Genomic DNA, 120643 nt, shown 5'->3' with positions numbered 1-120643 from the left:
TGAAAGATTAATTGAGAGATTATTTTATATGTTTTAGAGCAGGGGTTGGGAACCTTTTTTCATTCACGGGCCGTAAAAAATTATCAATTTGAAATTTATTCTGCTATATTTTGTCAAGCAATTAATTAACTCACCCCTAATGTGATGGCTGGAACTGCTTCTCTTTGGTGAGACATGTGATGTTAGGTTGTATTGATGATGTTACTACTCGCAACTGCTTTTCCAGGTTTGCATTGGTCTGTAGTCAACTTTTTGTGATGAAGTTTGAAAAGAACTCGCAGCAGAAACTTCTGAACACCGGAGACGCTGGGGGCATATATACATCACAGGAGATGATGGAGGCTTATGTACATCACAGTAGCATCTCTGGACATAAACATCACTGGAGACCATGGCTGTCATCAAGACATTACTGCCCTTACTGGCATATCGGGCCTGATGAGCAGAGGGGCCCGGACCGGGCACTTTCATAGGTAATCTATTGCCGTGCGGGAATCTTCAGCAATAGTTAACAGCCGCCAGCCAATCACAGGCCAGCAGCTAACATCAGGGCGCATGTCACCGGCGTATGACGTTACCATCATACGCCGGCAACCGTGACTCGAATGATGGGAGAGCCGGGCGCCATGGGACAGCAGAAAGGTAAGAAGAAACTTTTTCTTTTTTTGTAAAGCCGCACTATGGGGGCAGGACGGAGAGACATGGGGTCAGAATGGAGAGACATGGAGGCACATGGGGGCAAGATGGAGAGACATGTGTGGCGCCCCTGCTGCGCATTGGTGCCACAGAACCCAGAAGGGTACATAAATGGATTTCTCCACAAGAGGCCCTCACTACATGCAAACACCTCCACCTTCCACCTCATACCAGCAGAGGGAGCCCTGTTCGGGATATATAAAGGGAAGGTGGAGCCAGGCAGCTCAGATTAGTGTTGCAGTGTACTCAGGATGTAGCTGCACGCAGGCTGCTGTGTGAGGCAAGCTAGGCCTCCAGCAGCCCTGAAGCCTAGTGAGGGCCCCGAGCGGCCGAAGGCAAGGAGAGTGGAACTAAGGGGGCAGAGGAGCATAGTAAGCTCACCCCGATTTATATACCGGACACCGGGTCCGCGCCTACAGGGATCTTTATGACCCGTAGGAACAACCGGAATCCCTGGAGAACTACAAGTCCCAGGTTAACCAACCGCTGACCACAGCAACAGGGTTAGGTACCACTAAGGCTCCAGCGACCAGGAATAGTGGGAACCAGGAGAAAACCCTACCGCCAGGTCAGTAGGTACAAGAAGGAAGCAATAAGCAAGCCAGGCCTAGCTCCAGGCAGGCCCGAAGCTTTGAGAGTAAAAGACACAGATCAGGAGGCCTTACACCCGCTCACTGGGGAGAGTCCTGAAATGCACCCTTCACCCTACAGTGCCCTGGATCGTACCTGCATCACCACCTGTAAAGGTATTGAAGTTTGCCCTTGTGTGTGTGCCTGTACTTCCTCTGGGACCGTCCTGCCGTCTCTCTCCTGATTCCACCATCTTTCTACACCTCTACACTGCCCTGAGGCCTGCTCCACCTGTGGGGAGCTGATCCATCATAGCTGCCCCTAACATCAGCCTCAGTGGACTGTCTCAGCGCTGGTAACCTCTTACCGGAATCCACAGGTGGCGTCACGAATTATTCTAAAATCCCCTATAAATATAATCATTCCCCATTTTGTTGACCGCCCTGGGCCACGGAACGGGCCAGCCACCGTGATTTCCCCCAAGCATCTGAAGGCCCAGCTGCCGAGTACCCCACGGCCCTGGGGGCGCGTGAACTTCTGGCGTCACAAGCAGGATTCCGTGCCCGCTGCAACGACGGAGTGTTGTGCCCGTTGCCACCGGGTACTGTGCGCCTTTAATAAGAACTGTGTATTTAACTGTGGCGAAGATCGCCGCCATTGTTGTACTGACGAGCGGGAAGAAGGGCGTAACCGCGGGAAACTGAGAGGCGTGCCTGCTGAAGTGCGCGAAGCCCAGGACACGCCGCACGCCGCGACGACGAACCAGGAAGCGCAAGGTCTTGGAAGGAGTCCAGTGTGCGCCCTGACGTCAGACGCAAGCGACGCAAGGTCCTGAAAGAAGACCGTCGCCTGCGGAGCTGCGGCCTACCGGAAGAAAAGTAAAGAAGGTAGGCCACGGTTCACTAGGGGGGCGCAGCGATGTCCGAAGCCCAGCAGAACACCGCGGCCCTCGACAATGCCCCCGCAGGAGTCTCTTTGTCCGGTGCTGCTCAGGCAGGAGCAGTCGCCGCACCAGCAGGAGCTGTGGCACAGATGGTGCCCATGGCTCTACAGCATGCCCTAAATGTTCAGAGGGTGAGGGAACTGTTGGAACAAGACACCCTGACTGAACGGGAGGATGACCAGGATGGGTCACCCACCTCCCATAACCAGGCGCAGCCCAGGAGGGGGAGCCCTTGAGCTACTAGTTCCCCGGTAGCTCTCATGTAACCTGAACTTGGAGTCCGTGAACTATGAGCGGTCCCACCATTGTACATAGTTTGCACCTCCTGAGGTGCCCCCTGGCAGTTTTCACAAGACCACCACCACTAAAACCTGTTTGGCGTGGCCAAACTAGTGGTCCTACACCAGTCCTGCAGCCCGCCCAGGACCTTTGTTGGGGGTTTGGAGCAGGTCCCCCACAAGTCAGTTTACCCGGATGAGAGGGACACACCCGAGGAGGGATCTCATCAAAACTGGTCATTGCAGAACGTAACGTTGTGTTGCTGCTAATGTGCGTGTGCAGCCCACAAACTGTTTCCTTGCACATAATTGCACTCCCTAGAGTGCCTCTAAAGCTACCTATGCAGTGAAATGGACACCCTGTTAGGGGACTCGCTGACATTTGCTCAAAAACTTTAACTGTTGTATATATGTGTATTATTGATTATGTTTTTGCAACGTTCAAGAAAAGTGCCTCCCATAAAGGGAAGAAATGTAATTGTTAACCTGTTATGAAAATTGCTTCAGTCCAGGAGTACTGAGTTTTACTAGGGTGGAATGTGGCGCCCCTGCTGCGCATTGGTGCCACAGAACCCAGAAGGGTACATAAATGGATTTCTCCACAAGAGGCCCTCACTACATGCAAACACCTCCACCTTCCACCTCATACCAGCAGAGGGAGCCCTGTTCGGGATATATAAAGGGAAGGTGGAGCCAGGCAGCTCAGATTAGTGTTGCAGTGTACTCAGGATGTAGCTGCACGCAGGCTGCTGTGTGAGGCAAGCTAGGCCTCCAGCAGCCCTGAAGCCTAGTGAGGGCCCCGAGCGGCCGAAGGCAAGGAGAGTGGAACTAAGGGGGCAGAGGAGCATAGTAAGCTCACCCCGATTTATATACCGGACACCGGGTCCGCGCCTACAGGGATCTTTATGACCCGTAGGAACAACCGGAATCCCTGGAGAACTACAAGTCCCAGGTTAACCAACCGCTGACCACAGCAACAGGGTTAGGTACCACTAAGGCTCCAGCGACCAGGAATAGTGGGAACCAGGAGAAAACCCTACCGCCAGGTCAGTAGGTACAAGAAGGAAGCAATAAGCAAGCCAGGCCTAGCTCCAGGCAGGCCCGAAGCTTTGAGAGTAAAAGACACAGATCAGGAGGCCTTACACCCGCTCACTGGGGAGAGTCCTGAAATGCACCCTTCACCCTACAGTGCCCTGGGGGCACGTCACATGGGGGCAGGATGGAGGCAGGATGGAGAGACATGGGGTCAGAATGGAGAGACATGGGGACAGAATGGACTCACGGGGCAGGGTGGAGACATTGGGGGCAAGATGGAGACATTGGGGGCAAGATGGAGACATTGGGGCAGGATGGAGACACAGGGGCAAGACAGACATGGGGGCAGGATGTGGGACATTATTACTGTAGGGGTTAATTATGGATATTATTACTGCTGTGATGATTTTTGAGGATACTGTTTTCAGTGGGGGGGTGGTCCTGTCACTGGGCAGAGCAACAATATGTCACTTTTTTTTCTTCATCTGGTGTAGTATAGAGGTTGGGGAAAAATTGGGGAATGTGCTCTGAAAGTGGTGCTCTACATAACTGTGTTATTTTATGCAGAGAGGAATCCTGGCAGGAAGAAGTGATGGCTGTCGGCGCTGGATTAAGAGGAAAAGCGAAGATGAAGGACTTCAACTAGAGACGTCACCGGGGAGTCAATGTGTTACCTGTACACGGACACTATACATTGTATAGTATGTACAGAGCTCCTGTGTATAATGGCACTTATGATAATATTAGTATTGTGTTTGTTTTTTTTATTAATGATTAGTATTGTAGTATTCGATCATTATGTGGTCTGGTCATGTTCTGGTGGTATTTGTCCCTTGTATGTGGCATTATTCGGTCACTATGTGGTGGTAATATGTGATCTGATCATGGTGTGGCAGTATTTGTCCCTTTCATGTGGTATTATTCAGTTACTATGTGGTGGTAATATGTGATCTGGTCATGGTATGTTGGTATTTGTTCCTTGTATTTGGTATTATTCGGTCACTATAGGGTGGTAATATGTGGTCTGGGCATGGTGTGATGGTATTTATTCCTTGTATGTGGTATTATTGTTAATTTTAAAAAATGTATCTGACACATTCCCTTAAAGAATATTAAATAAAAATATACCTAAAAAGAGTATTGGGTATTGTAAGAAATGTTTAATAGGTTAGAGTAGAGTAGGGCCCGGCCAAAAGACTCCTTGTCGTGGTGGCGGCTTAAAAAAAATATTTTGGCCAAAACCAAAGCTACTGGCTATGTACAGTATGTTATGTGATGTTCGATGGGAACTGTTAATGTGTGATTGGTGAGGATGTGGTGCAGAAGTGGAGTTTTTCCAAGAGTGGGCGGTGGGACGGTCTACATGACAGTAGATGCTAGGGCATAAGTACATCACAGGAGACGCTGGGGGCCCAAACATTACAGGAGTCGCTGGGGGCATATACATATCACAGGAGAAGTTAACGGCATATACAAATCACAGGAGAGCCTGGGAGAATATATGCATCACAGGAGGGGAGGAAGGCATATATGCATCACAGAAGGGGGTGGGGGGCATGTACGCATCACAGGAGGGTCTGGTTGCATATACGTATTACAGGAGGGCCTGGGGGTAGATACACATCACTGGAGGGGCTGGGGGCATATACACATCACAAGAGGGGATGGGGCATATACACATCACAGAATGTGCTGGGGGGCGTATACACATCACAGGTGGGACTAGGGGCATATACACATCAGAGGAGGGGTTGGGGGGATATGGACATCACATGACAGGCTGGGTCTGACGCTACTGTCATCATTGGTGGGACTGGAGCGCAGATCATACTGACTCCAAGGTACGTCAGCATCTTCAGTGCATGCACCGCAGCGTCTTGCTCGCAGTCTCAGGAGTAATTCAAGAGCCCATGGCAGGCTAAACGAGGCTGCCGGACCTAACACTGTAATCCCTTGGGAATCTGCCCCCGGTTCCCCACCCCTGTTTTAGAGTCATTAATTCCAAGCAGATCCGTGGGGAACTCAGTCCTGAGTCCTCTTAGAAAAGTGCAGCTAATGAGACAGGAGCAAACACAGAACAGAGTGGATGCAGTAAAAAGTCATGGTCCTGTCTCCTGAGTTGTGCACTTCTAAGAGGTCTTTTGAGTAATCAGTGGGGGTCTCAGGTCCCAGAATTGCACCAATCTTCTCAGAATGAATGGACCTAAAATATCTAAGATATCTCCCGACAGTTAAGTTACTCTTTAAATGTTTTATAGGGCTACTGCCAACAAGTGATAAGTACTGTGGTTCCTGTATGGTCTGCAGTCTGATGATGGCTGGTAACAGCAAGAATTCCCATCATCTACTTACAATTGTCAAGGACATAATCAGTGTTTCATCTGATACAAGGTTATATGCCGGGGACTGACCTGACTTTTCAATTGATCATTGTACTAAATTTGGTGATGTCCTGTACTGATTATCAATCTGATGATGTATTTACTAATGGTGGTTCTGGTGATATAGTCATATACTGACAGTTGTTCTGGTGATGTAGTCAGGTACAGTGGTTCTAATGATGCACTCATCTACCGGCAGTGGTTCTGGTGTTGTAGTTATGTACTGATGATGGTTTTGGTTAAGTAGTTGTGTACTGACGGTGGTTTTGGTGACGTATTCGTTTACTGATAGTGATTCTGGTGATCTATTACTGTAGATGTTGCAATCTTTAATTTATTAGACAAGATTCTTAATTAATATAGGGTCAGTGTGCTGAAATGAAAATACATTCGTATACATTAGGCTGTATTTATCAGTCGAATAAGTGTTTGACTAAAGCGCCCATACACTACAGATATGACTATCTTGTCTAGCTCTCCCATGTACAGGACCACACACTATGCCGAGCACTCCTATGTTTTCTATGAGACAGCCATTACCAGGCATCTCTGGTGGTGGCTTATCATTTCAAGAACAAAAGGATCTTTAGTAGTGATGAGCGAGCATGCTCGTTACTCAAGATTTACGAACATGCTCGGGTGTTTTGGAAGTATCTTCAGTGTGCTCGGGTGTTATGTTTTAGTCACTCCATGCTCAGGATTTGTTACTGTTTGACAGCTTTAAAACATGTGAAGAATGCTTGTTTCTTAGGCATTCCAGACATGTATTAAAGCTGTCAAACAGTCGCAAATCATGAGCACGGAGTGACCAAAGCATAACACCAGAGAACTCTGAAGATTCTCGGCGAGCACCCGAGCATGCTTGCCGAAAGGGTTAACAGAACATGTTCGCACATCACTAATCTTTAGTCCTAAACAGACATGCTGGATCCATATGTTCCCCGATATTATCAGTGATAGTCACCCATACACATTAGACTGTCGGCCCAACCTGTCAATATTTGCGGATTCTGACAACTTTAACCCCTTTCTGGCCCAGGGCATACTAATACGTATCTGTGCCCTGGGCCTTATGGGCCAGATACGTATTAGTACGCCCTGGCGATTTCGCCCGCACACAAGCGGTGCGGGCGAGATCGCCGCTGGGTGTCAGCTGATTGTTACAGCTGAAACCCGATGCTATGTGCCAGGAGCGGTCCCACACCACTCCCTGCACATTAACCCTCGAAATGCTGCGATCGAAATCGATCGCAACATTCCGGTGGCAAGAGGAGGTAAGTGCTATACTTATCTTCTCTGCCGGCGTCCCGCGGCGTCTGAGTCCGGTCCTGGATGTTGCCATGGTGACCCGATGTCATCATGACAACATCCGGGTCACCAGGAGGCAGGAAGTTGCTTTGGTCATGCGCAGTGCACGACCAAAGTAACTTCTCTATGTGCAGCTCTGACAGGCTGCATAGCACAGGGATGGTTCTGCATTCCTGTGCTATACAGCCGATCAGGTTGCAAAAAGTGAAAGTCCCATAGTAGCTCAAAGTGTAAAAGTAACAAAAGTGCCACAAAGTGAAATTTTTTTTTAAAAAAAAAATTGTAAAAATATTAAAGAAAATGAAAAAAATAAATAAAAATAAATTGTACCCATAAATAAATAATCTTGTGGAAAAAAAAAAATAAACCAATAAAAGTACACATATTTGGTATAACCGCGTCCGGAACGACCAGACCTCTAAAACTGTCCCACTAGTTAACCCCTTTAGTGAACACGGTAAAAAACAAAACAAAAAACTAAACATAAAACATTGTTTTGGCATCATACCGCCAAACAAAAAATGGAATAAAACGCAATCAAAAAGACGAATGTAAATAAAAATGGTACCGCTGAAAACGTCATCTTGTCCCGCAAAAAACAAGCCACCATACTGTTCCAACAACAGAAAAATAAAAGTTATAGCTCTCAGAATAAAGCGATGCAAAAACAATTCTTTTTTCTATAAAGTAGTTTTTATTGTGTAAAAGCGCCAAAATATAAAAAAATATATAAATGTGGTACCGCTGTAAACGTACTGACCCGAAGAATAAAGCTGCCTTATCAATTTTACCACACGCAGAACGGCATAAAAAAACAACAAAAAAAACAATTCCTGAATTGTTGGTTTTTGTTTATTCTGCCTTCTAAAAATCAGAATAGAAAGCGATCAAAAAATGTCACGTGCCCGAAAATGGTACCAATAAAAAAATCAACTTGTCTCGCAAAAAACAAGCTGTCACATGACTCTGTCGGCCGAAATATGGAAAAATTATAACTCTCAAAATATGGCGATGCAAAAACTAGTCTTTGCAAAAAAATGCGTCTTTTAGTGTGTGACAGCTGTCAATAATAAAAACCCGATATGAATCTGGCATCGCTGTAATTGCACCGACCCGAAGAATAAAGACGTCTAATCACTTATACTGCATGAGGAACGACGTAAAAAATAAACTTTAGGGTTAGGGTTGTGCTAGGGTTAGGGTTGTGCTAGGGTTTGGGTTAGGGTTGTGCTAGGGTTAGGGTTGTGCTAGGGTTAGGGTTATGCTAGGGTTAGAGTTGGGCTAGGGTTAGGGTTGGGCTAGGGTTAGGGTTGGGCTGGGTTAGTGTTGGGCTAGGGTTAGGCTAGGGTTAGGGTTGGGCTAGAGTTAGGGTTAGGGTTGGGCTAGGGTTAGGGTAGGGTTAGAGTTGGGCTAGGGTTAGGGTTGTGCTAGGGTTAGGCTAGGGTTAGGGATAGGCTAGGGTTAGGCTAGGGTTAGAGTTTGGCTAGTGTTAGGGTTGGGCTAGGGTTAGGGTTGGGCTAAGGTTAGGGTTGGGGTTGGGATTTTTTCAGGAGTAAAAAAAGTGACGACGATATGGCGACTAATGTTGAGCGCAAGTGACTGTCGGCCGAAATATAAAAAAATTATAGCTCTCAAAATATGGCGATGCAAAAACTAGTCTTTGCAAAAAAATGCATCTTTTAGTGTGACAGCTGTCAATCATAAAAACCCGATATGAATCTGACATTGCTGTAATTGCACCAACTCGAAGAATAAAGACGTCTAATCACTTATACCGCATGAGGAACAGCGTAAAAAATAAACTTTAGGGTTATGGCTGTACTAGGGTTACGGTTGGGCTAGGGTTAGGGTTGTGCTAGGGTTAGGCTAAGGTTAGGGTTAGGCTAGGGTTAGAGTTGGGCTAGGGATGGGCTAGGGTTAGGGTTGGGCTAAGGTTAGGGGTGGGGTTGGGATTTTTTCAGAAGTAAAAAAAATGACGACGATATGCCGACTAATGTTGAGCTCAAGTGGAAAAATTACAGCTCTCAAAATATGGCGATGCAAAAACTAGTCTTTGCAAAAAAATGCGTCTTTTAGTGTGTGACAGCTGTCAATCATAAAACCCGATATGAATCTGGCATCGCTGTAATTGCACCAACCCGAAGAATAAAGACGTCTAATCACTTATACCGCACGAGGAACGGCATAAAAAATAAACGTTAGGGTTAGGGTTGTACTAGGGTTAGGGTTAGGGTTGGGCTAGGGTTAGGGTTGGGCTAGGGTTGGGCTAGGGTTAGGGTTGGGCTAGAGTTAGGGTTAGGGTTGGGCTAGGGTAGGGTTAGGGTTGGGCTAGGGTTAGGGTTGGGCTAGGGTTAGAGTTGTGCTAGGGTTAGGGTTGTGCTACGGTTAGGCTAAGGTTAGGGTTAGGCTAGGGTTACAGTTGGGCAAGGGTTGGGCTAGGGTTAGGGTTGGGCTAGGGTTAGGGTTGGGATTTTTTCAGAAGTAAGAAAAATGACCACGATATGGCGACTAATGTTGAGCACATATAAATCTGGCATCGCTGTAATTGCACCAACCTGAAGAATAAAGACGTCTAATCACTTATACCGCACAATGAACGGCATAAAAAATAAACGTTAGGGTTAGGGTAGTACTAGGGTTGTGCTAGGGTTAGGGTTGGACTAGGGTTAGGGTTAGGGTTGGAATAGGGTTAGGGTTGGGCTCGGGTTAGGGTTGGGCTAGAGTTAGGGTTAGGGTTGGGCTAGGGTAGGGTTAGGGTTGGTCTAGGGTAGGGTTGGGCTAGGATTAGAGTTGTGCTAGGGTTAGGGTTGTGCTATGGTTAGGCTAAGGTTAGGGTTAGGCTAGGGTTACAGTTGGGCAAGGGTTGTGCTAGGGTTAGGGTTGGGCTAGGGTTAGGGTTGGGATTTTTTCAGAAGTAAAAAAAATGACCACGATATGGCGACTAATGTTGAGCACAAGTGCTCGCTACTTGAGCTTGCATCGGGTGCTCGGGTGACATGCTCGAGTCTCCGCCCCAAATGTTTTGTAGCTGTTTTACAACCAAAAAAAACTCGCGGGGATTGCCTGCCATGCACGAGCGATCCCCGCATGTTTTTTTTTTGGGTGTCTACTAACCGTGAAACATGCAGGGCGGGGACTCGAGCATGTCACTTGAGCACCCGCGATACTTGGTGCATACCCGAGCACCCGATGCAAACTCAACTAGCGAGCACTTGCACTCAAGAGACTAATGACAACTTATTCAATATGATGACCTAATCAAATTCTGTGTCGTACCTCTGGGTTCAAAATGTTCACTATACCCCTTGATAAAATCCTGGAGGGGTGTAGTTTCCAAAATGGAGTCACTGTGGGGAGGGTGGGGGGTTTCCACTGTTTAGGCACATCAGGGGCTCCCCAAACGCAACATGGCGTCCGCTAATTATTCAAGCAAATTTTACATTCAAAAAGTCAAATGGCGCTCCTTCCCTTCTGAGCCCTGCCCAAACAGTGTTTTTTCCTCATATATGGGGTATCTGCGTGCTCAGGGGAAATTGCACAACACATTTTGGGGTCCATTTTTTCCTGTTACCCCTGCGAAAATAAAAAAATTTGGGTCTAAAATAACATATTTGTGAAAAAAGTTAAATGTTCATTTTTTTCTTCCACATTCCAAAAATTCCTGTGAAGCACCTGAAGGGTTAATAAACTTCTTGAATGTGGTTTTGAGCACCTTGAGGGGTGCAGTTTTTAGAATGGTGTCACTTTTGGGCCCTCAAAGTCACTTCAAATGTAATGTGGTCTCTAAAAAAATGGTTTTGTAAATTTTGTTGTAAAAATGAGAAATCGCTGGTCAACTTTTAACCCTTATAGCTCCCTATTAAAAAAAATTTTGGTTCCAAAATTGTGCTGATGTAAAGTAGGGAAATGTTATTTATTAACTATTTTTTGTAACATATCTCTCTGATTTAGGGGCATAAAAATTCTAATTTTGAAAATTGTAAAAAATTTTTAATTTTCGCCAAATTTTCAATTTTTTTGCAAATAAACGCAAGTAATATCGAAGAAATTTTACCACTATCATGAAGTACAATATGTCATGAAAAAACAGTCTCAGAATCAGCGGGATCCGTTGAAGCGTTCCAGAGTAATTACCTCATAAAGTGACAGTGGTCAGAATTGTAAAAATTGGCCTGGTCATTAACGTGCAAACCACCCTCGGGGGTAAAGGGGTTAATCTAATATGTATGGGAGGGTTTAACTATTATCTAAAGGGTATGTGTACTTTCAGGGTATGTGTACACGATGTCTTTTAGCCATCCGTGAATTCCATGAGTTTTCAGGCAGATATCGGCGTCTCTTGTACTAAAACTACTTTTTTTTTTTTTTTGCTTCTTTTCACTCGTCTTTTGGCCACCAGTGTTTAATGAAAGTGTATTGAATAAATTAGCAAGCAGCTTCCGATTAGAAGTCATCTGAAGAATGTTCAGGTCACTTTACTTACTTTGCGTCTTTGGAAGCCTGAAGCAGTTAAAATAAGCTCAAAAGACTGAAAACATATGAACAGCAATTCGTTTTTACATTGCTGCTCATAAATTCATTCTATTTTGATTTTATTTAGTGATTTTTCAGCCAGGTTACACAGCACAGCCACCAGAAAAAGATGTGTGCACATGCCCTAAGTGTCTAGGGCAGCATGAACACCAAACACGGCCCTGGCTACAGTGCTAACCACTGAGTCACCATGTTGCCCACATACAAAACATTTTGACCTAAATTAAGCACTAACTGAATGTATAATTTGTCACTAAACTGCATTACAAAATTATTGTTTAATGGAAGAATGGAAAAATGTGGTTTGGTCACGAAGGCAAAATTTGGCTTGCTCACTAATAGGTTAAAAGGCCATTGCAGTCCTTAAAATTCACATGATTTTATTAATGGACTGAGATTTAACAAATAAGGACAGTAACAATCCAGTCTGAAGAATTAACATTGCATTTGTTTGTTTCCGGCACATTTTCTTTTTACTTCCACAGGTAATAGTCTTCCATCAGGAGCTGAAGTTTCATGCGTGTTCTCTGTAATCGCGCCATTCTAGGATCTTGATTATACCCTTATAACCCCTCATCCAAAGTGTTATAAAATGCTCCTTCTGTGATTTCACCAGTTTAATCAACTGTAGATCTGCAAAAATTAGTATACTTTAGTTTCTCATTGGATGCAGCACTGCCAGGACATCTCCCCTGTCTACAACTGCGAGTGATAAAAAAATGTCATCAACTATCATTGGGGTCCCATACCTGTTTTGTTTGTTGAACATTCAGTTTATGGTATGCAGGAAATGACAAACCCATTGAGCAGGTATGGGTACCACCCTCTAACGAAGCAATATCTCAAATGTACATCGAGCTGATGATCACCATCAGACCATTCATGAACTCATGAAGTTGACTGGGATTTTATGGAGTTTCTGTCAGTGAACTTTAACCCCTTCATGACCTTGCACATATAGGTACATGACCAGTGCCGGACTAGGGTGGGAAGGGCCCACCAGTAACATTGACACTGGGGGCCCACTGTTTCTTTACATGCAAATATTAATTTTTTGCCTATGCCTACTGTATATATGGTAATTAACTAGGAAGTTTGTTAACTGTTTGATTCTAGCTGCCTTTGTCTGTAAATAGTGAATCATGGGTACTATGTCAACTGGTGCTCATAAACAGGGGCGTGGGGCCCACTCCTACACAGGGTCCAACCGGAAGATTCTCCCTTTCCCCTGTGGGCTAGTCCAAGCCTGGGTACGGAGATGAGCCTGCATCTTTCCCTGCACATGACAGATGATTTAACCAGCTATCATTGCCTCTACCAAACGCGGGTAGATCCAAAATCCACCTGCAGCTGTTAACCAGTTAAATGCCGCTGCAAATCACTGCCAGCGGCATTTAATACGCGCCGGGCGGAAGTGCATCACAAGTCACATCAATAAGCGCTGCTATCACGTGATCATGGGGCACCGATGGGTTGTTGTCATGACAGCTGGGGTCTGCAGAAGACCCCTGTGTCTGTCATTGTGAATCTCCTATGAATGCCGGCTTATTGCCGGCATTCAAAGGAGATTGTGATTTTTGCTACACATAGCAGAGCTCAAGCACAGGCGATCAGATGATTGCAGCTTCAAGTCTCCTAAGGGGACTATTAAAGCCCATGAAAAAAAAAAAAAAGCTTAAAAAAACCCCCACAAGTTCAAATCTCTCCCCTTTTGCCCCATTGAAATTAAAACCATTAAAAAAATAAAAAAATACACATTTGGTATCATTGCCTTCAGAAATGTCCGATCTATCAAAATATAAAGTAAATTAATTAGATCAGTAAATGGCGAATGAGAAAAATAATAGAAACTCCAGAATTGGTGCAATAGAATGCAATAAAGGGCGATCAAAACATTGTATCTACCCCAAAATGTCACCTCGGGTGAAAAAAATAAGTCCTCTCCCAGCCCCAGAACTCGTCTTGCAAAAAACAAACCCTCATATGGCTATATTGACAGAAAAATAAAAAAGTTCTGGTTATGGGAAGAAGGGGAGCAAAAAACAAAAGCACTAAAATGGAAAATCACAAGGTGGTGAAAAGGCAATGGAAGAAAGGTATGAAACGAGTTGCAACAAATTCATGTTGAGCGTGCTTATGACTCACCCCCTGGGCCGTGGGGCACCCGGGACCGGGCTTCTGTGCGATGCTGGGGGTAGTAGTGGCAACCCGATCCCGTGGCTCAGGGTGGTCAGACCAAATGCTGTGGCAGTCTATTTATCAGTGTTTTGAATGTCTGACTACGCCACCCGTGGATTGCGGTCAGGGATGACCGCCGCTGCAAGGCAGACCGCTGAGGCTGGTGTTGGTGTGCAGCACAGGGATAGGATAACTCCCCACGGGAAGAGTGTAGCCTCAGGGCAATGTAGGTGGATGCTGGGGGTGATGGTGCAGGCGCAGCATAAATCACACAGAGTCCAATGGTGCAGTTCAGGCCTTTTACTCACAGTTGATATCCAAGTCACCTCTGTCAGCAATGACTGCCCAAGCCGTGCTGCGTCCACCAGGTGAGGGGCTCAGTCAACCCCCAGGCAACTCAGGAGTGTGGCACAGGACCCCCTTCTATCCTTTCTCTGGCCTCTCGTGCCCCACCAGTGACCACGCTTCTGTCCGACTGCCTCGGGCCTTCTCTGCTAAAACTTGGCGCCAGTTTCCCTGACCCTATGTGGTGCCTTCCTAGCGGGTGTAGCAAGGGGTCGCACCAATAAATGATCATGACCTCCGGTTCTTGGCTGAGGGATGATTTACCTCCACAAACTTGGGAATCCGGTACCCTTCCACGACCTGACCCTTCACCCGATATAACGCGGGCTTGCAACGGTTGCTGTCCGTTCTGCTCTCTTAGTGTCCCTTCTGCCTTCTTGTTTCTGGAGCCTTTCTACTCCTTTGTCTCTCCTCATTCCTTCCTTCTCCTTCTCCTCTTCTCCTCTCTGGCCCCGTCCTTCTCTCCAGGCCTGCCTCGTGGAGCTGAGCTCAGGCTGAGCCACAGCTCCCTGTCAGTTCTGGCTGAGCTACTTCTGAGAACCGAACTCTCCAACTCTCTACTCTCTTCTCTCTTAAGATGGCTCCCACCTTTTATCTACCTCTCTGTGTCTGAGCTCAGGTGACCTGCACCCAATGAGCTCCTTCCTATGCTCCAGAAACCGTCCCCTCTGCTCCTACATCACTGGGTTCTCTCCCCCCTCTCCACTCCAGCCAGGGACATGGTCAGTTGTGCCTGCATAAATGGGAGCACCGTCGAGCTGTCCGAGGACATAGTCAGTCGTGCCTGTATAAATGGGAGCACCGTCGAGCTGTCCCCCGGAAATGGGGTGAGTGTGTGTATGCAGCTAACTGAGCCCTGGTCCACACTCCATCCTTACCTGGGAGTGGAATATCACACCTCTGGTTGAGGTGCAATACCCCTGTAGCAACCGAACCCTCGGGGCGCTACATTCCCCCCTGGTAAACCACAGCACGTCCTCGGGCTGGAACAAAGCAAAAGACCATTCAGAAACATGCAGGTTTTTTTAGTATGCATTCACATATAAGATTATAAGCCATTATAACTCATCCCTTTATGGGAGGCAATTCTTCTCTTTTAACGTTTTTGGCACATTTTCTCTTTCAGCAGTTATTATAAGACTTTTCTTCTCATATATAAAACATTATAAAACTCTTTTCACTTTTATAACCACATCTGTCACATCTAAAACATTTTTCTTGTAAACATTCTTCATGTAAAACTTTGGTTAACTGGTCACAGTGTACTTTGCAACCAGGTGTCCATCTTTGTATTAAGTGCAAACACATAAGCACAAACACGAGGGACCCGTTCGTAAACCCTCAACGAAGGCCCTGGGGTGGCTGCAGGGCGTAGCTGATCCAGCTGCTGGACCTCGTCTTCTGCCACCTCAAACTAGTGTTGAGCCACCCCCGTAGTTTTCGAGTTTGGTTCGGTTCGTCGAACACCCTTGTGTTCGCTGAACTGTTCGTCGAACTGTTCGTCGAACACCGTTAAAACCAATGGCAGGCAAACAAAAACACATAGAAACACATAGAAAACACCTTCAAAGGTGTCCAAAAGCTGACAAACTGCTCAGAAGACATAACTAACACATGGAAAAGTGACAAGTACATATAGTCATGTGAAAAGAAAAGAGGTGGAGGAGTAAAAGGAGGGGGAGACACAGATATAGGCATGTCATGCCCTTCTAAAATCCAAAAAGTGAGAAGCCGACACGGCCAGTCCGTTCCTGCCCGTGCCACCTCCGTTTGTGCTAGAACCGCGGTGGACCCTGACGGCCAGCCCCCCTTTCCCAATACTGGTGCCTGTCCGCTGGTGGGTCGAGCGAGCCCCCCTGTGGTGGAGGCAGCTCTAAGCTTTTTAATTTAAATTGTCTCTCTAATTTGAATGAATACACTTTAAGCCTTTTACAAGGATTGCCAAAAAATGGCAAATGGGGTTCAATGCCGATAAATGTAAGGTCATGCACATGGGAAAGAAAAACAGCAGTCACCCATACATATTAAATGGGAAACCGTTGGGGAAATCTGACATGGAGAAGGACCTGGGCGTCTTGGTTAATAGCAAATTAAATTGGAGTGCCCAGTGTCAGGCAGCAGCTGCGAAGGCAAATAGAGTCATGGCATGCATCAGAAGAGGAATAGGGGCATATGATGAGAACATTGTTCTTCCTCTGTATAAAGCGCTGGTAAGGCCGCACTTAGAATATTGTGCACAGTTCTGGGCTCCGGTGCTCAGGAAAGACATATTGGAGCTAGAGAGGGTACAAAGGAGGGCGACTAAGGTAATAAAGGGAATGGAGGGACTAGAATACCCAGAGAGGTTGTCAAAATTAGGCCTATTTACGTTGGAAAAGAGAAGGCTTAGGGGAGACCTCATAAACATGTATAAATACATCAGGGGGCAGTACAGAGATCTCTCCCATAAACTGTTTATACCAAGGATGGTGACAAAGACGAGGGGGCACACTATGCATCTGGAGGAAAGGAGGTTCCTGCACCAGCATAGAAGGGGATTCTTTACGGTCAGAGCAGTGAGACTCTGGAACTCTCTGGGAGTGGTGATGTCCAACTCACTTAATGAGTTCAAGAGAGGCCTGGACGCATTTCTTGAGAACAATAAAATTACATCTTATGCTTAGTGATAGTTAATTAATCCAGGGATTTAATCTGACTGCCAGATTGGTGTCGGGAAGTGAATTTTTCCTCAATGATGTAAATTGGCCTATACCGCATGGTTGTTTTTTTTGCCTTCCCCTGGATCACCGCTGCGGAATAGCTGCAGTGCACAAGAAATAGGCTGAACTAGATGGACGCTTGTCTTTTTTCGGCCTTATAAACTATGTAACTATGTAACTATGTAACTATGTTAGGATCTATTGAAGGGCAAGTCTCATGCCAGCAGCAGCGTAATTCCAGCTCCAGTAGCGTCCACTAAAGCTGCTGCAGTTAAAAAGCATTTATAAGGATCGAGCTCGGCTGTCCACCGCAAGGCGTCCTACCGCCAGTCCCAGCCCCTATGCCTTGTGGTGCCTCCTGATGCTCTTCACTGAGTATCCCGTGGTCCCGAAGCATTTCCTTTGAAAAAATTAAGTGTCCAAACTACAGGTGGTGTAGCTTGCTTAACAGGTGGGATAATCCACTAACTAGCAGACACTGCTACTAGGCACAAAGTATTTCCTGGGCTAGATGCAGTTAAAAATTTGTAATTAGATACTCTCGTTGGATGCTGAGAAAGCATTCCATAGAGTCTCCTGGCATGCCATATATTATTCTCTTAAAAAGCTTGGGGTAGGGGTCTAAGGGACCCTTTTATAGCCAAAATCACGGCCCTGTATCGCAATGCGTCACCTAGGCTGAAGATAAATGGAACTGTAGCACCCCGAGGGCTCGGTTGCTGCAGAGGTATTGCACCTCACCCAGAGGTGTGATATCTCACTCTCAGGTAAGGATGGAGTGTGGATCAGGACCCCAACACCTGCATGCATTACACTACATTGCCGTGGGGCAGGGCGGCCAATATGCCCCTGAGATGGGCACGACAGTCCCTGTCCCTGGCTGGAGTGGGGGGAGGGAACACTGAGGAAGGGGAACCCTGTAGTGCAGGAGCAGGGAGGAAGCAGTTCCTGGGTGCATTGAGAAGGGAGTATAAAAGGTGGGCACCATCTTAGTTCAGTGCAGAGAAGTCTGAGCAGAAGTGACAGGGAGCAGAGGCTCTGCATGAGCTCTGCTCCAGAGGCGGGCCTAGTAACAGAGGCCCAGGCCTGGAAGAGGGAGAAGGAAGGAAGAGGAGTGGAGAAGGCTCCAGGAACGAGGAACGAAGGGATCCCAGGGGTGTGGACGGGCGAGTCGCCACCGCACGCCCGAATCCACCTGCGTGGAGGGGTCAGGCCAAAGGGGGAGACCGGTCCCCGAAACTAGTGGATAGAGATGAGCGTTGTTCTACTCGAACTGTTCGCCAATCTCAAATTCGAGCTGTTTTGGGCGGTGTTCGAGCCGGTCGGCGAACACGAACAATTTGAGAAAAATTCGGCTGTTCGAGGTTATGTTCGATAACTGTTCGTGCACCAAAATCATAACTGGATTTTTTCTCAGTAATGATGAAAATTAATGTTAATACGCAGTTTGAGTGTACAGCGGGGTGGGGGGAGGGGCAGGGGATGGATCTCTGCAGGAACAATGAAGATCTCCATTTTTTTTTCTCTTTCCCGCATTTGCAGTGGGGAGGTGCAATCTGTCAGCCTATCAGCAGCGCACACACGGAGCGAAGTGCTTTTTTTCACACAAGCAAGGGCATGTGTGATTGGCAGTGTATGTCACATGTCCTTGCCCTATAAGACCAAGCCATTTTCCCCGTCGCCACCATTTTCTCACTGCTGCAGCTGCGTGTTAGACGGCACCGCTGTTGCTGTGTGTGCTATACCTTGTTAATTTCAAGCCAATTTTCGCACAAATATACAGATAGCTTGGGAGTAGGGAATAGTTGTGATTGCAGTCCTTTTAAGGACTAGGTTACAGCATTTCCTACGACTTTTATCAGGCAGGTCTGTGCTCTTAAATAGATAGATTGTGGGAGTAAAGACTAATTGTAATTGGAGTCCTTTTCAGGACTAGGTTACATGAGTTCCTATCAGTTTTTGCCAGGCAGGTCTGTGTCAGTGCTGTGCAAGTTTTTTTCACAGCATTTGGCTGAATCTAGCAAAGCTAATCCTTTTTGGCCTATTGCAGAGTGTGTTAGTCAGTGGAGTAGCCTATCTGTGTTGCAAGATATACCACCTGTGTATAGAATACCAATTTTTTTACTGCACCTAGTGAAGTAAAATCTTTTGGGCATAGCATCATTCTATTAGTCCATCTATACTGACCTCCATCAGGTTGCAAACTGAATATAATTTTTTTCTGCATCTAGCTCTGAAAAAATATTTGGGCTTCTAGCAGTGTGTGGGACTTGGTCTATTAGTCCATCTATACTGACCTCCATCAGGTTGCAAATTAAAAATAATTTTTTTCTTCATTTAGCTCTGAAAAAATATTTGGGCTTCTAGCAGTGTGTGGGACTTGTTCTATTAGTCCTTCTATACTGACCTCCAGCAGGTTGCAAATTGAATATAATTTTTTTCTGCATCTAGCTCTGAAAAAATATTTGGGCTTCTAGCGGTGTGTGGGACTTGGTCTATTAGTCCATCTATACTGACCTCCATCAGGTTGCAAATTAAAAATAATTTTTTTCTGCATCTAGCTCTGAAAAAATATTTGGGCTTCTAGCAGTGTGTGGGACTTGGTCTATTAGTCCATCTATACTGACCTCCATCAGGTTGCAAATTAAAAATAATTTTTTTCTTCATTTATCTCTGAAAAAATATTTGGTCTTCTAGCAGCGTGTGGGACTTGGTCTATTAGTCCATCTATACTGACCTCCATCAGGTTGCAAATTAAAAATATTTTTTTTCTGCATCTAGCTCTGAAAAAATATTTGGGCTTCTAGCAGTGTGTGGGACTTGGTCTATTAGTCCATCTATACTGACCTCCATCAGGTTGCAAATTAAAAATAATTTTTTTCTGCATCTAGCTCTGAAAAAATATTTGGGCTTCTAGCAGTGTGTGGGACTTGGTCTATTAGTCCATCTATACTGACCTCCATCAGGTTGCAAATTAAAAATATTTTTTTTCTGCATCTAGCTCTGAAAAAATATTTGGGCTTCTAGCAGTGTGTGGGACTTGGTCTATTAGTCCATCTATACTGACCTCCATCAGGTTGCAAATTGAATAAAAAAATTTTCTGCATCTAGCTCTGAAAAAATATTTGGGCTTCTAGCGGTGTGTGGGACTTGGTCTATTAGTCCATCTATACTGACCTCCATCAGGTTGCAAATTAAAAATAATTTTTTTCTGCATCTAACCCAGCCAATAGTTTTGGCCTAATACCACAGTTTGGCCACTCAGCTCTGCTCGGTTACCATCCATTGTTTTTTTGTGCAAACAACTCCAGAGTTGTGAATTAGTTAACCACCAAAATGAGTGGAAAAAGGCCTGCTGCTGGTGGAAAGGGGAATAGGCGTGTTGGGAAGGGGAAAAAAGGTTGTGTCCGTGGGGTAGGTGCAGAAGAAAGACCATCTTCCAGCCAAACTAAAATGTCTACTTCTTTTAGCGGACAATGTGATAAGATCCCTTTCTTACGGCCACGCCAATCGCTACAAATTCCAGATGAGGCACAAAAACAGCAGGTGCTTCAACGGATATCAAGTGCTCCTTTAAGTGGGCTCTCCTCCACATCAACTTCAACATCACAAATACTCCAGTCCTCAAAGGTGTCACCCAAATCGCACTTGCTTCCTCACAGCTCCCAAATCTCCAGCTGCCCGTCTGAGTATGAGGTAGAACAGATGGTTGAGTCTGCAGAGCTGTTTACTCATACTATAGCCTGGGAATCAGAGGTCGACTCCAGCGCTTCTGTGAATCCAGACGAGGAACTGATCTGCACTGATGCCCAGAATCTTTATGAGTCGGATCCAGGACCAGACGCAGAAGGTTCTGACCATAATGTAGACCCTCATTCCCAAACTGTAACTCCTGTTGGTGGAGACAATGAGGAAGACGATGATAAGACTCAAATACCTGATTGGAGCGACAACTTTAGTATTTTGTCAGGGCAGGAACAGGTTGGCTCTGAGGACGACGGGTGTGATAACGCACAGGGTGATGATGATGAGGTCGGAGATCCCACTTACTGTCAACCCACAGTCAGCCAAGAGATGAGGTCAGCAGAGGAGGTGGAGGAAGATGCTAGTGACGACGAGGTCAGGTTGCGCCTTCCTGGACAGAGACGTAGTACTGGAAGCACGTCAACAACTGCATCCTCAAACACAACTCTGCCTCTCACCACAAGTCGTGGTGGCTCTTCAGGTCGCATGGGTGCTAAGCCTTGCATAGCCTGGGCATTTTTTCAGATCGATAAAGATGACCCAACTCGTGTTATCTGTAACATTTGTCAGCAAAAGCTAAGTAGAGGCCAAAAAATACATAGTTTGAGTACTTCATGCATGAACCGGCACATGGACATGAAGCATAAGTTGCAGTGGGAAGCTCAGTGTGCTACAATGCGGTCTAGCCGGCCGGGCCAACCACCGTCTGCCATATCTTGTGCATCCGCGGCCTCTTCATCCTCTGTGACTAGGGGGACAGCAGTCACACCTGTTTTGGGGCGCAGACCTGTCACCTCTTTACCCGCAACAGCCAGCGTGATTGGCAGGTCATAATTTTCTTTTGAGGTGGTAACACCAGCTGGTCTTGAGCACTGTCCGACATCGATAGCACCACCTTTGGATCAAGGCAACCTAACATGTCCGCCTGCATCTTCCTCACAGACCGGCAGTTTGCCGGGGACACCCTTATCAACCCCGTCTAAGCACAATAGCCAGCCCTCGGTCCCTCAGATGTGGACAAGTAAAAGACCATTTCCTCCTAGCCATGAGAAAGCTAAGAGGTTGAATTTCACCATCTGCAAGCTCTTGGCTACAGAAATGCTGCCTTTCCGCCTGGTGGACACAGAGGATTTTCGAGACCTTATGTCCGTCGCAGTGCCCCAGTACCAGATGCCCAGTCGGCACTACTTCTCAAAGAAAGGTGTGCCTGCGCTCCACCAGCATGTCGCACACAACATCACCGCTTCTTTGAGAAACTCTGTGTGTGACAGGGTGCATTTCACCACAGACACTTGGACGAGTAGGCATGGACAGGGGCGTTACATGTCGCTGACTGGGCACTGGGTAACTATGGTGACAGCAGGACAAGGGGCTGCTGTCCAAGTCTTGCCGTCCCCACGAGTTGTGCGTCAATCCTCTTTATGTCAAAGTTCCACCACTGCTTCTGCCTCCTCAACCTCCTCTCGGTCTTCCACCTGCACCCAAAGCCTGTCTGGTCATGCCACAAGCTTTCTAACTGCGCAGAAGGGATCCTGCACACCTCCTTACTATGCTGGCAGTAGGGCTCAACGTCATCAGGCGGTTTTTACATTGAAATGTCTGGGAAATGTGAGTCACACAGCTGAGGAGTTGTGGTCAGCTCTGGAGAACCAATTTCATGAATGGTTGTCTCCACTGGACCTGAAACCAGGGAAGGCCGTGTGCGACAATGCTGCAAACCTGGGTGCGGCCCTTCGCCGGGGCAATGTCACACACGTGCCTTGTATGGCTCACGTGTTGAGCCTGGTTGTCCAGCAATTTTTAGCCCACTATCCCAGACTAGATGGCCTTCTGCAGAGGGCACGGTCGCTGTGTGCTCACTTCCGCCGTTCGCATCCCGCAGCTCAGCGACTTACATCTCTACAGAAGTCGTTGGGCCTGCCACTTCACCGGCTAAAATGCGATGTGCCTACCCGGTGGAATTCAACTCTGCACATGTTGCAGCGACTGTGGCAGCACCGACAAGCCCTGGTGCAATACGTTCTGACGTATAGCCTGGGCCAACGAGATTCAGAGGTGGGGCAAATCACGCTGGAGGAGTGGTCTCAGATCAGGGACCTATGCACCCTTCTGCACAGTTTTGAAATGGCGACGAAGATGTTTAGTGCTGACGATGCCATTATCAGCATGACTATTCCGGTGATTTACATGCTGGAGCACATGTTAAACAGAATTCGGAGTCAGGTGGTGGCACAAGAGGAGGTGGAGGAAGTAGAGGAGGAGGAGTTGTATGCGGAAGGGCTAACATCTGCAAGGTCCAGACGGTCGGCAGCACCAAGGCGGCAGGCATGTGAGGGTGGGGGAGATGGTTTTACCAGGGCGCATGGTAGCAGCCAAACTAGTGAGGAAGGTGCAGGAGCCCAGGAAGAAGTGGAGGACGAACTGATGGAAGACTCATCAGATGAGGGAGACCTTGATCACATTTCTGTTGTGCGAGGTTGGGGGGAGAGGACAGAGGAAGGAAGCATGATTGTTACCTCGCCACCAACACAACAGGGACTTGGTGCTCCTGGATGCGCAACACACATGAGTGCCTTCTTGCTGCACTACCTGCAACATGACCCTCGAATTGTGAGAATTAGAAATAATCCTGACTACTGGGTTGCCACACTGTTAGATCCCCGGTACAAAAGTAAATTTGCAGAAATTATTCCTGCCATAGAAAGGGATGCACGCATGCAGGAGTATCAGCAGAGACTGTTGCAGAATCTTACATGTGCTTTTCCACAAAATACCAGTGGTGCACGTAGTGAATCTCACAGTTCCAACTTGCCAACCGTGGGACCGTCAAGTGTTCAGCACTCAAACCGTGACAGAACCACAGTATCTGCTGGTAACATCAATTTTGCGGAATCATTTCACCACTTTTTTAGCCCATCCTTTGCAAGGCCACAGGAGACAAGAAGTCTGACACATAGTCAACGCCTAGAGACGATGGTACAGGAGTATCTCCAAGTAAACATTGAAGCCACGACTGTGTCACTGGACCCTTGCTCTTTTTGGGCTTCCAATCTGGATAAATGGCCGGAGCTAGCCACTTACGCCTTGGAGATCTTGTCATGCCCCGCAGCCAGCGTTCTGTCTGAACGTGTGTTCAGCGCTGCTGGTGGTGTGCTGACAGATAAGCGCACGCGGCTCTCCACTGATAATGTAGACAGACTCACGTTCATAAAGATGAACAAATCATGGATCCGAAATGACTTTTCTACCCCTGTGTCATCCTGGGGAGAGTAAAAGCTTGATGATTGGTTAAAATCACCCTACCATCCGTTTTAAGCTTTCAAATTACTAATCATGTTTATCTGTATCTTGACTGGAAAATAATTTGGGCTTTGTAGCAGTGTGCAGCACTGATCCTATTAGGCCATCTATACTAAAGCTTCACCAGATTTAAAATTAAAAATAATTTTTAGCTGCATCTAGCCCGGAAAATAATTTTGGGGCTCCGAGATGCGCAAGGCACATAAGTGCCTTCTTGCTGCACTACCTGCAGCATGACCCTCATATTGTCAGAATTCGAAGTAATCATGACTACTGGGTTGCCACACTCTTAGATCCCCCAAACTTTTCGATCAACCTTTTCATTTTAATAAAGACCAAAAAAATGGTCATTTTTGAAATTATAAGCATTAGCAGGTTGTTAGAAACTGAAATCAAACAGTTTTCAACTCAAAACTTTATTCTAGGTGATGTTACATTTTCACATAGGACCCCTTGTTCGAAAGGAGCTTCTGAACTCTCTCGTCCATTGAATTTGTCAGGTTTTGGATGGTTTCTGCTTCAATTGTTTTGCATGAGGACAGAATACCCTCCCAGAGCTGTTGCTTAGATGTGAACTGCCTCCCGCCATCATAGACACTCCTTTTAATGATGCTCCAAAGGTTCTGAATGGGGTAGAGGTCAGGGGAGCATGGGGGTCACACCATAAGTTTGTCCCCTTTTATGCCCATATCAGCCAGAGATGCAGATGTTTTATGTGCAGCATGAGATGGTGCATTATCATGCAGAAAAATGATCTTGCTGTGAAATACACGGTTCTTCTTCTTGAACCATGGCAGGAAGTGCTGTTTGAGAAAATCCACATACATTATGGAGTTCATCTTTAGCGCCTTCAGGGATCCTAACGGGGCCGACAATCTCTCTCCCCATGATTCCAGCCCAAAACATTACTCCACCTCCTCCTTGTTGGCGCTGTAGCCGTGTTTGCGTGGGGTGTCCATCAACCAGCCATCCTCCACTCCATCCATCTGGACCATCGAGCGCTGCACGGCACTCATCCGTGAACAAAACAGTTTTGAAATCAGTCTTCATGTAATGTTTGGCCCACTGGAGCCGTTTCTGCTTGTGTGAAGTGGATAGAGGAGGTCGACAGGATGGCGCATGCACAGCTGCAAACCTCTGAAGGACCCTGCATCTTGTTGTTCGGGGGACGTTGGAGGCACAAGCAGCTTCAAAAACTTGTCTGCTGCTATGACAAGGCTTTTTTACCGCTGCTCTTTCAACCTGACGTAATTGCCTGTAGGAAAGAGTCCTCAATTTGCCCTTATCAGCACGCACACGTGTGTACTGTGAATCAGCTACATACTTCTTGATTGCCAAGACACTTCATCCTGATCATCGCACAATGTTGATTGTAGTCATGCCTTGACCTAAACACTCCACAATTTGTTGCTTCTCAGCAGCCGACACATCCTTTTTCTTTCCCATTTTGGCAGAAAATGTAGGCTGCTTAATAATGTGAGAGAGCCTTCTTAAGTAGTCTTGCCTTTCATTGGACACACCTGCCAAACTAATTAGCACAGGTGTCTGCAATTGCTTACAGTGATATAAAGAGCCCTGACACACATCACCATCAATGAGTTTAACTGACAAACAAACAAATTCTTCCCTTATCACTCCTAAACACTTTTTGTATAATAATTTGGAACGCAGTGTACATGTGCTTTTCCACAAAACACCAGTGGTTCACGTAGTGAATCTTACAGTTCTAACTTGCCAACCGTGGTCTGTATGGAGTTGTTCAATAAAGGGCCCAAAATTAAGATAACATAGATGGGAGAGGTCTCTATGAATAGGAATTCCTAAGTATTTGATACCCTGTGAGGGCCAGGCAAAGGGAAAGTTGGACTGGATGGAATCCTATATGGATTTGGGGAGGGAGACATCGAGGGCCTCAGACTTCGCTGCATTGATTTTAAAATTTGACCATGTAACAAAGTGATCTATTTCAGCCATAACAGCATGGATGGATATATGTGATTGAGTGATATATACTAGGACATCATCAGCAAATAGAGAGCACTTGTACTCGGTGCCTCCCACCTCAATCCACCTAATATTGGGGTTATGGCGAATTGATGAGAGCAGGTGCTCCGTCACTAGGATGTATAAGAGAGGGGACAGAGGACATCACTGCCTTGTCCCATTGGTGATTGTGAAAGGTGATGAAAATGTTCTGACGCACCCCCTGGGCCTTGGGACACCCGGAGCCGGACCCTTTTTGGTGGATGCTGGTGGTTGTAGTCTTCGTGGCGGCGACCCAGTTCCGTGGCTCAGGGCGGTCAAACCAGTGGCGGAACTATTTATGTGGTTTTCATGTTTAAATGTCCGACTACGCCACCCGTGGATTGCGGTCAGAGTGAACCGCCGCTACAGGGCAGACCACTGAGGCTGGTGTTGTGGGTGCAGCAGAGCGTAGCATAACTCCCCACGGGAGGAGTATAGCCTCAGGGCAGTGTATGCGGAGGATGGGGGTGATGGTGCAGGGCAGCAGCAGTAACGACACGGAGTCAGTGATGCAGTTCAGGGCCTTTACTCACAGTTCTTATTATCCAGACCACGTCTGCAGGTAACGGCTGCCCACGTCGTACTGTGCTCACCAGGTGAGGGGCTCAGACAACTCCCAGATAACTTTGGAGCACTTCACAGGACCCCCTTTGTGTGTCCTTTGTCTGGCCTTTCTTACCAACACTTCTGTCCGGCTGCCTCGGGCCTCCTCTTGGTAAACTTGGCGCCAGTTTCCCTGACCCTATGTGGTGCCTTCCTAGCGGGTGTAGCGAGGGGCTGCGCCACATAAAATGTCAGAGATTCCGGTTTCTAGCTGAGGGTCGTTTCCTGCCTCCACTAGTTCGGGGACCGGTCTCCCCCTTTGGCCTGACCCCTCCACGCAGGTGGATTCGGGCGTGCGATGGCGACTCGCCCGTCCGCACCCCTGGGATCCCTTCATTCCTCGTTCCTGGAGCCTTCTCCGCTCCTCTTCCTTCCTTCTCCCTCTTCCAGGCCTGGGCCTCTGTTACTAGGCCCGCCTCCGGAGCAGAGCTCATGCAGAGCCCCTGCTCCCTGCCACTTCTGCTCAGACTTCTCTGCACTGAACTAAGATGGTGCCCACCTTTTATACTCCCTTCTCAATGCACCCAGGAACTGCTTCCTCCCTGCTCCTGCACTACAGGGTTCCCCTTCCTCAGTGTTCCCTCCCCCCACTCCAGCCAGGGACAGGGACTGTCGTGCCCATCTCAGGGGCATATTGGTCGCCCTGCCCCACGGCAATGTGGTGTAATGCATGCAGGTGTCGGGTCCTGATCCACACTCCATCCTTACCTGAGAGTGAGATATCACACCTCTGGGTGAGGTGCAATACGTCTTTAGCAACCGAGCCCTCAGGGTGCTACAGTTCCATTTATCTTCAGCCTAGGTGACGTATTGCGATACAGGGCTGTGATTTTGGCTATAAAAGGGTCCCCTAGACCCCTACCCCAAGCTTTTTAAGAGAATCATATATGGCGTGCCAGGAGACTCTATGGAATGCTTTCTCAGCATCCAACGAGAGTATCTAATTACAAATTTTTAACTGCATCTAGCCCAGGAAATACTTTGTGCCTAGTAGCAGTGTCTGCTAGTAAGCGGATTATCCCGGCTGTTAAGCAAGCTGCACCACCTGTAGTTTAGACACTTAATTTTTTCAAAGGAAATGCTTCGGGACCATGGGATACTTAGTGAAGAGCATCAGGAGGCACCCCAAGGCATAGGGGCTGGGACTGGCAGTAGGATGCCTTGCGGTGGACAGCCGAGCTCGATCCTTATAAAAGCTTTTTAACTGCAGCAGCTTTAGTGGACGCTACTGGAGCTGGAATTACCGCGGCTGCTGGCATGAGACTTGCCCTCCAATAGATCCTTTTAAATGGATTTAAAGTGTATTCATTCAAATTAGAGAGACAATTTAAATTAAAAAGCTTAGAGCTGCCTCCACCACAGGGGGGCTCGCTCGACCCACCAGCGGACAGGCACCAGTATTGGGAGAGGGGGGCTGGCCGTCAGGGTTCACCGCGGCTCTGGCACAAACCCGGCGACACGTAGGTGGCACGGGCAGGAGCGGACTGGCCGTGTCGGCTTCTCACTTTTTGGATTTTAGAAGGGCATGACATGCCTATATCTGTGTCTCCCCCTCCTTTTACTCCTCCACCTCTTTTATTTTCGCATGACTATATGTACTTGTCACTTTTCCATGTGTTAGTTATGTCTTCTGAGCAGTTTGTCAGCTTTTGGACACCTTTGAAGGTGTTTTCTATGTGTTTCTATGTGTTTTTGTTTGCCTGCCATTGGTTTTAACGGTGTTCGAAGGTGTTCGACGAACAGTTCGACGAACAGTTCGGCGAACACACGGGTGTTCGACGAACCGAACCGAACTCGAACACTACGGGGGTGGCTCAACACTACTAGTGGAGGCGGGAAATGACCCTTAGCTAGAAAGCGGAGGCTGTGACATTTTATGTGGCGCAGCCCCTCGCTACACCCGCTAGGAGGGCAGCACATAGGGAAACTGGCGCCAAGTTTACCAAGAGGAGGCCCGAGGCAGCCGGACAGAAGGGTTGGTAAGAAAGGCCAGACAAAGGACACACAAAGGGGGTCCTGTGAAGCGCTCCAAAGTTATCTGGGAGTTGTCTGAGCCCCTCACCTGGTGAGCACAGTACGACGTGGGCAGCCGTTACCTGCAGAAGTGGTCTGGATAATAAGAACTGTGAGTAAAGGCCCTGGACTGCATCACTGACTCCGTGTCGTTACTGCTGCTGCCCTGCACCATCACCCCCATCCTCCGCATACACTGCCCTGAGGCTATACTCCTCCCGTGGGGAGTTATGCTACGCTCTGCTGCACCCACAACACCAGCCTCAGCGGTCCGCCCTGCAGCGGCGGTTCACTCTGACCGCAATCCACGGGTGGCGTAGTCGGACATTTAAACACCAAAACCACATAAATAGTTCCGCCACTGGTTTGACCGCCCTGAGCCACGGAACCGGGTCGCCGCCACGGAGACTACAACCACCAGCATCCACCAAAAAGGGTCCGGCTCCGGATGTCCCAAGGCCCAGGGGGCGCATCAGAACATTTTCATCACCTTTCATAATCACCAATGGGACAAGGCAGGGATGTCCTCTGTCCCCTCTCTTATACATCCTAGTGACTGAGCACCTGCTCTCATCAATTCGCCATAACCCCAATATTAGGTGGATTGAGGTGGGAGGCACCGAGTACAAGTGCTCTGCATTTGCTGATGATGTCAATCACATATATCCATCAGCAGGCTGTTATGGCTGAAATAGATCACTTTGTTACATGGTCAAATTTTAAAATCAATACAGCGAAGTCTGAGGCCCTCGATGTCTCCCTCCCCAAATCCATACAGGATTCCATCCAGTCCAACTTTCCCTTTGCCTGGCCCTCACAGGGTATCAAATTCTTAGGAATTCCTATTCATAGAGACCTCTCCCGTCTATGTTATCTTAATTTTGGGCCCTTTATTGAACAACTCCATACAGACCACGGTTGGCAAGTTAGAACTGTAAGATTCACTACGTGAACCACTGGTGTTTTGTGGAAAAGCACATGTACACTGTGTTTCAAATTATTATGCAAAAAGTGTTTAGCAGTGATAAGAGAAGAATTTGTTTGTTTGTCAGTTAAACTCATTGATGGTGATGTGTGTCAGGGCTCTTTATATCACTGTAAGCAATTGCAGACACCTGTGCTAATTAGTTTGGCAGGTGTGTCCAATGAACGGCAAGACTATTTAAGAAGGCTGTCCCACATTATTAAGCAGCCTACATTTTCTGCCAAAATGGGAAAGAAAAAGGATGTCGGCTGCTGAGAAGCAACAAATTGTGGAGTGTTTAGGTCAAAGCATGACTACAATCAACATTGTGCGATGATCAGGATGAAGTGTCTTGGCAATCAAGAAGTATGTAGCTGATTCACAGTACACACGTGTGCGTGCTGATAAGGGCAAATTGAGGACTCTTTCCTACAGGCAATTACGTCAGGTTAAAAGAGCAGCGGCAAAAAAGCCTTGTCATAGCAGCAGACAAGTTTTTGAAGCTGCTGGTGCCTCCAACGTCCCCCGAACAACAAGATGCAGGGTCCTTCAGAGGTTTGCAGCTGTGCGTACTCCATCCTGTCGACCTCCTCTATCCACTGCACACAAGCAGAAATGGCTCCAGTGGGCCAAATATTATATGAAGACTGATTTCAAAACTGTTTTGTTCACGGATGAGTGCCGTGCAACGCTCAATGGTCCAGATGGATGGAGTGGAGGATGGCTGGTTGATGGACACCCCACGCAAACACGGCTATAGCGCCAACAAGGAGGAGGTGGAGTAATGCTTTGGGCTGGAATCATGGGGAGAGAGATTGTCAGCCCCTTTAGGATCCCTGAAGGGGTAAAGATGAACTCCATAATGTATGTGGAGTTTCTCAAACAGCACTTCCTGCCATGGTTCAAGAAGAAGAACCGTGTATTCCACAGCAAGATCATTTTCATGCATGATAATGCACCGTCTCATGCTGCACATAACACATCTGCATCTCTGGCTGATATGTGCATAAAAGGGGACAAACTTATGGTGTGACCCCAATGCTCCCCTGACCTCTACCCCATTCAGAACCTCTGGAGCATCATCAAAAGGAGTGTCTATGATGGCGGGAGGCAGTTCACATCTAAGCAACAGCTCTGGCAGGGTATTCTGTCCTCATGCAAAACAATTGAAGCAGAAACCATCCAAAACCTGACAAATTCAATGGACGAGAGAGTTCAGAAGCTCCTTTCGAACAAGGGGTCCTATGTACAAATGTAACATCACCTAGAATAAAGTTTTGAGTTGAAAACTGTTTGATTTCAGTTTCTAATAACCTGTTAATGCTTATAATTTCAAAAATTACCATTTTTTTTGGACTTTATTAAAATGAAAAGGTTGATCGAAGAGTGTGGGGGATCTAAGAGTGTGGCAACCCAGTAGTCAGGATTACTTCGAATTCTGACAATCTGAGGGTCATGTTGCAGGTAGTGCAGCAAGAAGGCACTTATGTGTCTTGCGCATCTCGGAGCCCCAAAATTATTTTCCGGGCTAGATGCAGCTAAAAATTATTATTAATTTTAAATCTGGTGGAGCTTAGTATAGATGGCCTAATAGAATCAGTACTGCACACTGCTACAAAGCCCAAATTATTTTCCAGCCAAGATACAGATAAGCATGATTAGTAATTTTAAATCTGGTGGAGCTTAGCATAGATGGCCTAATAGAATCATTACTGCACACTGCTACAAAGCCCAAATAATTTTCCAGCCAAGATACAGATAAACATGATTAGTAATTTTAAATCTGGTGGAGCTTAGTATAGATGGCCTAATAGAATCATTACTGCACACTGCTACAAAGCCCAAATAATTTTCCAGCCAAGATACAGATAAACATGATTAGTAATTTGAAAGCTTAAAACAGTTGGTGAGGTGATTTTAACCAATCATCAAGCTTTTACTCTCCCCAGGATGACACAGGGGTAGAAAAGTCGTTTTGGATCCATGATTTGTTCATCTTTCTGAACGTGAGTCTGTCTACATTATCAGTGGAGAGCCGCGTGCACTTATCTGTCAGCACACCACCAGCAGCGCTGAACACACGTTCAGACAGAACGCTGGCTGCGGGGCATGACAAGATCTCCAAGGCGTAAGTGGCGAGCTCCGGCCATTTATCCAGATTGGAAGCCCAAAAAGAGCAAGGGTCCAGTGACACAGTCATGGCTTCAATGTTTACTTGGAGATACTCCTGTACCATCGTCTCTAGGCGTTGACTATGTGTCAGACTTCTTGTCTCCTGTGGCCTTGCAAAGGATGGGCTAAAAAAGTGGTGAAATGATTCCGCAAAATTGATGTTACCAGCAGATACTGTGCTTCTGTTACGGTTTGAGTGCTGAACACTCGACGGTCCCACGGTTGGCAAGTTGGAACTGTCAATACACAACGTGCACCACTGGTGTTTTGTGGAAAAGCAAATGTAAGATTCTGCAACAGTCTCTGCTGATACTCCTGCATGCGTGCATCCGTTTCTATGGCAGGAATAATTTCTGCAAATTTACTTTTGTACCGGGGATCTAACAGTGTGGCAACCCAGTAGTCAGGATTATTTCTAATTCTCCCAATTCGAGGGTCATGTTGCAGGTAGTGCAGCAAGAAGGCACTCATGTGTCTTGCGCATCCAGGAGCACCAAGTCCCTGTTGTGTTGGTGGCGAGGTAACAATCATGCTTCCTTCCTCTGTCCTCTCCCCCCAACCTCGCACAACAGAAATGTGATCAAGGTCTCCTTCATCTGATGAGTCTTCCATCAGTTCGTCCTCCACTTCTTCCTGGGCTCCTGCACCTTCCTCACTAGTTTGGCTGCTACCATGCGCCCTGGTAAAACCATCTCCCCCACCCTCACATGCCTGCCGCCTTGGTGCTGCCGACCGTCTGGACCTTGCAGATGTTAGCCCTTCCGCATACAACTCCTCCTCCTCTACTTCCTCCACCTCCTCTTGTGCCACCACCTGACTCCAAATTCTGTTTAACATGTGCTCCAGCATGTAAATCACCGGAATAGTCATGCTGATAATGGCATCGTCAGCACTAAACATCTTCGTCGCCATTTCAAAACTGTGCAGAAGGGTGCATAGGTCCCTGATCTGAGACCACTCCTCCAGCGTGATTTGCCCCACCTCTGGATCCCGTTGGCCCAGGCTATACGTCAGAACGTATTGCACCAGGGCTTGTCGGTGCTGCCACAGTCGCTGCAACATGTGCAGAGTTGAATTCCACCGGGTAGGCACATCGCATTTTAGCCGGTGAAGTGGCAGGCCCAACGACTTCTGTAGAGATGTAAGTCGCTGAGCTGCGGGATGCGAACGGCGGAAGTGAGCACACAGCGACCGTGCCCTCTGCGGAAGGCCATCTAGTCCGGGATAGTGGGCTAAAAATTGCTGGACAACCAGGTTCAACACGTGAGCCAACCCAGGTTTGCAGCATTGTCGCACACGGCCTTCCCTGGTTTCAGGTCCAGTGGAGACAACCATTCATGAAATTGGTTCTCCAGAGCTGACCACAACTCCTCAGCTGTGTGACTCACATTTCCCAGACATTTCAAAGTAAAAACCGCCTGATGACGTTGAGCCCTACTGCCAGCATAGTAAGGAGGTGTGCAGGATCCCTTCTGCGCAGTTAGAAAGCTTGTGGCATGACCAGACAGGCTTTGGGTGCAGGTGGAGGACCGAGAGGAGGTTGAGGAGGCAGAAGCAGTGGAGGAACTTTGACATAAAGAGGATTGACGCACAACTCGTGGGGACGGCAAGACTTGGACAGCAGCCCCTTGTCCTGCTGTCACCATAGTTACCCAGTGCCCAGTCAGCGACATGTAACTCCCCGGTCCATGCCTACTCGTCCAAGTGTCTGTGGTGAAATGCACCCTGTCACACACAGAGTTTCTCAAAGAAGCGGTGATGTTGTGTGCGACATGCTGGTGGAGCGCAGGCACACCTTTCTTTGAGAAGTAGTGCCGACTGGGCATCTGGTTCTGGGGCACTGCGACGGACATAAGGTCTCGAAAATCCTCTGTGTCCACCAGGCGGAAAGGCAGCATTTCTGTAGCCAAGAGCTTGCAGATGGTGAAATTCAACCTCTTAGCTTTCTCATGGCTAGGAGGAAATGGTCTTTTACTTGTCCACATCTGAGGGACTGAGGGCTGGCTGTTGTGCTTAGACGGGGTTGATAAGGGTGTCCCCGGCAAACTGCCGGTCTGTGAGGAAGTTGCAGGCGGACATGTTAGGTTGCCTTGATCCAAAGGTGGTGCTATCGATGTCGGACAGCGCTCAACACCAGCTGGTGTTACCACCTCCAAAGAAAATGATGACCTGTCAATCATGCTGGCTGTTGCGTGTAAAGAGGTGGCAGGTCTGCGTCCCAAAACAGGTGTGACTGCTGTCCCCCCAGTCACAGAGGATGAAGAGGCCGCAGATGCACAAGATGGGGCAGACGGTGGTTGGCCCGACCGGCTAGGCCGCATTGTAGCACAGTGAGCTTCCCACTGCAATTTATGCTTCATGTCCATGTGCTGGTTCATGCATGAAGTACTCAAACTATGTATTTTTTGGCCTCTACTTAGCTTTTGTTGACAAATGTTACAGATAACACGAGTTGGGTCATCTTTATCGATCTGAAAAAATGCCCAGGCTATGCAAGGCTTAGCACCCATGCGACCTGAAGAGCCACCACGACTTGTGGTCAGAGGCAGAGTTGTGTTTGAGGATGCAGTTGTTGACGTGCTTCCAGTACTACGTCTCTGTCCAGGAAGGCGCAACCTGACCTCGTCGTCACTAGCATCCTCCTCCACCTCCTCTGCTGACCTCATCTCTTGGCTGACTGTGGGTTGACAGTAAGTGGGATCTCCAACCTCATCATCATCACCCTGTGTGTTATCACACCCGTCGTCCTCAGAGCCAACCTGTTCCTGCCCTGACAAAAAACTAAAGTTGTCGTTCCAATCAGGTATTTGAGTCTCATCATCATCTTCCTCATTGTCTCCACCAACAGGAGTTACAGTTTGGGAATGAGGGTCTACATTATGGTCAGAACCTTCTGCGTCTGGTCCTGGATCCGACTCATAAAGATTCTGGGCATCAGTGCAGATCATTTCCTCGTCTGGATTCACAGAAGCGCTGGAGCCGACCTCTGATTCCCAGGCTATAGTATGAGTAAACAGCTCTGCAGACTCAACCATCTGTTCTACCTCATACTCAGACGGGCAGCTGGAGATTTGGGAGCTGTGAGGAAGCAAGTGCGATTGGGGTGACACCTCTGAGGACTGGAGTATTTGTGATGTTGAAGTTGATGTGGAGGAGAGCCCACTTACAGGAGCACTTGATATCCGTTGAAGCACCTGCTGTTTTTGTGCCTCATCTGGAATTTGTAGCGATTGGCGTGGCCGTAAGAAAGGGATCTTATCACATTGTCCGCAAAAAGAAGTAGACATTTTAGTTTTGCTGGAAGATGGTCTTTCTTCTGCAGATGTTACTGTTGCTTTAACACCTACTCCACGGACACAACCTTTTTTCCCCTTCCCAACACGCCTATTCCCCTTTCCACCAGCAGCAGGCCTTTTTCCACTCATTTTGGTGGTTAACTAATTCACAACTCTGGAGTTGTTTGCACAAAAAAACAATGGATGCTGAGTGGCCAAACTGTGGTATTAGGCCAAAACTATTGTCTGGGTTAGATGCAGAAAAAAATTATGTTCAGTTTGCAACCTGATGGAGGTCAGTATAGATGGACTAATAGAACAAGTCCCACACACAGCTAGAAGGCCAAATATTTTTTCAGAGCTAGATGCAGAAAAAAATTATATTCAATTTGCAACCTGATGGAGGTCAGTATAGATGGACTAATAGAACAAGTCCCACACACTGCTAGAAGGCCAAATATTTTTCAGAGCTAGATGCAGAAAAAAATTATATTCAATTTGCAACCTGATGGAGGTCAGTATAGATGGACTAATAGAACAAGTCCCGCACACTGCTAGAAGCCCAAATAGTTTTTCCGAGGTAGATGCAGAAAAAAATTATATTCAGTTTGCAACCTGATGGAGGTCAGTATAGATGGACTAATAGAACAAGTCCCACGCACTGCTAGAAGGCCAAATATTTTTTCAGAGCTAGATGCAGAAAAATATTATATTCAATTTGCAACCTGATGGAGGTCAGTATAGATGGACTATTAGAACAAGTCCCACACACAGCTAGAAGCCCAAATATTTTTTCAGAGGTAGATGCAGAAAAAAATTATATTCAGTTTGCAACCTGATGGAGGTCAGTATAGATGGACTAATAGAACAAGTCCCACACACTGCTAGAAGACCAAATATTTTTTCAGAGCTAGATGTAGAAAAAAATTATATTCAATTTGCAACCTGATGGAGGTCAGTATAGATGGACTAATAGAACAAGTCCCACACACTGCTAGAAGGCCAAATATTTTTTCAGTGCTAGATGCAGAAAAAAATTATATTCAGTTTGCAACCTGATAGAGGTCAGTATAGCTGGACTAATAGAACAAGTCCCACACACAGCTAGAAGCCCAAATATTTTTTCAGAGGTAGATGCAGAAAAAAATTATATTCAGTTTGCAACCTGATGGAGGTCAGTATAGATGGACTAATAGAACAAGTCCCACACACTGCTAGAAAGCCAAATATTTTTTCAGAGCTAGATGCAGAAAAATATTATATTCAATTTGCAACCTGATGGAGGTCAGTATAGATGGACTAATAGAACAAGTCCCACACACAGCTAGAAGCCCAAATATTTTTTCAGAGGTAGATGCAGAAAAAAATTATATTCAGTTTGCAACCTGATGGAGATCAGTATAGATGGACTAATAGAACAAGTCCCACACACTGCTAGAATGCCAAATATTTTTTCAGAGCTAGATGCAGAAAAAAATTATATTCAATTTGCAACATGATGGAGGTCAGTATAGATGGACTAATAGAACAAGTCCCACACAGTGCTAGAAGCCCAAATATTTTTTCAGAGCTAGATGCAGAAAAAAATTATATTCAATTTGCAACGTGATGGAGGTCAGTATAGATGGACTAATAGAACAAGTCCCACACACTGCTAGAAGGCCAAATATTTTTCAGAGCTAGATGCAGAAAAAAATTATATTCAATTTGCAGCCTGATGGAGGTCAGTATAGATGGACTAATAGAACAAGTCCCACACACAGCTAGAAGCCCAAATATTTTTTCAGAAGTAGATGCAGAAAAAAATTATATTCAGTTTTCAACCTGATGGAGGTCAGTATAGATGGACTAATAGAACAAGTCCCACACACAGCTAGAAGGCCAAATATTTTTTCAGAGCTAGATGCAGAAAAAAATTATATTCAATTTGCAACCTTATGGAGGTCAGTATAGATGGACTAATAGAATGATTTTAGGTGCAGTAAAAAAATTGGTATTCTATACACAGGTGGTGTAGCTTGCAACACAGATAGGCTACTCCACTGACTAACACACTCTGCAATAGGCCAAAAAGGATTAGCTTTGCTAGATTTAGCCAAATGCTGTGAAAAAAACTTACACAGCACTGGCACAGACCTGCCTGGCAAAAACTGATAGGAACTGATGTAACTTAGTCCTGAAAAGGACTGCAATTACAATTAGTCTTTACTCCCACAACCTATCTATTTAAGAGCACAGACCTGCCTGATAAAAGTCGTAGGAAATGCTGTAACCTAGTCCTTAAAAGGACTGCAATCACAATTATTCCCTACTCCCAAGCTATCTGTAGATTTGTGCGAAAATTGGCTTGAAATTAACAAGGTTTAGCGCACACAGCAACAGCGGTGCCGTCTAACACGCAGCTGCAGCAGTGAGAAAATGGTGGCGATGGGGAAAATGGCTGGGTCTTATAGGGCAAGGACATGTGACATACACTGCCAATGACACATGCCCTTGCTTGTGTGAAAAAAAGCACTTCGCTCCGTGTGTGCGCTGCTGATAGGCTGACAGTTTGCACCTCCCCACTGTAAATGCGGGAAAGAGAAAAAAAAAATGGAGATCTTCATTATTCCTGCAGAGATCCATCCCCTGCCCCTCCCCCGCCCCGCTGTACACTCAAACTGCGTATTAACATTAATTTTCATCATTACTGAGAAAAAATCCAGTTATGATTTTGGTGCACGAACAGTTATCGAACATAACCTCGAACAGCCAAATTTTTTTCAAATCGTTCGTGTTCGCCGAACGGCTCGAACACCGCCCAAAACAGCTCGAATTTGAGATTGGCGAACAGTTCGAGTTGAACAACGCTCATCTCTACCTCTAACGGGTTTTTGTTCTGAGGTCAGTTGTTGTAGTTTCCTATAAAACCAGTAGGGGGCACTTTAAGAAGTGCAAATATATACAAAGTTGACCGCTCCCAGTCCTCGGCCGGATAGTTCACTAAGTTGGCTGCTCCCAGTCCTCAGCCGGTTCTAACTGACCCAATACTGGGCAACTCTCTGCAACAGTTCCTTCACCCTAACGGGCAACTATGTACATTGGAACGCTGCCACTCCTTAGTAGCGGTGTCCTCCCTGCGCACCTTCTTCCTCCTCGCCATATTCTTCAGACCCATCCGGGTCCTCTGGGCAACAATACTCCTGGTTCTGCTCCTCCTCCACCCTCTGGACATTGAGGGCATACCACCCCCGCAGACCTCTGTGTCTGGTGTAGAACACTCGATGTCCCGGGAATAAATCCCGCTTCGGGTGTCCTTCTGGCAGGTGACTCTCTACGTCCCTCCTGGTGACAAACACATCTTTGTCCGTCGTCGGGTCCTTGATGAAACCCCACCCCTCTTCTTGGTGGAATTTCACCACAGTCCCTATGATTCTGGGACTGCGTGCGGTTTGGGGGTCTCGTCGGGCGCGCATTTTCTGTTCCGCGCTCCGGGCCTGCAGCTGCTCCCTCTTCCGGCGCCGTGCCCGCTCCTCCTTCGCAAGCTGCTCACAGATCTCCCGCCTGCGGACTGCGGCCGTCCGTGTCTCCTGGACAAACCCCATCACATCCTCCCCGGTTTGGTCCCATCCTACCTGAACCTCTTCCTCCGGGAGCTGGGAGACATCAACGGGCTGCGGAGCAGGCAGGAGCGGACGAGGCAAGGCTCCGTCCTCTGCGGACAGGCCCACCCGAAGGCAAGGGTGGACCCACCCCTCTGGTATGGGGACTGGCTCTCCATCCGGACCGGTCAGTTGGGCATACAGGTAAGCGCCCAGGGGTGGTGGTTTCGAGACCGGGGGCGCCAACGGGCGACAGGCGCTTGAGGGCACCAGGCCTTGCCACCAGGCCTGAGGCGGGCTGCTCTCGGTCACGTCCGGGGTCAGGGGGCACGACGGGGGAGGGTGGTTCAGCGGCGGTGTTCGCGGCTTGCGGCCCAGGTGTTTGCGGTGGGAGCGTGGAAGCTGCAGCGGCTCCCGGGACTTCTGGCTCCGTGGCGGGATCCAGGGGTAAGGCTACGGCATCAGGACCGGGGGCAGGGGCGTCCGCCTTACCTGCCTCCGCGGCAGTGCTGTTCTCGGCCTCCGGTCTTCTTTCTCTGTCTTCGGGGGCAGGCGCTCTGCCGGGTGCTGGCAGCGTCTCTTGCTGCCGGGTCGCGACCCGCCGGGCCATCTCCTCCCTCCATCCGTCGATGACTTCCCTCTGCGCTCGGACCATCCTCCGGTTCAGCTCCTCCAGCGCTGTCCGCAGGAACTCAGGGTCTTCTGCGGGGAGCTGAGCCATCAGCTCCGTGAGGCTGTACGGGGACGCCTCGGCCTGCAGTAGGCCGCTTGCCATGGTGCTGGAGTTGACACTCCTCTCCATCTCCGGGTGTGATCTGGTGAGACTGATCCAAACCACACCCTGCCCCGCGGTTTTCATCTCTTTCTGCCCCTGTTGGGGGTGGTCCCGGGGCAACCCGCCGACAATCACTCTCAGGGGCAGCCCCCCCACGTTGATGGACATCTCTACAGCCGCACTCATGACTGTTGGGGGTGGGCTCCTTCTTTGGCGCCATTCTGGGACCTGGCCCACGATGGGAGGTGGCTTCCTGTTGTCTTTTGGCGCGCACATTATGGCATCCATTCTGCCGGGGCGAGCACCATTTTCAATACAGTGAAACAGTCTCTTTTCAGGCACGCAATACCCGTTTGTGGCGGGTTGGTCACAATACTGCCGACTATGCCAAAGCTGACTCGCCCCCTGGGCCGTGGGGCACCCGGGGCCGGGCTTCTGTGCGATGCTGGGGGTAGTAGTGGCAACCCGATCCCGTGGCTCAGGGTGGTCAGACCAAATGCTGTGGCAGTCTATTTATCAGTGTTTTGAATGTCCGACTACGCCACCCGTGGATTGCGGTCAGGGATGACCGCCGCTGCAAGGCAGACCGCTGAGGCTGGTGTTGGTGTGCAGCACAGGGATAGGATAACTCCCCACGGGAAGAGTGTAGCCTCAGGGCAATGTAGGTGGATGCTGGGGGTGATGGTGCAGCATAAATCACACAGAGTCCAATGGTGCAGTTCAGGCCTTTTACTCACAGTTGATATCCAAGTCACCTCTGTCAGCAATGACTGCCCAAGCCGTGCTGTGTCCACCAGGTGAGGGGCTCAGTCAACCCCCAGGCAACTCAGGAGTGTGGCACAGGACCCCCTTCTATCCTTTCTCTGGCCTCTCGTGCCCCACCAGTGACCACGCTTCTGTCCGGCTGCCTCGGGTCTTCTCTGCTAAAACTTGGCGCCAGTTTCCCTGACCCTATGTGGTGCCTTCCTAGCGGGTGTAGCAAGGGGTCGCACCAATAAATGGTCACGATCTCCGGTTCTTGGCTGAGGGATGATTTACCTCCACCAACTTGGGAATCCGGTACCCTTCCACGGCCTGACCCTTCACCCGATATAACGCGGGCTTGCAACGGTTGCTGTCCGTTCTGCTCTCTTAGTGACCCTTCTGCCTTCTTGTTTCTGGAGCCTTTCTACTCCTTTGTCTCTCCTCATTCCTTCCTTCTCCTTCTCCTCTTCTCCTCTCTGGCCCCGGCCTTCTCTCCAGGCCTGCCTCGTGGAGCTGAGCTCAGGCTGAGCCACAGCTCTCTGTCAGTTCTGGCTGAACTACTTCTGAGAACCAAACTCTCCCACTCTCCACTCTCTTCTCTCTTAAGATGGCTCCCACCTTTTATCTACTTCTCTGTGTCTGAGCTCAGGTGACCTGCACCCAATGAGCTCCTTCCTATGCTCCAGAAACCATCCCCTCTGCTCCTACATCTCGACGGTGCTCCCATTTATGCAGGCACGACTGACTATGTCCTCGGACAGCTCGACGGTGCTCCCATTTATGCAGGCACAACTGACCATGTCCCTGGCTGGAGTTGGGAGGGGGGAGAGAACCCAGTGCTGTCCCCCCGGAAATGGGGTGAGTGTGTGTATGCAGCTAACTGAGCCCTGGTCCACACTCCATCCTTACCTGGGAGTGGAACATCACACCTCTGGTTGAGGTGCAATACCCCTGTAGCAACCGAACCATCGGGGCGCTACACTTCCTGCTCATTACACACACAATCACCTGGCTGTGAATGGAGAGTACTTTGTAGGAGGCTGAAGTTTCAAAATGTACAGATAAATACATTTCATATAAATTAATTCTGTTTTTTTTAACACCCCTCGTAAGAGCCATTTCCGATGCTTTTTTTCACAGTAGGAAATGACGCGCCCCCTGGGCCATATTCTTTTAGGGGGAATATCCGGAGCCGGATCAGATGGGGGTTGTAGTCTTCCGAGTGGCTGTGACCCGGTCCCGTGCCCAGGGCGTCAAGCTATGTGTTATGTGGCAGTCCTTACTGATGTTATTAGAGTTCTTTTTGTGTCGACTACGCCACCCGTTGTAATGCGGTCACTGTGGCCGCCGCTGCAGCAGGGTCCGCTGAGGCTGATGGTGGATGTGCAGCTTGGTGGGATAACCCCCAACGGGAGGGGTATAGCCTCAGAGGGGACAGGCGCAGAGGATGGGGGTTGTGGTGGTGCAGCATAGATGATAAAGGAAGACAGAGTCGGGTTGTGCAGTTAAGGGTTTTACTCACTGCTGATGTTCCTGGTCACTCTAGCTCCAAGTGACCACCCGAGCCGTGCTGCATCCACCAGGTCCTGGATCCGGCCAACCCCCAAACAAGTCCGGAGCGTGGCCCTGAGCTCCCCCTCTGTCCTTTCTTCAGCCGTCCCCACCAGTGATTCACCTAAGTCCAGCTCCCTCGGGCCTTCTGTTGGGCAACCTTTGGCCTTAGGTTCCCTGACCCTTCCTGTGGTGTGCCTTCAGGGTGAATGTAGTGGGTGACCGTGACAGACACTGCCCACGGTCTCCGGTCTCTGGCTGGGGAATGTCTTTACCCCCACCAGCTTGGGTTCCGGTACCCTCTTGCTGACTCCTCACCCGGTGCTCTAATTTGGGTTCTTGGGTCCCTTCTTTGTCTCCCTCTGGGTCTTTCTTCACTCCACTCTCTCTCTTCAGGGCCTCTCTTTCTTTCAGCTGCTCCTCTGCCAGCTTCCGCTCCTCCTCTCCTGCTGACTTGTCCTCTGCACTGACTGACTCTCTGCGTCTGACAGGCTCCTCTGCGTCTGACCCTGATCCTAGTTGGTGCCCTCCTTATATATCCCTCTATGTGTGAGCTCAGGTGACCAGCACCCAATGAGCTCCTATCACTACCCAGACTGCTCCCCCTATCTGCCCCTACACTACATGGGATGTTCCTCCCCCCTCCCACTCCAGCCAGGAACAGGCTCGGTCGCACCTGCACATTTCTAAGTGGGAGTGCCGTCGGCCTGCTCCCCGGAAATGGGATGTATGTAGTGCATGCAGTCTATCTGAGCTCAGTTCCACACTCCATCCTTACCCGGGAGTGGAATATCACACCTCTGGCTGAGGTGCAATACCCCTGTAGCAGCCGAATCCTCAGGGTGCTACATTCCCCCCTGGTAAATCACAGCACGTCCTCGGGCTGTAAGACAAAACACCAAAACATACAAAAATTTTTTTTTTCATATAAACATATAAAACATATAAAACATTATATAAAACAGTAGATATATTTATATAAATAACATTCTCGTCGCCTCTTTCTTTCTTCCTCCTCTGGTCACCGTGCAACTCGTGACCAGGTAAAGTGCGACCGAAAAGCAGTTTCTCATAAAACCAGTAGGGGGCGCCTTAGAAAGCGCAACTATGTACAGGGGAGTTTGGCCGTTCTCAGTCCCCGGCCAAGTAAAGGGATGGCTGCTCACAGTCCTCAGCCTGGTTTGGGTAGGGGACACACGGGTTAAACTGTTCACTGGTCCCTACGGGGACTAAACTTTAAAGCAGCCACGGTTACTTGGGTACCCCGACAGGTAACTATATACAGTCCTTTGTACTATCTCAGTCATAGTACCTTCTAGCCTTGAACCCGTCCGGGTCTTCTGGCTCCTCCTCCCTACACCGCAACTCCTCCTCTGTCAGGCGATGCACGTGGAGGGCGTAAGGTCCCTTGGCACACTTGTGCCGGGTGAACGTTACCTCGTCACCGACGTAGAGGTCACGGCCTTTGTGACCCTCTGGCAGGTGGGACTCGACATCCCGTCGGGTAACGAAGATGTCACCCATGGTGTTCCGGTCCTTTATGAAGCCCCACCCATGCTGCGCATTAAACTTTATTACCGTCCCGATGGTACGGGGACGATCTGCTGCATAGGGGTCCCTTCTGGTCCGACTCTTTTGCTCCGCGCTGCGGGTCCGGGCCCATTGCTCTCTGACCCGCCTCTCCTCCCGTTCTCTCTTAAACTCGGCCAGCTGTTGACGGCAACACTCTGTGCGTTCAGCTGCAGCTGCCCGAGTCTCTCCGGTGAACCCCATCAAATCTTCTCCCGTGGGGTCCCACACGAATTGGGCTTCTTCTAGTGGAGGCGAGACCCGAGTCACGGGCTTTGGAGCCGGGATCAGGGGCTCACACAGGGGACCTAACTTCTTTTGTCGCTCCAGTTCCAAGAATTCTTCGGGCCAGATGAAGGGCCGCCCGTCCGGCCACGCTAGCTGGCTGAAGGGGTCCTCTCCCAGATTTGGCACCCTTGATGTTACGGGTGCGGGCGCGATGGTGGGGGCGCCCAGGTTGCCCAGGCCTTGCGGCCAGGCCTGGGGCATCTGGAAGGTAAATGGAACTGTTAACACGGCGGCACCCTGGGCCACCTGGCCTTGCGACCAGGCCGGAGGCTCCGCGGAGGTAGATGGCTCTGCTGGGGATGCGGCGCCCGGAAACGCTAGGCCTTGCGACCAGGCCGGAGGCTTCCCTTCCTTCGCCACGCTCCGGGTCACGACGCGTGACGTCACTGGGGTCGCGACGGCGGCTTCCGGTCGGGGCCTAGTCGGTGGCGGTGTCATGGCGGTCTCGGGTACGGCAGGGGGACTTTCGGGCTCTGCGACGGGGAGCTGGGGCAGGTAGGTGGTCTTCCGGTATGGGGTATAGGCATCCCCCTTACCTGCTGCCATGCGTCTCGCTCCCTCTTCTGCGCCGTCTCCGGCCTTGGGTCCTCCCGCGTCATCCGCAGAGGTAGTCGGTGTCTTCTTCCAAGGGAGCGGGTTCCGTGGACGGGTTCCAGCTTGCTGGGCCATCTCCCGGCCCCACTCCGCCAGGATCTCCCTCTGCACTCGGGCCATCCTTCCCGCGAGGCCCTCCAGGGCACTCCGCGCGCACTCCCGATCTCGGGGAAGCTGCGCCAGGATCTCCGCTAAGCCTAGCGGGGTTGTTGACTCTAGCAGGCTCCTGACCATCGGGTCGGTGCTGCTCTGCTCTTCTTCCGGCAGGCTCCTGGCCAGCGGGCCGGTGCTGCACTGCTGCCGCTCCATTCCCGGGTCTACTCTTTCTCTCCTCGACTCCGGGTGCTCTTGCTCTGGACACCTCGCCTCCGGGTGCGCTCGTTCTAGACTGCTCCAAGCGACACCCATCTTTTCTCTTTTCTTTCGTCTCCTCCCACTTCGAGGGCGGTCCCGGGGCAACTCGGTGACTGTCAGCTCCAGGGGGAGTTCTTTCACGCTGACAGACACCTCCAGCATCACAGTCTCTGTTGGTGGGGGCGGTTTCCACTTTTGGCGCCATTTTCTGTCCCGGCCCACGATGGGATGTGGCCTCTTGCCCTCCTTTGGCACGCCCATAATGGCGTCCGCTGCTCTTCCAAGGCGGGAAATCTGCGGTTTTGGCGGGAAGCGTCGCCCAGTGGCGGGAAACTCTGCAGATGGCGGGAACAAGCTGGAAATGGCGGACAATCGGCGGGAAACGACTGGTGATGGAGTCCGATGGCGTGGACCCTCCGGAACCGGCGGGAGACTTCTTTCTGAGGTAAACTTGCACTTTTCTTCAGGCACGCAGTACCCGGGTGTTGCGGGCACGTAATCCTGCCGACTACGCCAAAGTTGACGCGCCCCCTGGGCCATATTCTTTTAGGGGGAATATCCGGAGCCGGATCAGATGGGGGTTGTAGTCTTCCGAGTGGCTGTGACCCGGTCCCGTGCCCAGGGCGTCAAGCTATGTGTTATGTGGCAGTCCTTACTGATGTTATTAGAGTTCTTTTTGTGTCGACTACGCCACCCGTTGTAATGCGGTCACTGTGGCCGCCGCTGCAGCAGGGTCCGCTGAGGCTGATGGTGGATGTGCAGCTTGGTGGGATAACCCCCAACGGGAGGGGTATAGCCTCAGAGGGGACAGGCGCAGAGGATGGGGGTTGTGGTGGTGCAGCATAGATGATAAAGGAAGACAGAGTCGGGTTGTGCAGTTAAGGGTTTTACTCACTGCTGATGTTCCTGGTCACTCTAGCTCCAAGTGACCACCCGAGCCGTGCTGCATCCACCAGGTCCTGGATCCGGCCAACCCCCAAACAAGTCCGGAGCGTGGCCCTGAGCTCCCCCTCTGTCCTTTCTTCAGCCGTCCCCACCAGTGATTCACCTAAGTCCAGCTCCCTCGGGCCTTCTGTTGGGCAACCTTTGGCCTTAGGTTCCCTGACCCTTCCTGTGGTGTGCCTTCAGGGTGAATGTAGTGGGTGACCGTGACAGACACTGCCCACGGTCTCCGGTCTCTGGCTGGGGAATGTCTTTACCCCCACCAGCTTGGGTTCCGGTACCCTCTTGCTGACTCCTCACCCGGTGCTCTAATTTGGGTTCTTGGGTCCCTTCTTTGTCTCCCTCTGGGTCTTTCTTCACTCCACTCTCTCTCTTCAGGGCCTCTCTTTCTTTCAGCTGCTCCTCTGCCAGCTTCCGCTCCTCCTCTCCTGCTGACTTGTCCTCTGCACTGACTGACTCTCTGCGTCTGACAGGCTCCTCTGCGTCTGACCCTGATCCTAGTTGGTGCCCTCCTTATATATCCCTCTATGTGTGAGCTCAGGTGACCAGCACCCAATGAGCTCCTATCACTACCCAGACTGCTCCCCCTATCTGCCCCTACACTACATGGGATGTTCCTCCCCCCTCCCACTCCAGCCAGGAACAGGCTCGGTCGCACCTGCACATTTCTAAGTGGGAGTGCCGTCGGCCTGCTCCCCGGAAATGGGATGTATGTAGTGCATGCAGTCTATCTGAGCTCAGTTCCACACTCCATCCTTACCCGGGAGTGGAATATCACACCTCTGGCTGAGGTGCAATACCCCTGTAGCAGCCGAATCCTCAGGGTGCTACAGAAACATAATGTTGATCGGGTGAATCAGCCATTACAAAATTGATGAGAAATTGAACAATTCTCTGAAAAAAAACAATCACTAGAGCCAAACACAACCTTCCCCAACAACATGGGCATACTGACAAATTCCGCGTATATTAACCTAGCTGTAGAAGCCCTTATTACAAGTGTCCTGCCCTCCAGAGGATGATTCCTGGTTCTTTTGGATAAAAAGAAAAGTGACGTTCCTACCCAAGTTGCTCTACTATTTTACAGTACTCCCATTAAGAATGGGACAAGGAAATAACAGGAAAAGTAACAATGCTTGTCCAGTAGCAATACTTTTTTCAGCAGAATATCATCTAGGCTCTTTTATTAATCCTTAGCCTAACACAAGCAAGATATCACAAAATCTTACCTTGTAATGAGCCCTAATAACAAATTATAGTTATAGCTTGTTCTAATTCTGTACAGCAGAACTCAACGTTTCATCTTCTTTTAATGAATCCATCAAATCACAAAGGCCATGACAAACAGTCTTGTTAATGGCCACTGCTATCAGCAGGTTGCAAGTTGTCCTTGATGTTTTCTCTTTCACCGCTATGATATACAAACATCTAGCCTTCAATTCAGGGGATACTCTGTTGCTTCCACCCACTATTGGCTGACCGGTGGAGTAAGTTGAGGGGAGAGGTATCAACAAGCCAGGTCATAGCCAGAAAGCTGAGAACAATAGCAATAACATATCCAATAAAGTAATCAGGAAAAAGGTCACATCCAGAAGGACATCCAAGTGTTTATCAGCAGAGCAAAAATAGAACAAACACCAGGTCAGTAGACAAAGGATCAGTACAATAAAAGAACAGCAGAGCAATATAAACAATACAATAATTATCAAGAGTTTGAAGTCTCATGGGGGATCAAACCGGAGGCGTGCACACAGAGCAGCCTACAGCAATGGAGACTGCGGCAGGAGCAAGGATAGGTGAGCATGTTGCTTTATGTTTGGTATCACTATAATCGTACTGACCTGGTGAATTACGTTACAAGCTTTCTTTTACTGTACACTGAAAGTTCTGAAAACAAAACCTCCAAAATAATGGTGGAATTGCATAGTTTTCACCATTTCACCTCTTGAAATAATTTGTTTTTGTTTTTCAGAGCATTGTATAGTAATATACAGGGTGGGCCATTTATATGGATATACCTAAATTAAATGGGAATGGTTGGTGATATCAACTTCCTGTTTGTGGCACATTAGTATATGGGAGGGGGAAAACTTTTCCAGATGGGTGGTGACCATGGCGGCCATTTTGAAGTTGGCCATTTTGGATCCAACTTTATTTTTTTCAATGGGAAGAGGGTCATGTCACACATGACAAGAGAAAGTGCTCATCTTCACATTCATATCCTTAAAAAAATGGTCCTAACAATGATTATTGATGATGTATCCTCAGGTTAGGTCATCAATATCAAATCAATGGGGGGTCCGAAGCCCGACACCTCACTGATCAGTTGTTATTAGCTTGAAAACATTGAACTAAGCTGAACATCACAGCTCTATTTAATGTGTAGCGGCCACTGCCGAGAACTGCTGATCAGTTCCTATTTTCTTGGAAATGCTAAAAGCAAGGTGTTTTACATATATTTGAAAAAAATGGAGACAATTATGTGTGAAGGAGCCATGAAGGAATTTTTGTTAGTAGTTTTTTAGAAATAGTTTTAACTAGGAAATGACTAAATAGAACTTGTATACATTTTATTTCAGACAATTACAGCCTCGCCATTGATTTTATCACATCACTTGAATACTAAACAAATGTATTATTAATTTTCCAGTGATCCTACTTTCCTTAGCTCAGAATCTGACGCTACCTAATTGCAGACACCATCACCACTTCCTCGAGTTATTATATAAAATGTGAGTAGTTTGGTTATCACTATGCAGAAGAGCTGAGATCGCAATGAATGAGAAGGGTTTAGATGGAACAGCTGGGACTTGATTGTTTTGAGGATTAGGAACCTCCATTTCTGTACAGCAGATGTTGGTGATTTCACAGCAATGATTCGAGGTTGGTCTCTGGGTATTGTGATTAGATGGAAACACAAGAGTATTACCAGCAGTTACTTCTTTTCAAGGCTTTGTGCGCGGCTTGTATCTCCGCTCTGCAAACCATAAAAACTATTGTATGTGTCCTAATACGTCGTCATCATGCACCTTTCATCAGAAGTTGCATCGTCTGCAAGATTTCTGCAGAAGACTACATCAGTAAGTGCCGATTGTTACATTGATGGTGGCGTACTTTACATTGCATTTCTGTATAATGTACAGTCGTTGAGTCTCGAAGGAACCAAGTATTTTTAATGAAGTCAGGCGGTCACTGCTGTTCCATATACAGTCCCATATAAATTGATTTAAGGCTATTACATCTGGTGCTGAATTTTCCGTCTTTGATCCTTTCATTTGTATTTGGTAAATTAAGGGGTAAAATGTCTCGGCAAATAAAGATATTATTTGTCTAATAAAAAGTTCTAGCACTTTCCAGTATACTTGTTGTATCAGTTTCTAATGATTTTCAAAATCCCCTTTTGCCGCCATTCAGTAAGATTTCACTGTTTACCCAGAGGAGATAAAATTCTGCCTATGGTATTAAGATGGACACAGATTTACGACAAGCTAGAGTTAGAACGGTGTCTTTCAATAAGCAGCGCAGCTACTGTATGTGTCTAATACATGACCATGGGCAAATTGTATACCTGTTATTCAAAATCTTTTACTAAGATAGAAATGCTTCTTTTACATAGAAGAAATCTGTAACCATACACATTATATTTTTTATTTTTTGATTTAACCCCTTCACGAAGTCGGATATAACAGTATATCTTACGTCAGGTGCAAGTGTACACAACTGTATTATACAGCCGGCATCCATAAATTATGTATAAAATGAATGGTATCATTCAAAACTACAACTGATAACATCAAAAAACAAGCCCTTATATGGCTATATAGAAGGAAAAATAAAAAATGTTATATGTCTTGGAAGGGATCGAAAAAGAAAAAGCGCAGTAGTGAAAATTGTCAGCAATGGGAAGGGTAGTTTGAGCTTCTAGCATAATCACTCCACTTAGTCACATAACATGGGCATGCTATGGAGATATGACACGCCAACAAAAGCAGGATCTAATATGACTATATGTAGCTGGCCACAATGCGGTAAAGGCAATAAACTCTTTTAATTATGGAGAGTGGCCAGGAATAACTTATGTATTTTCAGATGACTGTAATAGCAACCAGTTCTTAGGAAATGTCACACGGAGAAGACATAATGTGATCTGACACCTAGGCCTTTTCTCTTCAGTGGGCAAATAGACATGACGCATCCCAAACCTAAAGTGGATGTACATTGGTTGATTATCGTGATAATTTCCACATAATCGGGCAATGTAAGCAAGCTGATGATCACCCGCTCGTTCATCAGGTGAAATGATTTTAAAGTAGGCTTAAAATGATTGTTCTGAGCAGAACATCATCCTGTACAAACAGGACATGTGCTGCTGAGAACAATGACGTGTGCTGCCGAGAATAATGACAGCCTAAATGTGCACAGAACGATCTTTCAGTGGTTGTTCTGTGCGCATCAGCAGTATGGTCTGCTTATCTAAGCAGGGTATTAAACAACCGCTGATCAGCAAGCAAGTAGATGATGGGCAGGTGTTAAACACCCCAAATCTGGTGGTGTAAAAGGAATCACAGCGAGGTGACTAGAAGAACAATGGACTATGTACGCTGGTCCTACCTTGTAATCATTTCCATTGTTGATTCATAAATACCTAATTTACCTTATGTATTGGTGGCCATCTCTGAGCCAAGGACTTAGTGGGTGTGTTGATAGCACAAGATTGTAAAGTAAAGCCTGAGTGAATATCCCGTAAGTGTCGTCCCCTCATCACTGTGCAGGGAAAACTTTGAGGGGAATGAACCAATCTTAGGATAGATGAATGTCCGGAAGGTTGGCTCCCACCATTCCTACAATGACTGTCCACTAAGGGACACTATTGGTTGATGGCTTATATTTGTTAAAAATCTACATTACTACAAGTAAGCATTTCTAGTCAGAAATGGTTGATTTGCTCCTTGTGAGCAATAAGTTTATTCATTTCTTTATAGTAATCAAACAAGAGAAGATATCACAGATATCAATATGTTCCCCTTCGATAATGCACGTCTTGTTGAGTGTAACAAATTCTGGGGAATCAAACAATTGGATTAAATGATTAATTTGCATTGCGATGTAGAATATTTAGTATGTGGCTGCACCAGTGATAACATTTGACAATTTCCTCTTCTATAGATGGAGATCACAGAGGTAGTTCCCTGGCGTCGTGCTCTTCTGGCCATGGGCTTCAATCTGCTGTCGCTCACCCTCTCAACCACAGCCCTTCTTAGTAGTTACTGGTGTGAGGGGACACAAAAAGTTCCTAAACCTCTTTGTGGAAACGGAAAGGCCACTAAATGCATAGTGGTTCCCATCCATGTGGAGAACATCAATGCTTCTGGTCATGACGTGGTACATTACAGCTGGGAGACGGGAGATGACAGATTCGCTTTCCGCTATTTCCATACTGGAATCTGGTATTCTTGTGAAGAAAACATTTTGGGGGCAGGTAAGAAACGCTGTTGTGTTATGTATACACCAGATCAATGTCAATTCAGATCCTTTACATGATTTTCCGTCTGCTTTCATTATACAGAGGACGCACTGGTTTTAATGGTTTCTGAGTAACGATTCATTTTCCCAGTAGCCGGGCTAGCTGATTACCGTAACATTACGGCGACTCCTTTAACAGGGACAGTTCATTTACTATTACAAGATTGATCACTTTTTTAGGAACAATTCATTTAGAAACTCCAGATCATTTGAAGTGGAAATATGTTTCTACTATCCTAAAGGAAGGAAACTGAAATACCAAACTCAGAAATAATTTTTGACCAATTGTTTGGAATGTATGTGTGGCACCCCAGGGGTCTGGTTTTCCACAGTAATGTAATGTTATGTATGAGAGCAGGTGGGAGGTCCTTTGGTCAGGGATCCTGTGCATGCCACACCTCCTGCCCAGTCTTGGGAGGGGAAGAACTTCCCCTGTATAAACCCGGGGCTGAGGCAGGGTGAGTCAGACAAGGAGAGTGGAGACAAGAAGCAGCATAGGAAACAGCAGAGTTACAAGGAGTCAGGGGCTGGCAGCTGCAGAGCTCGCCCTGACTAAGAAGATTCTTTACCGGACCCGGAGTCCGAGGCTGTGGGGACTAACTCCTACCCAGCAGCAGAATCCGTCAGGCAGGGGATTTCAGGTCCTCTGGCCCAGAAGCCCGAAGGCATGGTCACACGCGTGGGACCAGCACCGCCATCGTGGAGCGGAAGCCATTAGAAGGCCCCGAGTCACCGGCCATACGGGTGAGCACCACACGGTACACTCAGGGACGTGGGCTACTTATATCAGCTTCTAGCAAGGTAGCCAGAAGAGTACAGTCAGTTTGGGAGGCCTACAACTACGCCTGGCCAGGGGAGATCCCATCTGCTCAAAGACTGACCAGGCCCCGTTTGCTAGCAAGTACTCCGGGAGGGTCTGTCGTTGTTACCAGTAAAGACCCTGAACTACACCGTACCGTCTCTGAGTGGTTCCTGCTACCCCCATCATCCACGTCGGCTGCCCTGAGGCCATACCCCTCCCGTTGGGGGTTATACTATCACGCTGCACAATCCTACCACCGGCCTCAGCGGTCTGCCCTGCAGCAGCAGCTTCCTGGCTGCACTCAACGGGTGGCGTAGTCATCAACTATTTACTACTAATAGACTGCCGTCTAGTTTGACTCCCTGGGCACGGACCGGGTCACCGCCACGAGACTACAACCCTCCACTGATCCGGCTCCGGGTAGGCTCCCGCGTGCGCAACGCAGCGCGACACAGGCCCAGGGGCGCGTCAACTTTGGCGTAGTCGGCAGGATTTCGTGCCCGCAACCACCGGGTACTGCGTGCCTGAAAAGCAAAGACTGTTCAAACTTACCAGTGGTGAAGGTTTCCCGCCATCCGGCGCCATCTTCTACCTTCTTCCCGCCATCCGCGAAGTTTTCCCGCCATCCGGCGCCATCTTCGACCTTCTTCCCGCCATCCGTGGAGTTTTCCCGCCATTGGACGCCATCTTGAGGACGCCGCGCGGGAAGAAGAGGGGCGTGGACTCCGAAAGCGCGCGAGAACTGAAGCCCCGCCTCACGTCCGGACGTTGCGTAAGGTCCTGGAAGGAGCCCAGCAGACGCCGACGTCACAGGAGCGCGACGGAAGGTCCTCAACCCTGACGATCCACTGCGGAGCCGCGGCCTACGGAAGAGGATCATCGCAAGGTAGGCCACGGTCCACTAGGGGGGAGGAAGATGTCGGATACGGAGGAGAGCTTCACTGCCTCAACCCCCGCCAGCGCTACCGCTGCTGCAGTTATGCCCTTCACCATGCCCTATATCCCGGGAGCAGCTTGGCTACCCCAGTACTCAGGGGAGTCACATACCCTGCATGACTTTAGAGAAAAGCTGGATAGCCTCTTCCAGGTGTACCCCCTCACAGAAGAGCAAAAAGTGAGCATCCTGGTGGCCCAACTAACAGGGGCAGCCAAAAGGGAAGTAAAATCCTGGCCACCTGGGAGGAAGACTGTCGCAGGGATACTAACCCGGCTGAAGGACACCTTTGATACCCGCACCTCAGCCGAGATTAAGCTTAGATTCTACGGGTGCAAGCAGCGAGCGCATGAGAGTATAAGGGACTATGCACTAAACCTACAAGAGGCCCTGAGGGCCATAAAGCAGACCGACCCTGATGGGGTGGGAAACGAGGACAGGCTGTTGACTGAACAATTTATAGAGGGTTTATATTGCAATGCCCACCGAACCCAGTTGCGGGCAATGGCCTTACAGGATCCCCATCTGGACTTTGCACAGTTCAAGGACAGAGCCATCCGGGTGCTCCGAGAACCGGCACCAGGTGGCGTTGTGACCCACAGACGCCCCACTACCACTTAATACCAGGAGGCGGCGCCCTTGTCAGCAGGGCCTGTGGGAGCTGATGCGCAGGCTTTGGACAATGACCCGGCTCCAGACCTACACCATCAGGTCCAAGAGCTAGCTAAGAGCGTTGCTGCGCTAACCCGAACTGTGCAGTCTTTACAGGTTTCCACCCCAGGGAAGATCCAGCTGGCATCCGGACCGGAGGACATCCCGTGGCGTCGACCAAGGAGGACCCCACCGGCCAGAGGAAGACCCAGTGACCGATACAGTGAGGACGGACGACCCATCTGCCGCCGCTGCAATCAACCCGGACATATGGCAAGGTACTGTTCTTTAAACGGGCACAACCTGGGGTAGAGGGCCAACCCCCAGGAAAAAGATCACCAGGCCCATCGAACTGGCGCGACAGATATGTGGGAGGACGTCCAGTCTTGCCTGTGGTACTGGATGGCATTCCCATGAGTGCCCTACTGGACACCGGGTCACAGGTCACCACCATCCCGTACGTGCTCTTCAAGCAGTACTGGAATGACTCGGATATTACCCGCTACCCCGACGACGACTTGAGTATCATCGCCAGCAATGGTCAGCCCGTGCCACAGATCGGATTTAAAGAGGTGACCATCAAAATTGGTAGAGTCGAACTGGCCGCACAGGGACTGATCATTGTAGATATTGATAAACATGAGAGTCACCCAAAAATAACTCTGGGAACTAATGTAATTGAAAATTGTCTTGCAGAGGTGATTTTCCTTTTACAGCAGGTTGCCAAGAATGCCAGCTCCGGCGAGCAGCGGGTGCTCCAGAAAGAGATCCGGGCACTGATGCAACGGCAACAAGTGGAACTCTCCGGCGGTGAGATTGGTAGCGTAAGAATGTGTGACCCTTTTCCTATTGCCATGCCCCCAAAAAGTGAAATGATGATTTGGTGCCGGGCAGCTATTGGTCTGAGAGGTAGAGATTACCAGGCAATGGTAGAACCAGTTTACTCAGACAGTAGGCCCACCATTTTGACAGCACGGGGGGTCGTCAATGTACGCCATGGGAGGGTGCCCGTTCGCATAATAAATATCGGGGAGAGGGAAGTGTACCTGCCCCGGTATGCCACGCTAGCCAAATTATATATCACTAATCAAAATTCTATACAATCTGTGGAACCCTTGCCTCCATCTCACCCGGAGGAAGGTAACGGCTCTAAGAAAGACATGGAGGACTGGTGTCAGCAACTACATCTGGGTACTGACTCCACTCCCTCACATCAGAAACAAGGAGTCTATCGGGTGGTTCAAGAGTATGAGAGAGTGTTTAGTAAACACCCGTTAGACTTCGGGCGAGTCAAGGGGGTAGAACATCGCATCCCCACGGGAGATCATCCTCCCATAAAAGAGAGGTATCGACCCGTACCCCCTGCACATTACCAACACGCCAAGGGGATGCTTAGAGACATGAAGGAGGCTGGGGTAATCCGGGATAGTTGTAGCCCCTGGGCAGCCCCATTAGTTTTAGTCAAAAAGAAAGACAACACCATGAGGATGTGTGTAGATTACCGGAAAATCAACCGTATCACACACAAGGATGCGTACCCTTTACCAAGGATAGAGGAGTCATTGGCTGCTTTAAGATCTGCTAACTTCTTCTCTACCTTGGATCTCACTAGCGGGTACTGGCAGGTTCCTGTAGCAGAGGCGGACCGGGAGAAGACCGCATTCACCACCCCGATGGGACTTAGCGAGTTCACCTGCATGCCGTTCGGACTCTGCAACGCACCAGGAACCTTCCAACGCCTAATGGAGTGTTGTCTGGGCCACAGAAACTTCGAGACGGTCCTGTTGTACCTGGACGATGTCATCGTATATTCCAAGACGTATGAGGACCACCTGAAACACCTGGCGGAAGTGTTCGAGGCTCTGGCGAGTTACGGCCTAAAGGTGAAACCCTCCAAGTGTCACCTCCTGAAACCAAAGGTGCAGTACCTGGGACACGTAGTGAGCGCTGACGGAGTGGCTCCCGACCCTGATAAAATCACCGCAATTAAGGAATGGCCAAGCCCCTCCAGCGTAAAAGAAGTGCGGCAGTTCCTCGGGTTGGTAGGCTACTACCGAAGGTTTATTCCCGGTTTCACCAAAAAGGCAGCACCTATGCAGGACCTCCTGATAGGCCAGTCCCGGAAGGCCAAGAACCAGAAGCCGCCCTTCAAATGGGAAGAGCTGGAAGAAGAGTCCTTCCGCCAGCTGAAGATGGCCCTCACGGGGGACGAAATCCTGGCGTACCCGGATTATAGCCAGCCCTTTATCCTCTACACCGACGCCAGTAACATCGGGCTAGGAGCCGTACTGTCCCAGATCCAGCAGGGGAAGGAACGAGTAATCGCCTACGCCAGCCGAAATCTGCGACCCACCGAAAGGAACCCCGAGAATTACAGCTCATTTAAGTTAGAGTTCCTGGCCGTAGTATGGGCAATCACTGAGCGCTTTAAGCATTACCTCGCTTCTTCCCGGTTCACCGTGTACACGGATAACAACCCGCTGACACACCTGGACACGGCAAGACTCGGTGCCCTGGAGCAGAGGTGGATGGCCCGTCTGTCCAACTACGAGTTCACAATTAAATACCGGGCAGGACGCTCCAATACCAACGCGGACGCCCTGTCCAGGATGCCCAACCTGCCGGACGGAGGAGAAGATCCGGAGGGACTGGAAGAAGTTGAACTCCCTGCGTTCCACCGTCATGGGACTATTCAGTATTCCCACCGGGTAAGGAGTAAGCAGGCTGCTACGTTGAACCCCTTACCCCACTACAACTGGGCGGAAACGCAAGACAGCGACCCTGCCGTCCGACTGGTGAAGGAGATGCTGACTCGGCCGGAGGCTCGCCTTGAACCAGACGCTCCGGAGGAAGCCAAACAACTATGGGCAGAGAAGAGTCGACTGTTCCTTTACAAAGGGAAGTTGTGCCGCAGAATGGTTAACTCCCGGACGCATGAATTACTCTGGCAAGTAGTGGTGCCACGAAGAGACGCAGCCATGGTGATGGAGGCATACCACGACGGAGCTGGACACTTTGGGTGGAAAAAGCTGGAGTTCCTGCTGCGCGAGCGGTTCCACTGGGTAGGCATGAGGGGAACCATCGAGAAGTGGTGCAGAGATTGTGGCCCGTGCAACCTGAGAAGGAAGGACCGAGCCAGCCAGAAGACTCCCCTGCAGTCCATCGTCACCCGGCAACCGTTGGAACTGGTAGCCTTGGATCATGTAAAACTGACCCCAAGCAGAAGTGGCTACGTCTACGCGTTAACCATCGTGGATCATTACTCCCGGTTCTTGGTTGTCGTCCCCGTCAAGGACTTAACGGCTCAAACAGCAGCTAGAGCCTTCCAGCAGCACTTCTGCCGTCCACACGGGTACCCGGACCAAGTGCTGACGGACCAGGGACCTGCCTTTGAAGCGGAGGTCTTTCAGGAATTCTGCAATCTGTATGGCTGCCGGAAGATAAGGACGACACCCTACCATCCGCAGACTAATGGACTTTGTGAAAAAATGAACCAGGTGGTAATGGATCTTCTAAAAACGTTGCCCCTGGAAGAACGCAGTCTGTGGCCTGAAAAGTTGCCCGATCTGGTGGACCTATACAACCACATCCCGGTAGGTTCCACCAACTGTACCCCGGCTTACCTAATGAGGGCAAGACCTGGTAAGTTACCTGTTGACCTGGAAATGGGAGTCCTGACCCCCGAGGACACTTCACCAGAAACAGACTGGGACACAGAGAGGCAGCAGCAGTACCGGAGAGTACAGGAGAGCGTGGAGCGAAGTCTCTGTCAGGCTAGGGAAAGACAAGAGAAAACTTACAACCAGTATGCTCCCGCTGTTCCCCTGGTACCCGGAGAGCAGGTCTTGAAGAGGAAGAGACGGCTCCACAAGTTGGACGACCAGTGGGAGAAGGACCCGTACACCGTACTGCCCTCAAGCCACGAGAACCCGAAGGTCTGTACCATCAGTAAAGACGGAGGGGGAAACCACAGCCATTGTATCCCGGGACCACCTGAAGAAGTGTCCCGAACAACTGAGGAACCCTGAAGAGGAACAAGAAGACCATCGACCCGTGGAAGAAAGGGAAGATATGGTTAGTACCGTGCTCGGGGACTTCCCTCAGTCTTGGACTCAAGTCAATGGTGCAGTTGTGGTACCCGTACTCACCTTCCTCCAACCATCATCCCAAGAACCTACGGAGCAACGGGTAGAGCTGGAAGAACAGCCGGTCCAGGAGGCAGAAGACTCCACACAAGCAGAACAGGAGAATCAACCCTCTGCTTATAGTGAGCCTGCCGTACCCCTAGTGAGACAAAGAGCCGGTAGACAGCTGCCCAGTTTACCCTTGACAGCTCCTACACCCTGTAGTTCAGGGCCAGACAGTCAGCTCCGTAGGTCCACTCGGGCCACTAGAGGCCAGTTACCCGCACGCTGGAGAATTTAAAGTGTATAAATTGTTTTATTTATGTTTTTCTGTGTCTTGTTGCTTGTGTATAATTTTGTGTTTCTAGTTATTTTTAGGAATCCTTGGTGGATTTACCGGGAATCCTTGTACATAGTTGGAGCGTAACCCAGGATGGACTAGAGACTGTTAAGGACTCGGGGTAGGACAGACCCCTACCTGGTTACGTCTCCCTATGTTGGTGAAATGGACACCTTGCTCTCTTCAGAGACTGCACCCGGTTGCGGGCACGCCGTAACCATCTTTATATGTTTTCTTATTGTATTATTAATGTTTTTGCCTTGTTATGTTTTTCTAAATGTGTTTAGTCCCGGAGTACTAAATTTCACTAGGGGGGAATGTGGCACCCCAGGGGTCTGGTTTTCCACAGTAATGTAATGTTATGTCTGAGAGCAGGTGGGAGGTCCTTTGGTCAGGGATCCTGTGCATGCCACACCTCCTGCCCAGTCTTGGGAGGGGAAGAACTTCCCCTGTATAAACCCGGGGCTGAGGCAGGGTGAGTCAGACAAGGAGAGTGGAGACAAGAAGCAGCATAGGAAACAGCAGAGTTACAAGGAGTCAGGGGCTGGCAGCTGCAGAGCTCGCCCTGACTAAGAAGATTCTTTACCGAGTCCGAGGCTGTGGGGACTAACTCCTACCCAGCAGCAGAATCCGTCAGGCAGGGGATTTCAGGTCCTCTGGCCCAGAAGCCCGAAGGCACGGTCACACGCGTGGGACCAGCACCGCCATCGTGGAGCGGAAGCCATTAGAAGGCCCCGAGTCACCGGCCATACGGGTGAGCACCACACGGTACACTCAGGGACGTGGGCTACTTATATCAGCTTCTAGCAAGGTAGCCAGAAGAGTACAGTCAGTTTGGGAGGCCTACAACTACGCCTGGCCAGGGGAGATCCCATCTGCTCAAAGACTGACCAGGCCCCGTTTGCTAGCAAGTACTCCGGGAGGGTCTGTCGTTGTTACCAGTAAAGACCCTGAACTACACCGTACCGTCTCTGAGTGGTTCCTGCTACCCCCATCATCCACGTCGGCTGCCCTGAGGCCATACCCCTCCCGTTGGGGGTTATACTATCACGCTGCACAATCCTACCACCGGCCTCAGCGGTCTGCCCTGCAGCAGCAGCTTCCTGGCTGCACTCAACGGGTGGCGTAGTCATCAACTATTTACTACTAATAGACTGCCGTCTAGTTTGACTCCCTGGGCACGGACCGGGTCACCGCCACGAGACTACAACCCTCCACTGATCCGGCTCCGGGTAGGCTCCCGCGTGCGCAACGCAGCGCGACACAGGCCCAGGGGCGCGTCATATGCATTGGGGCAGGGACAGACGAGTGTATTTTTGATTTGAGTGCGATCTGACAAAAAATTGGATCTCACTCGGACCAATATTCTGCTATGGGGCCGTGCACATGTCCAATTTTATCATTGGACAGATTCTATCTGAGGAAAAATTGCAGCATGCATAAGTTGAATCTGATTTTTGAGTTGCACTCAGCCAAGTCAATGAGTCCGTGGAAAACACTGGACTTCACTCGGATGACGTCTGAGTGCAGTCAGATTTCCGCAAACTGACGTAATGGAGAAGATGGAGACATTTTTTGCTCCATCTTCTCCCCATCCCAGAGAATCGGAGCACACTGTGGTGACACACTGTGCAAATCACACTCTGATCAGAGTTTGAACAATCGACCCGATTCTTTCGGATGAGAGAGAATACGGCCTTCTGCACCTGGCCTTAAATACATTTCAGGAATACCAGTCTTGCTCAAATATAAATGTATTTCAAATATGCCTGATACAAAAATCTAAACCCCAGATTTGCAGTTTTGCCATTACATAATTCTCCCATAATATACAATCAAAACATTGTATGAACCCAAATATGAGAAAATGAAACCAATAAAACCCACAGTATGATCTCACCTAGCTACATTTGGTAAAATCTAAAAAAGTTACGAGTCTCAGAAAATGGCAACATACATTATTATTCTTTTTAACTTTTTTTTTTACAAAGTTCTGAATTTTGTTAGAATTTAAAAAATTTGTTGAAGAAGAAGACACTTTATGAGAATAATACCGGTGTATTTCCTGAAGTGACTTGTTTGATGTTTTCATTGTGTTTGCAATGACTTTGTCACCAACATCTTTTTATTCTTCCATTCAATATACAAGAAAGTGGCAGCTTCTAAGTGGAAGACGCTTGAAAAATGGTCAGGTCACTTCTTTTGACTATATCACGGCTTTAGAAGTCCGAAGTCGTTAAAAGAGGTTACAAAAGATGGAACAAATGTTCACCAAGTCATTTTGACATACAGTATATTCATTATTTTTAACATTTATTGAGCATTTCTTCAGGTGGATTCCATGCGAAATGTTCTTGAAAAAATGCCGTGTCCACATACCTTGAGTTTGGTATCGTCATAAACATACTGACCTGAAGAAGCAGGTTGCCTGATCATTTTTACTGCACAATGACAATTGGAGGAATTGTGTTTTTTCACCATTTATCCACAATTTTTGTACTTTTTTCCCCGCTTGTATAGTAAAATGAATGATGTAATTTAAAAGCACAACTTTTTCTGTAAAAAATACGCCCTCATAAGGCTTTGTCAATGTAAAAAAAAAAAAAAAAAGTTATTACCGTTGATATTAGGGAAGAAACAAGAAAAACACAAAAACTAAAAATACCTGTAGTGGGAAGTTATTAAGGGGAAAGGCTAGGGCGACACTGGTCAGAAAGATCATGGTGCTGCGTCTCAATCAAATAATTGTCAATGGGAATGAACAACTATATTCACAGTTGGGCATATATGCACAGTTTATCAGAAACACCAAAAATAGAACAAATGCAAGCCAATAAAATCACCAAATAGATTATACAAGTCATCAGGAGACTATATAGTAACAAAAATAATAATATTACTTACCCACATAGCACAGGAGGTACAAACCACAAGAGAAATGGTGAAGTCCAACCACACCTGACGCACGTTTCGCAAAAACTGCTTCAGGGGTCAAAACATGCAAAACGCTTGTCGGGTGTGGTGGGACTTCACCATCTACCTTGTGGTTTGCACCTCCTGTGCTATATGAAAAACCCTGACATGAGCATTGCAGCATAGATTATAATAGGTACGTATTGTATCTGTGAAAAAAATGCACACAACACGTACGTGCAATGGACGTCTGAATGAAGCCTTCATAGCAATTTTTAGATGAGGACATTTCAGCCAGAGAAAAAACTCCACGTAAAAAACACCATGTGAACATGCACTGATACAGAGTGCAGCATTATAGTTTTTTGCTGCATTTCCTTGTAAAAGTTTTGCCAAAAAACACATCAATAATGCGAAGAAAAAAACAGGTTAAAAATGACCGTTTTGAATGTGTTTTCTCATTTAAATGAAAGGAAAGCTTGTTGTAAGCAGATTTGAAGCTTTTTTGGTGTAAATTTTCATGCAGAAACTAAGTAAATATACTCAAAACTAAGGTCATCAATAATTATTGATTACAGTGGTCCCATAATTTCTTAAGGTACTGTAGTAGTTCTAGAAAATGTTCCAATGACAGGGGACATAACTACAGGAGGTGCAGAGGATGCTGTGATACCTAGGTCCTTTGGCCTGAAGGGCTACATGCTCAATTTGTCACTCTTGTAAGGGAATACAGTGCTTATTCTTTGACTATTACCCCCGTGCATGGACATCACTTATAATTTAGTTTCAACTAATTTGTGTATTATCCCTGAGCTGTGACATCACTGTTGTCTTTAGCACCAATGTATGACATCACAGCGTTTCATCCCGGTTCTGTGATATCACTTGTATTTTCTGTTTTGAGCATTTACTTTGCTCATTATCCATGTTTAGTATTATCTGAATGCAGAGATTTTATATCTTTATTGTATAACACTGTGTTTTTCGGAATCTGAACTGTAACGTATCTGTGCTCGAAGTGACACTTCAGACTCCCTTTCAGTATATACTACAGTATATGTTCAGTAGCTCCCTGATTTATCTCTTTCCCAGGTAATTATAGACCAGTAAGCATAACATCCATTGTGGGAGAAATGTTGGAGGGACTTCTAAAAGATTGTGTGGTAGAAAATAACATTATAAGTGATAATAAGCATAGTTTTTACTAAGGACTGAAGTTTTCATAAAAACTGATCAGCTTAGTTTGATGAGTTAATTAGAAACCTGGACAGAGGGTAACAGTGGTTATAGTGTTTTTGGACTGAGGAAAGACTTTTGACACTGTTCCTCAGACGTCTACTGGGTAAATTAAGGTCCATAGGCCTGGAAAGTAAGGTTTGTAGTTGGATCAAAAACTGGCTCAAAGATCACACCCAGAGAGTTGCGATGAATGACTTAAACTCTGAATGGTCCTTGGCTATAAATGGTGTACCCCATTATTTATTAATAATATGGAAGATGGGATTAATGTTTTTTTTTTATATTTTTCTCAGATGGCACCACGCTATGTAGTATAGTGCTGCCTATGGAAGATGTTCATAAATTACAGGCTGACTTGCACAAGCTGAGTGTTTAGGCATCCACATAGTATATGAGGTTCAATGTAGAGAAATGTAAAGTTATACACCTGGACACTTGATATATGTTACAATCATATGTTCTAAGGGGAGTAAAGTTAGGATACTTGCCGAGAAGGATAAATCAATCAATATAAATCAGCAGCTTCTAAGATCAGCAAAATATTGTCATGCATTAAAAAAGGTATGAACTTGTGGGACAGGAATGTAATACTGTGACTTCACAAAGTATTAGTGCCACTCCATCTGGAATATGCAGTTCAGTTTTCGGCACCAGTTCATAGTAAAGAAGCAGTGGAGAGAGCAAAGGTATAAAGAAGATCCACAAAACTGATAAGGGGCAAGAAAGAGAGGAGATGTCTAAGGGCGGCATGAATAACAAGGAGGCACTCCCTCCATCTGGAGAAAGAAAAGTTCAATCTCTGAAGGAGACATACCTTCTTAACCATAAGACTTATTAAAGGGGAGAACTGGGACTTTTTTTCCCCTATGGGGCTAAGAACTTACTGGCACGTAGGTGCTAACTACCTGCCCGTTTTGCCCTATGATGATCTCTTCTGGTTCAGATTGACACAGACTTCTCCTACTGGCGATTCTTCTGCTTCCTGTAACGTCACATCGAGTCAACAGAGCAATTCCTTCTCTTCCGCTCTGCTTTGTCGGCTGGGCGTCACTGCAAATGTCATGCTGATTGACAACCAGCTCTGTAATCAAAAACCTAAAGGATTAATTGGAATATAAGTTGGTGTGCATTCAGCGTGTAGGTGCATGTTCACACTGGCCACTAAGCAGACAAAAGCTAAGATAAAAACAAAACAAGCAAATACCCTGCAGTAAATAAATAGCAATAGTGCATGAAAATAATATAGAGTACTTAATTAGCATCATTTTGATCAAAAACAAAAGCCATGGTGGGATGGCTTTTATGTTTTTTTTTTTATCAAATTTATGTTTACTAAGTACTCTATATTATTTTCATGCACTATTGCTATTTATTTACTGCAGAGTACTTGCTTATTTTGTTTTTATCTTGTCAGCCCTGTAATCAATATGACATTGGCAGTGATGTGCCATCGAAAGAGCAGACCGGAAGAGCAAGAACTGTTCTATCGATATAAAGTCAAAAGAAGCAGGAGAATCGCCACCTGAGCTGGGAGAAATCCTCGCTGGCAGAACAGGCAGGTAGTTAGCAACTACAGTGGGGAAAATAAGTATTTGATACACTGACGATTTTCCCACCTACAAAGAATGGAGAGGTCTGTCATTTTTACTGTAGGTACACTTCACCTGTGAGAGGCAGAATCTAAAAATAAAAACCAGAAAATCACATTGAATAAATTTTACATAATTAAATCGAATTTTATTGCATGAAATAAGTATTTGATCACTGGCCAACCAGCAAGAATTCTGGCTCTCACAGACCTGTTAGTTTTTCTTTAAGAAGCCCTCCTACTCTGCACTCATTACCGGTATTAATTGCACCTGTTTTAACTCGTTACCTGTATAGAAGACACCTGTCCACACACTCAATCGTTCTCCAACCTCTCTACCATGGCCAAGACCATAGAGCTGTCTAAGGACACCAGGGACAAAATTGTAGACCAGCACAAGGCTGGGATGGGCTATGGGACAATAGGTTAGCAGCTTGTTGAGAAGGCAACAGCTGTTGGCTCAATTATTAGAAAATGGAAGAAACGCAAGATGACTGTCAATCTTCTACAGTCTGGGACTCCATGCAAGATCTCGAATCGTGGGGTAAGGATGATTCTGAGAAAGGTCAGGAATCAGTCCAGAACTACACGGAGGACCTGGTCAATGACCTGAAGAGAGCTGCTACCACAATCTCAAACATTACCGTTAGTAACACACTACGCCATCATGGATTAAAATCCTGCAGGTCACACAAGGTCCCCCTGCTCACGCCAGCACATGTCCAGGTCCATTTGAAGTTTGCCAGTGACCATCTGAATGATCCAGAGGAGGCATGGGAGAAGGTCATGTGGTCAGATGAGACCAAAATTTAACTTTTTGGTATCAACTCCACTTAACGTGTTTGGAGGAAGAAGAAGGATGAGTACAACCCCAAGAACACCGTCCCAACCATGAAGCATGGTGGGGGAAACATCATACTTTGGGGGTGCTTTTATTCAAAGGGGACAGGATGGCTGCACCCAGTATTGAAGGGAGAATGGATGGGGTCATGTATCGCGAGATTTTGGCCAACAACCTCCTTCCCTCAGTATGAGCATTGAAGATGGGTCATGGCTGGGTCTTCCAGTATGACAATGACCCAAAACACAAAGCCAGGGCAACTTTGGAGTGGCTCCATAAGGAGCATTTCAAGGTCCTGGAGTGGCCTAGCCAGTCTCCAGTCCTGAACCCAATAGAAAATCTTTGGAGGGAGCTGAAACTCAATATTGCCCAGTGACAGCTCCGGAACCTGAAAGATCTGGAAAAGATCTGTATGGAGGAGTGGGCCAAAATCCCTGCTGCAGTTTGTGCAAACTTGGTCAAGAACTAAGGGAAACGTCTGTAATTGCAAACAAAGGTTTCTGTGCCAAATATTATGTTTTGTTTTTCTATTGTATCAAATACTTATTTCATGCAATAAAATTCGAATTAATTATGTAAAAATCATACAATGTGATTTTCTGGATTTCACAGTTGAAGTGCACTTATGATAAAAATTACAGGTCTCTCCATTCTTTGTAGATGGGAAAACTTGCAAAATCAGCAGTATATCAAATACTTATTTTCCCAACTGTATCTGCAAGGTTAGTTCCTAGCCCCATAGGGAAAAAAATTCCCTGACAACCATTGATGGAAGCATTGATGGTTTTGAAGTTTTTTGGAAGAAAATAACATAAATGCTAATATAAATGTTTAATGCTCTTTTCTGAATGTTTAGTCCAATGGATTGGCAATATGGGGGGAAAGCTTAGTTCTTTTATGATGATGTACTGGATCATGCATTGTGGTTATGCATGTGCCCCCTACCTTTGTCCTTTCCCATTCCTCGGTTGAATATGGTGGACATTTTTTCAATCATAATAATTATGTAACTATGTAACTATGCCCATTTGAGCAGGCAGAGCTGCAGGGTAAGGAGAAGAGAGCTGCAGCTTCAACCAAAAAGACAAGAGCTAATCGCGGGCTTAAGAGGACACAATAGGCCCGATTCATTAAAGCTATCATGCCAGAATTCTGGTGTAAAAACTTCAAATTTTGTGACTTCTGGCTTCTTTATGCCAGTTTCTCCCAGCTCTGCCCATTTTTGTGGTGAGACAGAGATTATGACGACTGCCGCTTGTGAAAGTCATGACGAGAGTAGGAAATCGCTTTACCACAAATCTTACTCCAACAGCTGTCTAAACTGTATTGGAGGATGTAGGGATTTACGCTATCTGGTAGACATTAGGTAGCGTTCACACAAGCAATGCAGTTTTGGTCCAAACACAGGTAGGTTTTATTGCTTTCCACAGGTTGCACAGCACCAAAAAAACTCAAACTCGTAAATATAAATCCCTAACTTTGGCAAGGCGCTAACTAAACAGAACAGACCCTGGCTACTCATACACAGCTGAGCCCCAGCTTGGTCAAACAAAACAGGTATTGTCCATAGCAACCACTGATACTTGCGTTTCTCTGCACACGAATTGTGCAGACTCTTCTCAGGGAGAGATTCTGTCCTGTCTCTCTTTCCAGATCCAAGACACATCAAGTCTGGTCAGCTTTCCTGAGCTGACTCACTTAGATAACAACCTAGCCTGTTTATATACAGAGCTAGCCAGGCATACTAATCAAAGCCTGCAGAGCTAGGATTTAACCCTAGCCTACCTGGTATTGCTACAGGGGCTTTAGGTCAATCAACTCAAGCATTGGGGATATAAATGAGATGCTCAGTGTCTGATTTAATAATCATTTGCAGCCACTGGTTCGTGGAATCCCGGGCTATCTTAAGGATAGCTCTGAGATTCTGAGTTTTAGGTGGTCAGAGGGCAAGTCATTTCTGTCATGTAATGTGATTAATCTATTTTCATGCATTCCTCATCGTTTGGCAGTTAGAGCCATTGCTCACCAACATTTTTTAATTTCAGTGTTTGATATTGAATGTTTTGTGTAAATTCAAGGTGTCCCATTTGCCTCTTCTCTGACAGTCCTGTATGGGGTGTAGTGGGACGGGGGGAGTAGATTTACATTTTTTTTTCAAATTAACCCATATGTTGATCATGTGGTCATGGTCTGTAGTGTTCATATGGGGCTGTACCGGACTTCATGAGATATATAAGTAGTAGCAGCCACAAATAAAGGTTTACAAATTCTATCACTTTGAATGTGATTATTTTTCTTGCCTTATTGATAATTGGAAGCATAAGTCAACATGGGATCCATACCTGTCACTGGTTTACCGCGACAGAGAGGTGCCAGAAGACCGCAGTATCTGATTCCACATACTCTTGAACTAATTAGAAGCACTTCACCATAATACGAAATGTAGCGCCGGCGTCCCTGCCCTCTGCTAGGCAGGGACGCTGTTCCCCTCACCCCTCTGCTCCGAGCCCGGCGTCCTCCTCCCGCTCTGCTGGCAGCGCGCGCTCCTTCCCGGCCACTGTGCTTAGGGCGTGCGCGCGCACGCTCCCTCCCTCTTAATGGGGCCGCGCGCGCCGTCCTAAGGAGTCCCCTGCCTGCTAGCCTGAGGTCCGACGGTCTGCCTACCGACTCCTGTTAGTCTGTCTAAGGACCAGCTTGCCCGCTCACCTGGGAGCGCTCTTCTGCTACCTGCCTGCTAGCCTGAGGTCCGACGGTCTGCCCCCCAACTCCTGTCAGTCTGTCTATGGACCAGCTTGCCCGCTCACCTGGGAGCGCACATCTGCTGCCTGCTTGCTAGCCTACCTGGAGGCTCCACCGTCACGTGCTGTGACCACCTGCCATTCCAGAGACTCCTGCCCGCTCACCTGGGAGCGCACACCTGCTACCTGCCTGCTAGCCTACCTGGAGGCTCCGCCGTCACGTGCTGTGACCACCTGCCATTCCAGAGACTCCTGCCCGCTCACCTGGGAGTGCACACCTGGTACCTGCCTGCTTGCCTACCTGGAGGCTCCGCCGTCACGTGCTGTGACCACCTGCCATTCCAGAGACTCTCGCTTGCTCACCTGGGAGCACACATCTACCATCTGCCTGCTAGCCTACCTGGAGGCTCTGCCATCACAGGTCGTACCTACTCTTTACCCAGAGACTGCCCCGGTCACTTGCCGTGACCTCCTGCCCGTTCATCCAGAGACTGCCCCGGTCACTTGCCGTGACCTCCTGCCCGTTCATCCAGAAACTGCCCCGGTCACTTGCCGTGACCTCCTGCCCGTTCATCCAGAGACTGCCCCGGTCACTTGCCGTGACCTCCTGTCCGTTCACCCAGAGACTGTCCCGGTCACCTGCTGTGACTGCCTGCCCGCCTTCCCTGGTCGCCACCCGCTCCCTTACAAGGACCGCCCCCTTGTATAGTAGCTCAGAGGTTCCGCTTCCCAGACCCGTTACAGTTTGCTCGGGCCATGGAACCCGGTGGCACCCAAGCTCCCTCACTCTCGGACCTGTGTCATGAACTGTCCCGTCAGCGGTCCCAACAGGAGTCCATCCTGGGTCACCTGCGGAATGTCAATTCTCGCCTGGACACTCTGACTGCTCCACCAGCAACCACCGCCAGGGCCATGACTCGTAATCCGGCAGCTCCGCTGCCCACCAATACTATGGTATCCTACCCCGGACCCCAGCTTTCTGCATCTCCTCGCTTCGGAGGCGACTCCGATCAGGCTCGGGGCTTTATAAATCAGTGCACCCTGCACTTTGAACTCCTGTCCCACCAGTTTAACTCCGACTGGGCCAAAATTGCCTTCATCATGGCCCATCTCACCGGGGAGGCCCTGGCCTGGCTAAATCCTCTATGGGAGAGAGGAGACCCCCTGGTGTCCGACTTGCCTGCCTTTCTCACGGCTTTCCGGAAAGTCTTCGACGAACCTGGACGGAAGACCTCATCCGCATCATCTCTGCTACGCCTCCGTCAGGGAAGTCTCACCGCGGGCCAATATGCCATACGGTTCCGTACCCTTGCCTCGGAGCTGGCCTGGGATAACGACGCTCTGGTATCTGTCTTCTGGGAGGGTCTGTCCGGCCGTATTAAAGATAAACTTGCCGGTCGAGACATTCCTACCACTCTCGATGACCTAATAACTCTTGCCACCCGGATTGACCTACGGTTTCAGGAGCGTGCCAAAGAAGTCACCCGTGAGAGGAGGTTTCCACGTCTAGCTCCTACTTTTCAGAAATCCGTCACTCCCTCCGTTTCTCCCCAGGTACACTCTCCTGAGCCTATGCAGGTCGACCAGACCAAGATGGTCAAAACCCGTCAGGACTTACGCCGTGCCGAGGGGAGCTGCTTCTACTGTGGCAGTAAGGAGCACCGGATCCGTACCTGCCCGGAGAGGACGGGAAACGCCTGTGTCTAGGTTCGCTCAGAGAGGTCGACCTAGACAAGAATAAATCCTCTCCATCTCTGCTGCTGTCAGTCTCAATTATCTGCGGGGAGAATCGTTTTTTCGAACTAGCCCAACTTGACTCTGGAGCGGCCGGAAATCTTATTTCACAGGCCCTGGTAGAAAAATACCGCATTCCCACCAAACCTCTGGCTATACCATTATCTGTCGCTGCTGTGGATGGGGGCCTCTTACCACGTCCCATCCAACTCATCACCGAATCCGTGGGAATGCTGCATTCTGAGAGCATCTCTTTTCATGTTCTGCCTGGACTCTCTCACGCCCTCTTACTAGGTCTACCTTGGCTCCAGAGACATGCACCCGTGCTTGACTGGCAGACCGGAGAAGTCCTTCGCTGGGGACAGGACTGTCATAAGACTTGTTTGGTTCCTGTTCATCCCGCCCGTCCTTCTCCTACCCCAACTAATCTACCTGGACTTCCGATTCCCTATTGGTCATTTGCTGATGTCTTTAATAAAAAGGAGGCAGAGACTAGTGTTGAGCCACCCCCGTAGTGTTCGAGTTCGGTTCGGTTCGTCGAACACCCGTGTGTTCGCCGAACTGTTCGTCGAACTGTTCGTCGAACACCTTCGAACACCGTTAAAACCAATGGCAGGCAAACAAAAACACATAGAAACACATAGAAAACACCTTCAAAGGTGTCCAAAAGCTGACAAACTGCTCAGAAGACACAACTAACACATGGAAAAGTGACAAGTACATATAGTCATGCGAAAAGAAAAGAGGTGGAGGAGTAAAAGGAGGGGGAGACACAGATATAGGCATGTCATGCCCTTCTAAAATCCAAAAAGTGAGAAGCCGAGACGGCCAGTCCGCTCCTGCCCGTGCCACCTCCGTGTCGCCGGGTTTGTGCCAGAGCCGCGGTGAACCCTGACGGCCAGCCCCCCTCTCCCAATACTGGTGCCTGTCCGCTGGTGGGTCGAGAGAGCCCCCCTGTGGTGGAGGCAGCTCTAAGCTTTTTAATTTAAATTGTCCCTCTAATTTGAATGAATACACTTTAAATCCATTTACAAGGATCTATTGGAGGGCAAGTCTCATGCCAGCAGCCGCGTAATTCCAGCTCCAGTAGCGTCCACTAAAGCTGCTGCAGTTAAAAAGCTTTTATAAGGATCGAGCTCGGCTGTCCACCGCAAGGCATCCTAGTGCCAGTCCCAGCCCCTATGCCTTGGGGTGCCTCCTGATGCTCTTCACTAAGTATCCCGTGGTCCCGAAGCATTTCCTTTGAAAAAATTAAGTGTCCAAACTACAGGTGGTGTAGCTTGCTTAACAGCCGGGATAATCCGCTGACTAGCAGACACTGCTACTAGGCACAAAGTATTTCCTGGGCTAGATGCAGTTAAAAATTTGTAAGTAGATACTCTCGTTGGATGCTGAGAAAGCATTCCATAGAGTCTCCTGGCACGCCATATATGATTCTCTTAAAAAGCTTGGGGTAGGGGTCTAGGGGACCCTTTTATAGCCAAAATCACGGCCCTGTATCACAATACGTCACCTAGGCTGAAGATAAATGGAACTGTAGCACCGAGGGCTCGGTTGCTACAGACGTATTGCACCTCACCCAGAGGTGTGATATCTCACTCTCAGATAAGGATGGAGTGTGGATCAGGACCCGACACCTGCATGCATTACACCACATTGCCGTGGGGCAGGGCGACCAATATGCCCCTGAGATGGGCACGACAGTCCCTGTCCCTGGCTGGAGTGGGGGGAGGGAACACTGAGGAAGGGGAACCCTGCAGTGCACGAGCAGGGAGGAAGCAGTTCCTGGGTGCATTGAGAAGGGAGTATAAAAGGTGGGCACCATCTTAGTTCAGTGCAGAGAAGTCTGAGCAGAAGTGGCAGGGAGCAGGGGCTCTGCATGAGCTCTGCTCCGGAGGCGGGCCTAGTAACAGAGGCCCAGGCCTGCAAGAGGGAGAAGGAAGGAAGAGGAGCGGAGAAGGCTCCAGGAACGAGGAATGAAGGGATCCCAGGGGTGCGGACAGGCGAGTCGCCACCGCACGCCCGAATCCACCTGCGTGGAGGGGTCAGGCCAAAGGGGGAGACCGGTCCCCGAACTAGTGGAGGCAGGAAACGACCCTCAGCTAGAAACCGGAGGCTCTGACATTTTATGTGGCGCAGCCCCTTGCTCCACCCGCTAGGAAGGCACCACATAGGGTCAGGGAAACTGGCGCCAAGTTTACCAAGAGGAGGCCCGAGGCAGCCGGACAGAAGTGTTGGTAAGAAAGGCCAGACAAAGGACACACAAAGGGGGTCCTGTGAAGCGCTCCAAAGTTATCTGGGAGTTGTCTGAGCCCCTCACCTGGTGAGCACAGTACGACGTGGGCAGCCGTTACCTGCAGACGTGGTCTGGATAATAAGAACTGTGAGTAAAGGCCCTGAACTGCATCACTGACTCCGTGTCGTTACTGCTGCTGCCCTGCACCATCACCCCCATCCTCCGCATACACTGCCCTGAGGCTATACTCCTCCCGTGGGGAGTTATGCTACGCTCTGCTGCACCCACAACACCAGCCTTAGCGGTCTGCCCTGTAGCAGCGGTTCACTCTGACCGCAATCCACGGGTGGCGTAGTCGGACATTTAAACATCAAAACCACATAAATAGTTCCGCCACTGGTTTGACCGCCCTGAGCCACGGAACCGGATCGCCGCCACGAAGACTACAACCACCAGCATCCACCAAAAAGTGTCCGGCTCCGGGTGTCCCAAGGCCCAGGGGGTGCGTCAGAACATTTTCATCACCTTTCACAATCACCAATGGGACAAGGCAGGGATGTCCTCTGTCCCCTCTCTTATACATCCTAGTGACGGAGCACCTGCTCTCATCAATTCGCCATAACCCCAATATTAGGTGGATTGAGGTGGGAGGCACCGAGTACAAGTGCTCTCTATTTGCTGATGATGTCCTAGTATATATCACTCAATCACATATATCCATCCCTGCTGTTATGGCTGAAATAGATCACTTTGTTACATGGTAAAATTTTAAAATCAGTGCAGCGAAGTCTGAGGCCCTCGATGTCTCCCTCCCTAAATCCATATAGGATTCCATCCAGTCCAACTTTCCCTTTGCCTGGCCCTCACAGGGTATCAAATACTTAGGACTTCCTATTCATAGAGACCTCTCCCATCTATGTTATCTTAATTTTGGGCCCTTTATTGAACAATTCCATACAGACCACGGTTGGCAAGTTAGAACTGTAAGATTCACTACGTGAACCACTGGTGTTTTGTGGAAAAGCACATGTACACCGCGTTCCAAATTATTATGCAAAAAGTGTTTAGGAGTGATAAGGGAAGAATTTGTTTGTTTGTCAGTTAAACTCATTGATGGTGATGTGTGTCAGGGCTCTTTATATCACTGTAAGCAATTGCAGACACCTGTGCTAATTAGTTTGGCAGGTGTGTCCAATGAAAGGCAAGACTACTTAAGAAGGCTCTCTCACATTATTAAGCAGCCTACATTTTCTGCCAAAATGGGAAAGAAAAAGGATGTGTCGGCTGCTGAGAAGCAACAAATTGTGGAGTGTTTAGGTCAAGGCATGACTACAATCAACATTGTGCGATGATCAGGATGAAGTGTCTTGGCAATCAAGAAGTATGTAGCTGATTCACAGTACACACGTGTGCGTGCTGATTAGGGCAAATTGAGGACTCTTTCCTACAGGCAATTACGTCAGGTTGAAACAGCAGCGGCAAAAAAGCCTTGTCATAGCAGCAGACAAGTTTTTGAAGCTGCTTGTGCCTCCAACGTCCCCCGAACAACAAGATGCAGGGTCCTTCAGAGGTTTGCAGCTGTGCATATGCCATCCTGTCGACCTCCTCTATCCACTTCACACAAGCAGAAACGGCTCCAGTGGGCCAAACATTACATGAAGACTGATTTCAAAACTGTTTTGTTCACGGATGAGTGCCGTGCAGCGCTCGATGGTCCAGATGAATGGAGTGGAGGATGGCTGGTTGATGGACACCCCACGCAAACACGGCTACAGCGCCAACAAGGAGGAGGTGGAGTAATGTTTTGGGCTGGAATCATGGGGAGAGAGATTGTCGGTCCCTTTAGGATCCCTGAAGGCGCTAAAGATGAACTCCATAATGTATGTGGATTTTCTCAAACAGCACTTCCTGCCATGGTTCAAGAAGAAGAACCGTGTATTTCACAGCAAGATCATTTTTCTGCATGATAATGCACCATCTCATGCTGCACATAAAACATCTGCATCTCTGGCTGATATGGGCATAAAAGGGGACAAACTTATGGTGTGACCCCCATGCTCCCCTGACCTCTACCCCATTCAGAACCTTTGGAGCATCATTAAAAGGAGTGTCTATGATGGCGGGAGGCAGTTCACATCTAAGCAACAGCTCTGGGAGGGTATTCTGTCCTCATGCAAAACAACTGAAGCAGAAACCATCCAAAACCTGACAAATTCAATGGACGAGAGAGTTCAGAAGCTCCTTTCGAACAAGGGGTCCTATGTGAAAATGTAACATCACCTAGAATAAAGTTTTGAGTTGAAAACTGTTTGATTTCAGTTTCTAACAACCTGCTAATGCTTATAATTTCAAAAATGACCATTTTTTTGGTCTTTATTAAAATGAAAAGGTTGATCGAAAAGTTTGGGGGATCTAAGAGTGTGGCAACCCAGTAGTCATGATTACTTCGAATTCTGACAATATGAGGGTCATGCTGCAGGTAGTGCAGCAAGAAGGCACTTATGTGTCTAGCGCATCTCGGAGCCCCAAAATTATTTTCCGGGCTAGATGCAGCTAAAAATTATTTTTAATTTTAAATCTGGTGAAGCTTATTATAGATGGCCTAATAGGATCAGTGCTGCACACTGCTACAAAGCCCAAATTATTTTCCAGTCAAGATACAGATAAACATGATTAGTAATTTGAAAGCTTAAAACGGTTGGTAGGGTGATTTTAACCAATCATCAAGCTTTTACTCTCCCCAGGATGACACAGGGGTAGAAAAGTCGTTTCGGATCCATGATTTGTTCATCTTTATGAACGTGAGTCTGTCTACATTATCAGTGGAGAGCTGCGTGCGCTTATCTGTCAGCACACCACCAGCAGCGCTGAACACACGTTCAGACAGAACGCTGGCTGCGGGGCATGACAAGATCTCCAAGGCGTAAGTGGCTAGCTCTGGCCATTTATCCAGATTGGAAGCCCAAAAAGAGCAAGGGTCCAGTGACACAGTCGTGGCTTCAATGTTTACTTGGAGATACTCCTGTACCATCGTCTCTAGGCGTTGACTATGTGTCAGACTTCTTGTCTCCTGTGGCCTTGCAAAGGATGGGCTAAAAAAGTGGTGAAATGATTCCGCAAAATTGATGTTACCAGCAGATACTGTGGTTCTGTTACGGTTTGAGTGCTGAACACTTGACGGTCCCACGGTTGGCAAGTTGGAACTGTGAGATTCACTACGTGCAGCACTGGTATTTTGTGGAAAAGCACATGTAAGATTCTGCAACAGTCTCTGCTGATACTCCTGCATGCGTGCATCCCTTTCTATGGCAGGAATAATTTCTGCAAATTTACTTTTGTACCGGGGATCTAACAGTGTGGCAACCCAGTAGTCAGGATTATTTCTAATTCTCACAATTCGAGGGTCATGTTGCAGGTAGTGCAGCAAGAAGGCACTCATGTGTGTTGCGCATCCAGGAGCACCAAGTCCCTGTTGTGTTGGTGGCGAGGTAACAATCATGCTTCCTTCCTCTGTCCTCTCCCCCCAACCTCGCACAACAGAAATGTGATCAAGGTCTCCCTCATCTGATGAGTCTTCCATCAGTTCGTCCTCCACTTCTTCCTGGGCTCCTGCACCTTCCTCACTAGTTTGGCTGCTACCATGCGCCCTGGTAAAACCATCTCCCCCACCCTCACATGCCTGCCGCCTTGGTGCTGCCGACCGTCTGGACCTTGCAGATGTTAGCCCTTCCGCATACAACTCCTCCTCCTCTACTTCCTCCACCTCCTCTTGTGCCACCACCTGACTCCGAATTCTGTTTAACATGTGCTCCAGCATGTAAATCACCGGAATAGTCATGCTGATAATGGCATCGTCAGCACTAAACATCTTCGTCGCCATTTCAAAACTGTGCAGAAGGGTGCATAGGTTCCTGATCTGAGACCACTCCTCCAGCGTGATTTGCCCCACCTCTGAATCTCGTTGGCCCAGGCTATACGTCAGAACGTATTGCACCAGGGCTTGTCGGTGCTGCCACAGTCGCTGCAACATGTGCAGAGTTGAATTCCACCGGGTAGGCACATCGCATTTTAGCCGGTGAAGTGGCAGGCCCAACGACTTCTGTAGAGATGTAAGTCGCTGAGCTGCGGGATGCGAACGGCGGAAGTGAGCACACAGCGACCGTGCCTTCTGCAGAAGGCCATCTAGTCTGGGATAGTGGGCTAAAAATTGCTGGACAACCAGGTTCAACACGTGAGCCATACAAGGCACGTGTGTGACATTGCCCCGGCGAAGGGCCGCACCCAGGTTTGCAGCATTGTCGCACACGGCCTTCCCTGGTTTCAGGTCCAGTGGAGACAACCATTCATGAAATTGGTTCTCCAGAGCTGACCACAACTCCTCAGCTGTGTGACTCACATTTCCCAGACATTTCAATGTAAAAACCGCCTGATGACGTTGAGCCCTACTGCCAGCATAGTAAGGAGGTGTGCAGGATCCCTTCTGCGCAGTTAGAAAGCTTGTGGCATGACCAGACAGGCTTTGGGTGCAGGTGGAAGACCGAGAGGAGGTTGAGGAGGCAGAAGCAGTGGAGGAACTTTGACATAAAGAGGATTGACGCACAACTCGTGGGGACGGCAAGACTTGGACAGCAGCCCCTTGTCCTGCTGTCACCATAGTTACCCAGTGCCCAGTCAGCGACATGTAACGCCCCTGTCCATGCCTACTCGTCCAAGTGTCTGTGGTGAAATGCACCCTGTCACACACAGAGTTTCTCAAAGAAGCGGTGATGTTGTGTGCGACATGCTGGTGGAGCGCAGGCACACCTTTCTTTGAGAAGTAGTGCCGACTGGGCATCTGGTACTGGGGCACTGCGACGGACATAAGGTCTCGAAAATCCTCTGTGTCCACCAGGCGGAAAGGCAGCATTTCTGTAGCCAAGAGCTTGCAGATGGTGAAATTCAACCTCTTAGCTTTCTCATGGCTAGGAGGAAATGGTCTTTTACTTGTCCACATCTGAGGGACCGAGGGCTGGCTATTGTGCTTAGACGGGGTTGATAAGGGTGTCCCCGGCAAACTGCCGGTCTGTGAGGAAGATGCAGGCGGACATGTTAGGTTGCCTTGATCCAAAGGTGGTGCTATCGATGTCGGACAGCGCTCAACACCAGCTGGTGTTACCACCTCCAAAGAAAATGATGACCTGCCAATCACGCTGGCTGTTGCGGGTAAAGAGGTGGCAGGTCTGCGCCCCAAAACAGGTGTGACTGCTGTCCCCCCAGTCACAGAGGATGAAGAGGCCGCGGATGCACAAGATATGGCAGACGGTGATTGGCCCGGCCGGCTAGGCCGCATTGTAGCACACTGAGCTTCCCACTGCAACTTATGCTTCATGTCCATGTGCCGGTTCATGCATGAAGTACTCAAACTATGTATTTTTTGGCCTCTACTTAGCTTTTGCTGACAAATGTTACAGATAACACGAGTTGGGTCATCTTTATCGATCTGAAAAAATGCCCAGGCTATGCAAGGCTTAGCACCCATGCGACCTGAAGAGCCACCACGACTTGTGGTGAGAGGCAGAGTTGTGTTTGAGGATGCAGTTGTTGACGTGCTTCCAGTACTAAGTCTCTGTCCAGGAAGGCGCAACCTGACCTCGTCGTCACTAGCATCTTCCTCCACCTCCTCTGCTGACCTCATCTCTTGGCTGACTGTGGGTTGACAGTAAGTGGGATCTCCGACCTCATCATCATCACCCTGTGCGTTATCACACCCGTCGTCCTCAGAGCCAACCTGTTCCTGCCCTGACAAAAAACTAAAGTTGTCGCTCCAATCAGGTATTTGAGTCTTATCATCGTCTTCCTCATTGTCTCCACCAACAGGAGTTACAGTTTGGGAATGAGGGTCTACATTATGGTCAGAACCTTCTGCGTCTGGTCCTGGATCCGACTCATAAAGATTCTGGGCATCAGTGCAGATCATTTCCTCGTCTGGATTCACAGAAGCGCTGGAGTCGACCTCTGATTCCCAGGCTATAGTATGAGTAAACAGCTCTGCAGACTCAACCATCTTTTCTACCTCATACTCAGACGGGCAGCTGGAGATTTGGGAGCTGTGAAGAAGCAAGTGCGATTTGGGTGACACCTTTGAGGACTGGAGTATTTGTGATGTTGAAGTTGATGTGGAGGAGAGCCCACTTAAAGGAGCACTTGATATCCGTTGAAGCACCTGCTGTTTTTGTGCCTCATCTGGAATTTGTAGCGATTGGCGTGGCCGTAAGAAAGGGATCTTATCACATTGTCCGCTAAAAGAAGTAGACATTTTAGTTTGGCTGGAAGATGGTCTTTCTTCTGCACCTACCCCACGGACACAACCTTTTTTCCCCTTCCCAACACGCCTATTCCCCTTTCCACCAGCAGCAGGCCTTTTTCCACTCATTTTGGTGGTTAACTAACTCACAACTCTGGAGTTGTTTGCACAAAAAAACAATGGATGGTAACCGAGCAGAGCTGAGTGGCCAAACTGTGGTATTAGGCCAAAACTATTGGCTGGGCTAGATGCAGAAAAAAATTATTTTTAATTTGCAACCTGATGGAGGTCAGTATAGATGGACTAATAGACCAAGTCCCACACACCGCTAGAAGCCCAAATATTTTTTCAGAGCTAGATGCAGAAAAAAATTATTTTTAATTTGCAACCTGATGGAGGTCAGTATAGATGGACTAATAGACCAAGTCCCACACACTGCTAGAAGCCCAAATATTTTTTCAGAGCTAGATGCAGAAATTTTTTTTATTCAATTTGCAACCTGATGGAGGTCAGTATAGATGGACTAATAGACCAAGTCCCACACACTGCTAGAAGCCCAAATATTTTTTCAGAGCTAGATGCAGAAAAAAATTATTTTTAATTTGCAACCTGATGGAGGTCAGTATAGATGGACTAATGGACCAAGTCCCACACACTGCTAGAAGCCCAAATATTTTTTCAGAGCTAGATGCAGAAAAAAATTATTTTTAATTTGCAACCTGATGGAGGTCAGTATACATGGACTAATAGACCAAGTCCCACACACCGCTAGAAGCCCAAATATTTTTTCAGAGCTAGATGCAGAAAAAAATTATTTTTAATTTGCAACCTGATGAAGCTCAGTATAGATGGACTAATAGACCAAGTCCCACACACTGCTAGAAGCCCAAATATTTTTTCAGAGCTAGATGCAGAAAAAAATTATTTTTAATTTGCAACCTGATGGAGGTCAGTATAGATGGACTAATAGAACAAATCCCACACGCTGCTAGAAGCCCAAATATTTTTTCAGAGATAAATGAAGAAAAAAATTATTTTTAATTTGCAACCTGATGGAGGTCAGTATAGATGGACTAATAGACCAAGTCCCACACACTGCTAGAAGCCCAAATATTTTTTCAGAGCTAGATGCAGAAAAAAATTATTTTTAATTTGCAACCTGATGGAGGTCAGTATAGATGGACTAATAGACCAAGTCCCACACACTGCTAGAAGCCCAAATATTTTTTCAGAGCTAGATGCAGAAAAAAATTATTTTTAATTTGCAACCTGATGGAGGTCAGTATAGATGGACTAATAGACCAAGTCCCACACACCGCTAGAAGCCCAAATATTTTTTCAGAGCTAGATGCAGAAAAAAATTATATTCAGTTTGCAACCTGATGGAGGTCAGTATAGATGGACTAATAGAATGATGCTATGCCCAAAAGATTTTACTTCACTAGGTGCAGTAAAAACATTGGTATTCTATACACAGGTGGTATATCTTGCAACACAGATAGGCTACTCCACTGACTAACACACTCTGCAATAGGCCAAAAAGGATTAGCTTTGCTAGATTCAGCCAAATGCTGTGAAAAAAACTTGCACAGCACTGGCACAGACCTGCCTGGCAAAAACTGATAGGAACTGATGTAACCTAGTCCTGAAAAGGACTCCAATTACAATTAGTCTTTACTCCCACAATCTATCTATTTAAGAGCACAGACCTGCCTGATAAAAGTCGTAGGAAATGCTGTAACCTAGTCCTTAAAAGGACTGCAATCACAACTATTCCCTACTCCCAAGCTATCTGTATATTTGTGCGAAAATTGGCTTGAAATTAACAAGGTATAGCGCACACAGCAACAGCGGTGCCGTCTAACACGCAGCTGCAGCAGTGAGAAAATGGTGGCGACGGGGAAAATGGCTTGGTCTTATAGGGCAAGGACATGTGACATACACTGCCAATCACACATGCCCTTGCTTGTGTGAAAAAAAGCACTTCGCTCCGTGTGTGCGCTGCTGATAGGCTGACAGATTGCACCTCCCCACTGCAAATGCGGGAAAGAGAAAAAAAAATGGAGATCTTCATTGTTCCTGCAGAGATCCATCCCCTGCCCCTCCCCCCGCCCCGCTGTACACTCAAACTGCGTATTAACATTAATTTTCATCATTACTGAGAAAAAATCCAGTTATGATTTTGGTGCACGAACAGTTATCGAACATAACCTCGAACAGCCGAATTTTTCTCAAATTGTTCGTGTTCGCCGACCGGCTCGAACACCGCCCAAAACAGCTCGAATTTGAGATTGGCGAACAGTTCGAGTAGAACAACGCTCATCTCTAGCAGAGACATTACCCCCTCATAGACCATACGACTGTCCTATCGACCTGTTACCCGGTGCTACGCCTCCCCGTGGGCGTATTTACCCATTGTCCGCTGCTGAGACCCGGTCGATGTCCGAATATATTGAGGAGAATTTGGCCAGGGGATTCATCCGGAAATCTACCTCCCCGGCGGGAGCAGGCTTCTTTTTCGTAAAAAAGAAGGACGGCTCTCTCCGTCCCTGTATAGACTATAGAGGCCTAAACCAGATCACGGTGAAGAATAAATACCCCCTTCCGCTCATTCCAGAATTATTTGATCGTCTGAGGGGGGCTAGAATCTTCACCAAACTGGACCTCCGTGGGGCGTACAACCTGGTCCGTATCCGTCAAGGGGATGAATGGAAGACTGCATTCAACACCCGGGACGGCCACTATGAATATCTGGTAATGCCCTTTGGTCTCTGTAACGCTCCTGCCGTCTTTCAAGAGTTGGTCAATGACATCTTCCGGGACCTTCTCTACTCCTGCGTAGTGGTGTACCTGGACGACATCTTGGTCTTCTCTCCGGATCTCCAGACTCACCGGAGAGACGTTCGTCAGGTCCTGCTCAGGCTCAGGCAGAATCACCTCTTCGCTAAATATGAGAATTGCCTCTTTGAGCAGACCTCGCTTCCGTTTTTGGGCTACATTATTTCTCAGACCGGCCTACGAATGGATCCAGAGAAACTGTCTGCCATCGAGAAATGGCCCCGACCGGAGGGGTTGAAGGCCATTCAGCGGTTCCTGGGCTTCGCCAACTACTACCGCCTCTTCATACCGCACTTCTCTTCCTGGACTGCCCCAATTTCCGCGCTCACCCGTAAGGGCACTAATCCCAGAGAGTGGCCGCCCGAAGCAGAGGAGGCCTTTCTTTCCTTAAAACAGGCCTTCTCTTCCGCCCCGGTGCTGCATCGCCCAGATGGCAACAAGCAGTTCTTCCTGGAGGTTGACGCCTCCTCCTCTGGAGCCGGAGCGGTACTTACCCAAAAATCATCTTCCGGGAGAATGGTAACTTGTGGCTTCTTCTCCAAACTCTTCTCCTCTTCTGAGCGCAACTATTCCATTGGAGATCGAGATTTATTGGCCATCAAGCTGGCATTGGAGGAGTGGCGTTACCTGCTCGAAGGGGCTCTTCACCCGGTAATAATTTACACTGACCACAAGAACTTGGCTTACCTTCAGCATGCCCAGAGACTTAACCCGCGCCAAGCTCGGTGGTCCTTGTTTTTTGCTCGCTTTGATTTTATTCTTCATTTTCGCCCGGCTGACAAAAACATCAAGGCGGACGCCTTATCCCGATCCTTTCTGGTGTCTGATCTCGAGGAAGAACCGAAACACATCATCGATCCCGCCAGAGTAATGCAGGTGGCTCCCGTGAGTCTAAATCGTCTCCCTCCCGGTAAGACGTTCGTATCAGTACCTGATCGGGAGAAGATCCTACACTGGGGTCACTCGTCTAAACTAGCTGGCCACGCGGGTCAGAAAAAGACCCTCCAGCTTATTACCCGGCACTACTGGTGGCCTACCCTGCACAAGGACGTAATAGACTTTGTTTCTGCCTGTGTGTCCTGCGCCCGCAACAAGGTTCCGAGACATCTGCCAGCCGGTCGCCTCCTTCCGCTCCCAGTACCTGCTGCCCCCTGGCAGCATATAGCAATGGACTCTATAACTGATCTCCCCGTCTCTGCCGGTTGTACGGTCATTTGGGTGGTCGCTGACCGCTTTTCCAAGATGGCTCATTTCGTTCCCCTGCCAGGCCTCCCGTCTGCACCCGAGCTGGCTAAAGACTTTATCCGCCACATCTTCCGTCTTCATGGCCTGCCCCTCCACATCGTGTCGGATCGTGGGGTACAGTTCACCTCACGCTTCTGGAGAGCCACTTGTAAACTGCTAGACGTCACCCTGCACTTCTCCTCCGCTTACCACCCACAGTCTAATGGTCAAGTGGAGCGGATCAATCAGAACCTGACCAGTTACCTCCGGCACTTCGTTAATGCCCACCATTCAGACTGGGTGGATCTCCTGCCATGGGCCGAATTTTCTTACAACAATCACGAGAGCGAATCTTCCTCAAAATCCCCGTTTTTTGTAGTCTTCTGTCAGCATCCTCGGATCCCATTTCCCGTCTCCACCTCGGTGGACAATCCAGCTGCGGAATCTCTTGTTAACAAATTTTCATCCATATGGGAGAGTACCCGATCCGCACTCCTTCTGTCATCCGAGCGTATGAAAAGACATGCTGACAAAAAACGTCTGGATCCTCCTCAATTCCATCCAGGGGATAAGGTCTGGCTCTCGTCCAAGTATGTTCGGCTCAAGATTCCTTCCTATAAGTTAGGGCCTCGGTTCATCGGTCCTCTGGAGGTCATCAGTCAGATCAACCCGGTGGCCTATAAATTGAAACTCCCGGCCAACTTGCGGATCCCTAACTCCTTCCATGTATCTCTCCTCAAACCTGTGGTACTTAACTCTTTTTCCAAGTCTACAGGTACGCCTCCTGCTCCGGTTTCCGCTGAAAACGAATTTGAGGTAGAGAACATTCTGGCCACCAAAAGGGTAAGAGGGAAGACCTTTTTTCTAGTAGATTGGAGGGGGTTTGGTCCTGAGGAGAGAACGTGGGAGCCCCGGGAGAACATCCATGCCCCTCTCATCCTAGCTAAATTTCTCTCTGGCCTAAAAAAGGGGGGGCCTAAAGGGGGGGGGGGTACTGTAGCGCCGGCGTCCCTGCCCTCTGCTAGGCAGGGACGCTGTTCCCCTCACCCCTCTGCTCCGAGCCCGGCGTCCTCCTCCCGCTCTGCTGGCAGCGCGCGCTCCTTCCCGGCCACTGTGCTTAGGGTGCGCGCGCGCGCGCTCCCTCCCTCTTAAAGGGGCCGCGCGCGCCGTCCTAAGGAGTCCCCGGCCAATGGCCGGAGGACTTCACCATATATAAGGCACCTCCTCCAAAATGGAGGTGCCCGAGCAATGTTGTTGCACTGTTCACTACTCTGCTTCAGCCCTCAGGTCCCGTTGCCAGTTACCTGCCAGATTCTTGCCAGTTGCTGTCTGATTACTGCCTGATATTCCGCTTACCTGCCTGCTAGCCTGAGGTCCGACGGTCTGCCTACCGACTCCTGTCAGTCTGTCTAAGGACCAGCTTGCCCGCTCACCTGGGAGCGCTCTTCTGCTACCTGCCTGCTAGCCTGAGGTCCGACGGTCTGCCCCCCAACTCCTGTCAGTCTGTCTATGGACCAGCTTACCCGCTCACCTGGGAGCGCACATCTGCTGCCTGCTTGCTAGCCTACCTGGAGGCTCCGCCGTCACGTGCTGTGACCACCTGCCATTCCAGAGACTCCTGCCCGCTCACCAGGGAGCGCACACCTGCTACCTGCCTGCTAGCCTACCTGGAGGCTCCGCCATCACGTGCTGTGACCACCTGCCATTCCAGAGACTCTCGCTTGCTTAACTGGGAGCACACATCTACCATCTGCCTGCTAGCCTACCTGGAGGCTCTGCCATCACAGGTCGTACCTACCCTTTACCCAGAGACTGCCCCGGTCACTTGCCGTGACCTCCTGCCCGTTCATCCAGAGACTGCCCCGGTCACTTGCCGTGACCTCCTGCCCGTTCATCCAGAGACTGCCCCGGTCACTTGCCGTGACCTCCTGCCCCGGTCACTTGCCGTGACCTCCTGCCCGTTCATCCAGAGACTGCCCCGGTCACTTGCCGTGACCTCCTGTCCGTTCACCCAGAGACTGTCCCGGTCACCTGCTGTGACTGCCTGCCCGCCTTCCCTGGTCGCCACCCGCTCCCTTACAAGGACCGCCCCCTTGTATAGTAGCTCAGAGGTTCCGCCTCCCAGACCCGTTACACGAAACGGTGCAGGTTTCTGCTAGCAGTGCATGAGCTTCATGTGAACTTTCTCCACTTTGTCCTTATGATTGCACCGTTAATCTTACTCCTGGGGCCAATCTGCCAAAAAGCAGATTATAAAATATCTCTGGTTCAGAGAGGTAGGCCATGAAGGACTATTTCTCTGAAAGTCTGGCAAAAGGCCATATCAGACCTTCTTCATCTCCCGTTGCAGCTGGGTTTTTCTTTGTCAAGAAAAAAGGGGGGGGGTTATGCCCTTGCCTAAATTTTCACAAACTTAATTGGATCAAGTTCCGGGATCCATATCCTCTCACTGTCGTCCCGGACCTCTTTAATCAGATCATGGGAGCCAAATGGCTTTCTAAACTGGACCGCACTGTGGCATATAATCTCATTCGCATTAAGGAGTGGGGTGAGTGGAAGACAGCCTTCAATAAACCTGCGGGTCACTATAAAAACCTTGTGATGCCACTTGGGTTGACCAATGTTCCCTCCGTCTTTCAGCAGTTTGTTTATGATATTTTTAGTCACTTGGCAGGTAGATTTGTTGTGATCTATCTTGATGACATATTGATTTATTTTCCTAACCTCGAGTCACATCAGATGCATGTCAGGCAGGTCTTACAGATACTCCGAGACAATAAATTATTTGTCCAACCAGAGAAATGTATGTTCTCGGCTCAGGAGATCCCTTTTCTGGGTTATTTCTTATCATCCACCGGCAAAAGTCTGGGCGGTACTGGATTGGGATCGTCCTGAGGACTTTAAGGCGTTACAAATGCTTTTGGGTTTTGCCAACTACTACTGTAAATTCATAAAAACTTTTCGGTAATGGCCAAACCTCTGATGGATATGACCAGGAAAGGGATAGACTTTCCCAAATGGTCCAGTCCGGCCCAGGAGGTTTATGATACCTTGAAGAAATGTTTTGCTTCTCAGCCAATTCTTATACAGCCTGACGTCACTCAGCCATTTGTTGTAGAAGTTGATGTGTCTGAAGTGGGGCTGGGGGCTGTATTGTCACAGGGTGTATCTCCTAGTAAATGACTTCAGTGTGTATATTTTTCTAAGAAACTGTCATCCGCTGAGAAAAACTATAACATTGGTAATAGAGAACTATTGTGGTGACATTGGTCATGGTAATCACTGACGATAATGTCTGTAAAGCACTGTGAAATTAATGGCGCTATATAAGTGAATAAAATAAATAATAAATAAATAAATCATAAAAATGTTTTATATTTAGAATTTGTTAAGTGTCTGACGCAAATTGTCTCTTCAGAGAGGAAGAGGACTAGAACTCTAGTGCCAGCTATAGGAAGTAGCAATCCTAAAAGTCAATATCAACCCTTTAACAAGCCTTGTCATATGACTTACTTCCTATAGTTGGCACTTGAGTTCTAGTCCTCTTCCTCTCTGAAGAGACAAATTGCATATTTCCCAGAGTAGCATTGTGGCATAAAAGTCTCCTCACCTTGACATGCTTAACATGTCACCTTCTGCAAGGAGAAATGTTACCCCTTGGATATAGGTCTGATGCCTCTCACCCAGCCAAACCATATCTTACACTTTGCACTGACGAAGGGCAGTACCCAGAAACACAGTGTCTGCAAATTGAGATTCTGGTTCTGGCTTTTGTAGTGTCGGCGTCCCTGCCTCCTGCTAGGCAGGGACGCCGTTCCCCTCACCTCTCCGCTCCGTGCCCGGCGTCCACCTCCCACTCTGCTGGCAGCGCGCGCTGCTTCCCGGTCACTGTGCTTAGGGCGCGCGCGCTCCCTCTCTCTTAAAGGGGACGTGCGCGCCGTCCTAAGGAGTCCCCGGCCAATGGCCGGAGGATCTCACCATATATAAGGCACCTCCTCCAAAATGGAGGTTCCCGAGCAATGTTGTTGCAAAGCCTTTCAACTCTGCTTCAGCCCTCAGGTCCCGTTGCCAGCTTGTTTTCCAGTGCTGTCTACCTGCTTGCAATCCTGCGGTCCGACAGTCTGCCTACCAGCATCTGCCAGTCTGTCTATGGATCAGTCCGCCTGCGGACCAGGAAGCACCTGCCAGATACCTGCCTGATACCTGCCTGATACCTGTCTACCTGCTTGCAATCCTGCGGTCCGACAGTCTGCCTACCAGCACCTGCCAGTCTGTCTATAGATCAGTCCGCCCGCGGACCAGGAAGCATCTGCCAGATACCTGCCTGATACCTGCCTGCCTGCCAGCCTGTCCAGAGACTCTTACCCGCTCACCTGGGAGCGCTCACCTGCTACCCGCCTGCTAGCCTACCTGGAGGCTTAGCCGTCACTTACCGTGACCACCCGCCTGTCTAGAGACTTTATCCTGCTGTCACTTGCCGTGACCACCCGCCTGTCAAGAGACTGTCCCCGTCACTCGCCGTGACCTCCTGCCATTCTACCCAGAGACTATCCCTGTCACTTGACGTGACTGCCTGCCCGCTTTCCCTGGGAGCCACCCGCTTCCTTACAAGGACTGCCCCTTTGTATAGTAGCTCAGAGGTTCCACCTCCCAGACCCGTTGCAGTTTGCTCGGGCCATGGAACCCGGTGGCACCCAAGCTCCCTCGCTCTCGGACCTATGCCATGAACTATCCCGTCAGAGGTCCCAACAGGAGTCCATCCTGAGCCACCTGCGTAATGTTAACTCCCGCCTGGACACACTGACTACCTCTTCGGGACCTGCTTCCAGTCGCACGACTCCTACCCCGGCAGCGTCGCTGCCCATGAATACCATGGCTTCCCTTACCGGTCCCCGCCTTTCCGCCCCGCCTTGTTTTAGTGGAGATCCCGGTCAGGCATGGGGCTTCATTAACCAGTGCACCCTGCACTTCGAACTTTTGGCACACCAGTTTTCCACCGACCGAGCCAAAGTGGCCTTCATCATGTCCCATCTCACTGGGGAGGCGCTGGCTTGGCTAAATCCTCTATGGGAGAGAGGAGACCCCCTTGTGTCCAACTTGCCAGTCTTTCTCACGGCCTTCCGGAAAGTCTTCGACGAACCAGGATGAAAGACCTCATCCGCCTCATCTCTGCTACGCCTCCGTCAAGGGAGTCTCACCGTGAGCCAATATGCCATACGGTTCCGTACCCTTGCTTCTGAGCTTGCCTGGGATAACGACGCCCTGGTGTCCGTCTTCTGGGAGGGTCTATCTGGTCGAATTAAAGATGAACTTGCCGGTCGGGACATTCCTACCACTCTCGACGACTTAATAACACTTGCCACCCGGATTGACATCCGGTTCCAGGAGCGTACCAAAGAGGTCACCCGTGAGAGGAGGTTTGCTCGCCTTGCTCCTACCTTCCAGAATCCCGTCACTTCCTCTGTTACTCCCCAGGCGCACTCACCCAAGCCTATGCAGGTCGACCAGACCAAGATGGTCAAAACCCATCAAGAATCACGCCGTGCTGAGGGGAGCTGCTTCTACTGTGGCAGTAAGGAGCACCGGATCCGTTCCTGCCCGGAGAGGTCGGGAAACGCCTGTGTCTAGGATTGCTCAGAGAGGTCGTCGTAGACAAGAATAAACCCTCTCCATCTCTGATGCTGTCAGTCTCTATCATCTGCGGGGAGAACCGTTACTTCGAACTAGCTCAACTTGATTCTGGAGCTGCCGGAAATCTCATTTCTCAGTCCCTGGTAGAGAAATACCGCATTCCCACCAAACCTCTGGCTGTACCCTTATCTGTCGCTTCCGTGGATGGGGGTCTCTTACCGCATCCCATCCAACTCATTACCGAATCCATAACTCTGCAGGTGGGAATGCTGCACTCTGAGAGCATCTTCTTCCATGTTCTGCCTGAACTCTCTCATGCCCTCTTGCTAGGCCTACCTTGGCTCCAGAGACATGCACCCGTGCTTGATTGGCAGACCGGAGAAGTCCTTCGTTGGGGGCAGGACTACCATAAGACTTGTTTAGTTCCCGTTCGTCCTGCCCGTCCTTCTCCTACCCCAGCCAATCTACCCGGCCTACCGGTTCCCTATTGGTCTTATGCGGACGTCTTTAACAAAAGAGAAGCAGAGACATTACCCCCTCATAGACCATACGACTGCCCAATCGACCTGATACCCGGCGCTACTCCTCCCCGTGGGCGTATTTACCCTTTGTCCGCTGCTGAAACCCAGTCCATGTCTGAATATATTGAGGAGAATCTGGCCCGGGGATTTATCCGGAAATCTACCTCCCCGGCGGGAGCAGGCTTCTTCTTCGTCAAAAAGAAAGACGGCTCACTCCGTCCCTGTATAGACTATAGAGGCCTTAACCAGATCACGGTGAAAAATAAATACCTCCTTCCGCTCATTCCTGAATTATTTGACCGTCTGAGGGGTGCTAGAATCTTCACCAAGCTGGATCTCCGTGGGGCGTATAACCTGGTCCGTATCCGTCAGGGAGATGAATGGAAGACGGCATTCAACACCCCGGACGGCCACTATGAATACCTCGTAATGCCCTTCGGTCTCTGTAATGCTCCCGCCGTCTTTCAAGAGTTGGTCAATGACATCTTCCATGACCTTCTCTACTCCTGCGTAGTGGTGTACCTGGACGACATCTTGGTCTTCTCTCCGGATCTTCCCATACACCGGAGGGACGTTCGTCAGGTCCTGCTCAGGCTCAGGCAGAACCACCTCTACGCAAAATATGAGAAGTGCCTCTTTGAGCAGACCTCGCTTCCGTTTCTGGGCTACATAATCTCTCAGACCGGCCTACGAATGGATCCTGAGAAACTGTCTGCCATCCAGAAGTGGCCCCGACCAGAGGGGTTGAAGGCTATTCAGCGGTTCCTGGGCTTCGCCAACTACTACCGCCTCTTCATTCCGCACTTCTCTTCCCGGACTGCCCCTATCTCTGCGCTCACCCGTAAGGGCGCTAATCCCAAAGAATGGCCGCCCGAAGCAGAGGAGGCCTTCCTTTCCTTGAAACAAGCTTTCTCCTCCGCCCCTGTGCTGCATCGTCCAGAAGGCAACAAACAATTCTTCCTAGAAGTTGACGCTTCCTCCTCCGGAGCCGGAGCGGTACTCACCCAAAAGTCGTCTTCCGGAAGAATGGTAACCTGCGGCTTCTTCTCCAAACTCTTCTCCTCTTCTGAGCGCAATTATTCTATAGGAGACCGAGAATTATTAGCCATTAAGCTGGCACTGGAGGAGTGGCGTTACCTGCTCGAGGGGGCTCTTCACGCGGTAATAATTTACACGGACCACAAGAACTTGGCTTACCTCCAGAGTGCCCAGAGACTTAACCCGCGCCAAGCCCGGTGGTCCTTGTTCTTCCCCCGCTTTGATTTCATTCTTCATTTTCGCCCGGCAGACAAAAACATCAAAGCTGATGCCTTGTCCCGATCCTTTTTGGTCTCTGATCTAGAGGAGGAGCCTAAGCACATCATCGACCCCGCCAAAGTAATGCAGGTGGCCCCCGTGAATCTAAATCGTCTTCCACCCGGTAAGATGTTCGTAACAGTACCTGATCGTGAGAAGGTCCTACACTGGGGACATTCGTCTAAGCTAGCTGGCCATGCTGGTCAGAAAAAGACCCTCCAGCTTATTACCCGGCATTACTGGTGGCCTACCCTGCACAAGGACGTAATAGACTTTGTTTCAGCCTGTGTGTCCTGCACCCGCAACAAGGTTCCTAGACACCTGCCAACCGGCCGCCTCCTGCCTCTTCCTGTACCTGCTGCCCCGTGGCAGCATATAGCAATGGACTTTATAACGGACCTCCCTGTCTCTGCCGGTTGTACGGTCATTTGGGTGGTCGCTGACCGCTTTTCTAAGATGGCTCACTTCATTCCCCTGCCGGGCCTCCCGTCTGCATCTGAGTTGGCTAAAGACTTTATCCATCATATTTTCCGTCTTCATGGTCTCCCTCTCCACATCGTATCTGACCGAGGAGTTCAGTTCACCTCTCGCTTCTGGCGAGCCATGTGTAAATTGCTGGGGGTCACCTTGGACTTCTGTTTTGCTTATCACCCACAGTCCAATGGTCAAGTAGAGTGGATCAACCAAATTTTAACCTGTTACCTCCGGCACTTTGTTAATGCTCACCATTCCGACTGGGTGGATCTTTTACCGTGGGCCGAATTTTCCTACAATAATCACAAGAGCGAATCTTCCTCCAAATCCCCGTTTTTTATAGTCTACGGTCAGCATCCTCGGATCCCGTTTCCTGTCTCCACCTCGGTGGACAATCCGGCTGCGGAATCTCTTGTTAGCGAATTTTCCTCCATTTGGGAAAGTACCAGATCCGCACTTCTTCAGTCATTCGAGCGGATGAAAAAACAGGCTGACAAAAGACGTCTGGATCCGCCACAATTCCGCCCTGGAGATAAAGTCTGGCTCTCGTCCAAATATGTCCGGCTCAAGATTCCTTCCTACAAGTTAGGGCCTCGGTTCATCGGCCCACTGGAAGTTATCAAACAAATCAACCCGGTGGCCTATAAATTGAAACTCCCGGCCAACTTGCGGATCCCTAACTCCTTCCATGTATCTCTACTCAAACCCGTTGTACTTAACTCTTTTTCCAAGTTTACAGGTACGCCTCCTGCTCCGGTTTCCGCTGAAAACGAGTTTGAGGTAGAGAACATTCTGGCCACCAAAAGGGTAAGAGGAAAGACCTTTTTTCTAGTGAATTGGAAGGGGTTTGGTCCTGAGGAGAGAACGTGGGAGCCCCGGGAGAACATCCATGCCCCTCTCATCCTTGATAAATTTCTCTCTGGCCTAAAAAGGGGGGGGGGGGCCTAAAGGGGGGGGTACTGTAGCGTCGGCGTCCCTACCGCGCTGCTTCCCGGTCACTGTGCTTAGGGCGCGCGCGCGCGCTCCCTCTCTCTTAAAGGGGACGCGCGCGCCATCCTAAGGAGTCCCCGGCCAATGGCCGAAGGATCTCACCATATATAAGGCACCTCCTCCAAAATGGAGGTGCCCGAGCAATGTTGTTGCAAAGCCTTTCAACTCTGCTTCAGCCCTCAGGTCCCGTTGCCAGCTTGTTTTCCAGTGCTGTCTACCTGCTTGCAATCCTGCGGTCCGACAGTCTGCCTACCAGCATCTGCCAGTCTGTCTATGGATCAGTCCGCCTGCGGACCAGGAAGCACCTGCCATATACCTGCCTGATACCTGCCTGATACCTGTCTACCTGCTTGCAATCCTGCGGTCCGACAGTCTGCCTACCAGCACCTGCCAGTCTGTCTATGGATCAGTCCGCCCGCGGACCAGGAAGCACCTGCCAGATACCTGCCTGATACCTGCCTGATACCTGCCTGCCTGCCAGCCTGTCCAGAGACTCTTACCCGCTCACCTGGGAGCGCTCACCTGCTCACTTGACGTGACTGCCTGCCCGCTTTCCCTGGGAGCCACCCGCTTAATTACAAGGACTGCCCCTTTGTATAGTAGCTCAGAGGTTCCACCTCCCAGACCCGTTAAAGCTTTTATCCTAAGTCATATGACAAAGCTCATTAAAGGGTTGATATTGACTTTTAGTATTGCTACTTCCTATAGCTGGCACTAGAGTTCTAGTCCTCTTCCTCTCTGAAGAGGCAATTTGTATAGAAGTAATGGAAATCTTAGGAATTCTTTCAATTGTATTTTTTTCCCCCTACATAATATAGTAGGCAATTTGCTGAGGTCATAAAATCAGAGTGAAGTATATGCCTATTTTATTTTCATTATTAAACAAGGCTTTGGAGTAGTTTCTTAAAGAGGCTTAAAGAACCTTTTTCTTATAGTGGGTATATCGGTAATTAATTACAAGTAATATGGCTGTCTCAAACATGGGGTTCTTTATCCCCTTCATGCCATTTTTCGCTTTTTTCATTGTTGTTTTTTCTTCCACTTCTTCCACGAGCCATAACTTTTTAATTTTTCAGTCAATAAAGCTGTATGAGGGCTTGTTTTTTTGTGGGACGAGTTGTACTTTTGACTGACATAATTCATTTTCTCATATGATGCACTGGAAAGCAGGAAAAAAATTCCAAGTGCGTTGAAATTTCAAAAAAAGTGCAATTACACTTTTTTGTTGTTGTTGTTTTAATTTATTTATTATGTTTATTATATGGTAAAGCTGACATGACAGTATGATTCCCGAGGTCAGTATGAGTACGCAGATACCAAACATGTATAGTTTTTTTTTTTAAGTGCTGAAAAAAAAATTTAAATTTGTAAGAAAATATATTTTTGCTTTTGTCTTCATTTTCCGAAACCTGTAACGTTTTCATTTTTCGGGATATGGGGCTGTGTGAGGGCTTATTTTTTGCGACCTGTAGTGTTGAATGAACATGTTTGGATAACTTGCTATCTGAGCATGCTTGAGTGTTAGCCAAGTATCTTGTAGTACTCTGCTAATATGTTTGCCTCCCTGCGTCTGCATGTTTTGTGATGGTAGAGAGATGCAACACATGCGAGGATTGCCAGTTTGTTAGGCAATCCCCGCATGCGTTGCGTCTGTCTACCACCGCAAAACGTGCAGTCACAGGGAGACAAACATATTAGCTGAGCACGCTGAAGATACTCGAATAACACTCGAGCATGCTCGGATAGCACCTTAAATGTGTGTTAGATGCCAGAGGAGCCAGCCCAGAATATATAAGCAGACTAGGCTCTGACCTAGCCGGAGCGTATTGGTGGATGACGGATGGTAAAACGAAAGAGCTACAAGAGATTGAGTGGAGATGTGTAGCATAGTCTAGTGGAGCTATTGCGAGAAACTCGGTGAGCCTGTGCGAGAGACCAGAGATCCCAGAGTTACAAGTAGGCCTGAGTGTGAGTCGCAGAAAGGTTGAGAGATTGCTCAGTCAGAAGGGAGGGAAGTATTGATAGATTCTGTGAAGAACTGCTATAATTTGAGAGCCATTGCTGAGATAATATGGGCTCAGATATCTCAGTCTAGATATGGAGAAATAGCAGATAGTGAAAGGCTGGATAACTTGTAAAATGTGGATTGAGAGACTGCCTGCCTTGAGGCCTAGCAAGAAGCCTAGTTTAGGCTATGTGCCCACGATGCAGAAATGCTCCGGATTTTTCCTGAGCGTTTCTGCATCTCCCTGACAGAAAAAAAATGCATGCGGATTGTACATGCGGATTGTACATGCGTTTTTCCTGCCAGGGACATGCGGAAGTGAAGCGTTCTTCACATGCATTTCTGCATGCGGGTTGACAAGCGCTTTCCAAGCCATTTTAGCATCACTTGGAAAGTGCTTGACCACTGGGTCACACTATATAAATCCATGCAAACAGCATGGATTTATATAGTGCGACCGGAAATGGTTAAAAATGAAAAAATAAATCTATACTTACCTTCCGATGGCCCCCGCAGTCATGCTATGCTCCGTTCTCCCTTGTCGGCAGCTCGCGGTACACTGCACTGAAGGACCTGCCGTCACATGACTATGACGTCAGCGCAGGTCCTTCAGTCCACCGCGATCTCCCGGCAAGTGAAGACGAGCGCAGCGCGGGCCGTCAAAAAATAAATGTTATATTTACCTTCTATTTTATTCTATTTTTACAGGTTCTATGGTACCCGGGTCCGGAGGAGAGTCTCCTGTCCTCTAGACTCGGGTACCATCCGCACATTGGAACGCGTGGAATGCACATCTACATATACAGTGATGCGGATTCCATGCGTTTCAATGCAAGTCAATGGCGGCGAAAACGCAGCACTTCCGCAAAATAATTGGTAGTGCTGCGTTTTTTTCCGCAATGATAATCCGCAGCGGAAATTTCCACAGCATGTGCACAGCACATGCGGATTGTCATTGGGGAACATGGCAGACCTTCTACCAAGCGTTTTTTAAGCGTTTCAGCAGCATTTTTGCCACTGCAGAAACGCTTAAAAAACGCATCAAGGGCACACAGCCTTAGGCTAAGTGCCCACGATGCAGAAATGCTGCTGATTTTTTCTGCATCTCCCTGGCAGGAAAAACGCATGCGGATTTTACATGCGTTTTTCCTGCCAGGTAGAAGCGTTTGTCAAGCGTTTTTGCATGCATTTCTGCATGCGGGTTATCAAGCGCTTTTCCAAGCGATTTTAGCATCACTTGGAAAAGTGCTTGACAACTTGTTCACGCTATATAAATCCATGCAACCGGTATGGATTTATATAGGGTGACCAAGTTAATAGTTAAAAAAAAGAATAAAAATGGTTAAAAAAACAAACAAAAAAACATTATACTCACCTTCTGATGGCCCGCGGTCTTCTCTCCGGTGCATCCGGTCTCTTGTACGGCTCGCGGTGGAGTAAAAGAACCTTCCATGACATCATTTAGTCATGTGGCAGGTCACGCGACCGCCGACGTCAGCGGTCCCGTGAGCTGTCACATGGCTAAAAGACGTCATAGAAGATCCTTTAACACCATCGCGAGCCACCGGGGAGCAAGGAACAACGTACAGGAAACCACGGGCCATCAGAAGGTGAGTATAATGTTTATTTTTTATTTTAAATTCTTTTTTTTACAGGTACTATGGTACCCGGGTCTTGATGAGAGTCTACTCTTCTCCAGACTCGGGTACCATCCGCATATTGAATCCCTTAATATCCGCATGTGCACATGTAGTATATTGCGGATATTAAGCAATTCAATGCAAGTCAATAGAGGCAATTACGCCGCGTGTCCGCAAAAATAATGGACATGCTGCTTTACGCAATGATAATCTGCAGCGGAAATTTCCGCAGCATGTGCACAGCCCATGTGGTTATCATTGGGGACCATGGGGCACATACTACCAAGCGTTTTCGCTGTGGTAATTTCGCGGCAAAAACACTTAAAAAATGCATCGGGACCCCATACTGGCAAAATTTTTGGGCCCCCTTGAGACTCTGTCCAGTCACACCCCAGCTCTGCCTCCACCACTTGAACCTTCCAAAGTCCCACCGCCCACTCTTGGAAAAACTCCACTTCTGCACCACGTCCTCACCAATCACACATTAACAGTTCCCATCAAACACCATATCACATACATAGTCATCAGCTTTTGTTTTGTCCAATAAAGTTTTTAAGCCATCACCACGACAAGGTAGACACTTTTGGCCGGTCTCAACTCTAAACTATTAAAAATTTCTTAAGAAATCCAATACTCTTTTTATGTATATATATATACTGTATATATATTTTTTTAAGGGAATGAGTCACATACATTTTTTAAACTAATTGTGATAATTATTTTATAATCTGTATTTCTGATGGCAGATTATTGTATTCTGTTTTCTGTACCTTTATGGAAGCTGCTCTCTTGCCTGTTTGGAGATATGGACATTGGACATGTGCATGTCTTATCAGCCGCTCAGTTAATTTCAGAGGGTGGTTAGCCTTACGGGGCACCTGTTATAGCGATCAGTGGGAGTTCTACTTCTAGGACCCCCCACTGATCACAAGAACAGGGCCCCTGTAAGTCTCATCGCCCCTGAAATGAGCAGCTGATTGAGCATGCATGCAGCCGCTCAATTGTAAGGGCCAGCTCATACTGCAGATTTTCAAGCAGAATTTTTTTGTGGACAGGTCCTTTCTTGGCACGGCTGCGGCTAAAACCCGCCATTCCCCAATCCTCATTGCTGTCCCCCATAGAGATGAATGGGAGGCATGAAGGAAGTGGATATGCGGCAGAATGTCAGTGTAACTGTTTGCGTCAAACTTCTGCTTGAAGATCTGCCATGTGAACTGGCCCTAATAATTATCCCATATGTTGTGTATAGGGGATAAGAATTAGGTTACTAGAATATTCCCTTTAAGACAGGCAACTGTACCTTTTTGCAGGCAGACAGTCAGCAGTCAGTAAGGTTGAACTTAGTAGTACTTAATAGTTTGCAGGCAGCAGGCAAAAACGGCCTTCAGCTTCACACTGCAAGACCAGGGAGGTAGGCACAAGAAGAGTAGTGGGTGAGTGGGCGAATATACGGTCGGATGGGGGAACGGGAAGTTGGACAGGCGAGGGGCGGGAGTACGTTCCTCATCACTTTCAGGCTCTCAACTCCTACATATAATGTGCTGCAAAGCCCCGGGGCACGCCAGAAGCTTAGGAACAGAGGGAGGGCTGGCAGAAACTGACCCCACTGATGTTAGACGTGGCCAGCCCCCTCTGCTGCGGCCACACAATGTAAGTAACTGCAACTGTGAGTGATTGGGGCCCCGGGTCTTAATAAAGCAAAGTAGAGTAATTAGCCCGGGCCCCAGCGTGCCACGCAGTCTGTCAGGCCGCTTATACAGTGGCTCAGCCATGCTGTGCAAGCTGTGTCAGCGTGTCTCACCCAGTCCGGGCACCCCCTCTTTGCTTCTGCTCATCGGGCCCCATACACCAGTAATGGCAGTAATGCCCTGATGGCGGCCCTGGCTGTACCACTCCTGTTGAAGAATATAGTTTGTCTGTTGAACCGCAAGAGTTCAGCTTAATTCTATAAGGGGAGCCCACTTAGAAGTGAAAGGGTTGAAAGGGTTTGTTGTCGAGATAGAATCCCCTTAGAAAGTAAGTAAATGTCTGAAGAGAACATAATATAAGCTAACATTAATAAAATGACGTGAGTCTTTAAAGCAATGCATTCGTGTGACAGAATCCAGCCTTGACTAGAACTATAGCAGTACAAAGATGGAGCACATACATTTATGGCAGATGGTGTGACAAGGCTTTACATTGTGATGCTTGCATTTAAGCCAAGGTCACTGTACAAGTGTATTGTGCCTTTCTAATGCTAGAACTACCAGAGGGATATTGAAAAGGTCTTTTAGTGAATATTTACCAGAAGACGTAGTTTTTCTGCTGTTACAATTATTAGGCTTTTCTGCCTATTAATGCTTCAATTTGAATATAATTGCCATAGAGCACATACACATTATAGATATTATTATTTATTAGTATTATTTATTATTATAGCGCCATTTATTCCATGGCACTTTACATGTGAAAAAAGGGATAGACATACAAGAACAATTACAATAATCTTGAACACAATGTGACGGCGACTGGTACAGGAGGAGTGAGGACCCTGCCCGCGAGGGCTCACAGTCTACAAGGGATGGGTGAGGATACAGTAGGTGAGGGTAGAGCTGGTCGTGCAGCGGTATTGGTTGAGTGGTGGTTACTGCAGGTTGTAGGCTTGTCGGAAGAGGTGGGTCTTCAGGCTCTTTATGAAGGTTTCCACGGTCGACGAGAGTCTGATGTGTTGGGGTAGAGAGTTCCAGAGTAGGGGGGAAGCACGGGAGAAATCTTGTATGCGATTGTGGGAGGAGGAGATTAGAGGGGAGTAGAGAAGGAGATCTCGTGAGGATCGGAGGTTGCGTGCGGGTATGTAGCGGGAGACTAGGTTAGAGATATATGGAAGAGACAGGTTGTGAATGGCTTTGTATGTCATGGTTAGGGTTTTGAACTGGAGTCTCTGGGCAATGGGGAGCCAGTGAAGAAATTGACAGAGAGGAGAGGCCGGGGAATAGCGGTGGGACAGGTGGATTAGTCGGGCAGCAGAGTTTAGGATGGATTGGAGGGGTGCGAGAGTGTTTGAAGGGAGGCCACAGAGCAGGAGGTTGCAGTAGTCAAGGCAGGAGATGATGAGGGCGTGCACAAGTGTTTTTGCAGATTCATGGTTGAGGAATGTGCGGATATGGGAGATATTTTTGAGTTGGAGTCGGCAGGAAGTGGAAAGGGCTTGGATATGTGGTTTGAAGGAGAGGTCAGAGTCCAGGGTTACACCAAGGCAGCGAGCCTGAGGGACTGGGGAGAGTGGGCAGCCATTGACGTTGATAGATAGGTCAGTTGGGGGGATTGAATGAGATGGCGGAAAGATGATGAATTCTGTTTTGTCCATGTTAAGTTTTAGAAATCTAGCAGAGAAGAAGGATGAAATAGCAGACAGACATTGTGGGATTTTGGTTAGTAAGGAGGTGATATCAGGTCCAGAGAGGTAGATCTGTGTGTCATCAGCATAGAGGTGATAATGAAAGCCATGAGACTCTATGAGCTGTCCCAGGCCTAAGGTGTAGATGGAGAAGAGCAGGGGTCCTAGAACTGAACCTTGGGGGACACCGACAGATAGGGGGCGAGATGAGGAGGTGGTCTGTGAGTGGGAGACACTGAATGTCCTGTCTGTTAGGTATGAGGAGATCCAGGATAGGGCCAAGTCTGTGATGCCGAGAGATGAGAGAGTTTGTAGTAAGAGGGAATGGTCCACTGTGTCGAAGGCAGATGACAGGTCTAGGAGGAGGAGGACAGAGTAGTGTCGCTTAGATTTGGCGGTTAGTAGGTCATTGGTGACTTTAGTCAGTGCAGTTTCAGTTGAATGGTGCGGTCAGAAACCAGATTGTAGGCGGTCGAAGAGGGAGCAGGAGGAGAGGTGGGAGGACAGCTCAGAATTCACGTGTTGTTCCAGTAGTTTTGCGGCATATTGGAGAAGTGATATGGGGTGATAGCTAGACAGAGAGGATGGGTCAAGGGAGGGCTTTTTGAGGATTGGTGTGATTGAGGCATATTTGAAGGATGAGGGGAAGACACCAGTTGTTAGTGACAGGTTGAAGAGGTGGGCTAAGGGTGGGATGAAGATAGTGGTGAGGTTTGGGATGAGGTGGGACGGGATTGGGTCAAGTTTACAGGTGGTGAGGTGTGATTTGGAGAGTAAAGTTGATCTTCCGTAATGGTGGAGAATGTGGTTTTGGAGGAGGAGGGTTGAGTAGGTGTGGGGAGGGGGTGTGGGGGCTTTAGGCAAAAGCTTTGTCTGATGGTGTCAATCTTCTGCTTGAAGAATGAGGCAAAGTCTTCGGCTGAAATAAGAGGAGAGGGAGGAGGCACTGGGAGAGAACTTAAGGTGTTGAATAGTGTTTTGGGGTTGTGAGACAGGGAGGATATGAGAGATGAGAAGTATGTTTGTTTTGCTGCAGTGAGTGTGGACTTGAAGGTAGTGAGGGACTGTTTGAATGTGATGAAGTGCTCATTGGAGTGGGACCTTTTCCATATACGCTCAGCAACCCTGGAGGCCTGTCGCAGTTCTTTAGTTAGGCTGGTGTGCCAGGGTTGTCTGTTGATTGTGCGAGCTTTGGTATGTGTGAGGGGGGCGACTGAATCGAGAGCTGCAGCGGTTATGGTGTTGTATAAAGTGGCAGCAACATCTGCATCATGTAAAGAACTAATGTCTGTAAGTGGGAGAAGGGATTCAGAGAGTGATTGTAGGTCAAGGTGTTTGAGATTTCTGCGAGGGTATGCAAGTTTGTGGAGTGGGGATTGTTGCCCTGGAGAGGAGAGGGTAGAGAATGTAAGTAGGTTGTGGTCAGAGAGAGGGAGAGGTGAGTTAGAGAGGTTAGATAGGGAACAGAGGCGGGTGAAAGTGAGGTCCAGCGTGTGGCCGTCTTTGTGGGTGGGTGTGGAAGACCACTGGGTAAGAGCGAAGGAGGAAGTGAGGGATAGAAGCTTAGAGGCAGCTGAGAGGGAAGTGTCAATGAGGATGTTGAAGTCGCCCTTGAGGATAGTAGGGATGTCAACGGAGAGGAAATGAAGTAGCCAAGTGGTGAAGTGGTCAAAGAAAGTGGTGGCTGATCCTGGGGGCCGGTAGATGACAGCTAGTTGGAGGTTGAAGGGGGAGTAGATGTGCACGCAGTGCACTTCAAAAGAGGGGAGAGGAATTGAGGGTGGCAGTGGGATATGGGTGAAGGAGCAGTTATCTGAGAGGAGGAAACCTATTCCTCCACCGTGCTTGCTGGTGGGGCGGGGGGGTATGGGAGAGGTGGAATCCGCCGTACGAAAGTGCAGCAGGAGAGGCCGTGTCAGAGGGGGTGAGCCAGGTTTCAGTGCTGCCGAGGAACGAAAGCTTGTTAGTAATGAAGAGATCGTGAATATAGGAAAGTTTGTTGCAGACACAGCGAGCATTCCATAGAGCTCCTGTTAGGGGGACTGGGGAAGCGGGGGCTGGGCGGATGGGTATAAGGTTAGAAGTGTTACAAGAGTTTGGGATAGATCGTGGGTAGGAGGTGGAAGTGACTGTGGGGATGTGGTGAGGAGGGCCGGGATGTGGAGAGATGTCACCGGCAGTGAGGAGGAGCAGAGAAAGTGTTAGTAGGTGGGAGCAGGAGAGGGCATGAGGTGGCTGTCAGTGTTTGGAGGCAAAGGATTGTATGTTGAGGAATAGCTCTGAGGAGGAGGTGAGATGGGTGGGGAGAATGGAGGGAGAGATGAAGAGTTCATTACTAGGTGTAGTGATTAGGGGTGGTTGGAAAAGGTGAAGGATTAAGAGGGTGAGAGTGAAAACTAACACATTGTTTACTGTGATTTAGTATCCAGTTCCCTTCAGGTTCAATTCAGGATTAATTCATGTTTCTCACACTTCAGCTAATGGCCACACTTAAGGTAATGGACACAGACTAAATTCTGACACAGACTCCTGGCCCACAATATATTTGTAAGATATGGTTTAATCCAAAAATATTTAGACAGTCATAGAATTTTTATAATTTAGCTTCTGTTCATAGGTGCAATGGACTTAAAGGAAAGCCATCAATATATGAATGAAGTGTAGATTCTCACTTTTAATACAAGGGATTTTCCAAAAATATTCCACTGGCCATTTGGAAAATACAGACATTGTGTATTGCTCAACAGGCAATACTTCCCTGTCCCCACCAGGAGGATGACTATCCATCTCCTCCTCTTCCTCCTCCCTCTCCTCCTCTTCAGCCCATGCATGCTGAAAATACAGGATGAAGCTGGTGTGGGTAGTACCCTCTGTAGCGCAGGCAATCATCTCATGTTTCTCCTCCTTCTCAGCCTCCTCTTTCTCACTATCACCCAATCTGCACAGTAAAGATGAGATAAGGCTGGGCTGGGTAGTATCACCCTCTCTACTTTCTTCCTCCATCTCTACCTTGTCCACATACAAAGCTTCCTCTTTAATTGTGAGCAACGAGCGTTTGAGTAGACACAGAAGCAGGATGGTTACGTTGATTAATGCGTCATCACCGCACACCATCTTTGTTGATTCGTCAAAGTTTTGTAGCACCTCACAGATGTCAGACATCCATGCCCACTCGTTGTTTCTTATGTGCGGAGGCTTACCGAAATAACGACGGGCATTTTATAGCTGGTATTCAACTACTGCCCTCTGCTAATCACAAAGTCTTGCCAACATATGTAATGTGGAGTTCCAGCACATGGTCATGTCGCAAACCAGTCGGTGAGGTGGCACTTGCAAGCGTTGCTACAGCACTGCCAGACCTACGGCAACTGTAGGTAACGTGTGAAAATGGGCGCACACGCGGCGTACCTTCACAAATAGCTCAGGAAAATCTGGATAGGTTTTCAGAAAGTGCTGGGCTAGGCATGGTAGTGTGCAAGCTTGCCAAGCTTCAGAGCCGCCAACAGGTTACGGCCATTATCACACACGACCAAGCTTGGTTGTAGGTTCAGCAGCGAGAGCCACAGATCTGTCTGATCTGTTAGACCTTTAAACAACTATGTAGCAGTGTGTGGTTTGTCACCTAAAGAAATTATTTTCAGCAGAGCCTGTTGCTGCTTCACTGAGGCAGTGCTGCAGTGATTCCAGCTTGTGACTGATATGGACGATAATTCGGAGATGGAGGATGAGCAGGAGGAGGGGGTGCTGGTGACTGGTTTTAAGAGGGGCGGAACCCTGATGGAACTTGATCCTGCAATTCTAGGCATCGGTAGCATGTGTGCCTTCTCACACATGGACTCGGTCCCGGCCTACACACGGTTCACCCAGTTAAGCCATCATCATCAATATTAACAGAAATAAACACTTGAAATACAGGTGCTTCTCACATAATTAGAATATCATCAAAAAGTTAATTTATTTCAGTTCTTTAATACATATTATATAGAGTCATTACAAACAGAGTGATCAATTTCAAGTGTTTATTTCTTTGTGTTGTTTTGGGACTTGTGGGGGAATGGCGGAGACCTCGATTGATCGTGTAAGAAACGGGTTGGTCCTAAAGAAGTCTCACCAACCTCGGAGCCTGACGGCTTTCCCTTCTGTGTAATGGGGGAAGATGAGAAGGTAGTATCCCCTGAGGCAGACATTCCTGAAATAGGGGTGACCAGAAGAAATTTGGGTCCACCCAACATAGGGACCAAAGACTAAAAGAAGCGTTCAATTAGGTAACCGTTATAAACGGTATAGCACAGGAGACGGGGGCTGACACTAGGTTTTCCTATTTCATGTCGAGTGGGGTCTTATTGTACTGGGTTCCTAAGGTGAGGGAGGAGATAGTGGAACAATTGTTGGAACCAGGACCCCATAGACGGAGGGTGTAGCACATGACCCATTCACATGTCTTAGGTGGCCATCAGCGGGTGAACAAAACTCCAGAATGGGTCATGTGAAGGTTCTATTGGCCCAGATGTCACAGGGAGATCCTAAGGTATTGCAAGTCCTGTCCCACCTGCCAGTTAACCGCTCTCACGTCTCACTGCTGAAATCCCCTCGTACAGCTACCTATCAAGGCAGGGCAAGAGAGGTATCCCGTTGAAACTCCATGCTTGCTGGTTAAGCCAGAAGGGGACATTGAAGATGTCACAGTAGCCAAAACACTGTCGAAGTCCCCAAAACAGCAATGTCAGGAATTGTTGCCGCAGAACAGGGACATATTCTCAGATTTGCTGGGGTGTACAGATGTCATAGAACATAAGGTTCTGACGGAACTCCATGTGCGGGTTAATTCAAAGCCTTACTGAATTCCAGAGGCCCGCTGAGAGCTCATCTCCAAGGAAGTGAAGCGTATGCTGAATCTAGTGGTTACTGAAGAATCTAAAAATGGGTGGTCTAACCCGATTGTCCTTGTTCCAAAACCCAATGGCGAATCGACATTTGGTATTGATTATTGGAAGTTGAACGAAGTGTCCAAGTTTGGCGTATATCCGATGCTGCGTGTCGATGAGCTGATTGAAAGACTTGGGCCATCAAGGTACATAACCACCTTGGATCTAACAAAGGGATATTGCAAAATCCACATGTCACAAGAAGCCAAGGAGAAGACTGCTTTCTCTACGCCCGACAGTTGCTTCCAATATGTCCAGATGCCATTTGGACAGCTGTGAGCTCCGGCCACCTTTCAGAGAGCCAAGTACCAGATCCTAAAACCCCATAAGAATTACGCTGCGGCATACCTGGACGATATCGTAATCTGCAGCCAGGATAGGGGAAGTCATTTGGGAAAGGTACAGGCAGTGTTTGATGCACTTAGGAAGGCTGTGTTCTCTTTGAATCCAAAAAAAAGTACCATGGGGAAAGAGGAGGCCAAATATCTTGGATATATAGTAGGTAGAGGCGAAATCAAACCGCAGATCAATAAAGTGGGCATAATGCAGAACTTGCCAAAACCATTCTCAAAGAAGCAAGTTTTGTGCCTTTCTGGGAATCCTGGGGTACTACAGGATGTTCATTCCAAACTTTGCCATTGTGGCCGCACCCCTGACTGACCTCCTTAAGGGGACAAAATCAGTCATGGCCAAATGGATGTCTGGGGTGGAAATGGCCTTTCAAGAACTGAAAGTAGCTCTGTCCTGATTGGTTGGGAGTTAAACTTGGAGTAATGCTTTTAATAAATATAGGACTAAAAGGGGTTAATCGGCTATGACACATTGATTATCAGCAGCTGAAGAATTGGGAGAGATGGCTGTTCACTATATCTTCACCCCTGGGTATGGTTCACTTTATAAATTGAGAGCTGTTTGTCTCACACATGGCTGAGTGTATTGAGGTGTGTAGATCTCATTGATTGAGTGCCTTTGCTAAAGTACTAAGAAGCTGGACTCTAAGCCAGGCAGGCTAACCAGCACTATTGTATGGATTTGTTACTTTTTGTTTTACTTTGTACTGGACAAAGGCTGTATTTAAGTTTTCCTGTGATGTGGTTTATGAGGACTGAAATAAACCAGCTGGACTTTAAATAGAAATGGTTCCTGTTATATCTCAGATCTCTCCCAAATGAGTAGCATTGTTACAACCCTATGACATGATGTGGCCTGCCAATCACAGTAATGCCAGTAGCCAACATGGCTACGGCATTACTGTGATTGCCAGGCAATTTCCATATGTTTAGTGGCTGAAAAACAGCCATGAAACATGCAGGATGGGGACTCGAACATGTGCACAAGCATCAGGTATACTCGCTGGAGTACGTACCTAGCATGGCCGAACACCCCGATGCTCAGTCGAGTACCAAGCAGTGCCAAGCAGATTTACTCGTCACTAATCTGAAATCTACATAAGCCTGCTCAACTTTAAGTAGTTGAAGTTGTATGAAGGTAGATGGAGAAGTAAGTGATGGCAAAAATCCGTCTTCTTCTACTTTAAAGTACATGGAAACTGAAGTCTTCTAGTCTCCTCTTCCACTTCTTCTTTGCCTTCCATTTTCTCCTTATCTCTTCATATTTTCTTAGTTTTATTTGGTCTGCTATGTACTTTTTGACACACATTCATCTTTTGCTTCTTTCTTTTGTTAATAAAGATGTACTGTATATAACCCCTTTTCTACTAGAGAGTTGCCTGGAGAAAATGTGGTGACTTTCCCAAAATCCCTGTAAAATTCTTCAACAAACCCAATGTGATGCTAGTCACTAGTCACAGACTAGCCATGAGGTGTGGAATTCGAGGAGTCCAAGGTCAAAAGCCAGGTGGGCAATGTCACAAATAGAGTGGTGAGGCAAAGGTGTAGTCAGGTCACAGTTAGGGGTCAGAATTCCAAGAAGGTACTGTAGCAGATAAGACAAAGGAATTAGGCAAACAGATGGTCAAAGGCAAATCCAACGTCAGACAACAAATATCAGAATACTAGAACTCAAAGCACAGAGTAACACACATCACATGAGCAGAGCTCCAACTAGCAGAGATTAGAGGCAGGCAGCCAGCTAACAAGCCTGGCAATCATTCTGAACAAAACCCAGCACGCCCCGGCCCTGATTGGGTGACTGGACCACACTGACAGTTCAGCACGCCCAAGTCTCTGATTGGATGGCCATTCTCTCTATCACGATACTGACAGCTCAGCCTGCCCCTGCCCCAGATTGGACAGCTGAGCGGCCACTCACCACACTGAGTAGAGAAATCGTGACACCCATAACATTTAATCTCACCCTAAAATAGTATTGCATATGATGCAATCTAAATTAACTGTTACCTTTAAATGGGTTTTCTCTTTTCAGAATATCAGGCTCCCAGGCCCAGTTTGTTATAAAAAGACTAACCATGCTTTGCTCATTGCCACCAGATCCAATGATGAATCTCAGCCTCAGCTCCCAGTCTCTCCGCTGATGTCATGTTGACAGTGCAGCAGCCAATCAGTGAGATCAACGTCTCTTCCCGTGTAGGTGGAATTTACTGCTCAGAGCTGCTGAGGTGACTGATTGGCTGCTGTGCTGTTGATGTGCTCTCAGTACCGCAGCAAATACAGTGCCCTGGGAGGAGCAGCAGAGACTCAGCGTTGGACCTGGGGATGGGAAATAAAGAGTGTCTGTGTGTATGTATATATATGTATATGTATATATATAAATAAATATATTTTTAGATATCAATCTGTACCTGTGGACACAGATTTTGTGAAAGGGGGAACCCCCTTTAGTGACCACTGTACTGTACAATAATAACATGGAGGGACTAGAATACCCAGAGAGGTTGTCAAAATTAGGCCTATTTACGTTGGAAAAGAGAAGGCTTAGGGGAGACCTCATAAACATGTATAAATACATCAGGGGGCAGTAAAGAGATCTCTCCCATGACCTGTTTATACCAAGGATGGTGACAAAGACGAGGGGGCACACTATGCGTCTGGAGGAAAGGAGGTTCCTGCACCAGCATAGAAGGGGATTCTATACGGTCAGAGCCGTGAGACTCTGGAACTCTCTGGGAGAGGAAGTGGTGATGTCCAACTCACTTAAAGAGTTCAAGAGAGGCCTGGACGCCTTTCTTGAGAACAATAAAATTACATCTTATGCTTAGTTAATTAATCCAGGGATTTAATCTGACTGCCAGATTGGTGTCGGGAAGTGAATTTTTCCTCAATAATGTAAATTGGCCTATACCGCATGTTTTTTTGTTGCCTTCCCCTGGATCAACGCTGCGGAATAGCTGCAGTGCACAAGAAATAGGCTGAACTGGATGGACGCTTGTTTTTTTTCGGCCTTATAAACTATGTAACTATGTAACATTTTGAAGGGGTTTCTGGGTAACAAAAATGTATAGTTCAAAGGCCTCAGGCAGCTTAAAAATAATAATACTCACCTTCACCAACCACTATAGGTCCCACAGTGGTTACCTGTCTCAGTCAGTGATTGGCCAAACAAGCATTTTTGGCCACTTCAGATGTTTTAAAGATGACACCAAGAAACAAAAAGCATCAGAAACAAGGTAACCGTTTCAAGAGGGACCTGCAGGGTGTCCATGAAGATGAGTATCATTTAGTTTATTGTTTTTAAGCAGCCTGGTCTTTGTGTAATAATGGTTTTATTTAGTAAACTGCTATATATAGCAAATTATATACTTTGTGTGCTTATAATTCTTTCTGTCACATTGCAGATGAAAAATGCAGAAGTTTTTTGGAGTTGACTCCCCCAGCTGAAAGAGGTATACAGAACAATGCATTTTGTCATTTGTCATGGGTATTTTGCTCCCCTTTCCCTATTGTACAATTCTAATTATGTTTCCTATGATAGTAAAGAAGTCTAGCATGAGAAATAGCAATTGAGCTCATTTGCTGATTGCATCCATGTAAAATTCCCCTGTTGGAACCATACCCGAGCAAATAACCCAATATTTGAGTCATGTAAAATTAGGTACTGTTTTCTGGAGGATCCATCTCAAATAACAAAGTTCTCATAAAGGAGTCCATGGAATTAAATGGGATTTCCAGGCACACAGATTATTAAACCACTTAAAGCCTGTGACCGATAAAGAGATTGTTTAATTTACATACCCATTAAATTCTACTCTGTTCCTGAACTGTTCCATGTTTTGATGTGACTTCTAACTCCTTACTTACTGTTTCAGTGTGCTCAAAGCACAGAGCACAGAGATTTCCTGTCTGGCTTTGTTCTGTTCAAAGCACAATCAGTCAAGCCTCTGCATGCAAGAGGGAGGACTGAGCCAGTAGCTCTCAGAGCGGTGATGTCATGGGTGGTGTGGCCTATAATCCTCAGTAATGTGCACTGGAAGGGAGAGCAGAACCCACAGAAGCAGTGCAGGGTTCACAGAACTATCAACTATAGAACTCATTGCTCCAGTTGAGCTTGTTTGGATCAAGTTTAGGGAACAGTTACATTATTCGTCTTTGCACAATAAAGGTGGGATTCCACAATCTTGAGACTAAAGGAGTGTTTCAAAATAGTGCATAAGAGGAGAAGTAGGAGGAATGTTTACCCATCTGGAGACTATCTAGGTGTCTCCAGGTGGTGCTTTGTATGTGCAGTGGGCAGGCACTGAATGTGGGTGTGAAGTAGCTGTGGGGTGAATACACCTCTTGCAGATCAGCTAGAACATACTAGCTCTTAAGACACAGAGGGAGAATTCTGACTATAAACAAGAAACTGATCACAAGGATGCTGGAGCCTAAAGGGGAGCTAAAAAAGTAAAACTAAGGTAAGAGGCTTGGCGACTCAAACAAGGTATAAGAAGCGGCATTCCAATGGAAATAAATGAAAAGGTGGACTATTTGTAATAATGCTTGAAAAAGGCTTCAAATGAGAAACTGAATATATATAGTGTCATCCAAGAATTTCTATCAGTCCAGGCAGAGTTTTTTATAAGCAGTTACAAATGATGTACCACCGAAAGTTTCTCTCTAACCAAGAATCTACTTGTGATACATCCTTGCTTCAGCAGATATGGAAATACGGAATGAACACTGAGAAACATCCAGTTCGACCGAAACATGGTGTTACTAAGCACTACCTGGATTGGAAATTGTACACTTGCAGTCATGTGACTGTCTGCTCGAGCTGGAAACAGGGCGGATCCTGACAGTGTCTTTATTACACAATGTCAGAATTTGCCAATATGCAGTCACGTACAGTGACTGCAGAATTAATATTAAGCCCGGAAATCCCACAATTCAGGACAAAGCAGCACAGCGAACCACCAATTTCTCAGACTGGATGGCTTGTGCAACTCTGCTTAAGGCTCCCATCTCATGTGCGTGTTTCCGTTACGTGTGATGTTCATCTTCACACATACCGGAGACACGTACACACGCACATACATTATTAAAATCTATGGTGATCCTCACACCTCCGTGTTTTCACATGTACCGTGTGTCCGTGTGAACCACACAGGTGTCTTTGTGACCCACACGTTGACTTGTCCGTTTTTTTCCGGCAGCACGAATGACAATATGTACTTCACACGTGCACAAGAATGACGTAACGTGTGACATCTGCATGCTGTCCATATGACACATACCAGAATAACATGCAGAATAGCAATTACAGATGTCTAGGTTAAATATTTACAAAGAGATAGATAGATATACTGTACATTTATATAGATTTACTGTACATGTATTAAGCAAATAAATGAAAAAAAACTATGTGGGCTCCCTCCCCCTATTTTGGATAACCAGAAAAGGTAAAGCAGAAAGCTGTGAGCTGATATTATCAGGCTGGGAAGGTCCATGGTTCTTGGGACCTTCCCAGCCTAAAAATAACAGCCCACAGCCGTGTGCTGTCCATTGTTCACAGACTGTTTGATAAAAGAAGCTGGAGAAACATTTATCTTTTTTTTTTCATGCAAGAAAAACAAATTGATGAAACTCTGACTCTGACCAAACTATGGTTGTAAAAAATCTGACACTGACCAAAGTCTGATGACTGATCAAAAACACTGCTGAAACTGTGACTGTTTTTTTTGCTTACAAGAAAACAGTTCTTGGACTAGGGTGTCAGTTATGCTTTATACAGATTCGCTCTAAATTACATGTTACATTTTATGACTTTTTTCCAAGGAGCTGTGATCGATAGCCCAATCATTATGATTTACGAGTAACAATATACAATGGAAAGTCATATAAATGACAGATGGAAATAATGGTGCAGCATTATATGCACTGTAGCATTGCGGGTTGCTATAGCCATCACATCATATTGGTTAGTGCTGTAGCCTTGTACTAGAGTCTTGGGATGATATCTGATCTGTACAATTGTTCTTCATATGTCATCATGGGGTTTCCTCCTAGGCCTCAGAAACATGATGATATCTTATTTGATTTTCTAAAAAAGGTGTCTAAAGTGAAGGGTTTAGATAGGGAGATTAGATTGGGGACCTCATTGCAGACAGAAGCTGACATTTGTAAATTCGATCACTGTAACCAAACCACTGTTTTACTAATTAAAGGGTATCTGTCAGCAGCCTTTTTACTATGCAACATGATAGTAGCATTATGTAGGGACAGAGACCCTGATTCCAGTGATGTTTCACTTAGCTTACTGTGTACAACAATTATGATAGAGTCACAATTTTCTCTGCTGCAGATCTAGAAGAGCTCAGTGGTTGAGCTGTGTCTACATCACAGGTTTCTGTGTACATTGTATAGTAAGAGAAAGCTACTATAATCAGTGCTGGGGGCAAGGTTGGACTAGGGGCACGAGACACCTAGTCCTGTAGTGACCTCCTGCTGATAAAACACTGATTGTATTGAAACTGCAAAACACAGCCCAGAAAGTGACACGTCGCTGGAATCAGGGTTCTGCCTCTACACCATGGTTCTCTGATTACTTTTAGCTTTATCTAGAGCTAGATTCACTTTAATTGGATATGCCCATTACCATTGTGTTCTCTGTTTCAGGCATCCTATGGCTTTCTTTAGGGTCAGAGCTGGTGTACATTACATTGCTGGTCATTAGCTTTGTGCTGCTGCTACTGGAAATTATTTACACTGGAAACCCTGTCTGTGGACTGAAGCTGAACGCATTTGCTGCAATGTCCTCAGTACTTTCAGGTAACTTAAAAAGGTGCTTAAAAGGTTCTTTCAAACAGACAATTTTGCATCATTTGGAAACCGGTCAATAAATTCATGAACGGCATGAATCAGACAGCGGCTATGACAATGAAGGCCTGTATGTTTTACTCTGACGTGCTGGGGCGTTTCAGGGTAAACATATTTAGAAGAGCCGTCCCAGGACTATAGAGAGAGACATGATTGGTCCAAAGCAGGTCCCTGGTTGCTTCTCTTCGCTCAGCTTCCTTTGTCAGCTCTTGCTCTTGGTATATAAATAGGGAAAGACCTGTCAGTCTCCAGGAGTCAGGGGGGAGGAGCCAGTCGGGGACCTGAAATAAACTAGTCAGCTGAGACACACAGTCCTCGCTCAGCTTTCCAAAGTATGTTTACACTGAAAAGGCTGCGGCGTTTCAGAGTAAAACATACCTGGCTGCAGCCGCACATCTAGTGTCTGATTCATGCGTCCATTGGTTTGATGATAGATTGACTTTAAATGAAATCTATCACCAAATTTCACAATGCAAACTGCATTCATTGTTAAAGGGGTTGTCCAGCCTTAGGCTACAAGTCTGTGTGACTGCAGACTTGTGAATCCTCACATTGCGTGCACTGCGAGGATTCTCCGGTGCCAGTGTAGCACCCTGAGGACTCGGCTGCTACAGGGGTATTGCACCTCGACCCAGAGGTGTGGTATTCCGCTCCCGGGTAAGGATGGAGTGTGGGACTGAGCTCAGTAGGCTGCATGCACTACATACATCCCATTTCCGGGGGACAGAACTACGGTACTCCCACCAAGTATATGTGCAGGTACGACAGCGTCTGTCCCTGGCTGGAGTGGGAGGGGGGTGGAACATCCCAGTAGTGTAGGGGCAGATAGGGGGAGTACTCTGGGTAAAGCTAGGAGCTCATTGGGTGCTAGTCACCTGGGCTCACACATAGAGGGAGTATATAAGGTGGGCACCATCTTAGAAGAGGGTCGAGTTCAGCCTGAGGAGGAGCAGAGCAGAGGAGCTCAGCCAGGAGGGCTGACTGGGAGCTGTGGCTCCAGTTGGGCCCAGCTCCAGAGCCAAGCCTGCAGAGGAGAGAGGAGAAAGAAAGGCCCAGAGTGGAAGACCAGAGGGAACCCTAAGAACCCAGAATCAGACCAAAAAGGGTGAAGGGTTGGCGGACACGGGTACCGGAACCCGAACTGGTGGAGGCCACTTATCCTCAGCCAGGAACCGGAGGTCGTGGTCAAGATTTGCCACGACCCTCACCAAATCCACCAGAAAGGCACACCAAGTATAGGGTCAGGGAACCCAGAGGAGGTTTGACCACCAAGAGACCCGAGGGAGCCGGCCAAAGGTGGATCCCTGGTGGGAACGGCCAGAGGCAGAGAGAGAGAAGGGAGCTCAGGACCACGCTCCGGAACTGCCTGGGGGTTAGCCGAGTCCAGGACCTGGTGGACGCAGCACGGCTCGGGTGGTCACTCAAGGCCAGAGTGACTGAGAGAACACCCGTGAGTAAAAACCCTGAAACTGCATCTCCTGACTCTGACTCTTCTTACTGCACCGTCACAACCCCCATCATCTTCACCTGCTGCCCTGAGGCCATACCCCTCCCGTTGGGGGTTATAACATCATCGCTGCACCCATACCACCGGCCTCAGCGGACTGTTCTGCAGCGGCGGCTGCAAAGCCGCACTCAACGGGTGGCGTAGTCGACATCCAAGTTAACATCTTCTGCCATAGACTGCCACTTAGTTTGACACCCTGGGCACGGACCGGGTCACCGCCACAAGGACTACTACCCCCATCCAGATCCGGCTCCGGGTATCCCTTGAACATGGCCCAGGGGGCGCGTCAACTTTGGCGTAGTCGGCAGGATTACGTGCCCGCAACCGACGGGTACTGCGTGCCTGAAGAAAAGTTCATATTTACCGTAAAAAGAAGTCTCCCGCCAATTCCAGAGGGTCCCCGCCATCGGACGCCATCACGAGTCGTTTCCCGCCGGTTGCCCGCCATCTGCAGTCTTTTCCCGCCATCCACAGAGTTTCCCGCCATTGGGAAGCGGTTCCCGCCATCTGAGAAGATTTCCCGCCCTGGCAGAGCGGACGCCATTATGGGCGTGCCAGAGGGTGGCAAGAGGCCACCTCCCATCGTGGGCCAGGACCAAGAATGGCGCCAAAGCGAAGACCGCCCCCACCATCAGAGACTGTAATGATAGAGATGTCCATCAGCGTGGGAGGACTGCCCCTGGAACTGACAATCACCAAGTTGCCCCAGGACCGCCCTCAGTATGGGCGGATCAAGAACAAAACAGAGAAGATGGGTGCAGCCTGGAGGAGTCTGGAGAAGCCGTACCCGGAGATGGAGGGAGAGTCAGGCAGCACCGACCCTGTGGTCAGGAGCCTGTTGCAAGCTACCACTCCACAAGACCTGGTGGAGATCCTGGCACAGCTCCCCCGAGACCGGGAGCGTGCACAGACCGCGCTGGAGGGCCTCGCACGGAGGATGGCCCAGGTGCAGCGAGAAACGCTGACGGAGTGGAGCAGCGAGATGGCCCAGCAGGCTGGAACCCGCCAGCGAAGCACACCACCCGCAACGAGGAGCACGCCTGCCCCTGAAGAGGATGCAGAAGGGACGGAGGCCGGAGACGACGCCGCAGAGGGAGCTGAAGAGACGGAGGCAAGTAAAAGGGACGTCACTACCCCAAGCCCAGCCACCGTAAGCCTACCCCCGCTCCCCGTCGCAGAGCCCGAAATCCCACCGATCGTGCCCGTTGCCGCACCGCTACCGCTCCAGACTAGGCCTCAAGCAGGAGCCGCGGCCACGCCTCTTGTGACGTCACGCGCCTCAACCCTGAGCGCGGCCAAGCAGGAGACGCCACCGGCCTGGTCGCAAAGTCAAGTGCACCCAGGCGCCGCCGTCTTCACGGTGCCCTTCACCTTCAGGGTGCCCCAGGCCTGGTCGCAAGGCCTGGTGAACCCGGGCGCCGCTACCACCACCGCGCCCTCAACCTCCACAGTGCCGCACCTGGGTGAAGACTTGTTAGCCCAGCATACTTGCCCGGATGGGCAGCCCTTTGAGTGGCCACCGGAGTACTACCATCCCCGACTCCGGAAGGAAAGGCCCCTGGATGAGCCCCTGATTCCGGCTCCGGCGCCTGTCAAGATCGTCCCGCTCCCGCTGGAGGAGGCCCAATTTGAATGGGACCCCACCGGGGAAAACCTCATCGGCTTCACCCAAGAGACCCGGGCGGCCGCAGCCCAGCGAGCAGAGTGCTGCCGGCAACAGCTAGAGGTTTTCGACCGGGAACGACGAGAGAGGCGGGTCCTCGAGGAGCGGCTGCAAGTGAGGAGTGCAGAACAGAAGAGCCGGACCCGACGGAACCCCCGTGCAGCCCACGGTCCCCGTGCCACCGGGACTGCAATTAAATTCCAACTGCAGCACGGTCGGGGCTTCATCCGGGATCACCGCACCCCTGGCGACGTCTTCGTGACCCGCAGGGATGTTGAGTCCCACCTGCCGGAGGGACACAGAGGTCGTGACCTATACCTGGGTGATGAGGTCACCTTTACCCGGCACCAATGTGCCAAAGGACCCTATGCCCTTCATGTACACCGGTTGACGGAGGAAGAGCTGAGGTGTCAGGAGGAGCAAGAGGACCCGGACGGGTCTGAAGAATACAGGGAGGAAGCATCAGGAGGACGCCGTTATTAGAGTACGGTAAAAAAAGAACTGTACATAGTTATCCGTAAGGGTATAAGAACTGCTGCTAATTTAAATATGTTCCCCGTTGGGACAAGTGTGAACTTAAACCCGTGAGTCCCCTATCCCTTAACAGGCTGAGGACTGTGAACAGCCATTCCTTTTCCCCACTGGCCGAGGACTGAGAGCGGCCACCTCCCCTTGTATATAGTTGCGCTTTCTAAGGCGCCCCCTACTGGTTTTATAGGAAACTGTTGTTCTTGAACTGACTGTTGCACTTCTACCTGGTCACAAGCGCATAGTGGCCAGTAACTCAAAGAACATTATTATGAAAGAGTTTTATATGAAAGAAAAAGTTTATCTTGTTTAAATCTGATAATGTTTAATGTTTGATATGTTCTTGTATGTTTTAAAAAAAAAAAATTGTATGTTTTTGGATATTTTATTCTTTTACAGCCCGAGGACGTGCTGTGATTTACCAGGGGGGAATGTAGCACCCTGAGGACTCGGCTGCTACAGGGGTATTGCACCTTGACCCAGAGGTGTGGTATTCCACTCCCGGGTAAGGATGGAGTGTGGGACTGAGCTCAGTAGGCTGCATGCACTACATACATCCCATTTCCGGGGGACAGAACTACGGTACTCCCACCAAGTATATGTGCAGGTACGACAGCGTCTGTCCCTGGCTGGAGTGGGAGGGGGGTGGAACATCCCAGTAGTGTAGGGGCAGATAGGGGGAGTACTCTGGGTAAAGCTAGGAGCTCATTGGGTGCTAGTCACCTGGGCTCACACATAGAGGGAGTATATAAGGTGGGCACCATCTTAGAAGAGGGTCGAGTTCAGCCTGAGGAGGAGCAGAGCAGAGGAGCTCAGCCAGGAGGGCTGACTGGGAGCTGTGGCTCCAGTTGGGCCCAGCTCCAGAGCCAAGCCTGCAGAGGAGAGAGGAGAAAGAAAGGCCCAGAGTGGAAGACCAGAGGGAACCCTAAGAACCCAGAATCAGACCAAAAAGGGTGAAGGGTTGGCGGACACGGGTACCGGAACCCGAACTGGTGGAGGCCACTTATCCTCAGCCAGGAACCGGAGGTCGTGGTCAAGATTTGCCACGACTCTCACCAAATCCACCAGAAAGGCACACCAAGTATAGGGTCAGGGAACCCAGAGGAGGTTTGACCACCAAGAGACCCGAGGGAGCCGGCCAAAGGTGGATCCCTGGTGGGAACGGCCAGAGACAGAGAGAGAGAAGGGAGCTCAGGACCACGCTCCGGAACTGCCTGGGGGTTAGCCGAGTCCAGGACCTGGTGGACGCAGCACGGCTCGGGTGGTCACTCAAGGCCAGAGTGACTGAGAGAACACCCGTGAGTAAAAACCCTGAAACTGCATCTCCTGACTCTGACTCTTCTTACTGCACCGTCACAACCCCCATCATCTTCACCTGCTGCCCTGAGGCCATACCCCTCCCGTTGCGGGTTATAACATCATCGCTGCACCCATACCACCGGCCTCAGCGGACTGTTCTGCAGCGGCGGCTGCAAAGCCGCACTCAACGGGTGGCGTAGTCGACATCCAAGTTAACATCTTCTGCCATAGACTGCCACTTAGTTTGACACCCTGGGCACGGACCGGGTCACCGCCACAAGGACTACTACCCCCATCCAGATCCGGCTCCGGGTATCCCTTGAACATGGCCCAGGGGGCGCGTCACCAGCGTCTGGTGCGGACAAGCGCGTGACTACAAGTATGCGATGTTCAATTAATTTGATGACTTTTGAAAACACCAAAGGTTGCAAAAGTTTTACGGAACGCTCCGTTGCTCAAAAATTTTGTGACTTTTCAAAGCTTTTGCGGCATATTTCTGGTGGAAAAGCTTTGATGAATTGGTCCCACAGAATTTTCTTTTGCAGAATGTGAATGTTTTCTTTTTTAATTGAAAGCCTGAAATACAAGGTGTAAACTTGTCCTGGCAGTTGCTTGCCCTTACCTTTCCTTAAAGGTGTTGTCAGTTTTTCATAAGAAAATCAGAGCCATGGCTGCTTATGGTTTAATAAACAAAGCATTAAAGAACAAAAGATTACATACAACAGGTGAAACAAGTATTGAACACGTCACCAATTTTCTAAGTAAATCTAATTCTCAATGTGCTATTGATATGAAATTCTCACCAAATGCCAGTAACAACCCATCCAATAATAAAAATCATTTTATTTATAGAGCGCCAACATATTCCACAGCGCTTTACAATTCAGACAATTTACAGACATTATCGGCACTGTCCCCATTGGGGCTCAAAATCTACATTATCCAATCCACATCGACAAAGAAATCAAAGCATAGATGTCCATAAATTAAGTTATATGTAATAATGAAAAAATTACACAGGAAAAAAAAGTATTAAACACATGAAGAAAGAGAGGTGCAAAAAGCCTTGGAAAGTCATGACACCAGCTGAAATCTATCAGTAATTAGAAAACAATCCTTCCACTTAGTGAAAAATATTATCAGCCGGTTCAACTGATGGCCTATAAAAAGGTGTCTCATTACCAGGGTGCCACACAAGAACATGATTGGTAAAACTAGTGAACTGTCTCAAGACCTTTGAAACCTTATTGTTGCAAAGCATACTGATTGCATTGGTTAGAGAAGAATTTCTAAACTACTGAAGATACCAGTGAGCACTGTTGGGGCCATAATCCGGAAGTAGAAAGAACATCATTTCACCATAAACTGGACACGGCCAGGTTCTCCTCGCAAGATTTCAGACAAAGGAGTGAAAACTATTAAAACAGTTGTCCAAGTGCCAGTGACCACCTATGGAGAGCTACAGAAAGACCTTGAATTAGCAGGTACAATTGTTTCAAAGAAAACGAGTAATGCACTTAAACTCCATGGCCTGTATGCATGCTCACCACACAAGACTCCATTGCTGAACAAAAAGCATTGTTAAGCATGTTTACATTTTGCTCAACAACATTTAGACAAGCTTGTGAAATGCTGGGAGAATACAGTCTGACGAGATGAGACCAAAATTGAACTCTTTGGATGCCATAATACACAACATGTTTGGAGACCAAAAAGAACTGCATATCACCCCCAAAACACCATACCAACAGTGAAGTTTGGATGTGGGAACATCCTGGTGTGAGGCTGTTTTTCAGCATAAGGCACTGGCAAACTTCTTATAATTTAAGGAAGGGTGAATGGAAAAATGTCCCGAGATATTCTTGAAAAAAATCTGCTGCCATATACCAGGATGATGAAGATGAAATGCGGGTAGACATTTTAGAAAGACAATGATCCCAAACATACAGCCAAGGAAACTCTCAATTTGATTTTAGAGAAAGAAAATAAAGCTGCTAGAATGGCCCAGCAATCACCTGACCTGAATCCAATAGAAAATTTATGAAAGGAAGGGAAGTGCAAACTTCATAGAAGGAGCCCAAGGAACCTTCAGGATTTGAAGAGTGTTTGTGTAGAAGAATGGGCCAAAATCACATCTGAGCAATGCATGCGACTAGTTTCTCCATACAGGAGCCGTCTTGAAGCTGTCATCATCAACAAAGGCTTTTTTTCTAAGTGTTAATTAAATTTCAGTAAGCCTGTTCAGTACTTTTTCTCTGTGTCATTTCTCATTATTACACATAATTTAATTAATGGACATCTATGGTTTGATTTATTTGCCTGTGTGGATTGGATGAGTTGTTATCGACATCTGGTGAGAATTTTATGTCAATAGCACCTTTAGAAATATATTTACTTAGAAAATTGGTGACGTGTATTACTGAAACCACTGCCATTTTAGTACCAGCTCTCTGCAGCTCCCTAATAGTTTTTTTTTAAGAGTTGCAGTGGTGATGTCATGTCTACAACTCTTCACTGCCACAGCCAATCACTGAGTGGCCTTGTGCTGTCTACCTCATGCTAAGCCAGTGATTGGCTGCTGTGGCCATATGCCGTAGATGCAACATCACAGCAGAGAAACAGCGGTAAAGTGGCAGGGACTTCAGCAGGTAAGGAAAGCATAATCAGCAATGCCTGAAATGTTTATTGAAAATGGACAACACCTTTAAGTAAAAAAACTATCAGTCTAATCTCACATGCTGTACAATCACAGTGCAGAACTGTCTTAATGTTACATTGCAAGTGTACAAGATAAACATTAATTTAAAGCAGTCTTGATTTGATATAAAGAACGTAAAAAGAAGTATTTAACTTTTATCAAGGTTTGTCAAGTCTACTGTGTCATAACATACACCACTGGGATAAATTTGGCGCAGATTTTGACTGCGTAGTCTAAATTTATGCTCTTGAAATATTAGACAATATTAATAAATCTGGCTCAAAATATCTAATTTTGCTTCAAATATAGCAAAATTCCTTTGATCCCATATTTGATAATCTGATAATATTTTATTTTAATGTTTCTTGGTAAAATGGAGTTTTAAATACTGAATATCAGAGATTGGGCTTTACTTGGTTTAATGGGTGTATATGGCAAACAGGAATGTACAGAGTGGATTAGTGCAGGGTTCCCCAACTCCAATCCTCAAGGCCCACCAACAGGTCATGTTTTCAGGATTTCCTTAATTTCAGCACCTGCACAGGTAATAATTCCATCACCGGTGCAATACTAAGGAAATCCTGAAAACATGGCCTGTTGGTGGGCCTTAACGACTGGAGTTGGGGAACCCTGGATTAGGGTAACGAGCAGTTGGGAAGATCGAATCATTAGTGATCATGCTTTTAAGCCCCATGTAGCATTGAACAATTGTATAATAATAACAACTAATCATGAGATTCAGGATTGATTCAGGTTGTCAGAATTAATCAGATACTGTATTTTCTGCAGGACTTCTTGGGATGGTGGCACACATGATGTACACTCAGGTTTTCCAAGCCACTGTAAGCCTTGGACCAGAGGACTGGAGGCCACATTCATGGGATTATGGTTGGGCATTTTAGTAAGTTCATGAATAATTCAAAATACTTCTACTTAAAGATTTTAGGAGTGATTTTTTCTTTATTTAATAGAAACTTTTTCTGTGTATTTTAGCACTGCATGGGCTTCTTTCACCTGCTGTATGGTTTCTGCCGTTACAACACTCAACACTTACACCAAAACCGTCCTGGAATTCCGGAGAAATCAAAAAGCATTTCAGCAAAACTTGAAGGAGCAAACCTGCTTCCTGAATCACAAAGGGATGGATTTTTATAGAGACAAACCTATCCATTCTGTGTCAGAAAGTGTGGACTTCTACACTGAACTTCAAAAGAAAGTCCTTCTACGTGACCATTCAATGGATCTTGAGGATGTTGAAGAATCCATGGAAGAGGAACATTGCTAGAAAATCATCTGGAATACGAGGAACATTACTAGAAAATCATCTGGAATACCAAACTATTTGGAAAGTCTTAAAATGATAAGCACAGTGGAGATTTATGTTGGTAAGACATGCATGTAACATCCAGCAGGGCTGGACATTCTACATCAGTTTATCAAAATTATTCTCTCTTGAACTTTACATCTACCAGCCATGTTCTTTTCCCAAACTTTTCCATAATTCCATGCTCCACATGGTCACCCAGGAGGATAGGACTATGATATGCCCAAATCAGACATTTTGCGCAGATACTCTTCAGAGGCCCTTAAGTCCCTATACCTACTACATCCTCAGAGGGGCGTATATGTGACATCTACGCTATTCTATTTAACCTGAACCTGGAACATCTTACTCTTTACTCGTTTTCAGAAATGTAACCCAACCATATGTCTGTTTGTTTGAGATGAATCTGTGGGAACTATTTTTCACATCTTCTGGAAATATCTGATCATTCTGGAAGCCCTTATCTTAAATGTTCTTGATTGGGAAATTCCCATTGACCTTTACTATACCTCTTGAACTTTGCTCCACCTCCCTCCCATAACACACTACGAAATTGCTTCTGGGTATTTATCAGCAGCAAGTTGTTCTATAGCAAGTCAGTGGAAACAGACCTCTCCACCTTCGTCTTTTAATCAACTCATCAGAAACAAAGTAGTTAGCAACTAAGATGGACAAATTTGACTCCATATGGTCACTTTGGGATTCCTACCCAGTCACCTACTAATTACAATGGTCTATACCTAATTCTCCCAGGCAATCACTTTTTTCTTCCCCTACATCTCTCCTGTACCCCTTATTTTCTTCAATATGGTCTATGTGTTTTTGTCTTTGATTATACATTTCATTTTTCCATACATGGATAAATAAATGTCTAATTCATTTAATTATTATAATACTTTTCATGTTGGACAGTATGACTGTACATTGGAGTCTCATCTTCAATGTTGATAGGGAGCATACTTTGGAATAAAAGGATTATTTTTATTAATAAGATTTTTTTTTCTCAATATTCAACAGCACTTTACAATTCCACAGGTATCTGTACCACTTTATCACTTATGTACATTATCACACTTTACAGGGTAACACCTATTTCAACAATTAAAACAAGTGGCCCTTTCTTTAACCAGTCCGTCCTACCACGTTCCTGTTCCAGGATCCCATTTGGCCATTCTAATAAAAAATTACCCCATTGAAAGGGAATATGTCAGCAGATTTTTGTTATATAATCTGAGAGCATTATAATGTAGGGGCAGATACCGTGACTCCAGTGATGTATCACTTACTGTGCTGTGTGCTGATGTTCCAATAGAATCAGTGTTTTATCAGCAGTGGACTGTCACTACAGGACTAGATGTCTCGTGACTCTTAGGGTGCTTTCACATTGTGTTTAGTACACGTTCAGTGGCCCTGTGTGGGCATATGTCCGCCCCCCCAAATCAAAAGGGATTCGGACTTATGCACCGACGGGGCCATAGACTATAATCGTGCCGGCAGAGTGAATGTGCTCTCTGCTGTGCATCATTTTTGGGTGTGTATGCCCACTGGAGGCAGACTCTCAGTAATGCATCTGGGTGTCTGCTCCAGTAGGTGTACTCCCCCGAAAACGATGCACGGCAGAGTGCATGTTCGCTGTGCCAGCACATTTATAGTATATGGCCCCGTCTGCGCATGTGTCCAAATCCCATATTGGGGTGGGGCTTCGGACGCATGCTCCGATGGGGCCACAGAGCGTGTACTAAACAGAATGGTAAAGCACCCTTACTATGTGCGCACGTTCAGGATTTGAACCAGAAATTTCTGCATCTCCTTGGCAGGAAAAACGCTGCAGAAAAAACGCGTTTTTGATACGTTTTTTTAAACATTTTTGTACATCAATAAATGCTTTTTGGATCTAAATAAAGATATTTTGGTGGGACATTGCTTTAACCCTTGGATTACCGTCAGAACTGGGGTGAATATATTGGTTAATTTAAATGATTAAAGAATATGTCTGTTGTATCTTAAATAATGTGTTTACTCTGTGTCTGTGTGTTTATTTAACTTTTTACTTTACTTTAATTAGGTTTGGCGATGAAAGG

The 120643-nt window shown here is 48.0% G+C and overlaps 1 protein-coding gene across 1 annotated transcript; it reads left to right on the top strand.

Moving 5' to 3' along the window:
- Positions 1-48483: 48483 nt before the first annotated feature.
- Positions 48484-118523, top strand: GSG1 (germ cell associated 1). The gene is made up of 6 exons (XM_073642700.1): positions 48484-48540; positions 50627-50939; positions 106084-106131; positions 109343-109495; positions 118028-118139; positions 118232-118523. Exons 1-6 carry the CDS (start codon positions 48484-48486, stop codon positions 118521-118523), a joined length of 975 nt encoding a protein of 324 aa, XP_073498801.1.
- Positions 118524-120643: the final 2120 nt, after the last annotated feature.

This window comes from Phyllobates terribilis, unplaced genomic scaffold (genome assembly GCF_046119375.1).
Source record: "Phyllobates terribilis strain yellow unplaced genomic scaffold, ASM4611937v1 Scaffold_8__6_contigs__length_399053987, whole genome shotgun sequence".
NCBI lineage: Eukaryota > Metazoa > Chordata > Amphibia > Anura > Dendrobatidae > Phyllobates > Phyllobates terribilis.
This window is presented reverse-complemented; position numbering and strand designations above follow the sequence as displayed.

What these genes read in the sequence shown, in the direction of transcription:
- GSG1 (XM_073642700.1), top strand. Translation starts at nt 48,484, where the DNA reads ATGCACCTTTCATCAGAAGTTGCATCGTCTGCAAGATTTCTGCAGAAG. An exon ending in AATGTCCTCAGTACTTTCAG is followed by an intron (nt 109,496 to 118,027) that starts GTAACTTAAAAA and finishes TATTTTCTGCAG; the next exon opens with GACTTCTTGGGATGGTGGCA. An exon ending in GATTATGGTTGGGCATTTTA is followed by an intron (nt 118,140 to 118,231) that starts GTAAGTTCATGA and finishes TGTGTATTTTAG; the next exon opens with CACTGCATGGGCTTCTTTCA.